At 42.3% G+C, this 135,656-nt stretch overlaps 3 protein-coding genes and 2 pseudogenes across 3 annotated transcripts; 2 read left to right on the forward strand and 3 right to left on the reverse strand.

The window, feature by feature from the left end:
• Positions 1-27,583: 27,583 nt before the first annotated feature.
• LOC149990660 (myosin regulatory light chain 12B pseudogene) lies at positions 27,584-28,095 on the forward strand (annotated as a pseudogene).
• A 16,035-nt stretch (positions 28,096-44,130) lies between these two features.
• On the reverse strand, positions 44,131-45,952 carry LOC149990661 (small integral membrane protein 10-like protein 2A). The gene is made up of 2 exons (XM_090264747.1): positions 45,078-45,952; positions 44,131-44,188 (listed from the first exon to the last, which is right to left on the reverse strand). The coding sequence occupies exon 1, from the start codon at positions 45,703-45,705 to the stop codon at positions 45,469-45,471; it is 237 nt and encodes a 78-aa protein (XP_090120873.1). The 5' UTR covers positions 45,706-45,952; the 3' UTR covers positions 44,131-44,188; positions 45,078-45,468.
• LOC149990662 (uncharacterized) lies at positions 45,913-61,048 on the reverse strand (annotated as a pseudogene).
• A 6,483-nt stretch (positions 61,049-67,531) lies between these two features.
• ZNF449 (zinc finger protein 449) lies at positions 67,532-83,419 on the reverse strand. The gene is made up of 5 exons (XM_090264686.1): positions 83,380-83,419; positions 80,640-81,085; positions 78,915-79,119; positions 68,764-68,877; positions 67,532-68,571 (listed from the first exon to the last, which is right to left on the reverse strand). The coding sequence occupies exons 2-5, from the start codon at positions 80,991-80,993 to the stop codon at positions 67,667-67,669; spliced, it is 1,578 nt and encodes a 525-aa protein (XP_090120812.1). The 5' UTR covers positions 80,994-81,085; positions 83,380-83,419; the 3' UTR covers positions 67,532-67,666.
• Positions 83,420-119,747: 36,328 nt separating this feature from the next.
• On the forward strand, positions 119,748-127,571 carry LOC149990664 (zinc finger protein 449-like). Its single transcript, XM_090264030.1, is given in 5 exon segments — positions 119,748-120,101; positions 121,916-122,120; positions 126,484-126,591; positions 126,767-126,850; positions 126,853-127,571. Coding segments are annotated over 5 exon segments (1,470 nt in total).
• The last annotated feature ends 8,085 nt before the right edge of the window (positions 127,572-135,656 follow it).

Below are 135,656 nucleotides of genomic sequence, written 5' to 3' on the forward strand. Positions count from 1 at the left end.
ACTAAACTACAAAACAACCATCATTCAGAACTGCCTGAAACCTAGCTAAATGGAAGTCCTGCCACTAGGGAATTTAAAGAAAAAGCCACATGGAGACTACTGGTAGGAGGGGCAGAGATGAGAAACTGCCTGGTCCCACATTCACATGTGGTGGATAAAAATTGGGAGGGATATCTCAGCTGCAGAGGTCCCACATGAGAAGTGATAGGTCCCAGCCCCACACCAGGCCACCCATCCCAAGGTTCCAGTGCCAGGAAGAGAATTTCCCATAACTTATGGCTGTAAAAACCAGTGGGGATGTGCCCAAGTGAGACAGAAGTCTTCTAGACTCCCAGACAGGTATCTCTGGAAGGACCCACGCATGGACTTACTATGACTCCATCCTGGGACAGCAACTTGAAAGGCACCAGGACATACAGGGAGGAACTGAATTGTGTGGCATCAGGGCAAGAGCTGGGGGTCAGTTTTTTGCCAAACAAAAGTGCTGGCAGAAGCCATTGTTCCTTTTCTGAGCCCTCCCCCAACAAAGCTGGCAGGCAGGCACCATACCTGAGTCTACATCAACCTGGCTCACACTGTTCATCCTGGCCTGGTGAGTCCCTGAGGCCCTACCACACTCAAATGGCAGGCCTACCGAAACTGTTTCCAGTGGTTTTTACATATGATGGCTTGTCTTGGCTCACCCTTCAGACTTCTCTAAAATATCCCAAACAAGCAGCATCTGGCCTCCATGTGCCCTGTACCTCTTGCTAATGGCTCCAGGTTCAGCACTGGCAGCAGCCAGCCTTGGTTCACAGCTTGGCCTCTCCTGGGCACCTCCAAGTGCAGCACAAGCAGCATCCATCTGCAGATTGCTTTGTAGATCATACTCAGTGGCCCCAGGCAGAGCACATGCAGTGGCTGACCTTGGCTTGCACATCCCAGGGGGTCCCAGAGCCAGTGCACTGGGTGGACAATTTCAGACCACTTTGACCAACCATCTCCACAAGTGACACACTCAAGGGGAGGACTCAGCAGACACCAGAGCCCCACTGAAGTAAGTCCTGCACGGCTGATCTTCCACAGTGGTTGCAGCCAGTCCTCAGAGCTGATTGGCCTAGGGGTAAATTCCTGCATTAATGTGCTAACAGCAACCAAGGATCAATTACAATAAGAGGGTTATAAAGCCCACACTGGGTAGGGGGCACACCTGGAGTGCCCTGTTTGGGTAAGCAAGGAAGGTGTGCCACTGGACTTTACAGGACACCTTCTACATTAGGTCACTCTACCAATCCTGGGAGATGCAGTAACTCTACCTAATACATAGAAACAAACACAGAGAGGCTGCCAAAATGAGGAGATGAAGAAACATATTCCAATGAAAGAACAACAAAATTATGGAAAAAAGAAAAACTAAACAAAATGGAGACAAGCAATCTACTAGATGCAGAATTTAAAACACTGGTTATAAGGATACTCGATGAACTTAGTAAGAACTTCAACACCATAGAAAAGAACCAGCCAGAAATGAAGGGCACACTTACTGAAATGAAAAATAATTTACAGAGAATCAATAGTGGATCACATGAAACCAAGTATCAAATCTGTGATTTGGAATATAAGAGAGCAAAAACACCCAACCAGAACAACAAAAAGAAAAAACGAATTAAAAAAAATGAAGATAGTGCAAGGAGCCTCTAAGACAACTTCAAGTGTACCAGCATTCATATCATGGGGGTGCCAGAAGAAGAAAGAGAGCAAAAATTGAAAATCTATTCAAAAAATAATGACAAAAAATCTCCCTAACCTGGTGAAGGAAATGGACAACATACAAGTCCAGCAAGCACAGGGAGTCCTAACTAAGATGAACCCAAAGAGGCCCACACCAAGACACATCATAATTAAAATGCCAAAGGCTAAAGATAAAGAATCTTAAAAGCAAAGAGACAATAGCAGTTAGTTACCTACAAGGGAGCATCTATAAGAAACTTTGCAGGCCAGAAGGGAGTGCCATGAAATATTCGAAGTGATGAAAAGCAAGGACCTACAACCAACATTACCCTACCCAGAAAAACTATCACTTAGAATCAAAGGACATATAAAGAGCTCCTTGGAGAAGGAATAGCTAAAAGAGTTCATTATCACCAAATGAGTATTACATGAAATGTTAAAGGGTCTTCTTCAAGAAGAAAAAAATAGAAAAATGTGAACAATAAAATGGCAATAGGTATATATCTATCAAGTTGAATCTTAAAAAAACAAAATAAATGAACAGCATAACAGAAACAGACTCATAGATACAGAGAACATTTTGGTAGTTTCCAGATAAGAGGGAGTTTGGGTTATAAGTGAAAAAGGTGAAAGGATTGAGAAGTACAAATTGGTTGTAACATAGTCTTGGGGATGAAAGTATAGCATAGGGAATACAGTCAATAAGATTCTAATAATGATGTATAGTGTCAGATAGATACAAGATTTATTGGGATGGTCACTTAGTAAGTTATACAATGTTTAAACACTGTGCTATACACCTGAAACTAATATAATATTGTATGTCAAATGTAACTGAAAAGTAAAAATGATTTAAATCATAAAAAGAAAAAAAGACACTCTCATACGAAGAAACATTAAGAGAATGTGATGCCAGCAGAAAAGAACTATTATAGAAACTTATATAAACAGGTAGAAAAAATAAAATAAACATAGTATCAGATTGTCAGGAAGGAAGAATAAAAGAATGAACAAAAATATGGGTAAATACAATAAATATTTTATCTCGTTGTGTTTTCTAAATGGTTCTATGGTTGAAGCAAAAAAATATAACACTACCTTGAGTTAGTTGTCAATTATTTGTGGCAATTATAAGATAAATGGGGGAACATAAAAAGTACATAAAGGGAGATAAATTTTCTACACTCACCTGAGTGTGGTGGGAAGCCATTGAGAGGCCTGAGCAGGGAAATGACATCATCTGATTGAAGCAGTTATTGTGTAGACAAAGGATTGTAGCAGGGCAGACTGGGAAACAGGGAGTCCACACAGGAGGCTCCTAGTGTACTCCAGGTGGAGTAGTGAAGGTGAGAAGAAGGAGATGATTTGGGTTTGGGAATTGAGTCTTTTTCCTCATCCTGGCCCTTTCTGTACTCTGAGAATGAGAAATTGCATGAAGCTCCATGTTAGGACACAGAGGCATATAAACATAAGGGTAGAAATACTCTGGGGTGAGAGGAATTGTCTCAGGTTCATCAAAACCACCCACATATGGTGACAGCCTTGCTTCAACCATTTCAGTTGGAGAGAAACATGCACCTTAGTTGAAATCAATGACAAATGGATAATTTTGAACCACATTTGTTCTATTGGTTCATTAACTTACTTTAATTGTTTTCAATAGTTTATTTTTTAATATTTTATTTATTTATCTCTATTTTCACTTTTTAAAATTTTATTTATTTATTTATTTTTATAAATGGGTGTTGTACTTTATCAAATGCTTTTTCTGCATCTATTGATATGATCATGTGATTTTTGTCTTTCATTTTGTTTAGGTGTTAAAATTTTATTGTTGTTCAATTACAGTTGTTCTAATTTTTCCCGGTTGTTCTCCCCAATCCTCCCACACTTGCTCCTTGAGATACAGCTTAATTCAGTTAAAGGCATGGATCGTGAGTGTACAGTTTTATGTTTTAAAAATGTATACACCCATATATTATCTAAGTAACCCCATGAAGTTCCTTTCAGTCAGTCCCTACCGCCTCATAGGTACCCATTGTTCTGAAATATATCACCATAGATTATTTTTGCCTGTTCCGTAACTTTATATAAATGGAATCACACTGTATATATTCTTTTGTGTCTGGTTTTTTTCACTTATGATGTTGAGATTCATCCAGTCATTGTTCTGTGTATCAGCAGCCCATTTCTTACTACTGCTGAGTAGCATTTTGTTGTATGAATACACTACAATATATTTATCTGTTCTCCTATTAATGGACATTTGAATAGTTTCCCTTTGGTTAACGTTCATTTTGACTCCAGTTTCATTAGTAGACTAACAGTTTCAATTCATTTGTCACTTTTTAGCCTTATCTTGTTATTTTCTACTTCAAATTTCCACCTATTCTTACATGTTTACCCTTATGTTCATCAATTTATTTCTTTAAAATATTTTAACCTTTTCTATGAGGATACTCTTCTGTTTTTATCCAAAACAGTTCTAGTTACACATTTTCCAAGAGTCCTCATATTCTCACTTCAGTTGTGTCTATCCTTAGAAAACAGATGATAAAATTCAGCTAGGTTCTTATTTAGAATATATTTCTTTTTGAAATGATAATTTGTAGATGTGATAGTAATCCAGGTAGGTGATGAGGGCTGTGTCCCATTTGCAATTTTAATTTTGTATCGAGTATAGGTATTTCTCAGAGCTGGTAAAATAAAAAAAAATTTTAAATGTTACATTTTTAAAAAATGCAAAAAGTGGCATTGTTTTGCATTTTTGAAAATCTCTTTCATGTCTGGTATAATAAAAGACAGCTAGATTCTTATATCTGCTTCTCTGTTCAATTGGTTTCCATATGTTGTTTTAGTTATAGCATGTGAAAAGAATCAGGATTCATACAGATATGTATTTGGAAGAAAAAGGAGTATTTTAATAACTTTTTCAGATAATTATGGTTATTCTTCTTTAATACTACACCATATGTCATGTAATCTGATCGCTCCAGGAACTTTGGAAGATAAGAGTCGTGGGGTTAGAGTAATTCGATTTGGGAAGTATTGAAGGAGCTATGTACTTTCCTACAGATGCTAGCTAGGCTTCAACTAAGGCAGCTTTCTCAACCCTGATTCTATTGACAGTTGTACTGGATCATTCTTTGTTGTGTGTTGGGAGGAGGTGTACTGTGCATTGTAGGATGCTTAGCAGCATCTCTGGCCCCTACCCACTAGATGTCAGTAGCACTTTCCCCACAGTTGTGACAACTAATGATGTCACTAGACATTGTCAAATATCACCTAGTGTGGCAAAGTTAACCCTGTTTAAGAACTACTGAACAGGCACTCAAGAAAGACCCTATTGGCTGGATCAAACAACTGAGGATAGAAGTTGTGTAAGAAAGATTTATTTGTAGATAACTTTACTTAAATGTCTCTGTTGGAAATATGAATGACAACAACAGTGATAACAGCTATCATTTACTAAGTGCTGTTAAGCACCTCACAAACATTAACTAATTTCATCTTCACATCAACACAATGAGGTTGGTATTAATATTTCCATTTTACAGATGAGGAAATCAAAACTCAGAAAGATTAAGTTACATGGCCAAGAGAGGGGCAGAGCTAGGATTAATATCTGTATGTAACTGACTCCTAAACTTATGCTCTGAACAACCATAGTATTAATTTTGTTAGAAATGTAGTTTCCTCTGCTGGATGTTAATATCTGGCACACATTGTATAATTCTGTCTTATGATCTTATTGGGATAATAAAGTCATGCATAATTTTAGATGGGAAATAGAATAAGGATGACTTTTTGACCTAGTACCTGGAATAGCTTTGGTATAAATGTAATTGAAGCATTACTTTGATGGATTACAGAGACTTCTGAGGTAAGATCAAAGAAACATATGTATAAGGCCTTGAGGGACCAAATTACCCATCTCATTGGTTCTAGAAGCCATGGCAACAATTAATCAACCAGTCCTGTGAATGTGCTGGCAGGACTTTTCTGATACTGCTGATTATCTCCTTCAAGGGGAACAATACCGCCTCTGATCGACCCCAGCCCTGACTGTTAAGATCTTTGCTTTAGTTGAGGAGTAAAATGTTTGGGGAAATGTTAACCATGAACTCAAACCTCTAAGTTAGGGTTCTTCCATCTGTTCATCACAACCCTTTATGGGTCATGAAATTGATTTAGTGGATCTTGAGTAATACTTAAAAACAAATAGAGATGATCAGAATAGAAAGCATCAAGGGCCTCACACATTAAAAGCAGGACCAGCTACAGAATTTGAGGGCCCAGAGCAAAATGAAAATGTGAGCCTTCTTGATTAAGAAGCAGAAAAAAAAATGTTAAAGGAATTCAAATGTAAAACTTTCCCTTTCTTCTGCATTCTCTCTGACTTTTCATAGTATTTTTTATTTGCTATTTATTATCATCTTAAGTAAAAATAAATATTAACATGAACTTATGTTTTGCAATACTGGTTTAAAATGCATATGTAACAGCATTTAACTTACATGGTAAATCACCAAAATTCCATAGTTCATATTTTGCAATTCATATATGCCTATATATATATAGTATGTATTTAGTTCTTAACCAGAACAGTGGGCACACTGCACAAAACTAATTCAACTGTTTTTATTTCACTTTTTCATACATGTGCATTCTATCAACATTATTTACCTTCAGCTTACTGATGATTAAGGAAGGATGAAGGGAAAAAGGCTGGCTTATCTTTCCCTTTCTTTTGATGCCATCATTTTCAGCATAAGTTGTTAGCTAATACAGGAAACTAACACAGTAGGATATCACAGGGTTCCTTAGTCTTTGTGTTTCTCAGAACACTATTGCATTCTTTCTGCACTGGAAACAGGTTCTGGCTGCAAAGAAAAGTGTGGCCTGTTTGGTTTGTCATCACCATCACTTCCCCACCCCAACCCCTGCCTTACTCAACTGTAGATACAACACTCTGACCTTGTCCTCACTTTGAATCTTGCTGAACTCCCATGCATCGTGAGTCGGCTGGAGCTCTGTGCTCATGAGGCATCACAAGTGCTATATGCAAATAAGGCAGCAATAAATGGCAGCAGACACACCTATTGCCTGAATCTCATCTGTTCACAGGCATGTTCTACTGTTCCATTTGACTTCACTTTCAAAACACAAGTTCTAAAACAAAATTCTTAAGAATTTCAGTGCAGTGAGGGCCCAAACACAGAACCTTATACTACCATACAGGTCACATGCCTAAGAAGCTGCTTCTGATTATAAGATATTGTTTGTGAACTTTTTATTTTAGGTTTGTGTGTCAGTGTATGGTATGTGTGTATCTCCCCCCTTCTTTTCCCCTCCCCCACTTTCTCACTATCTTCTGTAGATACCATTTCTTTATATACACTAATATCATTAGTTCAGCTACAGTTAAAGCAGTTGTTCATAGTAACTAGGAAACATTTTTCCAACCTATCAGTTTCCTTCTCAGAGGAGATCCTCCTTCCAAATTTCATCATTGTTCTTGTAATTTTCACCCTCTGCTATTATATAATGAAGAAAGAGTGAATATTTCTCCCTTGGAGCTAGAATTAGACTTCAACTCCAAGTTCAACTTTTTTTAATCAAAAGAATATACCCCTTTATTGGAACTTCATAAGTACCAAAACTTTAAATGCAACACCCATTAAATCTGTTAACCAAATATAAAACCCTAGTTATGTACATCTTTTTCTAAGTAACTTGGCAGTCCTTTGTTCTTTCTTGCCTTTAAAACCTAAGATAATAAAAATTTCTCTTTTCCTTATGCCTACCTGCACTTACATTGGCCTCCACTCTACTCAACAAGTGGGGAGGCAGGAACAGTATTTTATTTTTTTTAAGATTGTATTTATTTATTTTTAGAGAGAAAGGAATGGGAGGAGAAAGAGATGAAGAGAAACATCGATGTGTGAGAGAAACATCAATCAGCTGCCCCCCACAAGCCTCCACCTGGGTACCTGACCCACAACCCAAGCGTGAGCCATGACCAGGAATTAAACCAGCGACCTTTTGCCTTGCAGGTTGATGCCCAACCCACTGAGCCACACCAGCCAAGGCAGTAATAGTGTTTTACTGATATCAAACTGGTTTTAAAATATATTAAATAGATTAATTATAGTAGTAACTTAAAAGAGAACTATTCCTTTTTCCCAGATTATAACTTTTTAAAACACATTTCTAACAGAAATAAAAAGGGGTTTCAAAATAAATACAATAGAGTTTTTCCCACTATTAGTGGCTTTGGTTGATTTGATGTTTTGAATCTGAGTTTCCTCCCCTTATCCTTCTGCCCTTCTCTCACTTCTAAGGATCACTACCCTGTTTTCTCCTGAGAGTCAATGCTAGTCAGAGAGTTAAGATGGTCACACTTTGGTGTGTCCCATTATATCCAAACAAGGAAAGAGCATTTCGAGAGGATTTTTAAGGAAATGCCCTGTCCATATTGTTATCATAAGTATATTCTAGAATAGATGATAAATGATGGTGGCAATTATCCAAGGATCTCATAGCTCTAGTTAACTTGAGTTTTCAGAGTATGAAAATCATACAATGTCAGACTCTGGAAATCATCCTAGCTGCTTCTTCATTTTGAAGACATGGAAACAAACCCATAAAGTGATGGAACTGGTTTGAAAATCATATCTCTAGTTAGTGGAAGATCTGAGGCTAAAATACCAGGTTACCTGACTTTGAGTTCAGCACTTTCAACTCTGCCAAACTATCTTAAACTGGGGATTTCTCTCCACTTACAGAATAATTAGGGGCTCTGAAGAGCAGCAGTGTGCTGAATGGTAGAAGAGCCAAAGGAGACTACTTCTACTGGCTGGCAGCATGTGAAAATTGGTGAGGTTCTTGTTAAAAGGGAATTCATTCATTCTTTATTCATTCGATTCTATAAATATTCACTATCAGCCTGGCATGTGCAAGCAAGGTGCTGTGCACTATGGAGAGGTTCATACTTTCATGGGACTGACATTTTATTAGGGGTATCTTTTGTAAGAAAGTGGAAGTAAGTGTCATGAAAGCAGTGTAAACATGGCCATATAGGAATTAAAGAGAAAGTTTAATGCTTTCTGATAATTATCTGGGAAGGGTGGGATATGGAAAAAGAACAGGTGAATTTGGCTTTGAAAGACAAATAGGTTAAGGCTTGTTGAAATGGAGATGAGGCAGAAAACTCAATCTTAGATTTGGTTAAAGATCTTAGACATTATGCTGCATGAGTCCTTTGACTAGGTTGGGATATAGAATGGAAATAGCATAAGGCCTTGAATGCCATGCTAAATGATTTGGATTTATTCTGTAGACAACTGGTAGCCATGGAAAGTCTTAAAGGGTGTGATCTGATGAAAACTGTGCTCTCGCCCCCAAAATGCTAAGTGCTTAGATCATTAGGCCTTAAGAGCAGATCAAAGACGACAGTGCAAAGGCCTGGGTTCCATCAGAAACTCTGATGACTGGTAAATTATTCTGCAGCTTTTATTGCTCAGAATCTTTTGCTAAGCTCTACTCTGTTACACTTGACTGGACAAGTTAAGAGCTGTCAAATCTATTCCTTGAGTTGTAGAGTAAACCAAAATTTTCTCAAAAGTCAGGTTTCATTCAAAGAATTTTATTATATGTTTTCATGGAAGAAGGGTCTACATTGTTCTTTAAATTAGAAAAAAAGTAATGTCATTTCCTGATTACAAAATTTTCTAACATTACAAAACTGTACAGGTAGTATAGAAGTGAAAGTGTCCCATAGTTCCAGCACTACAGATATAACTACTGTTAAGTTGGTATCTATCCATTCTTCCAAACATTTTTCCTTGTACGTATAATTGCACTTATTAAGTTAAAACATTTTTAAGCAAACTATTCATGTTATTTTTAAATGTTCTTTCTTCACTGAGTATACAGCATGGAAAATTTCCATATCAGTACATGTAGATCTATTTTTTTTTTTAAAATAATGCACCATTGTGTGTATTCTTACTTCCTCTATGAATACACATTTGGGTTGTTTCCATTTTTCTCTTTTGAACAATGCTGCAATAAACATTCTGTACATAAATTTTTGCACATATACAGTGACATTTAAAAAAGATTTTATTTCTTTATTTTTAGAGAGAGGGGAAGGGAGGGAGAAAGAGAGGGAGAGCAACACTAATGTGAGAGAGAAACATTGATCAGTTGCTTCTTGTACCGAACCCACAGCCCAGGCAGGTGCCCTGATCAGGAATCAAACTAGCAACCTTTCACTTTGTGGAATCACATCCAACCGAGACACACTGGTCAGAGCTAAAGCAACATTTCCATAGGATAAATTTCTAGCACTGGAAACATGAGATTATAGGGTAAGAAAAATTATACTTTAATGTGTATTTAAAAATGTCTTTCCTTCCAGTGTATTACTTATTTCAGATATTGCATTTATTTTTGAGTAGTCCTTTTTATGGTTTCTATGTCTTTTTTATGCTGTTGAGCATCCTCATAATCATTACTCTAAATTCTATATATGACATATTGTTTGCCTCTATTTCATTTAGTTCTTCTTCTGGACAAATCTCTTGTTCTTCCATTTGGGGCCTGTTTATTCGTCTCCCTATTCTGGCTGCTTCTTTGTGTTTGTTTCTATGTATTAGGTAGATCCGAAAAGACACATAGACCTATGTTAGATGCCTCCTGTGACTGGCCTTGGACAACCTGTTTGGAGTTATCAGTGATCCGCAGCTTATGGCTCCCTCTACTGTGACTGGGTGTGTGTAGAAAGAACCAGGCTGCACACCAAGGATGTTTTTTTCTACCAGCACTGGGCCTGCTGGAGGGCCAGCTAAAGTCTCAAAGTTCCCAGAGATCCTCCTCTGCCTTCAAGCTGTCTGTCACGCTTAATCACCTAAAGTACCTTCAGCTGTACTCCTCAGCAGCTGGGCTTAAGCTCCACAGAATGGGGTGAGAGGGATTCCTGAGGGTGGGCTATTGCTTCCCCTCAGGCTGATGCCGCATGGAGGGGAGTGCTCTGCCTGAGAAAGACAGCTTCTGAAGTATAGGGAATGACTGAGCACAGGGATCCTAGTGGCTGACCCTTCAACTCTTTCCCCAGAGCCACCAACCCCAGACTCTCCTCATGTGTCTCTAGTCCACTCTGTACCCTCCAACTCTGCCAAAGCCCAGGGTACATGGCTACAAATAAATTTTTTGTGTTGGCTCTTTAAGAGGCTCTCTGCATCTCTATCCATCTCTCCCTGGCAGACAGAAACCTCACTGCTTTTCACAGCTGGATGTTATTTGGTTTCCTTTCCCAGTTCTGGTGCTCTAGGCTGGGGAACCCAGCTTGGGGTTTAGACCCCACTCTTTTCAGAGGGAACCCCCCCAACTGCTGAAATATCCCTCTGGAACTTCAGCTGCCATCGTGGGACTCCAGTCAGCCCTCTTGCACCTCCACACTTCCTACTAGTCTCGATGTGGTGATATGATTTCTTTTCTGCTGCATGGGCAACAGCTGGCCCTCCATATCACCCTGCCCAGGCTTTGTAGCTTCACTGGAGAGGACACTCCAGCGTCATCGCAAGATGTCGACTTAACACGGGAGGAGACAGTTACCGGTTATAAGCTCATCTGATTGGCGAAGGAAACGAGCGCCAGGGGTCTCCTCTGACGGTGGGAGAGGTCATCGCACCTCACTGGACAGCTACCGCCCGCCTCAAGCTGGGCAGCCCCCAGCCAATTAGGTGCCGTCTTGCCATGGCTCACCTGCCCCACTGGGTGCGTGGGGATCAGAGAGGCGTCTCTTGAAAAGTGGGCCACAAAACACTCGCACCAGGCAATTCCAAGCAAACAACAAGAAAGAAGCCTCCAGCTCTTCGCCTCGCTAGCTGGAACATCAGGACCACGTGTCCCGGACTTACTGCAGACCTTCCGTGGATCAATGGTGCCAGGAAAACCGCCGTCATCGACAGGGAACTGGCACGACTAAACATCGACATTGCGGCTCTACAGGAGACCCGGTTGGCCGACAACGGAACTATCAGAGAAACCAACTACACCTTCTACTGGCAAGGGAAGTCTCCGGACCAACCAAGACAGCACGGTGTTGGGTTCGCTGTGAAGAACACGCTTGTTAACTCCATAGAGCCACCCACAGGAGGTACAGAGAGATTACTTACCCTCCGATTGTCAACAACTTTCGGCCCAGTCAGCATTCTTAGCGTGTACGCCCCAACCCTCTGCGCCACCACCGAAGAGAAAGAACAGTTCTACCATGCACTGGACGAAGCGTTATCCAAGATCCCCAGAAGTAACGCTCTTTATCTCCTTGGAGACTTCAACGCAAGAGTAGGAGCCGACCACATGGCCTGGCCCACCTGCCTCGGAAACTTTGGGAGAGGAAAGATCAATGAGAATGGTCAGCGACTGCTTGAGCTTTTGTGTCACCACGGCCTGTGCGTGACAAACACATTCTTCAAGTGCAAAGAGATCCACCAGGTGTCATGGAGGCACCCCCGCTCCCGCCACTGGCACCAGCTTGACCTCGTCATCACCAGAAGAACGGATATTGGCAGCACCCTCCTCACCCGCAGCTACCACAGTGCAGACTGCGACACGGATCATGCCCTCGTGGTAAGCAAGGTGCGCATAACGCCGAAGAGGTTGCACCACTCCAAGATGAAGGGTCGCCCACGCATCAACACCAGTTGTGCCAGCAACCCAGTTAAGACCCAGCAATTCATCAACAGGATGGAAGATGCACTCGGCGAGGGAATGGCGGCAGATGACATTATCGAATCCAATTGGCCACGTCTCCGCGACGCCATATACAACTCCGCCATTATTGCTTATGGGAAGAAAGAGCGGAAGAACGCTGACTGGTACGAGGCTCACTGGGAAGAAATGGAACCCGTGATCGAGGCTAAGAGGAAGGCCCTACTGGCTTACAAGGCCACGCCCACTCCCAGTACACTTCAAGCTCTACGGGCTGCCAGGAACAAAGTCCAGAAGACCGCCCGCCACTGTGCCAACACCTATTGGCTAAACCTGTGCAGAAGCATCCAGGAAGCCGCCGATATAGGCAACGCACGAGGAATGTATGAGGGTATTAAGAAGGCAACAGGCCCAATCCCCTCCAAGATCACCCCCCTTAAGTCCAAGACAGGTGAGGTCATCACTGACCAGGAACAGCAAATGTGGCGGTGGACCGAGCACTACCTCGAGCTGTACACAACGAGGAACACCGTAACAGACACTGCTCTTAACGCCATCCCAGACCTACCAGTCATGGAGGAGCTAGACACCCCAACTACTGCGGCAGAGCTCGGCAAAGCCATCGACCGCCTCGCTTGCAGGAAAGCACCAGGAAGCGACGGAATCCCTCCAGAAATCCTAAAGAGCGGGAAACCAGTCCTGCTACAGCCGCTCCACCATCTACTCTGTCTCTGCTGGAAGGAGGGTTACATCCCCCAGGATATGAGAGACGCCAACATTATCACCATGTACAAGAACAAAGGAGACCGCAGCGACTGCAACAACTACCGGGGCATCTCTCTCCTCAGCGTCGTCGGCAAAGTATTCGCCCGGGTCGCTCTTGCCCACCTGCAGACCCTTGCTTCCCGCGTCTACCCAGAGTCCCAGTGTGGCTTCAGAGCTGGCCGATCAACAGTGGACATGATCTTCTCCCTACGCCAGCTGCAGGAGAAGTGTCACGAGCAGCATAAACCAGTCTACCTCGCCTTTATCGACCTCACGAAGGCGTTTGATCTGGTCAGTCGAAGCGGACTCTTCAGCTTGCTATGGAAGATTGGCTGTCCACCACATCTGCTTGCTGTGGTCATGTCCTTTCACGACAACATGCACAGCACGGTGTCCTACAACGGCGCAACCTCTGAGGCCTTCCCAGTCAGCAGCGGAGTAAAGCAGGGCTGCGTCCTCGTGCCTACGCTGTTCGGAATCTTCTTCCCCATGCTCCTCCAATATGCCTTTAAGGACTGCAGTGAGGGTGTCTTCATTCATACCAGATCCAATGGCAAGCTCTACAACCTGGCCCATCTACGAGCCAAGACCAAAGTCAAAGAGGTGCTCATCCGTGAGATGCTCTTCGCCGACGACGCAGCCTTGACATCACACTCCGAAGAGGGACTCCAGCAGCTAGTCACTTGCCTTTCCCACGCATGCAAGGAGTTCGGACTAGCCATCAGCCTGACGAAGACGAACGTTATGGCTCAAGGCACGGGGACTCCCCCATGCATCACCATCGACGGATACACCCTGGAGGTTGTCAACGACTTCACTTACCTCGGGTCCACCATCTCGAGCTCTCTGTCAGTTGACTTGGAGGTCAACCGGAGAATCGCCAGGGCAGCCACAGTTATGGCCAAACTGAACCGGCGAGTGTGGAACAATTCCAGACTCACTGAGAAAACCAGACTGCGCATCTACCAAGCCTGCATACTCAGCACTCTCCTCTATGGCAGCGAGACGTGGACCACCTACGCAAGGCACGAAAGGAAACTCAACAGCTTCCACATGAGGTGCCTGCGACGCGTCCTGCATGTCGCCTGGCAGGATAAGGTCCCCAACACCGAGGTGCTGAAGCAAGCCAACATGAGCAGTTTGCATGCAGTTCTTAGTGAGAGACGCCTCAGGTGGCTCGGCCATGTCAAAAGAATGGATGCAGGCCGTATTCCCAAAGACCTCCTCTACGGCGAGCTAGCAGAAGGCCAGAGGATGACAGGGCGCCCAAAACTGCGGTTCAAAGACATCTGCAAAAAGGACATGATACAATGCTCCATCAATCTCAACACATGGGAAGTTCAAGCAGACGACCGCCTAGCCTGGAGGCTCGCGGTCAGGCAAGGTACGTCACGCGCAGAGGCTGCGCGCAACGAGGAGGCAGTCCAGAAAAGATCGAGGCGGAAGCAGCGTCAACAGCAGCAACAACAGCCATCTGCCTTCACCTGTAACAAGTGCGGCAGGGATTGTCACTCCCGAGTCGGACTGCACAGCCATTCTCGGCGGTGCAGATAGACTCTCAGGAAGCTACGCCATCGTCTCTCGAGACGGACGGCTGCCGATGCCTTGGTTAAAAGGCTTCTCTCCAACTAGTGTTCAGTTGGTTATTCAAGATTATTTTTCTATAATTTAGTTGTAGTTTCAGTTTGGTCCTGGGAGGATGTTAGTGTAGCTTTCACCTATTTGGCCAGCCATATTGGATCTCTGAAAAGATATCTTTGATATCTATCTTTGATAATGTTATACCAATTTTCACTTTCAATAAGACTGTGCTGACTTGTTAACATCCTCTTTAGTACCTTCAAACTTTTAAACCTTTCCTGCTATGGTTATTCCAATTATCAATATGTGTTTAACATCCATATTTAGGATGAATAAGGAAGTTAGTATTAACTGGCCTGCAAATACCTTCAAAAGTTAATAGAACCATTTTTCAGGACCTGGTATATTAGATGCCCACTCTGGGAACACACACTAAGACATTTCTCTGATATACATTATCTTGTAGAGTTTGAATATAAGATATATAAATAAAAATGGATAATAGGTGTGACTTAGGTTGCACTCTAGTCTGAGCCAAAGAAACAGGTGAATCACCCATCAAAGACGCAGATGAAGAAAATCTTTATCAGGTAATCCAAGACCTAGAGAGTGTAGTGGGTCTGTCCTGGGTCTGCCACTTAGTTTTTTTGTCTTGTTTTACTCATACAATGATAAATCATATTTTCCAAATGGTGAGAAAAGCGTCACTAATACTGTGGCTCAGGTATATGTAATCACTTTGCCAGAAGACAGAACTGTTTGGTAAAGCCCAGTAACAGATGATGACATCATTTCCAGTCAGGAAAAGCAACAGCTGTAATAAAACCATCTAAGCCCAAACATTTGAGTAGTTTGCTCTCTGGACACAATAACCAACAGACTAACTTAGCAGATGATAATCAGAAGCAATATCTGCTTAAGTCAAGTCTGGCACTCACCTTGCTGGTATCAGTCTAACTGGTTCTTTTCTCCATCTGAACATGTTGGAGGATTCCACGACCCCAGGCACCTTTGTTTTTGGGAGCGGCCATGTGGCTCATTCTAGCCAATGAATTGTGGGTTGAAGTGACACATTTCATGACTGGGGCATTTTATCGCCTGTGTGAGACTCTTCATTTTCTCTCCCTCCTCCCATAGTGATTGTGGAAGCATATGTAGAGATGTAGGTGCCACAAAATCAGAGTAGCAGGTATCACTGAATCACCACATGAAGGAAAGCTGCCCCAGATTGTCACCTGCATTTACAATGGACTTTGTAAGAGTAAGAAATTAAATTTTGTTGCAGGCAGCCACTGAGATTTTTGTACTGTCTATTACCACAGAATAATTAATATAGCATCCCTTGGCAAAAAGAATCTGTTAAATAGCCTAGCAGGTAAAGAGGCAGAATACTCAATTAAGAATCAATTCCTGAATAGTTCTTAAGTGCCTAAGAGAGTGCTAGGTGCAAGTACAATGCAAAAATGTCTGAAACATATTACAGCTCTGTCTCTGTGGTCCTCTTTGATTACTACTCTCTCTACTGAGAATGTCACTTCCCCTCTGCAGTTCCTTGTTTCACTAACTCTTACTCAACTTTCATGTGTAAGGATTATGACACTACTTCTTGAGTCCTTCGCTGGTCTCCAAAGTCTGGGTTAGGTGCCTTTCCTCTGGGCTCCCACAGCTCCCTGGGCCTCCTTCACCACACTACTTATATGATCATCTTTTTAGCTGTCTGTCTCCTCCACCATATGGCTAGGGACTGTCCTGTTCACCTTTGGAATCTAGCACCTCATCAAGATCTTAGCACAGAGGAGACTTACAATATGTTTTTAAATTTAAAAAATACAGTATCCCATTGTAATATGACAATCTGTGAATGAATAAGCTTGCTGGGTTTGTGGGGCACCAATTAGACAGGCCTGACCAGGGTAGAAGTGGAATGTTAGAAACTGTGGCATAAAAGGATGTTTGGAGACTGGGATGAGGCCTGATAGGAGAGGGTCTTGATAGGCTAACTGATAAGTTTGAATTTGAAAAATTCAGCACTGGGGAGAGAGTGTCATGTGTGATGTTTAATGACCATTACTCTGGTATCATTAAGTGGGATGGATTGAAGGAGAGAGTCACTGTGGTTATCCCACCCAGCCAGTGAGCATGTAAGCAGGAGAAAATGAGAGCTCAGGCTAGGTTGGAGGTGGTGGGACTGGAGAAAAATAGATGGTGATAGAACATTTTAAGTCCTCATTAACAAAAGCCTGGAAAAAATCACCTCACAATGCCTTCTCTGATCATTGCAGTCTGTTTTTCAAATCCAGATCAAATCAAGTTGAAATGCACATCAAGATAGTCTTAAAGGGAAAAGAAGTCACAGATTAGGATGATTGAGGGTGGCTGCAGAAGAGTGGATGCCAGGGAAGCCGGTCTCTCACCACTTTACAGTCTCACTTTACAAGCCCTGGGTAATTTTTATTTTCCTATGTCACGGATTCTCTCTCCCAGAACTTTCTTTACATGAATTCCAGCAAGGTGGGGCTCCTCAAGTCACCTTCCCATTTGGCCTTAAGGTAGGGTAATTCTTCTGACCTGACACAATTTGTATGCGTGTGTGTGTTAGCACTCTCACAGCAATAACATCTATAAGTGCAAGGTTGTTATAGGTAAGGTCCTTCATTTGACAGGTATCCTTAACTGAATTGTTGCTTAATACACACACACATGTGCACATGCACAGACACGCATGCACATACCTATGTGCACCCTTAAAGAGGAATAGTGAATGAATTGAATAAGTTGGCCCAAATTTGAGAAGTTTGCCACACAATACAGAAATAGGGGGATTCTGGTTTCTTTGCATAAATTAATGACAGAGTCTTATAGCAGTGACATTCAAAATAAACTAAGGTGTCCAGAATAAACATATAAACATGAATAGGAATATAAAATAGTACAGTTAATTGGAATGAAGGCATAATTTTCTCATTTGATATTATGTGGAACTCATTGGGGTGCAGCATTTAACAGAACAGACCACAGTCAGTCAGACCTGGTCCCAGTCACCGCTCTCTAGCTATATAGACTTTAACATCTCTACACTCCAGTTTCCTCAGATGTTGAATGAGGTCATAATAATACTAATTCCATGGGCTTTTTTAAAAATAAAGATTGAGATAATAGATACAAACATGTTGATATATGATAGTGCTTAATACATAATAACTATTGTCCTTTAAATGCAAATGTAAGGTTGTATGTCCCTTATTAGACATAAAATTTTCTCAACTGTCTAGGTGACAGACCATCACAGTGGAGTCAGAGGGTGATTATGGAAATGCTTAATGCAAGAAACCAGAGAGGAGATGAGTTTTCATTGAGGTATGGATGACCTAGAGCCTTTATCATGCTCACCCATGTCCAGGGATTTTTATAATTGATTGATACTGGCTGACCATCTATAATAGCCTAGTGTACTTTGAAAAAGCTATCTATATTGCAAAGCTACTATGGACCAGAATGTGAAATTATGTTCAAAAGGCTTTTCTTTCTTAGTTGTCAATCTTCTTGCCCTAGTTCAAGACTTAGGATGCCTGAGAGAATGCTGTTCAAAGAGTTACTCATTTTTACTCTAGTGTATTCTTAGGAATGTGGACTCTAAAACCAGACTACTTGGACTCAAATTTTGGAGGTAGTATTTGGTAGCTATGTTTTCTTAGACAATTTATTTAACTTCTCTTTACCTTGATTTTCTCATCTGTAAAATGGCCACAATAACAGTACCTCCCTCATAAGATAGTTTGAGCATTAAATGAGATAATCTCTGTACTACTTTTCATTATTATCCTTCTATTTACTGTCTATGTACTGTCTCCCCAACTAGGTTGTAGTATATAATTGAGAGCAGTAACTGGGTCCTATTTATCTTTGAAGATGATGTCCAGTAGACATCTGTTGTTGATTATGAGGAAGCCTGAAGTAATAGTTTTTCTTAATGCATTGTTTTTGAAAGATCTCTGCAACTGACACAGGTGGGTTTTAGTTGACACTTTTTATTGAGACTAAAAGTAGGTCAATGAAATGGGTCACTTGCTACCCTAGTTTTATAAAAAGAAACACAGACACTCTCATACAATAAAGGGTGTCTTAACTTCAACTTATAATTCAATGTATGGCATGAAGTTTTGACCTTTGTTTTAAAGAAATTCCAAAAGGCGTAAGTATGTTTAGCAAAGTAAAGGATTTTTGCTATGAGTGTGGCATTGTATAGTACTTTTAGTTTTGCTTCCTAGAGAAAGGGTCTTTTTCTGGAGAGCATGTAATTGGCTACAGATGGATACAACCTGATTTGTTGCCTAGTGACGGCCAAAGGAAGTCACCCTATGGTGAACTGCAAGTCTGTTTGCCATTACAGTTTCACACAAAATGGCTTTGTAACAATGTTTGATAAATGCAATACAGGGCTCCTTCACCTCAAACAATTACCTTGGGGAAGTCCTACATTCTGAACCCCTGGTTTCTTCTGGGATCTCTAAGACCACCAGTAAGGTTTGGGATATGATAAGAAAGAGTCTAGTGGCTCCAGTTAAGCCCCCTAGTTACTTAGCATCACCCTCTAAAATCTGTTTCTTTTTCTTCCAGAAAGTCTGGGGGAATGTATTATTCTGTACACCCCCTCAAGATTTCTTAACTGCTTCAGGGATCTGGACTCAATTTGATTTACTCACTAATTAATCCCTACCCTTCAGGCTTTTTGACTCCCTTACTCTCCATATACCTAGTATTAGTTTCCTAGGTCTACTGCAACAAGTGCCACATACTAGGTGGCTTAAAACAGCAGAAATTTATTGTTTTACAATCTGGAGGCTAGAAGTTTGAAATTAAAGTGTTGGCAGGGTCATGCTCCCTCTAAAACCTCTGAAGGATTCCTTCCTCACCTCTTATTAACTTCTGGTGGGTTGCCACCAATCTGGAGTCCCTTGGATTTTAGATACACCACTCCAGTCCTCTGTCTTCACATGGCATTCTTCCTCTGTTTTCTTATTGTTTTCCCTCTGTAAGTGTCTGTCTCTGTGTCTAAATGTCTCCATTTTATAAGGATGTATAAAGTCATATTGGATTACAGCTCATACTAATAACTTCATTTTAACTGGATTGCCTGTGTAAATATCCTATTTCCAAATAAGGTCACATTCTGGGGTACTGGAGATTAAAACTTTAACATATTTATAAATGGTAATGGAAAAAATACAATAAGTGACACTTTAACATATTTTTTGGAGGGAACACATTCAACACATAACATACCTGTGTGTTATTGTTTTGGTTTGGTTTTTTAATCTCATCAGATTTCTGTCCCCTGATCCTTCCATGTTTTCCTAGTCAATTACTCTCTTTCTGTCTTCATTTCCTTTCCAATCCAGACCATACCAGACATCATTCAATGACTCTCTATACCCCTTATATTTTAATTCCACTTCCCCAGAAGAACTTCAATTCTGGATCAATCCAACTGCACCTACCTTCTTTCTGCCCTCTTATTCTAGAGCTGCTAAACATTGCCCCCACCAGAGGGATTAATGCATTTATTTCTCCTGTTAAAACAGCTGTTTTCTGGTTGCAGCTCTAAGCATCATTTCACTTCCAGCCCTTTCTTCTCCAGCATTTCATTCAAACCCAAACACTCTGAGATAGCAACTGAGACATCAAAATCTATTCTGGTATGGGATGAGGCATCTCAAGGTCCCAGGTAGGTACACTATGTAAGTGATCAGCTGAGTCACACCTTACTTGGCTGAAATTAGCTCATAAATCAGGCTTTTCCAAGTTTTGGAAACAGAAACAAATGTTTTAAACCTGAAACTCTAAATGACACATACTTGTGTCATTAGTCCAAAACTCAGTCTGCAGAGAATGAAACGAGATCTCAAAAGGTAAGGGGTCTTGCTCAAGTGCACACAGCTGGCTAAGGACTGAGATTTCTGAACTTGTGATGCCACTCAGTTCTCCCTGTATATTCTGCTGCTGCTTAGTTCCAGCTTACTTCACTCTAGGCTGGGAAAGTTATTTCACTCAGCCCTGGTCCTTGGTCTTATCTTGTATGAGTTCCAGGGATAATTCCCCTGAATCAAACTAGAAACTGGGTTATGAGGGTTCCTAACATGGCAGGTACTCATTGTCTGGTCCTCACATCCAAAAACATCCCCCTTCCCACTCCTCTAGACCCCTGGTTAAGATTGGCGTTACTCTCAAATCTGGGACAGATCCTTCTCCCTGAAAACCCTTTTGGGATAGGAGCTTCGGAAGCAACCTTCTGCTTTTTCATGTTTTTCTGTCTCCACCTCTCCCCTCAATGCTTTCATCTTCTGCCTGGATATAGTGTCAGAGAAACTGCAGGTACAAGGATTATCCCAGACTCAGAACTGTATTTGAAGAATCTGAGGGGAGGCGGGGTGAAGGAGCATCTTTCATCAGTCTGTTACTCTCCGGTCTCAATCCAGGAAAATTTTAGATCCATGATCTTATAATTTTTTTGTCCATAGGCCACCTTAGGAAACAGGTGAAAGCAATGGACGTTCTCTCAAATTCATATTAGCACAAAAATTTACCTATGATTTCAGGGTCATTAAAAATCATTTGGCCCTGGCTCATGTGGCTCAGTGGATTGAGCATCAGCCTGCTCAAGCAGTCAGGGCACTGGCTCGATTCCCAGTCAGGGCACATGCCTAGGCTGTGGGCCAGGTCCCCAGTTGGGGGCGTGCAAGAGGCAACCACACACTGATGTTTCTCTCCCTCTTTTTCTCCCTCTCTTCCCCTCTCTAAAAATAAAATGAATAAAACTTTTTTTAAAAAAAGACCATTTGAATCCCATCCAGGGTCAATAGGTAATTATAGAAGATTTGATCACAGTAGTTACTTCTTGGTCTTAAGCCGAGATGCTGTCTAATAATGATGGGGAGAATTTGAACCCTGCAGTTTAATTCCTTGCCCAAAACAAAACATGAATGATTGTTGTGTTTGGGGTGGAATGTGGGGGATTTGGGGGGGGGGCAGGTTTTTTTAAGGCTCATTCATGCAAGTAGCCTCTGGAATAATTGTAAAGACATTATCACAGTAGGTAACCCTTCTCAACAGGTATTTTAATTCTTGGGGTCAACATTATTAATGGAAGGACACTCAAGCTGTTTCCATTTAGGCTTTTTTGTATTGTAGCTAATTTTTGAGGAGGATGGTTTTCATAGCCACCATGATTGCGAAGCTGCTGGATTTTAAGGCTCCCGTGAAGCTAGGGAGAAGGCGATGGGAATAGTACAAATTAAAAAGCCACATACCCGGGGACTTCCGGCCAAGATGGAGGCTTAGACGGACGCGCTAGGTCTCCCTCTACAACTAGAGAGGAATACAACTACTTCAAAACAAAGGATAACTAGAAATTCCAGAAAATAAAACTACACGGAAGCCCAACATATGAAGTTATAAACCAGCGGCGCCCTTTGGGCAGGTAAGAGCGAAAGGGGGCGGAGCTGTTTGCGGTCGCACCTGGGACAGCGGCGGGGAGAACAATCCCGGTTGCAGTCGAACCCCCGGCAGCTCGCGACCCCAACGCTGGGGAAAGCAGCCACCACATCGCCTTGAACAGTGAGGCCCAGGGGGGCGGGAGGACGGATCCCGGTCTCCTAGCGGAATAACTGTGTGAATCCATCTTGGACCCCCGCCCCCAAAGAAAGCGCCACAGCGCTGCGAAATAGGTCGCGGACAGGCACCGGTCGCTGGATTGTGACGACAAAGCACCACGGCATAGCAAGGAGAAAGGCTGCCGAACGGCGCCGGTCGCTGGGTCATTACGAGTACACAGGCACTGCCCCCTACAGCCGGCCCAAGAAAACAAAACGCATCTGTCAAAATGAGGCAGACAACTATAGAAATCCCGGTGGCACAGCTCACCAGGCAACAGATAGAGAACCTGACAGATGAACAGATAAGAAACCTGTCAGAGGCTCAGTTCTGGGCCATTGTTATCAGGTGGCTTACAGAATTCACAAAAGAGCAGGAAAAAGATAAGAAAGAAGCGAAAAACATTCATAATGAAAGGAACAAAACCACATACGAGACAGATGGTGAGGAAAAAAAATCCAGAGTTCATTTCAACAAACTGGAATATGGAGAAGGAACAAGCAGTCAACCAATGCAGAGAGAGGAAATGGGAAGCAACGATGAGAGGATCAGAAACCTCTGGGACAGCTATAAAAGGCCCAACATAAGAATCATTGGTTTGCCAGAGAGCGAGGAAGATGAACTAGAACTTGAAAAATTGAGTGAAAATATAATAAAGGAGAACTTCCCAGACTTGGGGAAGGAAATAGACTTACAGTTCCAGGAAGCACAGAGAGTTCCAAAAAAACTGGACCCAGGGAGAACCACTCCAAGACACATTATAATCAAAATGTCAAAAATTAAAGATAGAGAATCTTAAAAGCAGCAAGAGAGAAGAAAAGAATTATGTACAAAGGGGTCCCAATTAGACTATCAGCTGACTTCTCAAGGGAGACCCTGCAGGCAAGAAGGGACTGGCAAGAAATATTCAAAGTAATGAAAATCCAAAACCTACAACCACGAATACTCTATCCAGCGAAATTGTCATTCAGAATAGAAGGGCAGAGAAAGTGTTTCCAGGACAAAATAAAACTGAAAGAGTTCATTAGATCCAAACCACTGTTATATGAGATGTTAAAGGGACTGGTTTAGAAAAAGGAGGATCAAGACAATGAAATCTAAAATGAAAACTGCATCACAAGAAACAACAGAAGCTAGGGAATTGAAACAAAGGCAAACTAAACAGGCAACGAGAGTGGAAAAAGAACTATAGGTACGGGGAACATATTGGGGGGAGGTCAACAGGGAGGGGGAATGGGGAGAGGGAGGGAGATGATATAGGAATTAAGGATCATGGTAGGAGGGAATGGAATAGACAGAGAGAGGTTGAGAAGAACTGTATGCACAACTAATGGACATGATCTAAAAGGGGGGGACAACTGGAGGGAGGGGGGCCACCGGGTGGAGGGGAGCAGAGGGAAGGGAAATTGGCACAAATGTAATATTATAATCAATAAAACACATTAAAAACAAAAAAGCCACATACCCTGTTGATCTTATGGAGGTTCAGCGGTTTTTACTGAATTTGAAAGCCTTGCAGATTGTTGCAGGTCTTTGGTTAATTTCCAGAGTTCTAAAGCATGACAATTCCTGCTGGTGTTTTTGTTGCTTCTTATGAAAGATCAGGTTTGTGGAGGTCTTCACCCTTCCATTCCAGACTTCCCACTACTATCTAAGCCTTTTGTATTTCTTTATTTTTAAGAAATATGGGGACCACTTGGCAAGGAGCTGTGTGGGCTGGCTGCCTCTAGCAGCTGAGTGGGACCCCCAGCTGACAGTCAGCAAGAAAGTCCTAAAACCACAAAGAAAGGAATTCTGTCAACAGCCACTTAGCTTAGAAGAGGACCCTGAGCCTCAGACAAAAATTGCAGCCTGGTTTAGACCTAGAGCAGAGGACCCAACTAACCTGTTCCCTGACTCCTGATCCTTGTCCTCTTTATCCCTGGCATGTTCCTTTCCCAGCCAAGGCCTCAGTTCAAAATGCACACCCTTATTTAATGGAGTTTTCACAAATATCTTCTAAGAATCCTTAGAAACCATAAGTCTTCCATTCTTTAAAAAAATGTTTTTTATCCTCACCCAAGGACATTTTTCTCCCATTGCTTTTATAGAGAGAGGAAGAGACAGAGAGAAACATTGATGTGAGAGAGAAGCATCGATTGGTTGCCTCCTATATACAGCCCGGGAATCTGTGCCCAGAGCAGGGATCTGTACCTGGAACTAGAATCGTATGCATCTGGGCCAGGGATTGAACCCACAACCTAGGTATGTACCCTGACTGGGAATCAAACCTGCAACCTTTTGGTTCCAGGACAATGCTCCAACCAGCTGCCACACTGGCCAGGGCAGAAGTCTTTCATTCTTGGTAGTTGCTGGGAATTAATTAGGTGGTGAGGAAAAAAATTTTTTAAGAGTAGCACCTATTATCCCCCGCCTGAATACCAGTGGTCTCACATAATTCACAGAGAACTAGAGAAATTACTCTAGTTAAGGGATCATTGTTCCTCAGCAGCACCCAGGGGATGTAGAGATTTTAGCAGTCATTTCCACATTATTCTAAGAACCTGACTTAGACACTGAGAGAGATAAACAACTCTAAATAGTCCATGTCCCCAGACCCACTCTGCTTTTTGTTCTGAAGTCCAACAGGAACACCTGCAATATCTCAAATTCTTAAAAGCTCATTGGACAGGTGAAGACTTCTTTCACTAATCAGCAGCCATAGCTAGCTAGTGATAATCCATCCCAATTAATCTCACAATCATAAGGACCATTGCTTTTTTTCCCAGCAGAATATGTGTTGCATTCATGAATATTGTATGAGACAGTCTCATTCTGGCCAGGAAAGGTATAGAAATAACCCCAGGACATTTAAATTTTGCCAGCCTTCCACAACTGGACATGTTCATGGACTTGAATTGTGTAAATGCTCAGTTTTTTTTAACATAAATCATTTATCTCCAGCAAATCATATCCAAAAAAATGTCATTTCAAAATGTAGGGGGCTCCTCCCATGACATATACCTATATCTAATTTGTGCTGAGAAAAATATATCTCGATACTAAGATTCTTCTACTCAGTGGGTTCTGATAGTTCTAAGGCAAAGATAGCATGACTCAGATGTTTATATTTGATAGACTGAAGCCCAGGAGGAGGGAAGAAGATCTGGGATTTGTTTTCTCACCTCCTCATCTCCATCTGCTGGTAGACTGCTGCATTTTGGATGTGTATGGAGTGGCGATTTTCAATTGGTGTGCTGCAAGAATTTTTTAAAACATGCAATACCTGACCTCTTTTCCCTTAGATTGTCAAATAAAAAAATGACAACAGCCAACACGGCAAAAGCCGTCTGGTGTGAATGAATCAAAATTATACCTATTTTTTTTTTTTTTGTCAGATAAGCAAAAAATATAATAGATCTTTTGGTGGGTCACAGAGTTTTAGTAATTAGTTTATGTGTGCCATGAGATGGAAAAGGATGAAAATCACTGGTATGGAGAATCCAATTAAATATACAGTGCCAACCTACTACTGGCAACAGGGTTGCAGGACTTTACAGAGAAATCCCTTGCTTCAGTCCTGGGTCAGGACACATCACAACCACCATAAACCACTCCTCCTTGTTTTACCCACGCCAATGTGGTCCATGACAAGGCCTACATTGAGCATTCACAGCCTCGGTGTGAGTGGTTCTGATATCAGAAGTCGAGAAGCTAAAGCTTTTTATTTTAGTATTACAGTATATCCATTATGTTTTCAAATGGTCTTTAGAATGAACAAGGCTGCCCTGTCTCAGCAGAAGCAGAAGCAATAGGTGAGCACATGTACAAACAGTACTCTAACCAAGAAGCAAGGGAAGTGGACAGCAGTCCCCATGCTGCTCATCCTAGTTCTTACCATATACTGGAATCCCAGCCTTGATCTCCAACCAGCCTCAGGATTTCCCAATGTCAAATGCCTACCGTCCTAGACTCTTTTACCCATTAGGCTTCCAGACTCATCAAAAACAGTTTCTAGCAAGGACTGGAGTGAGAAATGTGTCAGGAGGGGGAAGTAGTGGGGCAAGTTTTGATGCCAGTTCTAGAGGAACTTCATATTAGGTAAGGATGCAAGTCATGGATTTAGATGCAAAGACACGAGACAGGGTCGGTCCTTGTTATAGGCACCAGGCACAAGGCTGGGGCTTGCCCAAGGAAAAAGAAAACATGGACCTGGCCTCTGGGGCCAGAGGGGGATCTGCCACAGAAATGCAGTTGACAAGAAATGCCTAGGCTGAAAGGCAACCTGACTACCTAGCACATTGACTCTCCCACCCACTGGTGCTTGGTGCACATGATTGTGGACCTTCCCTTAGTTCATTTGTAAAATGAAGTTCACTTATGTCAACTCCTGGAACATCAAGCTACCACAGAGCTGTGCTTTTCAAACTCACCGGGGCATCTTGTTAATATCCAGACCCTGTAGGTCTGGGGTCGGGGCTTCAGACTAACAAGCTCCTGGGTAATGTTGATGCTGCTTGTCCCTGGGCCACCCTTCGAGTAACAAGCAAGCATAGAGGACTACAAAGTGGCTCAAGGGCTCTCTCTTGTTGCTGAGGATGGAAGGCCAGAGGCAGGATTCTAGTCACCATTCCCCTCCCCAGCTTTAGCCAGAGCAGCTGGCCTACGATTTATTTTGCATAACAGGGTTCCACTTAAAATTCTTTTTGAAAGTAACAGGAGTCCTTTTGTTTATTTTTTAAAAGATCTTGAAAAATCACTGGATTACAGCTCTTTTGAGGGAAGAGATAACCTATTTTTGCTATGGAAATTTTCAAACATGTACGAAATACGAAAGAAAAGTATAAGAAACTCACATACCTATTACCAAACTTCACCGAGTATCACCATTTTGTCAATCTCATTTCAAAGCCAACTGATAGGAACGTAAAAAAACAGGGCAGCCCTAGTTCTCATGTCTGGCCTCGGGCTTCATTGAATAAAACAACTTCCATGATGGCTGATTCAATATTCATTTCTGCTTTAATGAGACTGGGTTTGGACAAAATGAACTGCAACTTCTGTTTTCTTTTTCTTTTCTTTTTTTTTATTCTTTTTTAGTTTATTTTTTGTTGTTGGTGGTGGTCTTTTTCTGTCTTTGAACTTCTGAAGGACATATTCCCAGAATTAAACAGCCACCATGTTGAGCAAAAAGGCAAAGAAAGACCACTGAGAAGTGCCATCAGCACACCATATCCAAGGAAAGTGTTTGCCAGTTTGGACTAGCCACAGATTTAGGAGATCAAAGAGGCCTTCAACCTGATAGATCAGAACAGGGATGGTTTTGCAGACTAGGAACATTTGTATTATGTGCTTGCTTCTCTAGGGAAGGATCCAGCTGAGGCATACCTCAATGCTATGAAGTATGAGGTCCCAGGGCCCATAAATTTCACCTTTCCCCTCTTGGTGTTTGGTAAAAAGTTAAATGGCACAGATCCAGAAGATGTCATGAGAAATGCTTTTGCTTGCTTTGATGAAGAAGCAACAGGCACCATTTAGGAAGATCATCTGAGCTGCTGACAACAATGGGAGATCAGTTTACAGATGAGGAAGTAGATGAACTACACAGAGACTATTGACAACAAGGGAAATTTCAATTTCATTGAGTTCATGCATATCCTTAAACATGGAGCAAAACACAAAGATCATTGAAATAACTTCAGCTAAAAGCTTCCAATTACTGTCTTACTCAATTTTATTTCCCCTTATAAAATGTGTTGATTGTGACTTATTTTTACAGTTCTGCCCTTTTGTTTGGATGTATTTATTCCAGATCTTTCTGCCACTTAGCACTTGGATAATGAGACTGGAAATGCGTGTGAGGCTGTAAATTGTATTAAAGAAAAGATTGCAAGTAAAAATCAACAGATGTGAAGGCCCAGAAAAATATATCTTTATTTCTAGATTTGCTGGATTTTTACATTTTCATATAATGAAAATAATATGTGAAATAAAGATTATTCTGACTCAAATGGAATATAATGGCAAGTTAAACAAATAAGTGGTAATTGGGGTTAGTGCTTTTTCAGGTTTCCAACTTTATGTAATTCAGGTTTTATGATAAAACTGATTATTCACATACATGAGACAGTGTCCTCCAAAACTTTTAAGTACACTTTAACATTATTATGCAGAAAAAATTGTTATGCCTTTGTTTTTTCATGCTTCTAGTAATTCAGATGTTTAAACTATTAAATGATAAATATATATGTATCAGAGAAAATATTATACATTTTATTGATCTAAGATTCTAAGAAGAGGCAAAATTTTGAACATTTACTGTGTGAGGCATTGCACATATACAAATTTTTTTGTTTGTTTTTCAATTACAGTTGTCCCATTTTTCCCCCATTTCTCTCCCCCACCCAGCCCACCCCTTCTCCCGCAATTATATCCCTCCCCATTGTCCATATCCATGAGTCATTTATACACATTCTTTGACTAAACCCTTCCCTTACTTATCCCCCTTCTCTCCCTCCCCCCTCCCCCCTATTGACTGCTATTCTGCTCTTTGTTCTATTTATTTCTTTTGTTTGTGTTGTTCTTTAGTCTCCTGTATTAGGTGATATCATATGGTATTTTTCTTTCTTTGCCTGACTTATTTCACTAAGCATAATTCTCTCTAGTTCCATCCATGTTGTCGCAAATGGCAGGACATATACAATTTTCATTGAATCCTCCCAACAACCTTGTGAGATTGCTTTTTTATTAGCCCTGCATTTTAAATAGGGGACCCAAGCTTTGAGTAGTTGAGTAATTGATCAGAGTCAATATTAGTAAGTGTGAGCTGGATTTCCAGCCTGGGGCACCTAACTCCAGAGCTCATAGTGCTGGAATTATTGTGTTGTCTCTATAAAAAGCCCCAAATACCTAAAAGAGTCACAATACTTCCACTGTATTTTGAAACAATTCTATAGTTACTGTTGAAATTTAAAATAATTGGGGTAATTATTTGAATAGAATTTCAGAAAATTCTATCCCAGGTTAAAAATATAGAACACAAAAGGTTATAAACAATACTGTTATATGTTTGAAGGCATTTCATGTAGTGTAGACTGTAGGGAAGGACTAAAAAAGATATTTACAAGGATACTATGAACCTGTTAAAATCCTCAAGGCCAAGCAATTTGAGAAGTAAGAGAGAAAATTTTAAAGAAGAAAAAACTCTCTTTTCAAAAGTTTTCCAACACTGTTCAACATCTATTCCCTCTCCTAAGAGTGTTTGTTGTATTGGTGTTTTACCTACTTACAATCACTGCATTTACATATTGTTTATATATGTGCTTTACAGCTTGGTGCAATGGACAAGTCACTGTTCTCTTGTTATCACTTAATTTTTTCTGGGCTTCCTTTTCATCATCTTTCCACTCTTGTAGTCTAGTATAGTGTTTTGCAATTCATAAGAGCTTTCACTTTCATTTATTACTTAATCCTCACAGCTCATGAAGGCTTAAAAAAAGTTGAAGTTTAGAAAAGCTTAAGCACCTATCCAAAACTCCTCAATGACAAGAATCCATATCTGGTTCCTTTTTCCACTTCCAAACTTTAAGTCACCATAAAGAATCACAAAACCAAATGGAGAACCAATGTATGTTCAAGAAAAGGAGAAAAATTAATGGGATTATCTTGATTATTTTAAAGCAATATTTATCAGTCACCTATTACATGCCAGGCACTGTTAAGTATTGAGGATAACTGGGGGGTAGGGGCAGGACAAACAAGAACCCCTCCTGGGGGTTCACATTTTCTAATGAGAGACAAACAATCAATAAGCAAGCATGGCAGAAGGTGATCAGGAATGGCCACTTTGAGATGGCACATTAAGCTGGCGTCTGAATGACAAGAAGGAGGTCCCATGAGATGATTACGGTAAGGATTTACATTATGAAGGGATGGCTCCTCTCAAGGCACATGTGGCAAGGTCATTGGGAGGGCACAAAAGAACAACACAAGGATGGTGCTTGCTGTGTAGTATAAGTGCGGAATCATAGGACTTTAAGTGGGGAAGAAATATGCTTCATGTTTGAAAAAACTCAACCTTGCTGTGTGTATAGAATGAAGACACAAGAATAGAATCAAGAAGACTTCCAGTTAGGAGGCTGTTGCCATCATCCAGGCTAGACATGAGGATAGTTTGGACTGGGGAAGGGTTCGAGGAGATGGTTGTAAAATGCTCCTCCTGGCCCTACCAATCTCCTTCCCTTCAACTATGCCTCGCTACAATCTTGTGGCATAAAGCCAGATTTGAAAGATTGCGGCGGAGGGAGCTTTCGAAATTACAAAACATAAACTTAATTCTTTCTTGAATGCCTTATATTTACCAACATCAGCCATTCTGTTTCATCTATATTGCCTGTAAGAAGGCATTATGGAATTCATTTCTATAAGGTGCCTAGGCCAGGGCCTTGCTCCTCTTCAGAGTCCAATAAATATTATTAGTGATACCAATGAAACCAAACCAAATCAAACAAAAAGCAACAACAAAGAAACATAAAGATTATGTTTGGTCTCTGAAATGCTGTGATTCAAAATTCTTTCCATTTCAAACAAGCACCACTCCAGAGCCTTAATGGCTGGGCTGAACCCACAAGTGGGGAACAAGTGTGCCTGATTAGAGTTCTCAGGAAGCAAGGACAGGAAACAGTGCAAAGCATTACAAGGCCTGCTTCTCCCTGACAGGGGAAAAGGCAAAATCACAGGAAGGAACAGAGCCAGGGCAGGAATGTACCCGGCTCTTGTCCTTCAGTTGTCCTCCCAGAGGCACTCTCTGGAGAGTGAGCACTAAGAGGCCTGCTCTGTGGCTGCAGGGGGCCAAAGTTCAGCCATACTAGGACTCTGAATGTTTCCAGCAAAGCTGGGAGCCAGGAGAGAGAGGAAGACTGTGTGCTGCAGAAAGCTTCACTGCAGATTGAAGCTGTAAAACAGTCATCAGAGTCATAGACTGGCTGTCTTTCCAAACTGGGAAAAATGCTGATGGATAGAATTCCCTCTGTTTTATGTTTCCCCCCATCCCCTCCCTGGTCCCCGTGAATATCTGCTACCTGATCCATGCAACTGAGTGCAAGAAGCTGAGAAATAGATGAACAAGGCTCCGAGAAGGTGGAAGGAAGGAGTTGTTTCTGGGGCGGTGCTTCTGTTGTGTGGGTTGCCACAGCAGCTGCCCCCATGGAGCCTTCCTACGTGCCAGGCACTTCCACACGCACAGGGTGGCGTTTGATCCCTAGGACAGCCTGCCAGGTAGGTGTTGCACATGCTAATGTTACCAGCCAGGAAGCTGGGGCTCAGGGAGGCCAAGTGATATTCCCACGGTCCTTGTTAGGGGGTGGCGATGCTGTATCTAATGACAAAGTCTGTGCCCTAGACAGTGATCCAGAGCTGCCTTTGGATGTCCTGCAGACTGAAGAGCTCGTGTGCTGCATGAGGCTGATAGTTAATAAAGACGAGTTCTCCTTTACTGACCGCTTCCCTGTGTCAGGCACCGTGCTCAGTGTTTATTGAGTAGTACGCAGTATTTCACTGACTCCTCACACGAGGTCTCAATTACTAATCATTTGCAGGTGAAGAATGTGAAGCTCTCAGAGAGGGTGAGGGACCTGGCCAAAGTCACCCTGTTTACGACCTGAAGAGCCAAGGTTCAACCCCAGCTGTTTTCCTGGCCCAACACTTCTCAAACCACACCGTGCCATTTTTTTTTTCAATTTTAGATTTTTTAATTTTGTTTTTTTTTAGAGAGAGGGGAAGGAGGAAGAGACGGAGAGAAACATCGATGTGCAATAGGAACCTCGACTGGTTACCTCCTACGTGCCCCCACCTGGGGACCTCTGGCAACGCAGGCATGTGCCCTGACCAAGAATCACACCAGTGACCCTTCGATTCAAAAGACAACGCTCAATCCATTGAGCCTCACAAGCCAGGGCCACACGTTCCTAGTTTAAAAATGACAGTGACCATCTCCCAGTATTGCTTTGTTCTGAAAAGACCCTGGTGACTTATGGAGGGGCCCTGCTTCCCTGCTGTATCTGCGAATCACTGCTGCAGCATACATAGACATCAGAAGCATATAATCAGTTCAGAAGTTCTTATCCATATCTGTTAAAGAGCTTGCACCACGTAAAACTTTTGAAAACCTGTATCTCATACTTGTGGCTTATTCGATTACAGAAAGCTGTCTAAGCTGGTTGAAATGAGCCTTCCTCCAGTACCAGTCTGGCCTGCGCTAGTGGAGCAATGCCATCTACTGACTGTTCCCTTGAACTACAGCGAAAAGACTGGGTGTTGCTAGGGCTGCAGCTGAAAGCCATAGTCACCTGTGCACAGCAGGTGTCAATAAAGGGAAGAGAAGAAAGAGAAACAAGGTCCTGGGGCACAGGGAGGGAGTGGGGGAAGTGGCGTCAGTGTGAGGCTGTGGAGCCTCTGCTTTAGTGATTTCACTGTGAGTCTTGGCATGATATGATCTGACTTTTTATTAACTTTGACATTGGGGAGAAGCTGGGCCCGCAGTGCATCCCCAAACTGCAGTAACTTGCAGGTGGCATGTATATGGAGACTCGCTGTCATGGTGAAGTCATAGAAAAGGAGAAACTAGAAACAGAAGAGAAATGAATCTGCTAGTCTCAAACCACTGACTCGAACTGTGATGTTGCTCCACAGGGGCCTGCATTACTGTGTCTGTGGGGCACATGGGGAAGCAGGCGCAGCGGGTGGCCATGGCACACCCACACCCCCATAGCTGGTGAGCTGCAGAGCTGGAACTCCCAGCATGGCACTCTGCCCCCTGCACTCTTCTCACAGAGGGAAGTGGAAAGAGGAGGATGGAAAACACTAACCAGGGTCTGGGTCAAGGTTTTGCATGACATCTGAATAAAAAGTGCTTCAGAAAATGTTCATCCCTGGCTGGTGTGGCTCAGTGGATGAGTGCTGGCCTGTGAACCAAAGGGTCGTGGTTTGATTCCCAGTTAGGACATATGCCTGGGTTACAGGCCAGGTCCGCAGTTGGGGGTGTGTGAGAGGCAACCACACAGTGATGTTTCTCCCCCTCTCCTTCTCCCTCCCTTCCTCTCTCTCTATAAATAAATAAATAAATAAAATCTTTTTAAAAAAGTGCTCAGATCTACTATGGACTTCACTTGGAAGGTGCTTTAGAAAAGACCTTCTAGATAAATTCCATTGAAAGCATTTTCAGAATTTCAGTGGAATTATATAGCCCTGTGTCAGGTGCATCCATTGCCCCAACACCCACTGGTTTGCACAGTCAGAAGCAATGAGGCTTGATTTTCCCGGGCAGTGGGGCCGTGAGCTGCTAGGTCCGGTGAGGAGCTGGGAACACTCTCCAGGTGTCCCTCCGGACTTTAAAAGGTGTGACTGCACTTTCTGCTGGCCTGCCACTGCCACTGCTGCTGCTGCTGCCACAACACTGTGTCCTCTCCATCCTAGCTTCGTCCCTCCTACCTGTCTGGATGAGTATTTCTTCTTTATATCTTTGTTTGTTGGACTTTCATGCAGCTTGATTCTCTGGAACTTCTGGTTGTCTCTAGCTTTCAGGTAGTTTTATTCTTTCTTAGTTGTGAAGGGAGATGCAGCGTGTCTGTCTACACCTCCATCTGGGCCGGAAGTCTGTCCACATTCTTTTTTTAAAATTGTTTTTCTATTACAGTTGACCCATTCTCCCCCTTTGCTCTCCCCTGACCTTCTCCCCTCCCCGCTCTCCCACAGTCAATCCTCATTTAGTCGTCCATGTTGAAGGCCCTTCCTGGGAGCACAGAGCCTCTCTCAACTATAACGAACCACCTGGGGCCTGAGGCATGAATTTGTGTGTGAAGAGCATGGGGGAAGATGGAATTCATGGGGAGACCCCTGATTTCTGTGGAAAGGAGTGTTGTGGGCGGAAGAGCAGTAGCAGCTGCTGCAGGTGGACACAGTGGTGGTCGGAGAGAGGGAGGGTTGTCCAGCGGACACAGAGGGGGTCTTCTGAGAAAAGGTTGGTGGCACAGCAAGGAGAAAGCTGGACTGGGGTGGCCTTGCCAGCCCCTCTTCTGAACCGGTCCTAGGTGGCTGAGGTGGGACAGAGCCTGGAGGGGACAACAGTGACTGGTGTGTGGACAAGGGCATCATCCCTTGTCAGCCATTCAGCCAACCAGGTGCACTGTGCCGGGGGCAGGTGGCGAGCCCTTGGAAGTTCTGACCTGTAGTCCCACGACTCTGGGCAGGCTGTGGGCCATGGTGGCCTGCTGATTGGGGAGATCTGGCAGCTCAGCCATGGGTCCCCATGGGCTCTCTTGCCAGAAACAGAGGACCCTGTTGTGCTGGCCTCTGTGGGCAGACACTGTCTCAGCATCCTGTTCCTGCTTGGGGGAGGTGGGGGGATGGGCAGACAAGGGGCCAGAACAGGCCTCAATGGTGGGCTGGGAAATTGGGTTCAGGGAATAAAGGAGCTGGGTGGGGTGCAGCACACAGGCTCGGAGGCAACCTCAGGCTCAGGGAAAAGGTGGGTGCCAAGAAGAGGGCCTAGAGGCACCAGGAAAGCTGGACCAGAAGACACAGGCTGTGCCTAGGTCCTATGCTGAGTGAGCCCTGAGCTCAAGGTTGTAGAAATGGGGGAGCAGAGCAGGAGGCTGGAAGAAGGGGCAGACAGTGGGAGAGGCCTGGTGGAGACCAGAGGCTGAGGCTGAGGGAGGGACAGCAGATGGCAGCCTGCTCTTGTGGGTCTGGGGGTTGTTCATACAAGGCGGGTGAGCACAGATGCCGGGGTGAGGTCTGAGATGACAGACATTCATCCTGCTCTACAGATGGGCAGAGCCAGGAGACAGCCCCAGAGAGCAGCACTGAGGCAACGTTTGGAGGTGCAGGCCCCAAGGGCTGGCGTCCTGAGGCTGTGCCAAACACCCAGATGCCAGGAAAAGCCTGGTGCATCATGGCCAACCGTAAGTAAGGGCCTCTTTGAGGAGTAGGGCCTGTGCGGACAGGGCTAAGGCAGTAGCACCCTCTTCTGCTTACAGGCACATCAGCCTGTGCGTTGGTGAAACCCGTACTTCAGCAGGGTCCCGCGGCCCTGGCAGGACTCTGGGCTGTAGACACCTGGCCCCAATGTTCCTTGGTGGTCTGGTGATCCTGCTAAGAGGGACTCAGCCTCTGCTCTCCCTCTAGATAATAGCTGGAACGTTCACGGAGTGACTGTGCTCTCCTCAGGGCTCTCTCCACTGCCTTGGGCCTGCTTGCGCATTCCCATCCTTGTCCTGGGAGGAGCTGGGCGCAGCCTGCTGGGAGTGCTGGGAATGTGCGTTGGTATCCTGTTGTGTCCAGAGGGAGCAGGTGTCTGTGTGAGGGCAGCACTGGTGTGCCCGGGAGCCCAGGACATTGGGAGAATGCTCCAGGGTCAGAGCCAAGGCCAAGGGCAGCATGGACAAGCCTGCTGATGGGGGTGACAAGTGGAGCAAAAGCTTTCTTCCTCTTTTCCTAAAGAGCATTGTCTGTGCTACTTCCTATTTAGGCAGGACCAGGAAAGTGGCAGACCAGTCCAGGATGACCCAATCATTCCCTAGAGATCCCTGCTCTCTGTGTGATCCAACCTACTGGGGAAAGAACTGAGGCCTAGGATTGTTTTGGAACGAACGGGATGGAAGTGCAGCTACCTTTGTGAGCTTCTAATATCGCAGTGGTGGGGCCAGGGTTGTGAGGCCAGGAGAGAAGTCCATCTGTGCAAGAGGCCCACTGGTGACACAAAAATATACATCAGAAAGTACTTGTAAAGCAAAAAGTGAGGACACAAAGCCAAGAGTCCCCATCAAGAGAGTTTTATGTCTATGCCAAGTGGCTGAATGAAAGGTGTGTGTCTGGCAGTGGCGCTGAGAAAAATCCAGATGCAGAGATGAACGCTTGGCCTGGTCTCCAACTCAATTTGGAATCAAAGACGAATGCTAATTCTCTGCTTTCTACACATCCTGTTATTAATCTCTGTTCCAACAGTGCCTTCAAAGGATGGGAACGTGACTGGAACCTTCTATTTCATGCTGCTGATCTTCCCTCTGAGCTGGAGAGGATTGATGTCCACTGTGTTCTCAGCTTGACAGAATGAAGCACTGCCTTGTACTTCTCTAGAGTCCATATCAGCGGTCCTGCTGCCATCTTGGTTTTTGAGTCACAGTTATGTGATGACTGCGCCTCTCCTGTCTTGTCTTTGCTTTTGCATCAGTCACTCTGTGTCCAGGGGCCTCCTTATCTCTGCTCTTACAGAGGCTGTGTGGGTCCTGCTGGGGCCTCTGAGGAGCTCATCACACCAGAGTGAGAAAGTCTGCTCTGTCTGGCCTATGGTGCTGTAGTGAAATGGAGGGGACTGGGAAGTCATTGTGCATCCCTGCATCAGTTACCCTTCACCCTCTGCACTGAGCAGAGGCCCCCTTGTGCCACTGTCCCAGTGTGAGCTCAGGTGGCTCTGGGAGACACCCGCTGTCCCCTTTCACCATTAACTATTGCGCACACTGAGTTTTATGTAAACACCGTCAGATTGAGGACATCCTCTTCTATTCCAAATTTGTTCAAAATTTTTATCATGGCTGGGTGTTGGATTTTGTCAGGTCCTTTATTTTGGCATCTATTGTGGTGCTCATCTGCCCCCCTTGTACTATTAACATGGGTATAGCAATTGATTTTCAGATGTTAAACCAATTTCGCATTCCTGGAATAAATCCCACTTGGCCATAGATTGTATCTCTAGGGTGTTTGCACCAGGCCCTGCCTGTTCTCCCTACTTTGCATTCAGACGATATCGTGTTGGTAGGGTGGAGCCTCCAGCCTTCTAGGACTGAAGCCTTGTTCAAAAAGCCACACCTTCCATGCCAGGCTCCCATCCTCCCAGGGACCTCAAAGAGGAGCCCCTGGATCCCCTGAAGCACACACAGGGCAGAGGCTCCAGCCCATTTACCTATCATGACCATATTTGCGCCCTCACCAATGAAGGTAGGAACCAAGACAGCCCCACCCTCTGCCCATTAGTGACTGCAGGACCTCCCCTACCCACTGCTTCCCCATTGGTCAGACCTTGGTGGGGTCAGTCCCTGCACCAGGTGCCCTAAAGGGCAGGGGCAGGGAGCCTGCAGCCCAGGTGAGTGAGGTTTGGGGATCTCAACATGTCACTGGGGGATGATGGGTGGGTAGGGGGAAGAGGGGAAGACGGGGTGGAGGCCTCTGTCACCAGAGGGCAGAAGACCCCAGCAAGGCAGCACGGGAGACAGAGGCCTTGAGCTTTGTCTTGTGTGGTGAGTGCCAGTCTGTGATCAAGCTTCTGACTGGGGCTGTGGCCTTCTTCTGGAAGAGGGAGGACTCTGCGGAGGGACATTACCTGAGGACACCAGAACCCCACCACATACCCTCTCTCAGTCCCTTTATCTCCATGCAATGACCCTTGCCAGGGGGCTCCCAGACCCCTGGTACAGTTGGTGGGGGTAGCGAGGGGAAACGAGGTGGGGGGCGGCTCCAACTCGTGTGTATAGGGTGGTCTCCAACTGCTGGAGTTCCAGTGTCCTTCAAGCTGGGCCTGCATCCACCTAAAACCCAGATACCGTTGTCCATTCAAAGTGGTGAAGGTGGTGGCAGAGAAGGCTCATACGCGGGCTTTCCTCCCCTACATTTCCCCAGAAGTTTCTGCAGTGTGCAAGTATTTGAAGCCAAGTGGACAGTCATGTATCTGTTGCCCCTTGAAGGGCTGGAGCTGCAGTTATTCTTTGATTCTATTGGGATGATCATATAGATTTTAGTCTTTGTATTTGTTTTCTATTGCTGTCTTAACAAATTAGCACAAATTTATAAACATTGATTTATCATCTTATAGTTCTGTAGGCTAGAAGATTGGTATGGGTCTTACCAGACCAGAATCATGGTATTGGCAGGCTACGTTCTTTCCGGTTTATTTGAGCTATTGGCAGAATTCAGTCCTTTGTGGTTGCAGGACCGAAGTCCCATTTTCTTGCTGTCTGTAAACTGAGAGCCATTCCCAGCTTCTAGAGGCCACTACATTTCTTGGCTCCTGACCCCTTCCTGCATCTTCAAAGTCAACAGTAGTGTCTTTCTCACATGGCATTTCTCTAATCCTCTCTTCTACCTCCCTCTTTCACTTTTAATAATTTATGTGGTTAGATAAGTCATGTTAATCTCTGTATTTAAGGTCAACTGATTAGAAGCCATAGAGTGTCATCTGCAACTTTAATTCCCTATAGCAATGTATTCTCGAACTCTGGGGATTAGGTCACAGGCAAACTTGAGGGACCATTTGTCTACTACACTCTCCTGTATGGCATGTTGCATGACTGATTCTTTAAATCTTATCCCGAGGACATTATTTCACTGTTAGAAAACAAGGGAGAGAGACAGAAACAGAGACAGACACAGACAGAGAGACAGAGAGAAAGAAAAACATGATATGAGAGAGAAACATCAATCGGTTGCCTTCTCATACATGCCCTGAGCAGGGATCGAACCTATAACCTGGGTATGTGCCCTGACTGGGTATTGACCTTGTGACCCTTCGATTTAGAAAAAGACGCTCCAGCCAACTGAGCGACACTGGCCAGGGTGCATGGTTAATTTTTTAAATTAATTATTTATTTACTTTTGTTTATTTATTTATTTTTAGAAAGAGGGAAAAGGAGAAAGAGAGGGAGAGGAACATCATTGTGTGGTTGCCTCTCACTCGCACCCCCAACTGGGAACCTGACGTGCAACCTAGTCATGTGCCCTGACAGGGAATCGAACCACCGACACGTGGCTCACAGTCTGACACTCAATCCACTGAGCCACAGCAGCCAGGGCTTGCATTGTTGATTTTTAATTGATAAAACAAACTTGCTTTCCTGGGGTAAATTCATTTAATTTTAGTGTGTTAGCCTTTTAATACACTGCTACATTAGGCAAATGAATAAATATTTTGTGGCATATTTGTTCAATAGAATTCAATGGAATATTTGAAGCCAACTGGACAGTCATACATCTATCACCCCTGAGAGGGCAGGGGCAGTGTATACCTTGCTCACTTTTGGATCCTAAAGCCCTCCCTAGATATGGCACTGAGTGTATGACTCAGGGGACAATTTGAAAACATTGTTCTGTTGGTGGGAATGTGGTAAAGGTGGGTGGATCCCATCTCTGCTGAGAATAGCATTAACTCTAAGGTGTGTTGATTACTTGTCTGTGCCAAGCACTGGGCTTGGGACCCTAAGGGCATTCTTGGCATTTAATCCTCAAAAAATTTCCGCTGCACCATCAAGTGCATTTTACATCTGAGCCAGGGAGACACAACCAGGGAGGAAAAGGCAGAGGGCCAGTCTCATCCAGACCATGAGCCCGGCAGCCATTCCTGGTCTCTGTGCTCCCACCCCTGAGCCACCTCTTCCCACAGGAGTAAATTCACAGTGTGCTCAGGATGGCCCTTTGGAGGACAATCCTCTTTTGCCAGAATCCTCCTCCCAGCATGGACCTGGCCTTCCAGGTGCCAGCATGTCCCTGCAGCTGCTCTGCCAGTGGAGTTTGAACCCATGCAGAGGTGGCTGCATCTTAGCAAAGTTGACCATGGAACACTGCTGCTTAGCCCCTTTTTCTCCCCCTTCCTTCCTAGTAGGGGTAGGATGGTGGTCTGGAGCCTGCCCAAGAAGATGTCAGGGCGGCCTGGGGAAGCCACGGGCTGTGAGAGGAGTGAATTAGAGTGTAATGGAAAGGCTGCCCAGCAGGGCCAGAGTATACTCATACACCGGAGGGCTGCGCAAATAAGCACATGTACTGAGGACACTGGGAGGTCAGGTTCTCCTGCCAGAAGGCACTACACACATGGAAAGGTGAAGAGTGACAATTCTGGCATGCCTCCCGTGTTCTTGCACTGGCACTGGAGGTATTGCTGTAGTCTCATGGTTTTCAGTAGGCATGGACATAAGATCTTGGCTTTGAACACTATATTCTCCAATAAGAAAGACAAGGAATCCTTGGATAAATGACTGAATAAATAGCATTTTCAGTTTCCAAGAAAACAAATCAAAGAGCCATGCATTAAGCCTACAACAAGAGGCTGTTTATACTGATAAACTATTTCTATTAGGAAGATATACAGTCAAATATTTATGCATCTGACAGCATCAGTGAACATGGAAAGCAAGGAGAGAGTGAATAAACAGGCAGACCTGTCCAGATTGGGGGGGGGTGGTTAATAAGCTAGGGAACTTACCTTCAGGGCTTGTCTTGAGTGGCTCCAAGAGTCTTTAAGTTTGTATAGGAGCCTTAAGTGTGTTCAGTCACTATACTGTCCAGCTGGTCTCAACACCTGACTCTCCCAAGGCTCGTCCTTGAAAAGGCTCTGGCTGTGGGAATGGTGGGCAGAACGCACATTCCAAGGACAGAGGTGGGAGTAAGAAGACTCTGATTATCCAGGTCCAGCTCAAGGGTTAACTTGTGGTCACATCCTCTCACTGACTTCCTTCAACAGATGGCTGTGGGATTAGAATGAGATGATGGCAGCACACCAACAGTGCAGTGCCCAGAGCTCCACAGGGTCTCATTGCATGTCAGTTCCCTTCATTTAGTTTGCTCTCCTTAGGGCGACAAGGTCTGAGGGCAAATGCTGTACAGACATCATCCCCTTGAATGCTCTCAACCACCCTGAAGCTTTCTTGCTAGAAGTGCATGAGTGCACGTGGCTGGCCTGGCCACACAGCAGTTGGTGGAGGAGCTGGGCTCAGGGGGCAGGTCACCACCAGAAGAGGGCGTGCCTGCTTGCCTTCCTCCCTAGCCAGGAAGGGAGGTCCTCCCTCATCAGAGGGCCTTGGAGCTCTGGTCTGATCCTCTCTCATCTGAGTTGTGCCAGGCTACAGGATTCCTGGAGCAGGTGTGAGACTCTCAGGGACGGGACAGGACCATCTGGGCAATGGGGAGGGAAGCTCAGGGCACTGGCAGGGACTTGGGTCTATCCCTCCTGTGGTGGCAGATGTTGGGTCTCTTCTGTGCTTTGACCCCTGGGGAGCTCTTGCCGACAGGTGAGGAGTACACCCAGGGCCCTTACCCAGACTTTGCTCCTCAGTGTGACCACAATCCTGCGTCCTCAGGACAGCTCCCTCCAGGGGCCTGTGGTCCTGCTTTGCTCTATCCTGGCCACTGCCCTTTTCCCCAGTCCTCCCTGCCTCACCCTCTGCCCACCTGCCACCCTCACCCCTCAAGCAGCCTCAGAACCACTGGCCTGGCTTCTCTGGAGAGGCCCTGGGACTGGAGCTCTGATGGGACAGTTAGGGTCTAAGGTTGGGGGGAAGGGAAGCTTCTGTCCCTGTGGTTTTTCTTCTCCAAAACTCTGCATCCACCTGGCCGGCAGACAGGCGATGTGAACCGTGCCACCTGCTGCTGAAGAGGGGCTTCTGGTGAAAGGAAGTGATCTGTGAACAGACGATTTCACCTCACTTCCCCCAGCCCACCCTTGGGGTTCCACTGAATTAAGCACTTTCCAACACCTGGCTCTAATATGAAGACAAGACATAGGTATTGGCTTATTCAAACAAAGGTTGCGAGTGGGACAATTGCCACCTGTGGGGCCAGGCTTATGCTGCTGCTGCCTTCTTCTCACAGGGCAGGGGTGGGGCAGTGGTCCAGGTCAAGTGGAGTTTCCTCACCTCCTGAAGAGGCCCCACCCACTTACAGCCCTCTGGTGGTGCTCTCTGGCCCCTCTGTCCTCCGATGCTATTGCACCGCACCAGAAACAGGAGGCCTCCAGTTTTACTTATTTTATTGAACTTAAGGACTTTCTTTTTTAACTTAGACAACGAGATTTGATGACACCAGAGACAAGAACATTTCTTTGACCGGTACAGAGTTGACACACGTGGAAAATTGAAAGTCATCTTACTCAGGTTTGTGTCCCTGATTCTGTAGAAGGTCCGCTGCCTGGAAAACAGACTGCAAATAAGTAAAGTGCACTGAGAGCCCTCCAAGCAGCCAGGGCCCAGTGGGGTCGGGAGAGTGGGAAAGCAGAAGCAGCTCACGACTCAAGGCCAAAATGGTAAGAAAAACGGTGGCAGGAACACAGGCTGAGGACCAGCCCCTGGCCCCTCCCCCAGCCATTCCCTTAGAGCAGACACAGCCAAAGCCAGAACCACAGAGCCTCTGTATGGGGTGGAGCTTCTCAGCAGGGGAGCGGGGCTGTGAGGCCAGGGGTCCTTGAGGCTCACACACACATTTCTCCTTGTGGGACAGAAGCGCACAGGCAGTGAGCCCCCTCCCTCGTGCCATTCTCAGGCCTTCGTCCTCCCTGGTTGGCCTAGGAAGGGGATGCAGCTGGGGATCCACTCACCCAGAGAGTGAGACCTAGGCTTGAAAGGGGCTTATTTGTGTGCCTTCCCCAAGAAGGCCCCTGGTCCTCCTCCCACCTTTTACAGCCCCTGTTGCTCTCCGTTCTCTGAGGCTGTCCCCGGAGATCTATGGATGGAGTCAGCAGGCTGGCAGGCTCCCAGAAGAGGTCCTGGGAGAACAGGGCTGGAATGGAGGGGCGGTAATCAGGAACAGGGGCTCCCAGGAGACTTGGCACAAGGAAGGAAGCCACCAGGCCCTGTCCATGACAGACTGCTAGGGGCAGGTGGGAGCCTTGGTCCAACCTCAGTCCCCAGTCCCTGGGGTGAGCCAGGAGGGGTAATTCACCCAGGACCCAGACGCTAGCTGGGCAGCTGAGTGGGGCAGATGCTGTGAGATCAGGCCACTCAGTCCCTGCAGCTGACCCCACTGCTATAATTTTTCAGTCCCAGGATCTCTGAGTACTTGGGCCCAAAGTAACCAGTGTCATAGCAGATGTGGGACCGGGGGTGGGTGGTGAGGGCCAGGGTCTCTCCTGGCTGCCCTCTGGGAGGCTCCTGCCCATGCTGGTACACCAGTCAGTAGCACACTCCTGGCCACCAAGACCAATCCAAGTCCATGTGGAGGAGTCTCCTGTGATCCTGGGAATCGGGAAGCCGAGCCTGGGGACAGAGAGGTGGGGTCATGCATGGTTCCCAGTCCCCTTCCACCCCCAGTTTATCTTTTTACCCTTCTGGTCACATCATGTCCCCAGGAGCCACCCCTCCTCCCCCACCCAAACTGAGAGGTTGTGTCCAACTGTTGAGGAGCCCTTGGTCAAGCCTGGGATGGGGGTAGAAAGGCCTGGCTCTGTGGGCGAGGCCCTCAGCTACCCATGGGATCCTGGGACTCATCTCTCTTGCCCATGTCAGCTTAGACTATCCTCCTGGTGACTTCCAATACCACCCAAGGAAAGCTGGTTGCCCACATTTTTCCTACCGTGAACCTCTCTCTCCCTAGGTCCCCTGGTAGCTATGTGATTCTCCTGCTCCATTCCACCATGCCACATCTTCCAGGGGACTGGGGAGCGGGTGGGGAAGTGCAGGCCTAAGGGAAGATTTAGCTCAGCCACTCCTTATCTGTGTGACAAGGGCAAATCTGGCCCCCCAGAACCCCAGGTTCCACTGTTATCAGGTAGAGAGAACAGAAGTCCCTTGTGGTGTTGGTAGGAGATCTCAGTGCCCAAGTGACACGGTCCTGTCCTTGCCCATGCTGGAACCAGACCACTGCATTAGCCCACCTGTTGGGACTTCTTCCTGGAAGGTCCTTCATCTCCTCCTCAGCCAGGCCCTTCACTCAGGTACTACCGGGGAGCTCTAGAGCCAAGGAGGGCCCTTGGGCACAGGTTTGACTCTTGATGAGGCCAGAGAAGGGGTGAGTCACCAGTTACAAACACTGGTTCCTGAAAGAAAGAATTGGAAACCTGAGAGTCGCTTCCCCACCCAGAGAGGTCCCGGGTTCTCCAAGTGTTGCCTCCTCTCCAAGCCCCTTCTTCATTTGCTCCCCTCACCCTAGCCTGCGAACTGCCCTCTGCTCAAGGAAATCCCATTTTCCCAGATCCTTTGGGTTCACAGGGCTCTCCTGGAGGTCGTCTGCACCAAAGGATGGCATTCTGTGGCACAGGGAGGGCTGTAGATCGCAGACGAGCAAAATTGGGGGTGGTAGCTGGGAAGAAAAGCATCTTTCCACACTTCCCTGTCTCCAAATGACCCTCAGAGAGGAAGGAGGAGAACAAAAGTGATATCAATAGCCTTTTGGGAGGCAGAGAGCAGTCCCCTGGCCCTGAAGACCCAGTACAGGGAGCTGCAGAGCCCTGGGATCCGAGGGCTGAGGAGGGCACAGACCTGGGGCTTCGGGCTGCCTACCCAGGGGTTGGAGAAGTGTGGCGGCATCTTTTCTCCTCTAGGGCCTTCCTGTGGGCCACCCCAGCCCATTTCCCTCCTTTCCCTCTGGCTCAGGCGACAGTTCCTGTGCCTCTGGGGATAGGGGGGCAGGAACTGTGCTGTGGGTGGGAGGGGACACCCAGGTCTCCATCGGTGGTGGGCTGCAACGCTGAGATGCGGGATGCTTAAGCTACAGCCGCCCCTCACCCCCGTTTTGGAACCATGAGGAGGGACTCCGAAGAGCCTGAGGCTGCCCTGCATGCCTCCGCTGGGCTCTGCAGCTTTCTGGGCTGGCTTCCGCGGGTGCCTTCCATATTTCGTCCAAATCCCCAAGGGACCTGGACGTCTAAATGTTATGGCAACCGCCTCCCTCCAGCCAGCAGGTCCAACCTTTCTCTGACTGCCTACCTTTACAGTCAGGCGGCTCAAAGCAAGGTCCTGCAGCAGCATTTCTTTTTTCTGCTTTCCCCCTTCTGTCAATGTGAGGCAACAGGTCTGCTGTACTCCGGCAATTTTCTCGAACCCGAAGGAAAGGCCCCGTTTTGTGAGTTCGTGTGCTACCCAGCACTGGCCGCGACGCGTGTGCGCAGCTCACGGCTGGCTCGGGGGTTCGGTGGCCTCGGTGGCTCAGTGGCCAGCATCCTCTCGTGGAGCTCTAGAGTCCAAGGGCCCGGGCTGCCCCACCTCCATGCCGCGTCGCGTCCGGGAGATCTGGACCGCCCCGCCGTCCTCCCTGCGGGCGCGCGGGTAGGCAAGCTGGCGCGGGACCCTCCCGCGGCGCTGCTGTGTCCACAGGCGCTCACTCGATCCGCACCTGCAGGCGGACGTTGAGCATCACCGAGGCCACGACGTAGAAATAGGGGAAGTTCATGCGCAGCCGCCAGGCCAGGTCGAAGAAGGTGAGCAGCGTGCGCGTGAGCCCCTTGCAGAAGGCGCAGTAAGAGCCACGGGCCGCTGCAGAGCGCGACAGCCGCACCGCCAGGCCCGACAGGGTCGCCGCCGCCGCCGCTGCAGACAGAGCTGCAGACACCGCCATGGGCCTGGCAGACTCGGACCTCGCTGACCCGCTGGAGCACCAGCAGGGGGCAGGTGGACGCGAGGCCTATAGCAACCAGTCAGCCCTGAGCGCCCCCCTGCTCGGCCCCGCCTTCAGTCTCCTCCGGGAGTGAGATCTGGCGCCCTTAGCGGCAGCCACTGTCTCTCCTCCATCGCCCACGGACAGCCCAACCTCTTCTCTGGCTTCCTAAACGGTAGCCACCAGCGTAGCTCCGCCCCTGCCATAGCCACCCTTCTTGCCCGGCGACACAGAGCTGCTGCAGCTGATATAGCCTGAATCTAGACACCTGCCCAGTGGGCAAGCCCAGGCTTCTAAGGGCAGAGCCTGAGGGTCTGGGCCGATTGGAAGGCGGTGCTCGCCAGGGATGACTTTTGTGGAAAGCCTAGAGCGGAGCGAAGGGCCCAAGTTCTGGACTGGTACACAGATGTACAGAAAGCCCACTCAAAATTCTCTGCCCATTCACACCATTCCCCGCTGTTTCCACAGAAAATCCAGCCACTTAATCCATTATACCTTTCTTTAATTCGCATTTCTCTGGTACCAAAGCACTATGGAGTTTCACCAAACCCACAAAATATTATCAACAAATACGTATTTTTCTTTATTTGTGACTTGTCCCGTTGCCCTTACTGTTCACCCTATAGTGATTTCTAAGAACTCCTCTTGGTCTATCTTTGCCCTGGATACTGCAGAAGGTCTTCTCAGGTTTTCATTTGCCCTTTTCATGGACTCTTTCTTGCTAGTCCTGTGGACAAAAAGGGGCCACATATTAAACCTGACAAGCTCATGGGAGGCCTGCATGGTGGCCTTACAAACTCAGACACCTAAAGTAACCACATAGGATGGTTTGAAATTTTTTTTAAAAATCTAACTAAAAGCTTATCCTGGCAGGAAGTCATGTCTTAGCGCAGTAGTCTTCCCTAACAAAGGTCAATCTTTACCTTAACTGAGCCTGTCTTTGCACCTGGGATAACATATCTGATAACATGCCCTTTTGGTGGCCCCTCAAAGCACAGGTAATTGTTATTGTTATCATGTTAGTTGTTGAATGTTAACTATCCTGTACCCACCTATGTAAAAGAAGTATGTGTTTATCATTTTACTCTTTATCCAATCCCAAGACGTTTCCATGCTTTGCTTTCTACCTGCCTCCTAATCTATCACCAATAGATTTTGAGCAACACCAATGGATTTACACTTCCTCTTGATTGTATTGTATAAAATAAGGTGTAAAAACTGCCATTTTCTGGAGCAGTTTCTCAATCTATTGAGATTTTGCTTCCCGGCAATTGTCATCAGTTTGGCTCAAATAAACTCATAAAAATTCTAACGGTTTAGATGTTTTTTTTACTGGACAATGGGCTTAAAAGCTCTATCATGGTTTTATCTAATTTTTATTCTAAACCAAATCCAACCCAAACTCAATAATGTTTTCAAGAATATTGAAATGCTTACACTTCGTTATAGTTACGACTTTAACATCTGTCTGCAAAAAGTAAATTTTTGAAGACCTCATCCTGGTTTTCAGGAGGAGGGCTGGCTTGAGTATTAAGGTCCTCTCAAAATGTCTGTTCACTGTCACATGTGAATTTCACTATGGCATCCATGTAACTGTTTACAGAACCCAGCAGATTCATATACTGAATTGAGCAATTGTCCTGCCTACATGGTCAAGGAAAAACAGCGAGTTTCAAAGACACTAGATTACTGTGTGACATCGTGATTTTATCAACAACATATCCATGCATTGGTATGAATGCATAAAAAATACCAGGGCAGATATATCAAATTACTCAAAACATTTTTTACTCACCATGTATATGTATGTATATCCACATGTATGTAAGTATTACTTGTGTAATACAATGAAAAAAATAATTATTTGAAAAGGGGGCCACAGAAATATATACTTGAGCCAGATAGAAACCTTTTGTTCCAGACTGGATCCAACCTCACTTATTTGCAGAGCCTGTTTCCTCCAATCATTTCTGAAACCTCTCCTTGGCCTTATCTCATTTATTTTTAACATTCTATTTTGAAATAATTATAGACAGGAAGTTGCAAAAATAACAAAAAAAGACCTTGTGTCTTTCAACCAACTTCCCCAATGGTGACATTTTCTATAAATGCAGTATAATATCAAAACCCAGAAATTTACATTGGTACATTACTATTAACTACACCACAGGTTTTTTTTTCTAACCTGGATTAATTTGTGTGTACACACATGTATTGCTCTAGCAATTTTTTCCCATGTCAAGATTTGCGTAAACACCACTACAATCAAGATACAAAAACATTCCATCACGAAAAAAGAACTCTTTGGGGCTATCTCTTTGTTCTCACTCAGCCATCTATTTCATTTTCTTTGCGGTGTCTGTATGAGGTAGTTTGTGCTTAATTTTGGTTTTCACGTGTTTGTTGTTAGTATATAGAACTGCAATTGATTATTAATTAAACTTTTTATTTTGAGATAATTGTAGATTTACGTGTGGTTATAAGAAAAAATACAGAGAGATCCAATGTATTTTTTACCCAGTTCCTCACAACAGTATTATCTTTCAGAACTATAGTACATTATCAACATCAGAATATTGATATAATGCACCTATTTTGTTTGGATTTCCCGAGTTTACTTGTTCTTGTGTGTGTATGCATGCAGGTGTGTGTATTTATATGAAATTTTATCACATGCATAGGTTCATGTATCTACCACCACAGTCAAAATACAGAATAGTTCCATCACCATAAAGATTCCTCATGTTGTTTTCAGAAAGAGTACCTGAAAAGTCCAGTACCTGCGCAGCCTATCCTGACCTGACCACATTTGCAGCGGGGTTAGAATGAGTCAGTGAAGCCAGGTGGCGCCATCCCGCACCCACTCTTGCAGCCCCCATGCCCACAGTGCTCAGCAGGATTCACTTCTTCCATTTCTAAGGGTCATTTGTGAGACCACCTGGGTCGGTTTGGTCTATACGGCTTTTGTCTTCTTGGGAGGCCAAGCACAAAAAAACTCCCTTCTCCAGTGTGTGCAGACATTAGGGGCGGCCCTCCCCGGAAGGCAGCTGGCAGACACTGGGTCAGGCTGTGGGTTCACTGTTCCACAGCGCATTCGTGGGGGACAGCTGCATTGTCGTTCTGATGGCCCTCCTCCCTCCAGGGGTCATAGAGGGATCAATAAAACTAAGGGGGTGCACGAAGCTGGAAAGAGCCCTGTAGCCATCAGCAGCTCCCCTGAGTACCCAGGGATCTGTGGTCCCCAGGTTTGGGGGTCACCTGAGTGGACCTCATTAACTTCCTGGCTATATGCTTGTCCTGGGGCATCTCACACCCCTGCAGGTACCCGCTCCCCAGTCCTGGGTTCCTGCTGCGTGGGGGCCCCCCAGCCCAAGCCCCAGGTCTTCTGTCTCCTTGTGACATTTGGATGGTTGAGGCCCGAACTGATGCCACTGTCCCATCCCAGAAAAGCCCACAACCTCCCGCCATGGGGGCTGCCAGAGGCCCTGGGTCAGAGGCCAGAAGAAGGCACACATGTGCTTGCATTTCCAGACTCAATCCCGAGGGCACACTCCTGCCACCCCACCCTCCCCACCCTCCAAACGCCAGTGCTGGGACTTGCAGACTCACTTGCTCCAAAAGGACAAGGAGAGGTGCAGGGAGGCTGCAGGATGGCTCAGCTGGGAGGCCTGGGGGCCTCCCTCACAAGACAACAGCTGTAAGAGAAAAATCCTGTACTAATTAGCAAGATCTTAATTAAATAGCTTATTTGATTTGCAAAAAAAAAAAAAAGATTCCTCATGTTGCCTTTTTTTCTGACCACACCCATTTCCATTCTTTTCTCCTTTCTTAATACCTGGCAACTGTCAAAACATGGTAGCTAGAATGTCCACCTGGACTTTTGATATATGCAAATCAACCATATGCAAGTCAACCTGGTCCTAGCTTGTTCCCAGAGGAAATGCTGATGGGCTTAGCCCATTCCCAGAGGAAATGTTAATGGACCTAGCCTGATATGTTAACTAACCTGGTAGGAGAGGGGGAAGGAGAAACAATGAGATGTAAATGACTTACTGAGTCTGTTGATCAGCAAACTCATCCTCACTCAATTGTGTGGTTGACAAGTATAAAAAAGGTGCCCGCAGAAGTGTGGGTGGGACTCCTACGGGCCCACAAGGAGGATCAGGAGTCCCCATTCCCTATTTCCCATCTCCATTCCCCATTCCCCTTTCTCCTATGGGCTCTTGAGTCTGTCCAGGAGTTTCCTCTTCCCTCCACCCACTCTTCCCTCTTTTGGCTCAGTAAACCCATTGCCTGATCCCATCCCACAGTGGTCTCTGGGTGATTTCTCAGAACAAGGCTGCCCTGACAGCAACCACTAATCTGTTGTCTATTTTTGTAAGTTTGTCTTTTCAAGAACGTTACATAAATAGAATCATACACTGTATCCTTTTGGGATTGACTTTTTTCACTGAGCATCATCCTCTGGAGAGTCATCCAAGTTGTTGGGAATGTCAAATATTAATAGTTCATTTATTTTAATTGGTGAGTAGTATTCCTTGGTATCGTTGTTCTACAGTTTGTATACCACTCACCCATGAAGGACATCAGGCTTATTTCCAGTTTCTGGCTATTAGGAATAAAGCTGCTGTAAATATTGGTTTACAGGTCATTGTGTGAACAAAAATTTCCACTAATCTGGGATAAATGCCCAAGGGTGTAATTGCTGGATTGTATATTTTATTTTTTAAGATTCTCACAAACTGTTTTACAGAATGGCTATAATATTATACATTCCCATCAGCAATTTGTAAATATATCCATTTTCTTTGTATCCTCATCAGCATTTGGCATTATTTTTTTTAGCCATTCTGACAGGTATATAGTATTCCCCTAATGGTAATGATGTTGAAATTCTTTGTATGTGTTTATTTTCTACCTCTATATCCTCTTCAGTGAAATGTCTTTTGTCATTTTCTAACTGAACTGTTTTTATTAAGTTTTGTGAGTTCTTTTTATATTCTAGATATGAGTCCTTGGTCAGATATATGGTTTGCAAATATTTTATTCCCAGTCTGTTGCTTATCTTTTCATTTTGTTAACAAGGGATTTCTCAGAGCATAAGTTTTAAATGTTGATGAAGTCCAATTTATTTATGGATCGTGGTTTTGGTATCATACATAAGAACCTTCTATGAACTCTTAGATTTTCTCCTATGTTCTCTTTAAAAATTTTTAAAGATCAATTTTACATTAGTCTGTGGTCCATTTTTAGTTAATTTTTGTGTAAGGTTTAGAAGTTAAAGTCCAGGTTCAATGTTTGACTATGAATGTCCAATTACCAGAGCATAATTTGTTGCAAAGGCTAGCCTTCCTCCTTTAAATTTCTTTTTCATCTTTGTCACATTTGAGCATACTTCTGAGGAGCTATTTTGGCGTCCTCTAATCTATTGCATTGACTTATGTGTCTACCCTTTCTTCAATACCACACTGTCTTGATTACTGTAGCTGTGTTAATATTGGGTAGAATGATTCCTTGCACTATTTTAAAAAATATCTTATTTACTTTTAGAGAGAGGGGAAGGGAGGGAGAAAGAGAAACATTGGTGTGCAAGAGATACATTGAAGAGAGGGGAAGGGAGGGAGAAAGAGAAACATTGGTGTGCAAGAGATACATTGATCGGTTGCCTCTTGCATGCCCCCAACTAGAGACCTGACCTGCAACCCAGGCATGTGTCCTGATGGGAATAGAACCTGCAACCTTTCAGTCCACAGACCTGTGCTCAATCCACTGAGCTACACCAGCCAGGGCTCCTCCCACTATTTGTTTTTCAACATTTCTTTAGCTATTCCAGAGCTTGTGTTTGTCTATTTAATTTTAGAATACAGGTATGTTTGTATATAGGTACAAAATTCTTGCTAGAAATAGTGTTAAACTTGCAGACTAATTTGGAAGATAATTGACATCATTTCTATGTTTAGTCTTCCAATCTATTAACATACTATGCCTTTTAATTTAGATCTCTGATTCATTTCATCAAAATCTGTATAATTTTCTGCATTTAGATGTTGTAAATGTTTAATAAATGTATTCCTAAATATTCATTTTCTTTAAAGCAATTATAAATGATATTGTGTTCTTAGTTTTTGTTTTTATTCTTTTTTGTTTATTTTTATTCATTTTTTTAAAGAGTAGCACTATTTTATTTTATTATCTTATTTAATTATTTATTTATTTTTAGGGAGAGGAGAAGGGAGGGAGAAAGAGAGGAAAGAAACATCAATGTGTGGTTGCCTCTGCGTGCCCCCATCTGGGGACCTGGCCCTCAACCCAGGCGTGCACCCCGACCAGGAATGAAACTGCCGACCCCTTGGTTCTCAGACCAGCACTCAATCCACTGAGCCACACCAGCCAGGGCTTATTTTTGTTTTAGTATATTTTATTGATTCTGTTGTTACAGTAGTCCCAATTTTTTCCCCTTTGCTCCCCTCAGCCCTGTACCTCTCTTCCCTCCAGCTATCCCACCCATCTTAGTTCATCTCCATGGGTCATGCATGTAAGTTCTTTGACTTCACCCTTTCCTATATTATTCTTAACTCTCCCTGTCTATTTTGTACCAACCAATTATGCTTCTTAATCCCTGCACCATTTCCCCATTTCTCCCCCTCCCCCCTCCCAGCTGATAACCCCCAAATGATCCCCATACCTACGATTCTGTTCCTCTTCTGGTTTGCTTAGTTGGATTTTGTTTTTATTTTTTAGATTTAATTGTTGGTATTTGTAAGTTTGTTGCCATTTTAGTGTTCATAGTTTTGATCTTCTTTTTCTTAAATAAGTTCCTTTAATATTTCATATAATAATGGCTCAGTGATGATGAACTCTTTTAGCTTTACCTTGTCTTGGAAGCACTTCATTTACCCTTCCATTCTAAATGATAGCTTTGCTGGATAGACTAGTCTTGGTTGTAGGTCCTTGCTTTTCATGACTTTGAATATTTCTTTCCAGTCCCTTCTTGCCTACAAAGTTTCTTTTGAGAAATCAGCTGAAAGTCTTATAGGCACCCCTTTGTAGGTAAACTCTGCTTTTCTCTTGCTGTTTTTAAGATTCTTTCTTTATCTTGAACCTTTGGCATTTTAATTATGATGTGTCTTGCTGTGGTCCTCCTTGGGTCTAGCCTTTTTGGGACTCTCTGTGTTTCCTGGACTTGTATGTCTATTTCCTTTGCCAAATTTGGGAAGTTTTCCTTCATTATTTTTTCACATAAGCTTCCAATTTCTTGCTCTTCTTCCTCTCCTTCTGGCACCCCTATGGTTCAGATGTTGGCACATTTAAAGTTGTCCCAGAGGTTCCTATGCCTCTCCTCATTTTTTTCAATTCTTGTTTCCTCATTCTGTACTGATTGACTGTTTTTTCTTCCTTATGTTCCAAATCATTGGTTTGAACCCTGGTTTCCTTCCTTTCACCACTGGTTTTGTGTGGATTTTCCTTCGTTTCACTTAGCATAGCCTTGATTTCTTCCTTATGCGTTTGCCATACTCAAGCATATCTGTCAAGCCTGTGAGCGTCTTTATCACCAGTGTTTTGAATTCTGCGTCTCTTAGGTTGGCTCTCTCCTCATCACTTAGTTCTCCCACTGGAACCTTGATCCGTTCCCTCTTTTGGGCCATATTTCCCTGTCTCTTTTTGACAGGATCCTGTGTTTGTTTGCCTCTGTGTCTTAGGTAGAGCTGTCAGTCCTGTTACATTGTAAGGGGAGGAGTCTTAGGTATTCATCAGTATGGGTGACCGGTTTCACCATGTTGTTGGGTTGTGTGTGAGGAAGGGGTCAGAGAGGGAACAATGCCGCTTGCTCAGCACTTGCCCCTTTTTCAGGGACTGGCACCCCTCTAGCTGTTGCCCTGGCCATCCTTCCCAGAGTGGGTGCGTCTGCATACGTTCTAGGACCATGGGAGCCCTATAAACAACAGACTCTACTGAGAGATTGGCAGTTTCTTCCTCCGCTCCAACCTCCACTGGTTTGCACAGTCAGAAGCAATGAGGCTTGATTTTCCCTGATGATGGGACTTGGAGCTGTGCAGTCTGGTCAGGAGCTGGGAACGCTCCCCAGGTGTCCTTTCCTACTTTTTGAAACGTATGACTGCGCTTTCTGCCTGCCTGCCTGCCTGCCTGCCTCTGCCGCTGCTGCCACCACCACACTGTGTCCTCTCCACCCCAGCTCTGCCCCTCCTATCTGTCTGGATGAGTATTTCTTCTTTATTTCTTTGTTTGTTGGACTTCCATGCAGCTCGATTTTGTGGAACTTCTGGTTTTCTCTAGTTTTGAAGTAGTTATATTCCTTCTTAGTTGTGGAGGGAGACCCAGGGAGTCTTACTAGACCTCCATCTTGGTTGGAAGTCCACTGTGTTCTTGGTTTGAGTTTCCACATATTTGTTGTTATTATGTAGGAATTCTATAATTAGAAGTGTGTTGATTATTTTCCACATTTGAAGATTTTCTTGTTATCTTTCTATTATTAATTTCTAGTTTGATTCCATTGTGGTCAGGAACCAAACTCCTGTGCTTTCAATTCTTTTAGATTTTTTAAATTTGTTTTATGGTTTTAAGAAGAACATCCTTCTGGAGTGATTCCAGAGGAAGGTGATGTGGGTAATGAAAGAACTGGATCCATGCCTTGTGATGAATGTTTGAAACATTTGTAGTTTAGAGAACAAAGACTTATAAAGTAGATACGAGGTCTTCTTCAAATACTTGAAGGTCTACTGCGCTGGAGATGGATTAAACTACTATAGCACCATTCTGTGGTTTAGAATTTTGGTCAGTTGCCTGAAACTGTTCTTGACCAACTTAATGAATGGAAAACCCTGAGAAGTAATAAGGTTCCTGTCACTTTCAGTGTCTTAGAACCGCTTGAAAATTGATTATTGGTCAGGGATATTGTTAAGTTTACCATAATGAGGCAATGAAACTAAATGGCCTGAAAGATCCTTTACAATTCCAGGCTCTTTTGCTTCCAAGTTCACTAATATTTATGGTCATTATAAAATTAAGTAATTTTATTTTGTAATTTATTTAGAAAACATGTTTTTATATAAGAAACATGAAACTATGCTTAAAATAAGTAAATCTTTAATATCACATATGCCCTGGATGGGCAGCTCAGTTAGATGGAGCATTGTCCAGTGCATCAAAAGGTTGTGTGTTCGATCCCCAGTCAGGGTACATACCTAGGTTGTGGGTTCAATCCCCGTTAGGGTCCATATGGGAGGCAGCTGATCAATGTTTCTCTCTCTCTCCCCGTTTTTCTTTCTAAAATCAATAAATATATCCTCAGGTGAGGATTAAAAATCTTTTAAAAATCACATAAAAATTTGAGGTGAGGTTCTCATAGGCAGCATAGAGATGATGATGTTTTAAAAAAATCTACCCTGCCAATTTCTGTGTTTTAATTGTTATTATTAAGCCTTTACATTTAAAGTTATTATTCATATGTTAGAGCATAAATTAGCCATTTTATTGTTTCTTGTTTGTTCATTTTGTTTCTCATTACTCTGTTTTCCTTTTTCCCCCCTCACCCAAAGATATGTTTATTGCTTTTAGAGAGAGAGGAAGTGGGGAGAGAGAGAATGAGAGAGAGAGAGAGAGAGAGAGAGAGAGAGAAAGAGAGAGAGAGAGACATTGAAATGAGAAACATCCATTGCTTGCCTCCCCTATGCACCCTGACTGGAATCAAACCCACAATCTAGATATGTGCCCTGACTGGGGATCAAACCCTCAACCTTTTGGTATTCGGGTTGGTGCTCCAACCAACTGAGCCACTTGGGCTGTGTTTTCATTTTTCTTACCTTCCAATAAGATACCTGAGCATTTTTACCTAGTTATAATGTTTCTGAAAATAGCTCTTTGTATAGCTTTTTATCATTTTATATTATTCTATAGTTTTATTGTTTATTTTATAATTTTTAAAATATAATATATATGTGTGCATATCACAGTTTACTGGTGTCAGAGCTTAAACCACTTGGAGTGAAGTAGAGAAACTTTACTTCCATTTAGATCCCTTTGTCCTCCCTTTTAAATACAAGATGGGGATAAAGTATGTTTACAGTTGTTCATATGAAAAATAATACAATAATTAATAAATAATACAAGAATAAACTGTGTTTCATGTACTCACAACTGTAAACCTACTTTTGCCCCACCCTGTATGAATAACTTAAGTATTTCCTCTATGTATATTGAACCCACATCAGATTGATGTTATAGTTTTTGCTTTAACCATAGAACATGATCTTAAAAACTCATGTGAGGAGATGACTATTCTATTCTATTTACTCCAGCTTTAACTCACTCCATCAGTTTGACTTCCTTCCTGAAGTCTCATCCTCCTTGTGTTATAATTTCCTTTCTGGTTAGAGAATTTCCCTTAGCCATTCTTTAAGGGGAGGTCTGCTGGCAGCTGATTCTCTTAGATTTCCTTCACTTGAAAATGTCTATGTTTAAATTCCTCATTAATGAATACCCAAACCTTGCTTAGATTCCTTTCTAATGAGCACTAACTTTTTTGGTCCTGTCAATTTTTCACAAATCTATTGTTTCTTTGTCTAAAACATATAAACAGTTCGCTGCTTCCATCATTTATTTGAGCCTCATTTTGTGTTCTGAGAATCATATTGCAATTTTCCTGTGCATGTGTATTCAAATGATTTTCCTCCTATTAACCTAATATTATTATTTTATTACTAGTCCAGCTATAAGAAGTAAAGAAGGGAAAGGGTGGGAGGAGTTCTTCCTTCCCTCAATAATTGTAAGAGGTCTTTATATATTTTAGATAGCAAACCTATGTGGGATATATGTTTTGCAAATATTTTCTCCTAGTCTATGGCTTGCCTTTTAATTTTCCCAATGTAAGTTTCAAAGACTGGAAGTTTTTAATTTTGGTGAAGTTTATCAGTATTTTCTTTGTGGTTCATGGTTTTTGGTTTTATATAAAAATCTGTGCTTGTCCCAAAGGTAAAGCTTCTCTTATGCTTTATTTTAGAAATCTTGCGGTTTTAGTTTTATTTTGACCTGTTGTCCATTTCAAAATAATTTTTAGTTTTCTTCTAATGGGTTAAAATGGTGGCTTCTGGCTCACAATGCCAGAGAGTAGGGAAATGGAGCTGCAGGAAGTGTCTGCACACAGAGAAAACTTCCCTGCTCCAGCTTTTTAAAAAATGTGTGTGTGGATGACATGATATTAAGAGACAATGTTCATTTCACTTTTCAGACATCTTTATGGAGGCATACAATAATTGGCATACATTACATGAAGCATATTTATGGTGTATAATTTAATAAGTTTTGACATAGGTATACCATCTTGAAACCATCAGCGCGATAAAGTGAATAAATCTATCACCCTCAAGTCTCCTCATGCCCTTTTGTAATTTCTTCCTTCCATACTTTCCTGCCTTTCACACCTAAGCAATTACTGATCTACTTTCTGTCAGGATAGATTCATGGAGGAAGGGTCACTCACCAGGAACTACAATTGTAGAGGGACACAGCCACCGTCAGAGACACACTGATGAGTCAGGGTTGTGGTCAAGAGTAAACACCTTGGCCTCTCGCTTCCCACCTTGGATTTGGTGAAGTTGTTTACCACTGGCCAAACCCAACTTCCAGCCAGAGGGCATGGGAACCCAGGTAATACTGTCTATAAGTGTCAACCTTCTAGAGAATGTAGCATGGAGAGATAATTATATGTGCATAGCATGTACCACAGTCACCTATTTCAGGACCTGTTGAAGAAAAAAGTCCAGTACTAATCAGCCCATGGGTTTGTAACATGAAGATAGTGGAACCAAAACTAATTGTCAAGATCAGGCAGAGAAATAAATGTCTCTCTACATAGTATGAGGTAAAGGAAATTGGCAGGGGGCAGCCCCACTATGTTGTTCCCCGTGCATCATTAAAGATGGTGTTGAAACCCCTTTGCTGGGTCTCTAGAGACAAGAATTACCAGTAGTGGCTAGGTTACTCCTGGGCACTGCTGACTTGCTCCATAGTAAAGACCATATTTTTTTTTTTTCCTCACTTGAGGATATATTTCCATTGCTTTTAGAAAGAAGAAGGGAGAGAGAGAAACACTGATGTGAGAGAGAAGCATTGATTGGTTGCCTCATGTATACACCTGGACCAGGGATCATGCATGCCCAGATCGGGGATCAAATCCACAGCCGAGGTATATGCCCTGTTTGGGAATTGAACCTGCAACCTTTTGGTTACAGGACAATGCTCCAACCAACTGAGACACACCAGCTAGGACGAGACCATATTTCTTAACTTTATTGCAGTGGTCATCTTCATTCTTGTTCTCACACTGCAGTGTAATTATTTAAAGTAGTCATATTTGTGCCTGTTGTCTCACACTCAGTACGTAATTGCCTTCTTCAGCATTCGTCATCACGCTTGTTGTCATACACAGGAAGACACTTATTCCAGTGGTCATCCTCATAGTTATTATCTAACACTGAACATTAATCTTATTCCAGCAGTCATCATCATGCTTATTGTCTCACACTAAACGTTAACCTTATTCCAGTGGTCATCATCATCATCACACTGTCTCACTCTTATCCTTAACCATAACCCATCAGTCATTTTCTTAGTTGTTGTGCACACTGAATGTTATTCTATTTCTATAGTGATCTTCTAGTTTGTTGTCACCCTCTAAGCCTTTACATTACCCAGTAGTCATGTTTATGATTGTTGTGTCACACTGAATTTTAAACTTATGAGGTCTGACTGGAAAAAGTCCAGCCATTGTTAATATAACGAGAATAGTTTGTGCGACATCCACGTAACCTGGCAGCCAAGGAGTGTGGACTGGAATGCACATGCGTGAACAATGATGTCTTCACTGTACTAGCCAGTGGGGGACATTAGATGCGTGTGTACTGTGTGGCTGTTACATTCAAAATGACTGAGCAAGTAGAGCAATGAATCTGCATCCAATTTTGCATTAAGCTTGAACATTCCTCCATGGAAACTGTTTGGATGATTCAGAAGGCCGCAGCTATGGACAACTGGTGATTGGCAGCTTCATCATGACAACGTGCCCACTCATGCATCACATTTCATGCACTTTTTCTGCAAAACATCAAATTACCCAGGTGACTCAACCCCTCTACAGCCCAGATTTAGTGCCCTGTGACTTCTGGCTTTTCCCAAAACTAAAATCACCTTTGAAAGGGAAGAGATTTCAGACCATCGATGAGATTCAGGAAAATATGACGGGGCAGCTAATAGCTATTGGGAGAGCTGTGTGAGGTCCCAAGGTGCATATGTTGAAGGGGAGTGACGTCTCATTGTCCTTTGTACAATGTTTCTTGTATCTTGTATCTTCTTCAGTAAATGTCTCTATTTTTCATATTGTGTGGCTCATATCCTCTGGACATACCTTGTATTTCCCCAGAGGTTTTCTTCCTTCTTGTTGTACACCAAACCTAACCTGATTCAGCAGTCACCTTGATGCTTTTTGTCTCACACTGATGAAAAAATTCACTCTGGCATTCATCGTTTTGCTTATTGTGTTAAACTGAATCATACAGTACTCTTATTCAAGCAGCCATCTAATTGCTTGTGTTGCCCAGTGAACCTTAACCTCATTCCAACATTCATATTCATGATTGTTTCTCACACTGAGAACAGCCTTATTCTGGCAGTCTTCATGTATGGTGTCATCTCACACTGAACCATAACCTTACCTTTCCCAGTGAAAACTTGCCCGTTTTTGTTTCACACAGAACAAGTGGTTGTCTTTGTGCTTGTGGTTTCAAATTGAATCTTAACTTTGCTCCAGTGTGTTGTTTCATGCTTGAACCTAAAATTACTTCATCAGTCATATCTATGTGTTTGTTATCAAACAGTGAACCCTAACTTTATTCCAAGTGTCATCTATGCTTCTTGTCTCACTCTGAACCTTAATATAATTCATCAAAATGTAAATGTGACTGTTTCTGTTTGGTGATTAATATTTTAAATAAATGACCTGTCTGCTTGCCATGGTAAGAAGTCATTTTCCCATCTCCTTTTAGAAAAAAACTACATCACAAATTAACTTAGTGAAGAGTAGTGAAAACAGAATTACATTTAAAACATAATTTAGGAAACAAATGTACTTCTTTTAGATTGATAAGTATGATATATAATTTCTGGTAACAAAAGCCAACAAGAATCAAATACAGACATTTATGTCTTATCATGTTGCATGCATCATAAAGAAAACAAAAATAAGTTTTAACTTTTACAAGAGGTAAATATATACATATAAGTAGGAAAAACTGTTCCTTATTTTTACCCCAAACTATCCAGCTATATTCAGTAACAAAATATTTACTTTTCAAAAGTATATGACAGCTATCAGTAAAAATTTCTCACATTAACAAAAAAATTCATTTTTTACTTTATCACTATATCACGGTTCACTTATCACAGCCTCACTGTATCGCGGGATTTTAAAAAATATTATATTTAATTATTTACCACAAATTTTTTGCTATATCGCGGGATTTTGCGGTACTGTATACATATGTTGTTAAAGTTACGTAGGTTTAAGAGTGTAGAATAAATGTAAGGTTCCTACTTCGCAGGGGGGTCTGAAACATAATACCCGTGATAAATGAGGGAATACTGTATTGTAACAGTTTACATATTAATGACACCTTTTTTAAGTGGAATGATTTAATGTCAAAACCTGTGTTGCTTTACTGTAACTTGAGCAGACTAGCACTGTATTATATCAAACTGCAGCATCCATACTGTATTGCCCTGTGCTAGTCTGATATATGCTCGTTGGTACTGCCTGGTAACAATGTTAGGTGGCACTCCTGGTTCCTCTGATTTTTCTTCTTCTGTCTTGGAAACAGTGGCATATCAGAGGAAAGTTCATTCAGTGCCTTTTTATAAAGGGTCTTCATGAAATTATTTCTCTACATTTATGAGATTCTATTATACATTCTGATTCTCCAGACTCATCTGTCTCTCCAATTTTTGCTACCTGAACATTTGTATTTGTAGCAACTAAATAACTAATGTTTGTGGTGTCTCAATTACTCCCTGGACGTGTAGGGTGTGGCCTGGCAGCAACTACACTAGAGTTACAACTGGGGAGCCACTTCTGGTACCTAATCTAGCTACAGAAGCCTGAGCTAAAGTAATTTGATTTTTGATCAGTCTGAATCTGCATATGAGCAGATATGCTCCCTGTCACAGAATGTTACACAGAATCTGTTCCATCCTGCTGGGATTCAATTGTTTCCATGGTATTTGTCTTAATGTTTTTTTCCTGCCACATTTTCTCATTATTAAGACATTTGTAATCAATGCTTTGCTCCTTCCTGTTTTCCTTCTTCATATCGCCCTCCATAATGTGATTTCTGTAGCGAACCACCCCACTGATTACAGATGGGAGGGGGTGGAGATAAAGAGCCCACCACCCCTTTGGAGCTTTGCCACCACCCAGCACCCTATTGCAGACAGCCCATGGCCCCATGTAGTCCCCAGTCACCTCTGTTGTTAAATTGGCTTCTCTACCCAGCCAGGACCGGTAGCTTTCATTTTATGCTGTTGCCGCACACTGGGCACTAACATTACTTGAGTCTTTGTCTAAATGTTTCTTGTCCCCTTGTTAGCTAGTACAAGGGCCTTAAGATTTGGGAGATTCTTACCAAATGCTATTCTTGCTAAATGCTAAAGTGTAGGCCAGTAATTTGCAGATAAAACTGCAACAAATGAACTTAACTGGAATGGTGACTACATGAGTTTAGCCAACTGCAAAAAAAAAAAAAAATCACCATGTAATTAACCAAATAGTATATATAAGCAATGGCTAAGCCTCCCTTTGGAGAGACAGAGCTTTGGATGTGAATCCCCAGTCTCCTTTGCTTGTTTGCAAGTAAATAAAACTACCTGAGGACACTCAAGTCTCGTTCTTAAATACACCCCAAGCGGTGAACTGCTTGAGTCGGTAACATCCTGACCACTAACAGTTCCAGGTATTAACATTCTTGTTGTCTCACAATAAACCTTAAACTTACTCCACTGAACATCCTCATACTTGCCTCACTTTTAAACTTTTGCCAAGGTCAGCTTCATGCTGCTTCTTAACCCTTTTACAGACTGGAGAGCTTTGAATCCTAACTGGCATCTGTAAATGCAACTGAATGCCTAGCACTCTCCCAGCTCATGGGAGAGTGAACCATTTTCTTGAGGGCAAAACAACTTCCCCATACTAAAGATGTTAGGCAGCTAAATCCTGTAGCAACATGCCCCCTTACTATACTTGCAGTGAGGCTTTCCGGCATCAAATGGACAAATTGAGTTTTTAGTCCCACCTTTACCAATATAGATGACCTCTCTCCTTGTGTATGGGACATTGGTAGAGCTATATTAATCCAAGAGCTTGTTGATGCTCTTAATCTCAGGGGCCTTTAAAGAGGTGAATCAGAAGGTAGTGATGTGAGAAAGTTAATATCATGCCCTCTAAGGGGATACCAGACTCCAAAGCTTGGCGATTCTATTGTTCAGAACTCAGTGTGTCAAGGAAAAGGTCTACATGGAAGATTGCTGAGGTAGATAGAGCACCCGGGTTTGAATTCATCACCTTCATGCAAGGTGTTGTGGACACAACAGAGAGAGAATTATTCAACTTTGATAGTTCTTCAGCAGCTGGAGCAGTTGAAGGATAAGGCCAAAGTTGCATTTAGAAGTTGCATTTCTCCGTTTCATGCTTTCCACTTCTCCAGAAGTATGAAATTTGGGTCAGTTTATGTAGGAGTCAGAGCAGGGGTAATACTGGAGAGTAAATGAATGTTGCTTTGAAAGGGAGTATGAAGAAGTGAGTAGTTTAAGGCCTATAAAATTGTCTGGCACGAAGTACAGAGTATTATTCATCCTGGACAGTCTTCCCTTCAGAAGTTAGTACTTCAAAATGCAAGCCATATTGAAAGGTGAAGATGGTGGTAGGAGTATCTAGAGGAGGAAAGATCATGTATGGAATATATCACTGCCTTGTTGAAAAGAAATCCTGAGTGCAGCAGTTAGAGGTTGCATACACTCAACACGGACATATTTATTTCAAATAAAAATCTAGAGGAATTATTCAGGGACTCAGTAGTTACATTTCTTTTTAATGTAAACTGGTCCTCTAATATATGAATCAAGTTTCCAGGGAATCCTTGGAGATAAAATTGTCACTTATATGTGGAATCTAAAAGGCAAAATAAATAAACAAGCAGACGAAAAACAGACTCATTAATACAGAGACCATTTTGACCGTTGCCAAATGAGAGAGGGGTTGAGGGATGGGTAAAAAAAGTGATAGGATTAAGAAGTACAAATTGGTTGTTACAGAATAGTCACTGGGGTGTAAAGTACAGCACAGGGGATGTAGTCAGTAATATAGTAATAACTATGTATGGTACCAGGTGGGTATTAGATTCATTCGGATGATCATAAGTTATACAATGTCTAATCACTGTGTCATACACCTGAAACTAATATAATATTTTATGTCAACTGTAATTAATAAACAATTACTTTTTAAACTTTTTTAAAATTTAAATTTAAAAATTTAAAGAAATAAATTAGTGTATCATGTCTCTTGGGGATTGACATGGGTTTCACTCATTCAGAAGAAATATATATGTAATATTTTAATACCTTTAGACAGTTAAAAATGTGAACTTAGACCTTGCTAGATGTCTGAGAAGTCCTATCTCACAATGCAAGCTGGAAAAGGCTGGATAGAGATGAACCTCTACATCATTATGGTAGGAATCGACCACCATACCCAATCCCAGTAGTTTAAAATCCAGAATATAGGGGCTGAGTAAACAGATTACTAATACTAAGGAGAGAACTAGAAGATGAGCTGCTCTCCCATCCATTCTAGATCTGTCAAAGAGGACTAGAAAAAAAGCAGGTGCTGCCTAAGGTTTAAGTGTGAGCTTTGGTTCATTTTTTTTTTTAATATCTTATTTATTTATTTTTAGAACAAGGGGAAGGGAGGGAGGAGAAGGAGAAAAACATGAAGGTGTGGTTGCCTCTCATGTGCCCACAACTGGGGACCTGGCCCACAACCCAGGCATGTGCCCTGACTGGGAATCAAACCAGCGATCCTTTGGTTCACGTCCGTATTGAATCCACTGAGCTACACCAGCCACAGCAGAGCTTTGGTTCTTAATAAAAATGTTCAGCCCATATGACTAAGCTAGAAATGAGAGAGTTTCAGGAAGAGAGATTCATGCAGTTTCCTAGAGGTGCCCAGAATGTTTCTCTTCAGAATGTCATGGTGACTGCAGGAACAAGAGGGCAGAGCATAATGTCTTTCCTCTCTCACCTGATGGTAAGCAATTTGGGGACTGATTCACCTGTATGTTCCCTGATTACCTTGACTTTAGCCTAGACAATCTCCTCAGCACACTAGGAAACAATCGCTGATTCAGGACCACTGCTGCAGAAATCTCCAAGAGCCCATTGTAGTTTTTCTCTGCTTTCAGGACAGACCACTATGGAATCCCACAGGAGAGCTTTTTCAGCCTGTTATAGAGAGGCCAGGTGTCTCCCAGGTCCTTTAGCCTCCTGCTTTTATGCCAGCTTTGATAGCTGGATAGCTATTAACAATGGCTATAAAACATCCATTAAATGGGTAAAAAAAAAAAATTCTTAAGAGGGGAATGTAGAATACAAGAATAAAGGCATTCAGTTGGGGAGCAAGGCAATCTATTTTGCGTCACTGTGCCTTCATAAGCACCAAGAACACTCCTAAAGACATTACCTAATTGAAAGGTTCAACACTATTTTCTAAATTTGTGCCTTACAAATAGAATCCTTATTTCCTAGGGTCTTTAGGATGCTTACCAAATTTTATCAAATATGCCTTTTAGAAAACTAAATGAACTTTAAACGCAGAAATAGAATGAACCTTATTTTCTAATCACAATGCAGCAAAACCAAAAATTAAGTGAGAAACAGCACTGTGGTACAGCTCTTGGGTCAGAGAAAGTATTAATGAAAACTGTAATAATAAACAATTTTGAAGTTATTAGTAATAACACTGTGATGATTAATTCTATTTACCAACTTGACTGGACTAAGAGAAGCCCAGATAGCTGGTAAAATACTTCTGGGTGTGTCTTTGAGGGTGCTTTCAGAAGAAATTAGCATATATATAAGCTTCTATTCCTCTGGAGAATCCTGATTAATACAAACATTATATATAAAAACTATGGAATGTGACCAAAGGCATATTTAGAGGAAAATCCATAGCCATAAGTGCTTTTTATCAGTTAAAATACATTACAATATGCTGGATTTCTATTGAAAGCTTACACTGTGTAGAGCCTGAACAAAATATATTTAATTTAATCTTCATAGTACTTAGGAGGTAAGTACTGTAGTCTGCCCTTAGTCTTTTGAAGTATAATTAGGCACATCCACACAATGTTTTATAATCTTTTTCCAAGAATTACTTCATGTATTTCTTGATTCACTGCCACGTATATATGATATATATATATATATCTTATATATAAAATATGTAAAAATATATATATAGTATACAGCACACTGTAACAAATAAATAAATAATGGATGTTCTCCATCCTGTAAAATCCTGGCATGTGTGTTTATGATAGATGAAAGGGAGGATGTAGCTCATATTATGACTGCAACTAACCCTACTAGGTAGAATTGGCTGTATTAAATGCTAAAAATGATGCACAAACCCAGCACCATAGTTGCAGAGAGTGAAGTGATTCCAGCTTAGGTTAGGGTGGGGGGCAGGAGTCAATTGTGGTGCCTGTTGCCACTGCTCATGGAAGCAGCTCTAAGTTGTGCAAACAATTAGTTTATGTGATTGAAGCAGAAACAGCATATATATTTCCACTTTATTAAAATGTTGCATAGATACAGAGCAGTTGGGCACATTTATTCTAAGGCACTATTCTGGTTGGAATGCAATTCCACAAGAGAGAAAAGAGAAGCCATTACATTCAGTGTTTTTCATCTCTACATTCAGACTCCTCCCATTTTACATTTTATTGCTACTAGGACCTCAATTTTACCCCACACTATAGCAGCATCATACAGGGACCGGGATGACAAGAATTAAAGGACACATCCTGGCTCTAGCACTTGATATGATTTGGCACTTAATAAAATCTCTCTTGCATTGTTCTCCATTCGTTTCCCAACTCTTGTTTAACTAAAGATATTATAAACTCTTTATGAACCTGACCCATGAATTAGTTTCTTTACTAGTTTCCATTAAGCCTAGAACAGGACTAGTTAGGCACAAAGTAGATACCCCCAAAATACTTATATTAAGTTCCAAGAACTTCAGTGGAACAGAAAACATATACTTTCCCTAATTCTAGTTAAGGAAAGGATGACTGGTATCTTCATAAAGGTAAAATACTTGAATGTCCTATTTCTTGTATTTTATAACAAGGAACTAGGCTGAACAAATATTTTCATGTATTAACAGCTTTAACTGACAGACAGTTCTTCCCTTGCTACAGGAATTTGAGTCATTACTACGATTATATGAGAACATTTATATAAGTAGCAATGTGTGTGTATGCGATTATAAGGAAAATTAAGAGGTTGAGAATCACTGATCAACTTACAAAGTATCTGAATTAGTGACCCTCGCCTCCTTAAAATGATATGTGTGTATGTTTATGTGTGTATTACATAAAAAACATATATGTGTAAATAATTTTTCATAACTTCCTTCAAATGAATAAAGATAACTAGGCTTGGGAACAATAAGACTATATTGATAACTATAGAAATATATATTAAAGGCAATGTGTTCCAAGGAATATTTGCAGAAGACTAGTTCTGTGGGTTGTTGCTTGGGTTTACATAGAAAGGGTTCTGGGGTCAAACAGGTTTGCAAAACGTTGAGCCAACAGAGGTACTTTCTTTGCCTTTACTGAGGGACCTGTCGGAGAGTCTCATAAGCTGGTATGCACTGTGACCCTAGAAAGCAGAAAGAGCAGGAAGGGATTTCCAAAATTATTTGCAGAATATCTTATAGAATTAAGAGTTCTACAACACACACTTAGGGAGACACCAAGTTAAAGAATGAGTAAAATTTAAAAAGCACTGAGAAACATATGGTTGAATACCAAAGGAGAGTAAAAAGCAATTGACACTGGCTCCCTAGCCAATCTAAATTGAATTAGATTCTACTTGTATGACTTCAACTGCCGAATGGATTCTTCGACACAGAGCTTACTCATTCTGTGAACAAAATAAATCATTAAATTAATAGCTCTAAGCAGCATCACCCCAGATGGCCAAATAAGTAGACTAGCAAACTTTGCAAAATTCACAATTAAAGGTTAAAATCTTAATTTCTTAAACATGAAAATTTTCAATGGAAATAACCCAGTTTTTATGAGGCAAATGAAATCCTCTTTATCCATGTGTTCCTGACACATTTTTATTTTTTGACAAAATACACTGTCTCCTTTCTTGCCACTTGGGACACAAATAAAGCTTTAAACTAATATAACCAGCTTTAATGACAGCAGAATAATTATGGTGCTGCTATAACAGATATGTCAGATAGACATGGTTATCCATTATATTGACCCTACACTATATGCTCTACAGTTGGCTTGGGACACAAAAATTTTCATTGTCATTAAAAAATAAGAGTTGTAAAGATAGAATATATCAAATCTAAGAAAGTTTCAAGAGTAGGTGGACACTCTAGAATTCACATGCCTTGGAAGATGGGTTTTTAAGATAGTTTAAAAAGAAAAAAAAAAAAGCTGTTCTTATAACCTCAAACAAAAAAAGATTCTTCCAAGATGCTTCAGGTTAAGATTTTTTTTTTTTTTTAGTTAGTTCTAATTTCTGCATGACCTGTCTCCTTTAATAATTCTTAAAGAAGTCCTCTAAAGTGAGTGACCTGGTGCATAATAAGGCCTGCTCTCTGTCTGAAGCTTTTAGAACAATGACTACATTTGTATGGCTTCTCCCCCGTATGAATTCTTAAATGAATAACAAGACTTGGTCTCTGTCTAAAGCTTTTCCCACAATAATTACATTTAAAAGGTCTCTCTTCAGTGTGAGTTCTCTGGTGCAAAGTAAGAGCTGTCAGTCTACTAAAACTTTTTCCACAATTGTGACATCTATGAGGTTTTTCACCTGAATGAGTTTTCAGATGTCTTTTAAGACTTGATCCATGACAAAAGCTTTTCCCACATTCAAGGCATTTATATGTCTCTTCTTCAGAATGGGTTCTCTGGTGCCCTATAAGGTGTGAGCGCCGAGTGAATCGCTTTTTACACACAGTGCATTCATAGGGTCTCTCCCCTGTATGAAGTCGTTGGTGTCTATACAGGTCTGAACTACGAAGGAATCTTTTTCCACATTCAGGGCATTTATGAGGTTCCTCTCCTGAATGAATTCTCTGGTGCCCTGTAAGTTGTGACTTCCGGGCAAAACATTTTCCACACTGAGAACATCGGTGAGGTTTGTCTCCTGTATTCTTTTTTTTATGGGTTTTAGGGTTGAGAGGTTCTTCCAAGCTAATGAGAGGTTCTTCTAAGCCAGAACTCTCAGGTTTCTCTCCTGCAGAGGAATTCTGATGATCTACAAGTTTTGTCAAATCTGTCTGTAAATCCTCTGGGGGTTTTTCCCATTGATTTTCTAACTGTACATAGTCTTTTTGTAAACTGGGACCATGGAGAGCATTCTCCTCTAAAGTAACAAGAAATGGGTACATATTTTCCAGTTTTTTCTGTTTCGAAATATCTTCTTCATTTTCTATTCCGATCTCAAAACCTGAGAGAAGAAACAGAAAGTGCAGATGTCACTGTGTCCCACAGGGAAAAGAGCATAAGAAACAAATGAAGAGTTATATTTAAACCCATTAGTAGGGATATAGAAATTCCTAAATAGAATCCAAAACTCTACCCTGGTTAAGGCTGAATTTTTTTTTTCTTTCTTCTCTAGTATCAATGAATAATTACTTACCTATCTTGGATTCAAGTAATTGTTTAATTTCTTTGGAATCTTGTAGTTCCTTCACCCATGCCTCTTCTCTATGCTCCAATGGAAAGCTCATATCAAGCTTTGGTATTGGATATCCTGGCCATTAGAAAAATGAGAAGCATAATTGTTTGGGTTATCAATGGTTTTTCCAGAGTTCAGGCTTATATCTTGGACATATAGCCACTTAATATCTACTTCAACCTCAATTACTATGACTTCATCTGAAATCTCTTACAAGAGTCTTTTTTAAAGGTAAGAACAAAACAGAAATGAGAAAACATCCTTTTGTGCTCAATTCAAAACTATTCTCCTCTAATCTATGGAAGGAGAGGGAATCAATTCTGTGCTAAAATCACTGCACTAAATTATTTCTTTATCTATGTTGATAATAGATTTAATGAGGTTAGAGACAAAATATAAGTAAGTCTTAATAAAGTTTTGGCATATTAAAACAGAAATGCTACTATTGAGCACCAAATGAAGAGAGAAAAATAAAAGTAGGAGTTATGAAACTGTTTACTGGAATAATTTCAGTTGAGAATTTCAAATTAAAATGGAAATTGACTGGATTGGCAACCAACAAAAGCAATCTTTATGTTTGTTTCAGCTGAAGTCTAGAAGTAGATTCTCTTGAAAGTAACCGAAATAACCATCAAACAGTGTTTCTCACTGTAAGTCTAAGGACAACCAGGAGAAATTTCTAGTACTTTTCCTCCCCTTACATCATACCACCCCTCTCCTTGTAGAGAGACCCTGTGGCTCAAATCCTCTTTCCACACCCCTGCCTTGCCTTACTCAGCTCTGGCAAAGAATATTGGTATGTAGTAAAGTGTGGGTTGGAAACTGATGATTTGAGATCTAAATACAGGGTGATGTTTACATATTAGCATTATTAAAATAACACTATCAAGTTAATGGGCTAGAATTTACATTTCAAAATGTTGTATCAAAACAAGATTAAATGTCTATGGATGAAACAGCTCAATCAAAAGGCAGAGATTATCAAGCTGGATTTAAAAATTATCTATATGCTATCTACAGGAGACACACTTTAGATTAAAAGATAGAAATAGACTGAAAGTAAAGAGATAGACAGCAATTCATCTCCTGGGTATTTATCTAAATAGTATAAAAAAACTAATTTGAAAAGATATATGCACCCCAATGTTCAGTACAGCATTATTTATAATAGTAAAGATATGGGAACAACTTAAGTGTCCATATATGGATGAATGGATAAAGAAGTGTGCATGTGTGTATGTATATTTCCATTTCACATATACCAACAGCTTCACTTTTGCTGACAGGGAATATATTCCAAACTTTAATATAAAATCAATTGACATCTTCCATTACTTTTAAATTTCTTCTTCCACTCTGTCAGCAACCCATGCTTTCTACACAGTCTATAATAGCATGTGCTTCATGTAATACACCCAAGATGTTTTCATTTCTTTTAAAAAAGCAGTAAAGGTATAATTAATGTTTAAATTATGGAACAATAAGTCTTATATCATTTTGAAAAGCATAATATATTACTTTCAAAGTGATGATAAAGGGGTAGTTCCCTCTCCTCCTAATTGGTATATTTTACTTTTTAAATTCATTCTATCTCTCCCTTGTTAAATACACTAGACTTTCCTGTGCTTTAGAAAGTATTAAAATCAAGAGCAATAGTGCTTCTCGGCAACATACATGATCTTTGTATCTGGCACTGTTGCTAACAAAAGCGAATTAACATGGAGAATGGAAATGCATATGCAGAAAGATTTATAACTAAATATTGCTAGCTAACATTTGAAGATATAATGGCTGTAAACTTCCCAGATTTAATGAAAGACATAAATATAAACATTTAATTAGTTCAACAAACTCAAAGATGAACTTAGAGACCCACACCAAGATATATTATAATCAAACTCTGAAAAGCCAAGGGTAGAGAGAATCTTGAAAGCAGCAGAAAGAAGAGACTCGTTACATATAAGGGAACCTTAATAAGAAAATACACAAATTCTACATCAGAGACTTTGAAAGTCAGAAAGCAATGGGCTGATATATTCAAAGTGCTAGAAGAAATAAACTGTCAACCAAGTATCCTATGTCTAGAAAATCTGTCCTTCAAAAGTGAGGGAGAAATTAAGACATTCCCAAATAAACAAAAACTGAAGGTGTTCATCATTTCTAGACCTTCCCTGAAAGAAATGCTCAAGGGAGTCCTGCAAGAAGAATTACAAAGGACACTAGACAGTACCTTGAAGCCATATGAAGAAATAGGTATCTCAATAAAGGTAAATAGGTGGGCAATTATAAAAGCTAGTATTATTGTAACAATAATTTATAATTTTACTTTTTGTTTTCTACATGATTTCAGTGACTAATACATTAAAAAAAAACCAAAATTATTAGCCTGAAAACTAGTATTATGGTAACTTATTTGTAACTCCCCATTTTCTTTTCTATGTAAGAGAACAATGCGTTTAAAAATAATTATTGGTATAATAATAGCTGATGTTATTCTAAAGATCTAGATCCAGGTGTAACCATATTTCTCTTTGACTGACTTCTCTCTCCATATTCAGCCTCTTCTCCTTGTGTTAAGATTTTCACTCACTTCTCATTCAAACATTTCCTAAATGTGCCTTTCTAGAGTGACTTTGTTTTCAACTCCTTATGAATTGATTCTTCTTCTCTCATTGTGTCCTCAATGATGGCCAGTTTCTCTTTGAGATCTTAGAAATTCCCCAAAGCCTTCCAGGTTCCTAGGAAATTATCTTTGGCTACACCCTTTGGGGATTTGTTTGCATTGGGCAGAGAAGCCTTCAAATCATCTTATTTCAGCAACTTCTATCTGCTCTCTGTGAAAGAGCAATTCAAGTCTCTTGTTTTGGCTTTTTATCATTTTCTCTCCTCCACACTGGCTTTGTCACCATGCAAATGGCTGGGTCCAAGGTACTGAAAATTCATTTTTTTCACGGCTATATTTAATACACTAGTACTATAATTTTGTCAAAGGAATTAGATGTGGCACACCTTACTGATTTGTTTTTCCAGCCTTCACATCTTTTATGTGCCACTTTCACACATTCCTTCTCTTTATTAATTTTATGCTCCCATTTGAAGAACTGTACTGTGGGAACTATTGGTATAAATAAAGCATTATAAAATTTTATTGTATTTTATTATTGCATAACCGTTATGCCAATAAACATATTGAGAGAAAACTATTGGTGATTAACATGTAACATATTCCCAGCATAGTGTTATTTGAAACCTTCGTTTAATGCATGATTAAACCTTGTTTCACAGACATGGTAGATTTGAATAAGAACCAGCTCAATTTTTTTATAATAACAAAGATACTCTAATAAGAGAGGTGTTCAAGGTAAAAACATAATTATTAGTTTATATTTCAGGGCACATAATGTATACAAATGTAATTTTGTGACATCAACAACTGAAAGGAATGGGGATGGAGCTGTAAGAGTGAAATTTATGGATGTTATTGTAATTAAGATGTTATAAGTTCAAAGCAGAGTGTTATAACTTCAGGATGTTAAATGTAATCCTCATGGTAACCACAAAGAAAATAGCCGTAGAATAAATGCAAAAAGAAATGACAAAGGAATTGAAGCATTACACTACAAAAAAAATCAACTAAGCCTAAAGACAGTTATGTATAAAATAAGGGACAAAAAAATCTATAAGGCATATAGAAAACAAAGAGCAAAATGACAGAAGTCCCTCCCTATCTGTAATATATACCCAGGATATAGACCACGAGTTAGGTCACAAATTACTCTCCATTGATTTAAAAAAGACAGATATCATACAAAGTATTTACTTGGACCATAACAGGATCAAGTTAGAAAACAATAACAGAAAGAAAATAGGAAAACTGACAAAATTGTGGAAAATAAATAACATACTTTTAAACAACCGATGTATCAAGAGAAGGAATCACAAGGGAAATTAGAAAATACTTAGAGATAAATGAAAATGAAAACACAACATATCCAAACTTATGGGGCACATTGAATGCAGTGCTAAGGGGAAATTTACAGCTATACAGGGTGGAGAAAAAGTAGGTTTACAGTTGTTTGATTGAAAATAATATAATAATTAATAAATAATAATACTAGAATAAACTGTTTCACATACTCAAAACTGTAAATCTAATTTTGTCCCACACTGTACGTAAATACTTTCATTAATAAAGAAGAGATTATAAAGGATCTTAAGACTAAGAGGGAGGGATTGTTATTTTTTATTGTTAAAGTAATTAATTAATTAATTATTTTAAAAAAGAAGAAGAATATATGAAAGGGTGAAGCAGGAGAGCTTGTATGTACAACCCATGGGCATGGACTTGGGGGGGGTTGCTGGGGGAGGCAGGGTGCTGGGCGGAGGGGAGCAAAGGGGAAAAATTGGAACTATTATAACACTATAATCAATAAAATATACTTAAAAAATAAAGAAAGAAAGAAGAGAGATCCCAAAACAACATAATTTTACAATTTATGGAACTAAGAAAAGAAAAAAAAAAACTAAACCCAAAGCTGGCAGAAAGGAAACAATAAAGATTAAGCAGAGATAAACAAATAGAGACTAGAAAAACAACAGAGAAAATCAATAAAACCAAAAGTTGGTTCTCTGAAATGATCAACAAAGATGACAAATCTTTAACTAGATGGACTAAGAAAAAAGAGAGAAGGCTCAACTCACCAAAATCAAAATTAAAGTAGGGACATTACCATGATTTCCCATAACTAAAAAGAATAAGACAGTACGAAGAAAAGTCATACATCAACAAATTGGATAACTGGAGGAAACAGACAAATTACTAGAAACACAAAACCTAACAAGACTAAATCATAAGGAAACAGAAAACTCTGACTAGATCTAGAATTAGTAAGGAGATTTAATCAGTAATCAAAAATCTGATGAACAGTCCTGGAACTGATGGATTATATTAAACATTTAGAGAAAAACAAACATCAATGCTTCTCAAAGTTTTAAGAAAACAGCAGAAGAAACACTTCCTAACACTTTCATGATACCAAGCCAGAAGACACTATAAGAAAACTACACAATATCCCTTAGGAACCCTGATGAAAAAATCCTGAACAAAATATTAGCAAACCGAATTCAGCAGCATATTAAAAGGAACATACAGACATCTGGCCAAGATGGCAGCGTTAAGTAAATGCAGTACATGAGTCCTCCTACAATCACATCAAAAACTACAACTAAACTACAGAACAAACATCATTCAGAACCACCTGAAATAAAACTAAATGGCAGTCCTACAACTAGGGATTTAAAGAAGTCACAATGAGACTAGTAGGAGGGGTGGAGACAAGGAACGGGCTAGTCCCAAACCGACATGTGGCCATTTAAAATCTGGAGGGATATCTTGGTTATGGAGGTCCCCCCTGGGGGGTAAGGGGTCCCAGGCCCACACCAAGTCTCCAAGCCCAGGGTTCCAGAGCCAGAAAGAGAAGTCCTCATAACTTCTGGCTGTAAAAACCAGCAGGGATTTTGGCAGAGAAGATGGAGGGCTTCTGCAGTCCCAGGCAGTTCCTCTTAAAGGGCCCACAAATGGACTTATTTGGACTCACTCCTTCTGAGCTACAGCACTGGCGCAGCAGCTTGAAAAGAACCAGGGACATAGCAGAAGGAACTGAATTGTCTGGCATTAGGGTGACACGAGCTGAGGGGAGGGGGCAGCTTTCTGACAGACAGAAGTGGAGGCAGAGGCCATTGTTCCTTTTCTGAAACCTCTCCCCACAGAGTTGGCAGGCAGGTGACATATCTGAGTCTCCATCAAACTGGCTCATACTATTCACCCCACCTGGTGATTCTCTGAGACCACATTCCACCCAACTTGCAGGCCCACCCAAGCCATTTCCAGTGGCTTTTCCATACAACTGGCCTCTCTTACCTAATGCTTTGGACTTTCCTAAAATCTTTCAAACAAGAAGCATCTGGCCTCTGTGTACCCCATACCTCTTGCTAAGTGGCCCCAGGCCAGGCACTAGTGGCAGCCAGCCTTGGTTCACAGTGTGGCCTTTCCTGGGCACCTCCAAGCCTAGCACAAGTAGCAACTATCTTCAGATTGTACTATAGCTTGTGCCTGGTGGCCCCAGGTATCATGGGGTGCTGGAAGGAGAAGAGAGTGAGCAAGAAATTGAAAACCTAGTTGTAAAAAAATGACAGAAAACTTCCCTAACCTGGTGAAGGAAATAGGCATACAAGTCCAGGAAGCACGGAGAACCCCAAATAAGGTGGACCCAAAGAGGCCCACACCAAGACGCATCATAATTAAAATGCAAAAGGTTTAAGACAAAGAGAGAATCTTAAAAGCACTAAGGAAAAAGCAATTAGTTACTTACAAGGGAGGTGATTTATCAACAGAATCTTTACAGGCCAGAAGGGAATGGCAAGAAATATTTAAAGTGATGAATAGCAGGACCTACAACTAAAATTACTCTACTCAGCAAAGCTATCATATAGAATCGAAGGACATATAAAGAGCTTCCCAGAAAAGGAAAAGCTAAAGGAGTTCATCTCCACAAAACCAGTATTACATGAAATGTTAAAGGGTCTTCTTTAAGAAGGAAAAAACAAAAACAAAAAACCAAAAATATGAACAGTAAAATGTCAATAAATACATATCTATCAACAACTGAATCTAAAACACAAACAAATAAGCAGAACAGAAACAGAATAATAGAAAGTATTTTGATTGTTGCCAGATGGGAGGGATGTTGGGGGGGATTCGTGAAAAAGGCAAAGGGATTAAGAAGTACAAATTCATTGTTACAGAACAGTCATGGGATGTAAAGTACAGAATAAGGAATACTATGTATATTCAGATGGGTATGAAATTTTTCAGGGTGATAACTTAGTTAAGTTATATAATGTCTAATCACTGGATTGTAGACCTGAAATTAATATAATATTGTATGTCAACTAATTGAAAAATAAAAAATTATTTAATAAAAAGGATTATACACCATGACCAAGTGGTGTTTGTTCCTGGAATATAAAGATGTTTCAACATGAATCAGCATAATACACCACATTAACAGAATGAAGAATAAAAAATACATGATCATCTTAACTAATGAAGAAAAAGCATTGGACAAAATTCAACATCCTCTCATGATAAAAACACTCAACAAAATAGGAACAGAAGGACATTACCTCCACATAATAAAAAGCCATATATGAAAAAAATACAGGGAACATCATACTTACTTGTGAAAGACTAAAAGCTTTTCCTTTAAGATTAGGAAGAATGTAAGGATGCCCACTTGGTCACTTCTACCCAACCCAGTACAGGAAGTTGTAGCCAGAGCAATTAGGCAAGAAAAAGAAATAAAAGGCATTCAAAATGAACAGGAAAAAGTAAAATGATCTCTATGAGTAGATTATATGATCTAATGAAAACCTAAAGATTCCATTAAATAACTGTTATAACTAATAAATGAAGTCAACAAAGTACCAGGACACAAAATGAACGTGCAAAAATCAGTTCCAGTTCTATACACTAACAATGAACAATGAAAAATTCTGGAAAATATTAAAACAATTCCATTTATAACAGCATCAAAAAGAAAAAAAAACGTAGGAACTAACTTAAACAAGTAAGTGAAAGAGGTACAATAATAGAAATCACAAAACATTGGTAAAAGAAATTAAAGAAGGTATAAATAAATAGAAATACATTCCACATTCATGGATCAGAAGACTTAATATTGTTAAGATGTTAATACTACCCTGACTGGTGTGGTTCAGTTGGTTGGGTGTTGTCCCACAAAGCAAAAGGTCACTGGTTCGATTCCTGGTCAGAGCATATCCCTGGGTTGTGGGTTCGGTCCCCAGTTGGGGCACTTGCAAGAAGCAACTGATCAATGTTTCTCTCTCACTTCAATTTTGTTTCCCTCCCTCTCTTTCTCCCTCCTTTCCCTACTCTCTAAAAATAAATAAATAAAATTTTCAAAAAAAAGATGTTAATACTACCCAAAGTGATCTACAGAGTCAATATAATCTTTATCAAAATCTCAATGACATTTTTTTGCAAATACATAAAAACCCATTTTAAAATTCATATGGTATCTCCAGGGACCTCAAATAGACAAAACAATCTTGAAAAGAAAGAACAAAGCCTAAGGACTCAAACTCCCTGATTTCAAAAATTTACTACAAAGTTACATTAATGAAAAGTTTAATACTGGCATAAAGACAGACATACAGACCAATGGAATAGAATACAGAGCCCAGAAGGAAACCTTTAAATATATGGTCAAATGACTTTTAGCAAAGATACCAGGATCATTCAATGGAGAAAAGACAGTCTTTTCAAGAAATAGTGCTGGAAAAACTGAATATGCACATACAAAAAAATAAAGTTGGACCTTTACCTAACACCATATGTAAAAATTAACTTAATATGAATCAAAGACCTAAAGGTATAAATCTGTTAGAAGAATATAGGGCAAAAGCTTGCTGACATTGGATTTGGCAATGACAAGAAAAGCATAGGCAATAAAAGAAAAGGTAGACACAGTACTTCATGAAAAATTTAAAAATTTGTCCTTCACAGGACAATATTAACAGAGTAAAAAGGCAACCCACAGAATGCAAAAAGTAGTCACAAAATCATATATCTGATAAGGGATTAATATCCATAATATATAGAGAATGTTAAAATTCAAGAAAGAAAACCAAACTACCCAATTAAAAATGTGCAAAGGACTTGACCAGACAGCCTTAACCAAAAAAAAAAAAAAAAAAAACCTTAAAAACCCATGGACACAGACAACAGTATGGTGATTACCGGAGGGAAAGGGTGTGGGGGTTGGTAGGAAGGAAAGGGGAAGATAAATGATGATGGAAGCAGACTTGACTTTGGGTGGTGAACAAACAATACAATATATAGATGATGTATTATAGAACTGTACACTTGAAATCTATATAATTTTATGAATCAATGTCACCCCAATAAATTCAATAAAAATTTAAAAACAACAACAAAAACTAAATAAAGTGTGCCATCAGACTAGAAAAAGAAAGAAGATATACAAATGATCAATAATTACATGAAAAAATGTTCATCACTAACTACTTAGAAAATGCAAATCAAAACTACAATGAGATACCTACCACCTGACACCCATTAGGAATGCTACTATCAAAAAAGAAAAAAACAACCAGAAAATAACAAGTGTTAGCAAGAATGTGGAGAAATTGGAAAGCTTGTTCACTGTTGGTGGGAATACAAAATGGTACATCCACTGTGGAAAACAGTATGGTTCCTCAAATAATTAAAAATAGAATGAACATATGATCAAGCAATTTCACTTCTGGTTATATACCCAAAAGAAGTAAAGGCAGGGTCTAAAGGGATATTTGTATACACATTTTCAGAGAAGCACTATTCATGATAGCTGAAACATAGAAGCAACCCAAGTACACAGTTATGAAAAATGGATAAACAAAATACGGTATATATACACAATGGAATATTATTCAGTTTTTTAAAGAATAGAAATTCTAACATATGATACAACATGGATGAAACTAGAGGACATTAAGCTAAGTGAAATGAGCCAGTCACAAAAAGACAAATAGTACATGATTCCATTTATATGAGGCACATAGAATAGTCAAATTCATAGAAAGCTGAATGGTGGTTCAGGGGTTGAGGGGGAGATGGAAGTGGGCAGTTGTTTAAATGGGTACAAAGTTTCAGTTTTACAAGATGAAAATAGCTGTGGACATGGGTGGTGGTGATGGTTTCACAACATTATGAATACATTCATTACCACTTAATTGTACATGCAAAAATGGTTAAGAAGTTAATCTAAGGTTACGTATATTTCAAAAATAAAAATAAAAAGAGAAATATAGGCTTCTTCAGCAGGGTCATTAGCTCAAGGAATTTTGAATCCCAAGCTATCTAACATGCTTCGTGGCTGGCTACTCACAAAGAGATGTTTCCTCCTCCTCCTCTTTGTGAGAGTGATCCATTTTCATCCAGTATTTAGTGTTTCCAACAACCCCAACCCTGGAGAGCTCCTGAGCTCTCAAAACAGAAAAAAGGGAAAGAAATAAAACCCTTGCCTTACCAGGGTCCAGAAAGGGCTGGCCTTCCCCAGCAGCACCATAGCTCAGCTCCTGCAGCTCTGCCTGTGGAATCCATGCCTCTGCCACTGGGGCCTCGGGAACAGGTCCCATTGCTTGGAGTGGGGGTGCCTCCAGATGGATGTCTGGTGGTATGTCTGTCATTCCAACTGCTGCCAGGTCTTCCAAGAGCATTTCCTGCCTATCGATCTGGGGGAAATGCCAAAACCCATCACACTCAAGTCCAGACCAGCAGTGCCCAGTAGCAATATAATGCAAGCTACTCAAGTCATTTTAAATTTTCCAGGGGCCACATGAAAAGTAAAAGAAATAGGTAAAGTCAATCTTAATAACATGCAGTATTTAACACAATATATCAACAATATCATAATTTCATAACGTAACCAGTACTACTATGATATTTCACCTACTTTGTTGTGCAGCCTAGGCCTTCTGAATGTGCTGTGCATTTTATACTGACAGCATATCCCCATTTGGTCTAGCCACATTTCTAGTGCTCAAGAGCCACCCATGGCTGGTGCCCACCATACTAGCAATGCAGCATTAGACCACATGAAAACAAAATTCATGCAGTAAGCCACACAAGGAGACACAGAAAGGAAGGGAAATCATCAACGCATTGCATCCCGGAGGCAGCAGACTTTAGAAGTCTTGTTCATGCAGGCTCACTGCAGAGCCCCATCAACACACAAGACTCCAGTGCCCCCGATGCCCAACTAGAACTACTTGCTCCCTTCTTCATGGTGCTCAGCTATTGCACACCCCAAACAGATTTTACTTGGTGCTTCTGAACAATGGGCAGCCCCACCACCCCCAGGAGACACAGGTGCTGGCTATCAGAATTGAGTGGGCAGAGATGGGAGTATAGATAATGCGTAGTGCACAACTGCTCCAGGTCCCTACCAAATTCGGAGTGTTCCCTCAAGTATTCACATAGGTAAAAAAGAACCTGTCAAGAACCTCCCCTTGTTGGTCATATCATCACAATGTATTTTTGCAAATTTTAGCTTGACTTGACTTTTCTAGGGAAGTACTACTTTGGAAATCAAAGAAAGACTATACTACTAATTGTTCAGATTCACCAAGAGTTGTTTGCCACCTTGGAAAAATCACATGACCAGTAGCGACACTGCTCATAGTGTTCCAGCTCTGTCTGCACTCAAGTCCAGACATGTGTACACTGAAATGCTTATTAGTTTCTAATACAGTATGTTCCTTTTCTTTTATATTATTTCTAAATCCTACTTGACTTACAGTTGACAGACCTTTTTGGAGATAGCCATAGAATAATTATTTTAGGCTTTCTGGGGTTGTGTTGGTCTGTTGCCGATCCTTTTTTTTAAAAACAGCACTTTAAAAAGCTAATAACTATTACTAGCTCATGAGCTATATAAAAATAGGCCTTGGTCTGCTTCTGGCCCACAGACTATACATCACTTATTATATTGATGGTTTTGATTTCATATCTATAAGTAGATTATACTCCCAATAAATTTTATCTTAGGATAGCAAAGCAGACATTACCAAATGTTTGAAGGGTTGAATTTAATAGCTGACGATCACTGACCCATATGCTGATAACAACAAAAGAAAACTATGAAAATCACTGCAGGGAAATCTTGGGACAAAGACAAAATGTCTAATCTGGTACCAGATGTGTCTACTACTCCTTTTGGTTAATTACACATATCCCAAGCTTTTTTTCTCACCTGTGGCTCTGGTATCTCAAGTTCTCTCTGTAAGTCTTCTATCAGTGACACAACTCTTTCTCTATTCTCTGGGCAATGTTCCCTCACCCAGGTCTCTATCTCTGTGGGGAGAATTGTTAGGAATTGCTCCAACACTAGAAGCTCCAAGATTTGTTCCTTAGAACGCATCTTTGGCTTCAGCCATTGACAGCAAAGCTCCCAGAGTTTGTTGAAAGCTTCATGAGGTCCAGCAGCTTCTTTGTACTGGAACTGCCTGAAGCGCTGACGGAATACTTCAGAGTCAGTATCATACTCTTGAAACACGGAGCCCTGATTCAAGGAGGCCTGGATTGCACAACCCAGGGCAACAGCCATTGCCCTCTTCCAGCAGTATCCAATTTATCTGGGCCTGAAGTCTCAGATTCAAATTTGTTTCTTTGTGTATTTCTTAGGTGGAGGACCTACAGCTGAGGACAGAGCAAATGAGAAAGGAAAAACAATAGTGGTTACCAGACGGCATCCTTAGCTCCCTTAATTGCTTACTTTTCACCAAAGCCCTAAAGCAGCAAATTGTAATCTTTTCAGTGGTTTTGAGAATCTGATGACAGCCATGGACTAACTTTTTAGAAAAACACACATATAAATCCAATTTTGTATCCAGTTTCAAAAAGTTCACAACATCTCCAAGGCCATCCATGGACCCTCTAAAACTGTCCTGTCTAGTATGGTAGTTAATAGTTCCATGGGACAGTTTAAATTTAAATTATTAAATATAAAAATTCAGTTTCTGATTCATATTATTCACATTTCAAGTGCTTAGTAGACACTTGCAGGAAGTTCTATCAGACAGCTTTGTGTTAGAATTCCTTGGACCTAAAGCTAAGAATCCTTTCCCTTAAATTAACTCCTATAGATCTGATGGCCTATATCCCATTCCCAGTGTAATAATAACTCTCTTGTGTTTCTGAATGTAAGTAAGCTACAGAGAAATACTGAGGAGCAATACTTACAACACTGGTGAATAACCCTGAAAGTTCATCTAGCTTTGAGTAACCCTCAGTCACCTTCGATCACCGGAATCTTAGCGAGAGCCATGCCCTGAAAAGGCAACAACTCAACAATCCCAAAGCAATTCCTACAGGCCGCTTAGGTGACCCAGAGTCTCTACTACCCCTTCCCTTTCCCTTTCCCTTTCTTTTCCCGCTTCCTTTCCCATTCCCTTCCCGCTTCCCTTGCTTCTATGGGACCTCAAGTTGGTCTGGGAGTTTCCTTTCACATCTAACCTCTTTCCCTCCCTTTCTTCAATAAACCTGGTGTAAAATCCTAAAAACAACAAAACAAACAAACAAACAAAAACAATCCCCCATTCTTCTCCACTCCAGGTATGTGTAGTTCAGCCAACATCACCGTCATCCTCATCCTGCAGTGGCATCCCAAGTGGCTTTCTCATGAGAAAAACACACTGCACAGGGCAGGCCATCAGGAATCTGGTCTGCATTAACAACGAAGCACAGTTATGTTCAGCACGCTACCCGCCAGGTGCTGTTCCGAGCCTCCTACATATATTAGTTCACTGAGCCCTCGCCCAATGTTAGGAGGTGGGTACTGGTGTTACACACTAAATACAGCTGAGGGCACTGAGGCCTGAGGCATACGGAGACAGAAGAACGTGTCCCAGGACCCATAGCAAATGCCAGGGGGAAATGGCGATGAGGTTAAAAACCACACACCAGTATGATGTTTGTGTCTAGAAACATCCAAATGTTTCTGGCGCAGTCTCTGAGATCACTAGGCAGTCACATTGGTGTCTCCACATGTGTGAAGACCGGTACCTGCCGTGTGCTACGGGTCCTCTCTCTGCATTTGCTCACACAGCTCGTCTACCTAAGTCTTTCCTGGACGGGACCAAGAAAAAAACATACAACTGTTTTTCTGCCTAGTCATCAAAAAACAACACTGTTCCCATCTCATCCCTGGACCAGTTCCCTAAATGGCGCCCAGTGCCTCTCTCTGTAACATCCTCCTCATAAAACTGCCTTTGGCGGATCCAATTGCATGGAAAGCCAACAGCAGTGTGCCTGGCACGGAGACAGCCCTGCTAGAAAGAACTCATTCCTAGGAAGCGTCTACTCCCGTGTCTAGGCACAGAACGGTCGCTGGAGGGCATCCAGGAACCCTGCCGGATTAGGCCGGGGTCCCACGTTTCATGTGCTCCAGCCTCACGGTTGGGCAGCGCTCCCTTAACTGACCCAAACCTTACCTCACGTCTCCCACGGAACTCACCGTCCGGGTTTCCCTCCACTGGCTTTTCCGGATGAAAACTTCACTTCTTCTCAGGGCTAATGGCTTCTCCCCAAACCCTCCCAAATGAACGCGCCCTCACAGGGCCCGTGGATAAAGAGGCGTTCGGAAAGAGGCAAGGGGCGTCGGGAAAGGAGGGCACACTAGGGGAAAGGTTAGGGGGACAAGTCCCTAAATGTCTAAAAGCCTTTTTAAAATCGGATGCTGGTTGCAAGGGTGCGGCTCCAGCGCACTCCAGGGCAAAGATGTCTCGCTTCCTGGAGGGGCGACGCCAGCCCCGGAGGACCCCCTGGGAAGGCCCGGCCGGGTCGCAAGGATCGGAGGCGGGGACTCGAGCGGGCCAGGGGCCCGCCGCTCGCTCAGGCCTGGAGATGGCCAATTTTTGTAGCCCAAAAGGGATGGGAGCCCCACTCCCCGAGCCCCAGGGACTGCCACGCCCTCCGGACGCTCCGGGACTCACCGCCTGGGTGCCCACAGCTCCTCCAGCTCACTCGGCGCAGTGCCTAGTGCGCAGGCGCGGGGCCGCGCAGCAGACTACAACTCCTGGCATGCCTCAGGACCCCGCCCCTGGGGCGGGGACAGAAGATTGCTGACGTGAGAAGATTTGGGGCTTTTCTTTGCAAGGCATTCCATTTCCGATCATAGAGGCTTCCAAATCCCAGAGGATTGCATGGGGCCTGTCATATTCTTGATCCTAGCCAGGGCTTCTCTCCCGTCAGCTCAAGAGTACCCGGAGTGGTTGGGGATGTAAAAAAATAAAATTTAGACTGCAATAAAGAATAAATGGCTTTTATTTGCCCCCCAAAAGGAGCTGTAGCCCAAGAGACACAGATCTAGGTAGCAACTTAAATTCTGTTCCACTGAGACAAAGGGGAGGCTGTCTGTTATAGTGAAAGTTCTTGCTCGGGTTCTCAATTAGGTCTCCTCTATGTAAATAAAGTCTCCAAATAGGCAGTTCTGATTGGGCAGGGCAGGCCTCAGTCCAATGATGGAAAGGGGAAACCAGGGTTTCCCTGTAGTGGTTGAGCCAGATGGCATAAATAAAGTAGCATAGTGTGGGAAGCCCGAAGTTCAGGTTGAACTCCCCTGGGGAAGATCCTGTCAGCAAATGGCTGCTAAACTCTTATTATTTATAAAATTTGGGTCCTGAGTTGACCCAAATGAGGAGTCTATCTCAGCAGATAAATTCCTTCTCGGGGTCCACACTGACCTGTGAATCTGTTATGATGTCGCCAGTGATTCTCAAACCTCTTTATGTAAAGGGGATTTCTAGGGAGAGCTTGTTTAAAAATCATATTTCTGGTCCTCCTTCCTGACACTCTGAGGCATGAGGATCTCGCAATAGCTCTGTAATTTACATTTTAATAAGCTTTCTTTGTGACTCTGGTCTTTGGCTCACAGGTCATAATGGCCTTGAGCTACCTTCTCTTAAAGACTTGATCACCCACCTGTGTACTTCACATATTCCTTTTACCCTTCAGCTACCATCAGAGGTTTCTCAGGTTTTGGGATTTGCCTGATAATCTACCCTTATTGTCTTCCAATTTGTCCTTCACTGGTCCTTCCCCTGGAGTAAAATTTTCCCACCTGGGTGGTCAGTGGAGACTTGCAGGGCAGCTAGATGCTATGTTATCATTTAGTAAAGTTGTCATCACTTTGGTTTGGAGCTAGTATTGTTGGTTTTTGGACCTCAAACTTGAGTGCTGGTACTTTCTACATGGAACCAGGATCGAGTCCTGCATGGGTTCAAGACAGAGAGAGGAGAGCTGCCTGCCATTTTACCTTCCTCGGTCCTGGTGGAAGCAAGACATGGGGGTAGGTGCACCACCTTCCCAAACCCACAGAAGCCAAGGTATTGGAGACAGCTCCTCTGTGGCTTAAGTTGGGTTTATGGGCTGGGACATGGAGGTTCTGGCATGCTGACTCCTACATATGCTGTTTATTGTTGTAAGAGGTTCTGGGGCACCTTTGCCAGCAGTAACGGTTGGTTTGAGGGCCAAAGTAATACAGGAATCTGATGATGGCATCTGGCCCAGGCTCCCAGGAGCAGAAAGGGCTCTTGATTGTGAAACCAAAAGTGTCCCTGTGCCTGAAATCAGGTGCTGTCCCCATTCAACCAAAGGCCCAGTGTGGAGGCCTCCCACCTGCACTTCTGTGAATTCTGCTGTTGTTCCCTGGAGAAACCCTTTGGTGGCCCCTGATGCTTTGCCATGGGTGGTGGCTTTAGCCTGAGATGCACATCATGAAGCAGATCTTGGAGCTGCTGGTGTTGGAGCAGTTCCTTACCACCCTGTCCCAGGAAGTCCACAACAGTGTGCAGAGCTTGTGAGGCCGAGGGATTAGGTGAGGGAGAGAGAGAGGTCTCACCTGTGGCTGGTTGGCTCCAAGGACTGCGACATCACAGAGTCTTACTTCCCCACTTGGACAGTCTTCATTGCCTTGAGTAGATCTTACATGGCCAAGTGACTTTTTGTTGTTTAGTCTGGAACTTTCATCCCCTAGATTTCCCACCAGGAACAGAGTGAATAGTGAAGGGAGCCTGTTTCCACAAGGTGGCAGTGTAGCTACAGCAATAGTTGTGTTAACGCTGCACCTAGATCAAAGGGGTCCAAATCCTGGCTCTCTGCTGGCTGCCCACTAGTTGTGTGACTTTCGGCAAATTACCATTCCTCCTTGGGCCTCAATTTCCTCCTTGGTAAAATGGCTTCTGGGATTATTTTCAGGATGAAAGGGAGAGTAGCATGTATGTTTTGCTCACACTGCTGGCACCTAGTTAGTGCTTAACATTGTGAGCTGTTATATTGGGGTCTGCAGAGCTGGGTCTCATTTAATGGTGAACTTAGAAAAATAGTTTTGCAATGAAGTTGTGAGGTCAGTGCTCCCAGGACCATCCAAGTTAGCATATCCAGAAGTGAGGAATAAGAGTATCTGGGAAAAGTGGGGAGTAAAAGGGGAAGCGAATTATATCAGAAGGTCTACAGGATAAGGTGCGCACTGGCAAGGAACCCCACTCCACATCCTCTACACACAATCACATACACACATTTTTTATCATGGGCATGCCATCAAAAACCCCTTCTAGTTTAAAGCATCCTTGTATCTTGTTGGGTCCAAAGAGATATACTGTTTTCCTGTTGAAGGTTTACTTTCAAATTTCCTGAAGATACTTTCTATTGGGCCCTATTGTGATTAAGAGTGATGACAAGTTGGCTCTAGTTTACAAACAATGGGCTGGGAACAGACCTGATTTTGGAGAAATCTTTGCCTCAGGAAACCACATGAAAATTACTGAGCTTCAAGCTGGAGCCCAGTGACACTTAGGGAAGCCCTGAAGTCTAGAGTAGTTTCTACTTCTTGCTCACTAGGTCCAATCAGCTTATCATCATCAATGTAACAGAATTTTGTGATGTGTTGTAGAAGGGAAGATTGATCAAGATCTCCACAAACTAAATTATGACATAGGGCTGGAAAGTCAATATGTCACAGAGGTAGGACAGTGAAGATGTATTGCTGGCCTTATCAGCTGAAATCAAACTGCTTCTGGTGGTTATAATAACAGTTATTGAGAAAAAAAGTATTATATTTGCCAGATCAATAGCTGCATAACAGGTACCAGGGGCTGTATTAATTTGCCCAAGTAATAACATAGAATAGTAGCTACAATTAGAATCACCATCTGGTTAAGTTATCCTCCAATATCCATCTGGTTTTCTACACAGGCTAAACAGGCAAGTCGAATGAAGATGTAGTGGGAATCATCACCCCTGCATGTCTCAGGTTCTAGGTGGTATCACTAGTCTCTGAAATCCCTCCAGGAATGTGGTGTTGCTTTTGATTTACTGTTTTCTTAGGTAAAGGAAGTTCTAGTGTCTTCCACTTGGCCTTTCTCACCGTACTATCTCTCACTCCACAGATCAGGGAACTGATCTTGGGATTCTGCCAGTTACTGAACATATCTATTCCAATTATACATTTTGGATGAGTTTGGATACTTAATGGACCCACTGTTGAAATGGACCTGATCTAAAACTTCATGGATCACCTGATCTACATAAACTCGCATTCTGTCTGGTAAACCACAGGAACACCTTGGGCCTCCCAGAATTAGTGTCAATTCAGAAGCAGTGTTCAATAATCCCTGAAAAGTCTGATTATTTCCTTTTCCCTAATGCATAATCAGCCTGGTAAAATGCTGTAGGTCCCTTTGGGGAAGCTTAGCAGAAAGATTAACAGTATACATGTATATTTTTGGTGGCATAGAGGGAGTCCTTTTTTAGGGGAACTCACCTACCCTTCATTCAAGGGGTTCTAGGCCTGTAAACTGGCTCAAGTCTTGGAATTGCTTGGGAGCCATGAATCTCTGTTTCAATGACTGAAATTAGACTTCAGAAGATTTAACCTAGAACTATTTGCTTATACAGCTCAAGTAAGGATTTGGTAGACTGCCCATCATCTATTTCTCTTCAGGGGACACTATGATCAACTAGCCGACACCATAAGTCTCTGAATCAGACTGTTCTCATTATTTCTTTGACTCTGCTATTCATTACAGTAACTATGCCCACCTTGTCTTTTGTCTATTGAGTGCCCTCACTTGGCTCCTGGTGCCCTGGCATCCAGTTATCCCCATTCCATTTAAGGTTACTGGTTCAGTTGCAGTAGTTAATCATTGTAATTTCTGACCTATAGAGAAGAGTGAACACAGAGTTCTTCAAAGTTGTTGGGGTTCCCCTCACAAATGTATTTCTCACAATCATGAAAGATATGTTCTCTCAGGGTGGGTGAGTAGGTCTTCTAAAATAAATCCACTTTTACATTTCAATCTCCCTAAACTTTCAGATACAGTATACCAAGGCCATCCTAGTATTTCAAATTCATTTAGTGTAGACCACCTTTTGGTCCATGTTTCAGCTAGCCAATCAACCAACCAACCAATCAACAAAAGCGATAGTGCCTTTTCTAACCTCTTGAGTGGCATGTTTGAGTACAGAATGTCTGCTTATTTGCCCCATATTCATATATTCAGCCTGATCCAACTTTATGTTCTGCATACTGTTATCCCATACTCTTAATATTCATTTCCACACAAATTCCCCAGATTTCTGTCTGTATAAATTGGAAAAGTCACACAGTTCTTTTGGCGTGTAGCATGCCTCCTCATGGATCACACTTTGTACTTCACTTTTTGGAACCTGCAGGAACTCGAGGCTAGTTATCAGTCAAGAAGCTAAAACAGGTGATGAGGGGCAGATTCTGAGGATGATCAGCAATGTTTGGAAGTGAACTACCTCAGGGGAAGCTATTAAAGGTTTTCAGACACAACAGGGTTAACCTCTTCAGACAGGGGTGGAAGTACTGCTTCTATTGGCAGAGAAGACTCAGCAGAAGTTAGGGGTTCACTGTCCCCAGCTTTATTATGATCTGTCCATATGTCCCCATTCTGATATTCAGGATCCCATTTCTTTCCAATCAGCAAATGCCCTTACTTTAACAGAAGACACCTTGTAAAGTTTGGAACTTAGTTTGCATTGTAATTTAGCCACTGGCAGGATGATTGACTGAGCTTACTTTTCAGAAATCTCTGCACTGTGGCTATCTTGTGATTACTGTATTTTTCAGTTATATAATTCTCATTCAGTTATTTAAAATAAATTCTATTTGTTTTCTGAGATTTTAAGTTTTTTCCAAGAGATTTTATAATTGCTTTTTTGAATTATTTTTATGATGACTGCTTTAAAATCTTTGTCAGAGAATTTTGATATCTGAATTAGCTCAGTGTTAGGGTCAGTCTATTGTATTTCCTCATTTAAGTTGTGACCTTCTTTGTCCTTTGTATGATTTTTATTATATCCTGGACATTTTGGGTATAGTTAGGAGACACTGGATTCTTTTTCTTTAATTTTTAGCAGGAAGTACCCCCTTTTAGGTTTGGCAGTAGCAAGTCCTGACCTACTATTGTGGACTATAGTTGTGATAACAGTATGATTTTTCAGGGATTACATGGTGCTGTATTGCTATGCTTAGTTTATAGCATGTCTTCCTTGCTGTTATTGCTTGAGGGGCTGAAAGGATCTTTCCTAGGCCTGACCATCTAGTGGTAGGGGAAGGGATTCTGCTAACTTCCGGAAGAATGCTTTCTGTGTTGGGAACTGCTGGAGGCAGGAGTTCTGACATTAAGGGCTGAGGAACATATTCTGGGTCCAGCATTTATGGCCTGATTCCCTTTGCCTGTGCCTCCAAGCAGCAAAGTGTCTCTGGGTGGTAGAGGGCATTCTCAAGTTCAATGATGAAGGGAGGGACAGAAGAGCCCAGCTCCCTGTGGTCTGCATTACCATCACTTCACTTTGTGGTTCTTGTCCCCACCAGTCTTTCTTATTTTCCCTCTCTCTAGCAGGGAGAGGTAGGCATGGCAAAGCTCTCTCTCTCTCTCTCTCTCTCTCTCTCTCTCTCTCTCTCTCTCTCTCTCTCTGAATATAGGACCATCCTTAAATGTTCTTGACTTTGTGGAAGAATTTCAGTTTTGAATCTACTGTGCCTTACACATCCAGACCTACCTAACCACCATGAAAAGTTGCAGTGGGAAAATATTTAAGAATGTGAAATCCATTTTTTTTCTTTTCCAAAATCATTTTTGCTGCTCATCACCCTCCCCTCATTGAAGATGAAGAATTCCCTCCAACAGAAAAATGGCAGAAAGCAATATCCAATCAAAGTGTAGCTTTGGATTTCTAAAACAGTTCTGGAAGCCCACTGCATAGACCTTAGTTTTAAAAGATAATGTTTTCATTTTCAAGAGCTGGGATTTGTTGAAAAAAAAGAAGTGTATGCAGACCCCCAAGTAGCTAAAGCTTAAAAGTCAGAGCCTAGAGATATGCATTTTTAGCCATAGATTAAGTAAGATCCAGGATAGGAAAAAATGTTGATTTCTGTCTCAAAGGAGGGAATAGGTCCCTTCTAAAGCTAGGGAGGGGCTGGGCACAGTGTCAGTATGTGTTGCAAGGCAAGTTGTGGACTGTACAACTCCAAGGTGCATTACACATGCATGGGTTCACTTTAAATTGCAGAGTGTACAACCCGTGTAACTGCATGAAGTGACCCTGGAAAGAGGCTTGGAAAGGAAGGCGAGAATATTGAGACAGGAAATGTGAAAGACTGGGAATCCCAGAGCAGAACGGGATCTGGCCCCACATTCTACCTGGAATTCTGGGAAGGAGACATCCTGTCAGTGCTCCACACCAGCAGGAGGAGCCAAGAGGAGGTCAGAAATGACAGCCTGGCATTTAGGGAGGAGAGACACGGAGACAGTGCCCAAGGCTTATGGATAGCATGAGTGAGTTTCAGATATAGGCCCAGAAAGAGACTCCATAGAAATGCTGAGAAGACTGATAACAAGACAAGGCCTGGAACTTGGAAGGAGATGGCTCAAAGTGTCCAACTCTCCCGACTGGAGGCCTTGACAGCAGCCATCAGCACAAGCAGCAGATGCTGGTGTACACCAAAGGCCAAGAAGGCTCCAGTATACCCATCCACCAAAGATACACAGGCAAAATTGCAAACACCCAGAGACTAAGGGAGGTGAAAGAGCAAAGGGGACTAGTCCATCCTCCTTGCTGAAGACAATTTCTTGGGAAAGAGGAAGAGGGGGAAGAGGAATGAGAAGCAGAAGAGGAAAGGGGAAGAAGAAGTAAGAATTGGGTAGGGAGAGAAGAGGAGGGGAGAGAAAGGAGGAGAAAAGCAAAGGGAGAAATAGAAGAGGATGAATAGGAAGATAGGTGAGGAAGGGGTGATGAGGACTAGGAGGAAGAAGGAAAGGGGAAAAAGCAAGAAGGGCATGGGGACATAAGAGGTATATATAAGAGGAGAAAGCAGCCCTCCTAAGGGCAGAATTGAAGTGCAGAACAAAATAAGTAATTAATTGCCCAAGAGATTAAGTTTTAAACTAGAAAAGATTGAGTCACCTTCAAGGGGCAAGTTTCAATAATTTCTTCCATCAGTAGAAATAGGGGTTTATGAGCAGGTTGACCTAAGTTACAGAGACATAAAGTGAGTTATATTTCTGAATGGCTGAGTTATTACTTGAAATTATAAATCTGCTGGTAAATGCCAACATCCTCAAAATTTCTAAGTGGTGTCAAAATACTTGAATGTCCATTGGGAAGTTTCTCTTATTCTGTAGCCGAACTTCGTGAAATAGTTGTCAGCTATTACATACATCAAAGCTTTCCATGCTGAAGAAGAAGAAGAAGAAGAAGAAGAAGAAGAAGAAGAAGAAGAAGAAGAAGAAGAAGAAGAAGAAAAGCTGCTTTAAATAAAAAATAAGTATTTGCAGGAATTTGGGGAATCTTTGGTACTAATGGGCACTATCTGACTCTAACCACTGACACAGCCCTCAGGTGGGCAGTGCCCTCAGGCTGCTCCCGCTGCTGAGAGTCCAGAGTACTCCAGACCCCCAGTGACAATTCTGAACCCACCTATCCTGTGCAGAAACCAGGAGACAGAAGGGAGCACACAGCAGAAAGGGAAACATTCTCTCAGGGAGAGACAATTCCATTTGGCACACCTTTCCACAAATGCTCCAGGTTCCAAATGGAATACTGCTTGCTCCTTCCTCTGTTTATTGCACCTTTGATTCTAGCCTGTCCCACTTGCTCTGGGTCTTGCTTCATCAATGATTCTCCTCCTTCTTGTAAAAGCTCATTTACTCAGACACATTCTTCTCTCAGGTTGGGGGGAAAAAAACAAGGCTTCTTGAGGCAATTGAGTTGAGGGGATTTATTGACTTACGGTGGGGTCAAAAAGAGGTTAGGAGTGAGGCAGATTTAGGCTGGGTAGGGAGAAGGTGCTATCACTACCAAGAGGGCCAAGAATAGCAGAGAACAAGAAGATGAGGAGTTCTTTTCTGAGGCCCCAGTCTTTTCTGGATCAAGTCCTCCCTCAAAACCATAGATCTGCAGGTAAATGTGAGGTTAAAGAGAACATGTTTCAGGCACTGGATACCCTGGAGCTAAGAAGCATTGGTATTATGTACATACACAAATGTAAGTATATACAATACACAGCTTCAGCGTTCCGCTGGAGGGTCTTTGGTCATCGCCCAGAGCACAGGCCTCTCCACACACATCAGGGATCCCCTTCCTTCTCCTTTTTCTCCAAGCTGGCATTAACTTGGAGTAGAATAGGGGGTTAAGGCAGCCAATAGGCAAGAGGGAGGGAGAGGAAGCTGTACATTCCTGGTTTCACTTCCATTTCTTGTTCCTATTCCTATCCCCAGCCCAGAAAGACCAAGGAGGGGTGGGAATTGTGTCCCCCTCTTCTAGATCCTTTAGGAGTGATTGAGGACCTTGTGGAGACGGTTGGCATTGTTTCTTCAGGCACTGGACAGTGGCTGTGGGTCAAGCTCCACAGGAAAAAAGAGTCATATGAGAGGAGGGCTGTGAGCCCTTACACAAACCAAAGGTCAGAAAGCGCCTAAAGAAGAGGAGTGTGGACATGTCTGGTCCTGTGTAACACTCCCAGGATTCCAGTCAATCTTTCTTTCTCTCTCTGTCTCTCTGCCAGCCACGACCCTTTTGAACGTCTTGTGATCCTAACTTCTGGAGAAACATATTAAGCCCCCCCAAGTGTACATTTTGACACTGCATCCTCCCAGTAAGTAAAGGGTATTTTCCTCCTGTAAACTCAGCACACCATTGAGCTTTTGTGAAGAAGGCCTCTCTGGTCTTCAGCCCACCTAGACTATCCCATGGTAGTTCATACCCTTGCATGACTGAGTGGTCAGAGTTCACATGATCTGTGACTGATTGCCTTTGTTATCAGTCATCCATGGATGGCAGGCATCCCCTGTGATATGTGGAGTCATCAATACCAATTTTGAGGGGAGTCAGCCCAGTGTGAGCCGAGACAGAGTTATCTGGACCTCTTGCTGCCCTTATGTGGTCACCTTTACTATGTCTATGTATTTCCAAGACTTCCTGGCATATGTTAGTCACCATTGCTGATGGTTTTATGACTGCTGGTTTTGTCATTCAATAGGATGATTGTGAGGTTTAGCCATGTTGGTTTGTGGAGCTCTATGTCCTAAGTTTCATGTTTTCTCTTTGATGCCAGTGGACTGTAGGAAGCTGGCTATTATGTGTCCCTGCTCCCTGGTTTGTCTCCTCCTCGCTGTGACCTCTGGTCTTCATCTCAATTCTTCAGGTTCCTCCGCCTCACAGCCTCTGTTTGCTCACTAGTAGTAGGTTAACAGTCATAGCTCAGAGGTGCTCAGACACCCTCCCCTCCATGCCACAGCCACACCAGACCATGTGAAGAGAGACTGTGGCTGTACTCTGAAAATGCCAAATCAGAGCATACACAGTGAGGGGCAGGGATGTGGAGGGGAGTGCAAAGGACATGGAGGGGTCAAATCATCTGCATAATAAAGAGTTGGGAGCGACTGGGCTAAAGAGATAGAATGACAGCCCCGGAGCTATAAGTGGGGGAGAAGGACAGAAAGGGTGTTGTGGAAATGATTTACAAGTTGTGAGGGGAGAGCAGAGAGGGTAAGACAAGGGCTGCTTGGAGTTTACTTTTGGATCTCACTTTACAGAAAGGTTGTGCTTGGAATGAGTGATGATATAAAAATTTCCTCTTTATTTTAACATAATTTTACCAGTCATTTTTCTTGCACACATCTGCCACTGGTCCTAGCTCTTAGCTATTAGCGCTTAGCTCTCAGCGCTTAGCTCTCCCTGTCCTCCCTTCAGCTTAGCTCTCACTTCTGAATGCCCAGTTTCCCACTTAACTCCCATTTCCAGTTTCTTGAGTAAGTGTCTGCCTTTTCCAGCAATTCCTTTGGGGAATTTTTTTTTTTCCTGGAAGCCCTTGCACTACTAGTCTTGATGCCCTATGGGCTAGCTTCACTTCAGTCAAATGAATTCTCTTCTGTCAGCTGTGGCCTGTATAGCTTTACTTCACATGGCACAAATAAAGGGACATGGGGGTTCCTCTTCTTTGGGGACAATGAGAAGAACAATTACCTTTAGAAGGCCCTGAAGGTGTGACAATCTCATATTAAAATGCCTGTGCTGCCCTGGCTAGTGTGTCCCAGTGGACTGAGTGCCGACCTGCAAACCAAAGGGTCGCCAGCTCAATTCTAAGTCAGGGCACATGCCTGGGTTGCGGGCCAGGTCCCCAGTTGGGGGCACACAAGAGGCAACCACACATTGGTGTCTCTCCTTTTTCTCCCTCCCTTCCCCTCTCTCTAAAAATAAAATAAATAAAAATCTTTAAAATGCTTGTGCTTTCATTTTTTTATATTAAATAGAACTAAGAAAAACACACATCTGTAGTTTCTAAATGATGTTCTCATGGATATCAGAGTAATAAAAAGGGGTATCCTAAACTTCTTACCCAGTTCATGGCCTGTTCTAAATATCTTCTCACCAAAGTAAGCAACTAGGTTTTATCAGGAACACAGTGGTTGTCTCTCCACAATGCCTAGGGACAGGCGTCTTGGAGCTTGGACTGACCTTTTACTATATCACTATTCCCTTGCTTTTTTTCACATTAAAGGTGAAGAACACTGACATACAACATGATCTCACCATCCCCAGTGTCTGCGAGCTGCTGCTTAGAATGCGAGAACGAATGGACTCCCCTTCAGTGTAAATCAAGAAAGCTATATGGCATAAAGACACATCAAACCAAAAGGAGTGAAAATGCAGTTTTATTTTAACAGCTGAAAAGGGGAGGAATTTGTTATTCTAAACCATATTTTTTGCCTTTTCAAACATCACAGGCAGGCATAAGCAGGTAAGTCATGTGAATTTGTGCAAAGGTCAACTACACCCTGGTGTGATTTATGTCAGCATCCACAGCCACTTGGACAGATCCACGTCATTCCTCTGAATTGTCAGTTGCCTGAAGGCTAAACAGCCCAGCATGTTTGTGGAGGCCACATTGGGTTTTACGTGTTTATCTGCACTTGTCCTGAGGGTCAGTGAGGGCTTGCTGGGAGTGACTTCAGATTGGCCTTTATCCATGACTGTTCGACACCACAGATGGCTACAGAAGAGGGCACAGACTAGACACCCTGAAAAAGGTGATGAAACCCAGTTAATCGAGTGAGCCCAGAGGTCTCTTCCTCTGGCCCTCTCCCCACCACACACACACACACACACACACACACACACACACACACACACACACTTGTTTCCAGCACTAGTCATAAGAGATTGCATTAGACATTGTCAGATTGAAATACCAACCTTATAATTTCTGTCATTTTATTATGTACATGGAACTGTGTCTAGAATATGTGTTCCTTTCCATTGACATATTTTTGATTCCTGTTTTAATTACTAAATTTGTAGTGTAGATTTTTATATATTGTAGGGAAAGCTCACTATCATGGGTACTCCCACTTGTGTTCTCTTCAATTTACTGAATAATCAGCTCATTCATGGCAAAATCTTGTTGAAAGTCATAATGGTGCTTCCATTGAATGCATAGATTCATTTTGTGAAGAACTGATAAGATGATAATAATTAATTTTCTTATCTGGCAAGAAATAATATTTTTAGTGTTAAAATAGGAAAGGCATAAAAAGTTTCATGCGTATTTACTACTAGTTTTAAAAATGATATTCACATGAGTTTTGCAGCCAAAGAACTGGTTATAGTATTTCTTTAATTTCATATTTTATTCTTAGAGGAGTATATAATATTTTCTTTTGTATGCTTAACTTGTATACAATGTTACTTTTTGTAAAATATCTGGGTGATTGACTTGGTTATTCTGAAGAGACATTCACTTAACAAGACAGGCAATTTTCCAATTTCTGTACCTAAAGAAATTAGAGTTTATCAATAATATGAAATAAAATGTAGCTATTAAAAAGGATGAAGAGATCTTCTGTGACATGGAAAGTATCTCTAAGAAATGGTCATTGAAGAAAGAACCTAGAAAAACAATAGACGTTCCACCATTCCATTTGTCTTTTTTCACAGTCACCCATATGGATAAAAGTAAATGCAAAGAATAAGATATAAAAAAGTTAAAACGAACTGCTAATGATAGTTCTTCTGGTATAGGAAGGTAAGATGGTGGTGTATAGGAAAGAAGCAGGGAGAGGGATTTTCAGTAGATATTTACAAATGTAATCCTTACTTGTATTTCCTATAACAGGAATGTAAAAATGTATGTAAGCCAATTCTGTAAAATTCTTTCACTCAAACAGGAGTCCTTAGAAACTAGATTTGAGACACAGGGACCAAGGCAGGTTGACCCTCACTCATTTATTCAGCCTGTTTTCCCCCAAGGAAAGAACACTGGAGCTCAGAAGAAAGGCACCAAAAATCCAAAACCAAACAGTGTGAGCCAACTTGGAATTAGAGTTCAAGGAAAAAACCAAACAAACAAACAAACAAAAAAAAAAAAAAAAAAAAACCAGACATAGTCAGGGAAGGTTCTCTTTCGGGAGGGAAAGAAGAGGTGATGACACCCATTATCCAGTCTTGGGCTCTCTAGGTCTCCTTTTTTTACCAGAAATATGGTAATGAGAATCACAACACCAGCAATACCAGACCTCTTCTAAGGTTGTCTGCCTGCCAGGCATTTCTCCAAGCGCTTTACATGTAATAGCTCATTTGACCTCTAGCAGTTTTGGTGGACAGGCACAGGAAAGGTATGTAACTGACCCAAGGTCACATAGCTAGCATGTGGCAGAACCAGGATGTGAACCCCTTTGTCTGACTTCAGAGTCCCAGCCTTCCACCCCTTCAGGATTTCTCCTCTTGATCCATGTGGAAGGCAAGGAAACCATTATTGACCTTCTATTTGTTCTGGTTTTACATGCTTCTATATGGGAAAAAGAAACCTGGATGACTGAACCCTTTCTGCCACTCAAGAAAAGGTAATGTGTGGCCTGGGTCACTCTTACAGGTATCTGTGCCTCAGTTTCCTCAACTGTTATGTGAGACTGAGTAGGGCAGCTAGTGTGGGAGCAAGTCACATCTCATAATAGATGTTTTACTTAGAGAACAGCACTATAAAAGCTACCAAGTCCTGTCCTCACCATTAGTCCTGTCACATCCTGTAAAAATCCATGTCCTACTTCTATGCAATACCCACATGGATAACATTTTAATGTTAACTATATATAGTTGCTAAGTAATGTGACATGAGAAGAGTGATTACTAACAGCCATATTTTCTACAACATAATTTCCACTTATGTGAACTGGCATTTTTAAAAAAGCAGTGACTTAAGAGTTACAGCCAAGATTGAATCCAGAGATTGGGAAAGAGTAGAAAATCCTAACCTGAAACTAAGTTCTTTTGCAATTTTCTCCGTGCAATTGGATCTTGAAGCCAGAGTTGCTGACCACTGCTCAGTGGAATTTTTGAAACACAGTGAACACTGTTATGACATTTTGGTAACTCCTCCACAGGAGTTTTAAGTAGAGATATTTTGTTCAAGCCAAGAAAGAGGTCTGAGACCAAGATAGCTGAGTGTCCAGGGAACAGATAAGTAGATGGTACCCAAATAAAGGTCATATCTTCTGTCTCTTTCAGTACCTCTCACTCTCAATACTCAACCTGATCAAGAAGACCCAGCCCTGACCAGTGTGGCTCAGTTGGTTGGGCATCATCCCGCAAACCAAAAGGTCACTGGTTCGATTCCTGTTCAGGGCACACGCCTGGGTTGCAGGTTTGGTCCCTGGCCAGGGCTTGAACGAGAGGTGGCCAATTGATGTTTCTCTGCTTCTCTTTCTCCTTCCCTTCCCTTCTCCTTAAAAAATAAAATAAAATACTCATGTGTTCATTGACCCAAAGTAGATACAGAGACACCAAACTTCAGCCTCTGTCTATAGGGCATTTGCTATTGCAACGGCCTATGCTTCTGTTGCAACAGAGCTCCTGATCCTCAGGGTTATTAGGGAAAAACACTCATTGTACCCCTGTGGAAAAACCAAGGGTTAATTCAAACCTGACTTCAGCCCCAGCTCCTTAAACCTAATAAACCAGTCATTGCCATAGGATAGGCTCCTAACTCTGATAATAGTGATCTAAGACTCTGGAAGAAAAATTTATATGAGCAGGGTAGAGAGGACCCCTGAAGTTTACGTAGTACCCACCTAAAACAAAGAAACAAACAAGCATACAAAACAAACAAACAAACCTAGGTACAGGGGGAAGAAATAAAAACTGAAAGGTCCACAATTTGACCCAGTTGGAAGTCCAACATTTACTAGGATAATATATACAAATGCTCCTCAAATTAAAATGGGGTAACTTATATCGTGACAGACCAATTGCAAGTTCAAAATATGGTAAGTTGAAATGCATTTAATACATGTAAACTACAAAAATTATAGCTTAGCATAGCTTACCTTAAACATGCTCAGAATACTTACATTAGCCTACAGCTGGGCAATTATCTTGAGTAACTGCCTTCATCTTTTCACCAGAATCAGGAGGCACAGAAATGTAGACATGATGGAATGGGGAAACCCAAATACAATATCCAAAAACACTGGCAACACAGTACACTGTAGAATATTGGTTGTTTATACATGTAATTATGTGGCCGACTAGAAGCTGAGATTCACTGCTGCTGCTCAACATCAAGAGAGAGTATTGTACCCCATATTGCTAGCCCAGGAAAATATAAAAATTCAAAATTTGAAGTATGATTTCTACTGAAAGTGTACTGCTTTTGCACAATTATAAAATCAAAACTCTAAGTCGAACCATCGTAAGTTAGAAACCATGAGAACAACAAAAAGATAAAAGGATGCTGATTGGCTTTTATGTCTCTGAGTTTCAGATTAAATTTAACATCTGCTAAAATGTACCAACTGGTAAACCTTCATGACCTTCATCAGGACTGGGACTCAAGGTACAGTTGTACCTGGGGATCCCATTAAATTTAAACAAAATTTCCCCTGCATTCTGAGGGAAGACACCAAACATAAAATAAAGAGTACATAAGTATAACTAACCCTAAACATTGAAATTTTGCCTTGCCTAAAATATCCATAGTCCTAGTGCCCATTTTCCTAAAAAATCTTAATTGGCATGGACACTCTGACCCACTAAATAAAAAAATGAAATTAAATCGGCACTTACAATAAGCTTGAAAATATGGGACCCCATGAAACACCCATTTCCCCTCCCTGAAATACTTTATGAAGCCTAATATAAATTAAAACAGGCACTTTAAGAATTGAAACCAAGTATACATGATCTATTGATAGAAGTGGTAATCATTCCAACTGTGTTTCCATTTACCAGTCTAATTTGGCCTGTTCTTAAACTTGGAAAAAAAATAAATGGGCCTTCATGGTGAAGTTCCTCAACCTTGATGTGCAAGTCCACTCATTAAGTTCCCTGTATTAGTTTTCTATTACTGCTGTAATAAATCACCACAAGTATAGTATCTTAAAATAACACAAGTGTATTATCTTATAGTTATGAAAATCTGAAAACTAAAGTGGGTTGGCAGGACTGTATTCCTTTTGGATTTCTAGGGAAGAATCCATTCTCTTGCATCTTGTCCAGCTTTTATAGGCTGCCCACACTCACCAGCTCCTAGTTTCCATCACTCTGACCTCTGCTTCTATAGTCACATCTCTGATTCTGACACAGATATTGATCAACTCTTACAACACCCACACCATTAAAAAAATTTTTTAACATATTTTAGTCATTTGGAGATTCTGGAGACATGTTCCTCTTTTAAAAATTGTACTTAAACCAATATAAGCTGACACTTTCAAATAAGCCCACCTTGAATGAGAGCCCTTCCAAAATGCAATACAATGGGTATTCTATTAGCGCCTCTCCAGAGACCTTTTCACTATAGAAGCTTTACAAACTGTCCTTTCTACCTCTAGGAGTCTCTGGACCACCTCTGATTGCTGTAAGTCACCCATGATTTTCTGAAGAAACACTTGGCCACATGCTATATGCCATAAGAGTGGTAATTGGTGACCACATATTGGGCTTCCCTAGAAATAGGCCCTAAGCCTATGACATTCCATACCCAGCTAGCATACGCCTTGGACCATGGAAGTAGTACCCCTGAAGCTTGGCACAGGCACCAAGGTCTCCTTACTACATGATAGAGCAAAACTTGGCACCTCTGGCATATCCCAACTGAAGGAGAGAATGGCTTTCTCTACTCTCTCTTTTTGCTGGATGCCATTGTGCTCAGTAGGTCATCCATTTCCTGAAACCCTTGACTTATTGGAGAGGCCCTTGGGATCAAATTATTGAAAAATAAAGGGAATGTGTTCAGCTTATCACCAGCATTATACTTGATACAGCTTGACCAAGAAGTTTCTAAAAAGAATGGGACTCGAAGATCTGCACAACTGATTGAATTTTAGGCAGTCGTCTTAGCACTGGATGCCCTTGCCAAAAACTTCTTGAATCTAAAATTATTTCAGACTCTTTGGCTATTGCCAATGACCTGTTTATCTGATAAAGCAAATGGCAGCAACGAAAAGTTCTTATCTAAGGTTGTTGACAATAAGGTAAAGGACTCTGGGATTTCTTGCTTCATAGTTACTGAAAACATATATCAGATATGCAAGCTTTTCATTTGGAGATTGAGTTTTGTACTCCATCATAAGGGGTGAAAACATAAAACTGGAAGGGTCCATAAAGAGCATCAGTCCCTCTAGCCAGCTTGGGGTTTCATGGACTCTCTAGGGCCAGTGACAGGAGAAACAAGGACAGCAAAGACAGCCTTGAAAGCTCTACTCTTCCCTGCTGAAGCAGGCAGGTAAAGCTCAAAGGTCATTGCCAGGGGACAATTTACAGCAAAACACACTCAACCTTCATGGTGGCATCTATGTTGATATAGTTGCATTCCTCTGATTCTTTCAGGAACCTGAAGTCCTTGAGGCAGATGCCTGAGAACATCATGTGGTTTGTTTGTCCTCAAAGCTTAATCTACCCTTGCTCCATGGGAGCTTATCCTGGGGGGTAAAAGCACTCTTTCATGCATATTTACCAGATATATATTCTGGTGACTGTGCCAAGATGCTAGAGACACCCTTTTTAAACAATTTTATTGCATTTATTAGTTAATAAAATTATATAGGTTTCAGGTGTACAGTCCCCTTCTGTCATCATTTATCCCCCCTTTACCCTCTTCTACATCCCCCGACCCCCTTTTCTTTCAGTATCACCATACTGTTGTCTAAGTCTATGGGTTGTTTGTTTGTTTTTGTTTAGTCCATTTATTTTTAAAATATTTTATTTTATTAGAGAGAAGGGAAGGGAGGGAGAAAGAGAGGGAGAGAAACACCAATGTGTGGTTGCCTCTCACATGTCCCCAACTGGGAACCTGGCCCACAACCCAGGCATGTGCCCTGACTGGGAATCAAACCAGTAACCCTTTGGTTCACAGGTTGGTGCTCAATTCACTGAGCCACACCAGCCAGGGCTAGCCCCTTTACTTTTTTTCATCCAGCCCCTCAACCTCCTTCCCTTCTAATAACTATCAGTCTGTTCTCTGTATCTATGAGTCTGTTGCTAGTTTGAAAAGATTATGAGTCATCTTCCAGAGTTCACAGCCCAGTGAATAGCCCCAAGGTGGCCCCGAAGCTAACAGGAAATTTTATTCAGGATCAGCTTGTTTCTCAGTTACCTGCATCTGCTTTCTGCATACCCTGATTTTTCCTCCAACTTTTAGGATATAAAGTTTTGTAACCTACAGAAAAGTTGAGATAATAGTACAATGAACACCCATATAACATTTACTTAGATTAGGAATTGTTTCAAATTTACTGTATTTGATTCTCTCCCATTCTGTCTCTGTTACTTTCTGAATCTTTCTCACACAGGCATAGTTTTTATAGTTATAATTCTATTGTCAGCCTATAAAATCCCCCAACTGTCCCAAGATCATCCTTTGTACCTTGTTTCTAATCAAAAATTATACATTTACTTGTCATGTCTCCATAGTCTAATTTCATCTAGAACACATTCACGCATTTCTAGTTTTTTCCTTACAAAGTAGTGATTTTTTTTAAATTCACTTTAAGCAGAATGCCTCTAATTTAATTTGCCAGAATTTTCTTCATTAATAGACTGAAGTTAAACATTAAAGTGTCTCAAGAGTTCTCCATTGTAATTAATGGAGAATTTCCTCTTTATAATAAATAAATAGTCTGAGAGTGTGTAAATGCCTTATTTTTCTATAATATTTCACCCAATGATGTGGGCATCCATCAATATTTTTTTTTACCTAAATAATTTATAAGGGTGGTTTAAAATGGTGATGTTTTCAAGGAGGTCTCTTCTTCTCCATCTGTTAATTGGTATCATTTGCTCTTCATTGTTCAAACTTTGTGCATTCCTCATGAACCATTCAGCTTGGAGACATTATAGGGGGTTATGTTTGTTTAGATTTTGACCATTTAAATACTTTTGAACAGAAGTCACTTTTTGTTAGGATCACACAGCAACAGTCTAGTGCTCTACAGAATCATGCTGAGACTTGCCATCTTCAGCAGAGTGACATCATAATAGAAGTTGCTAACACTGAGTTTATAATCTCTAAATAATAAACATTTTTCTATATTTTTCCTTAGGATACAAACAAAAATATATCCCTTAAAGGCAGGGTACACAAACATCTTGATTTACAGAGGACAGAATGACTCAAATGGTATGCTGACCAACATTTTGGTGAACTAAATTAGTTGGACAAGGAGAACAGAGAATTTTTTTACATATGAAAACTTGTTCTAAGGATTGAAAAATTCCTGATTACTCTCATGAAGAAAGCATGTAAGAAACAATACAGCTGCACCCATATTGATATTTGAATTTACTAGTCTTTCACTAATACACAAATTTAAGAGACAAGTGGCAGAGATAAAATACTTAAGTATTTTCAATATAAATTACTTAGTAATAAAGAAATTTGACATACAGCATTCTTCCATTTGCTACAAGAATAAATGGACAAAGAAGACTATTTATTTTTTAGAAGAATGTTTATTAAGACGAGGTCAGTAAATCTAAAACACTGGTGTTCAACCAATTTAAAATTAGACTGTAATTTTTGTCTGAAAAAGACTAATTAGTGTTCTGTGCTCAGTATTAGTATCATATGATAGTATCATTTTTTATTGTTGTTCTATTACAGTTGTCCCAAAATTTCGCCAATTGCTTCCCCCTCCCCACCACATAACAAGGCCTACTTAAAAGACAAGTTCAACTCTAAAAAAGAATGGTGGCAGCAACAATTCCTACTATAGCATACCCTCCAGTTTTTCCCTAGAGAAACATTGCTAAATACACATACAAACATATTCAAGTGGAAAAATCTGTCAGGAGCATTTGCGAGGGTCAGGAAGTAGCTATTCCTAGAAGATTAAAAAAAAAAAATAGAGCATCTTACTTAGCTAATTGTAAGCTCAGCCCCTTCAGAAAATGTTAATTGAGCTTACAATTAGCTGCAAAGAGACTCTTACGATCTGCCTGTTGTTTCTTAAATGTCTGCAATATGCAAAATTCCTTAGCCAGCAGCCATTGTTTCTGCCAAATGTCTTAAAGCTGAACTGCCCCATGTGTGACTTTTCTATTAGGGCTAAGATGGGTGCAACCATCAAAGTCTAGAATGTCAGCAGTAACTGGGGTTGTCTTTGATTTATATTAGGAGATGCCCAGGTGGTAAACTTTGGAAGTAGGGGCAGGAAACCACCCATTCACCACCTTGCTCTCACCTGCAGGAGGGAGCCTATGATGAAGGTGCTGAGGAGGAAAAAGCGTTAAAGCAAGCTCAATGGCTATATGTGCAATATTAGGAGGGCTTTATTTAAACTGAAGGTCAGTGTAGCTATGGTATATGCTGAAGAACCTTGAGCATTTTATTTCACTTTAACTACCAGGGATTCCAGTAATTCCTGATGGCATCCTAACAAGTTGCCACTGCTTCAGTCAGAGCACAGGCCAGATCTTTCCCCCAGAGGAAGCCCAAAGTCAAAGAGCCTCAGGCACCCTGGCATCCTTCACTTAACTCCTCTACCCTGTGGTCTCCCTCCTAAACCCCCAACCCACTGGACCAGCATGACACCAGAAAATTGTATACATATTATTTGATATTTCAACTATAATTTCATGAGTGCTTGTGCCAGGCACTGTTTGTATGGTATACATTGTCTTCCCAACACCTTTGTGGTTCTGCTACAAGGAAAATGTTATCATCCCCACATCACAGTCAGAAAACTGAGCTTAATAAATTGAGTCTCTTGACCAGAGCAAGAATTCAAACCCAGATCAATCAAGTTTCTGAGCCATTTTTCTATCACTGTGGGAATGTATTTTCTCCCTGGGAAAGTAACACTATTTTATTAGTCATGAACTATGGATGCCACTTTTTCTGTTGATGTGTGAATCTCAAAATAGGCCATGCTGACCATCCTACAAGTCAGTTACAAAGTTCTGATGCCTGTATGGGCAAAGGCCCTGTGAGTGACTGGCTAGAAATCAAGGTTTCCATGAGTTCTGGTTGGGTGAATTTATCTGCTGTTCAGTAGGCACATGTGTTTTACATTTCACTGAGGACATGATCTTTTTTGTTTTTGTTTTTCCCAATAGCTTCAATACTGAGTTCCCTGGACGGTGTTAATACAATAAACTCAGCCCTGTATGTTTCCTGGAAAGGGGAGAACCCCTAAGGTATTGATAGCACAAATAGTAGATATGTGAAATTATCAGGTTGAACCAGAGAGATACGCACTGAGCTCTCACCAGGACCAGCAGGCACTGTAAGGGCCCTGAAGGTAGCTGCCTCACAGTCAATCTCTGGTATCTGAGGCAAAGGAATATATGCAGCAATGATGGGACCATGTAACAAAAGTCACACACAGAGAACTGTGGGCTCCTGGAGCTGCAGACTTCCTATTAACAGGCCAGGCAAGTCTTCTGACAAGGGTCTCAAACACCTATAAGAAAATGTCAGACGACCAGTAAGAAAGGGGAGTTTTTCAGTTAAAGTAGGATATATTGACAATTGCATCAAAAAGAGTAAAACACCTAGGAATAAACTTAACCGAGGAGGTGAAAGACCTGTACTCTAAGAAAGATAAGACTCTGAAGAATGAAATTAATGAGGACACAAGTAAATGGAAGGATATACTGTGCTCATGGATTGGAAGGATTCACATGGTTGAAGTGACCATACTACCCAAAATAATGTACAGATTCAAGGAATGCCAGTGTAATTCTTCTTAGACCTAAACCAAATAATCCTAAAATTCCTACGGAACCAAAAAAGACCTTGACTAGCCAAAGCAATCTTGACAAAGAAAAATAAAGTTGCAGGTATCAAACTCTCTGATCTCAAACTACAGTACAAGGCTATAATAATCCAAACACATGGTACTGGTACAAAAACAGACTCAGAGATCAATGGAACAGACTAGAGAGCCCAGAAATAAATTCTAGCTTATTTAGTCAATTAATCTATGACAAAGGAGGTAAAAATATACACTGGGTTAATGACAGTTTCTTCACCAAGTGGTGTTAGGAAAACTGGACAGCTTTATGAGAAAAAAAGAAATTGAACCAACCTCTTACACCATATACAAAAATGAACTCAAATTGAGTTAAATACTTAAATGTAAACCCTGAAAACATAATACTCCTAGAAGAAAACATAGGAAGTAAACTCTCTGAATCAGTCTGAGTAATATCCTTAAAAAAATTTTTTTTTATTTGTTAATTTATTTTTAGCAAGAGGGGAAGGGAGAGAGAAAGAGAGAGACTGAACTGGAAACCCAGGCATGTGTCCTGACTGGGAATCAAACTAGCAACCGTTCACTTTGCATGTTGATGCCCAACCAACTGAGTGACACCAGTCAGGGAAGTCTGAGTAGTATCTCATTTGATAAGTCCCCTGAGTAAGAAAAACAGAAGCAAAAATAAATAAATGAACTTCATCAAACTCAGAGGTCTCTGCACTATGAAGAAAACCTTCAACAAGAGAAAAAAAACTTACTCAATGGGAGAATATATTTGTTAATGATATATCTGACAAGGGGGTGATATTTAAAATACATAAGAAACTCATACAACTCAATAGCAAAGAAAATGAATAAGTTAATCCAACAATGTGCAGTGGACACAAAAATACATATCTCCAAAGAAGATATACAGGCTTCCAGCCAGGATGGAGGTGTAGCTAGATAGCCTGCATCTCCCTCCACAACTAAGAAGGAATATAACTACCTCAAAACTGTAGACAACCAGAAGTTCCAGAAAATTAAGCTGCATGGAAGTCTAACAAACAAAGATATAAAGCAGAAATACTCATTCAGAAGGTAGGAGAGGCGGAGCTGGGGCAGAGAGGACGTGCTGTGGAAGCAGTAGCAGCCACAGCAGCTGTGGCCGGTGGGCAGAAAGCGCAGTCACATCTTTAAAAAAGTAGCAAGGGACACCTGGGGAGCGCTCCCAGCTCCATACCGGATGGCATAGCACACAGTCCCAGCACCAGAGAAAATAAAGCCTTATTGCTTTTGACTGTGAAAACGAGTGGGGTTGGAGCAGAGAAATAAACTGCTGGTCTCAGCAGAGTCTGTTTGTGTAGAGGACCCATGGTCAGAACTTCTGCAGAACAACCCACTCCGGGAACAATGGCCAGGGCAACAGCTAGAGAGGCGCCAGTCCCATACAGGAAGTGGGAGAAGTGCCTGGAAAAGGGGCAAGTGCTGAGCAAGAAATATTGTTCCCTCTCAGACCCCTCCCCCCTGCACAGCACCACAACGTTGTGAAACAGGTCACCCCATACTGATGAATACATAAGACTCTACCCTTTACAGAATAACAGGTCAACAGCCCTATGTAAGACACAGAGGCAAATACAAGAGCCTGTGAAGCTGAGGAGATAGAGACGTATGGCCCAAAAGAGGGAACAGATCAAGCTTCCAGTGGGAGGACTAAGTGATGAGGAGATAGTTAACCTAAGAGAGGAGAAGACAGCCAACCTAACAGATGCAGAGTTCAAAACACTGATGATAGATGCTCACAGATTTGACAGATATGCTTGAGTATGGCAAACACAAAGGGGAAGAATTGAAGGCTATGCTAAATGAAACAAAGGAAAATCTACATGAAACCAATGGTGAAAGGAAAGAAACTAGGGTTCATATCAATGACTTGGAACATAAGGAAGAAATAAACAGTCAATCAGTACAGAATGAAGAAACAAGAATTGAAAAAAATGAGGAGAGGCGTAGGAACCTCTGGGACAATTTTAAACATGCCAACATCTGAATCACAGGGTTGCCAGAAGGAGAAGAGAAAGAACAAGAAATAGAAAACTTATGTGAAAAAATAATGAAGAAAAACTTCTGAAATTTGGCGAAGGAAATAGACATACCAGTCCAGGAAGCACAGAGTCACAAACAAGCTAGACTCAAACAGGACCACACCAAGACACATAATTAAAATGCCAAAGGTTAAAGATAAAGAGAGAATCTTAAAAGCAGCAAGAGAAAAGAAGAGTTCCTTACAAAAGGGTTCCTATAAGACTGTCAGCTGATTTCTCAAAAGAAACTTTCCAGGCAAGAAAGGACTGGAAAGAAGTACTCAAAGTGATGAAAAGCAAGGACCTACAACCAAGATTACACTATCCAGCAAAGTTATCATTTAGAATGGAAGGGCAGATAAAGTGCTTCCCAAAGTAAGGCTAAAGGAATTAATCATCACCAAGCCCTTATTATATGAAATGTTAAAGGGAATTAAGAAAAAAAGGATCAAAACTATGAACATTAAAATGACAACAAGCTCACAACTATCAACAACAGAACCAAAAACAAAAAACAAACAAACAAAAAAAAACAAAAACAAAAAACCAAAAACAGAAACAAAAGCAAACAAAGCAAATAACTGGAATAGGAACAGAATCATAGGTATGGGGATCATTTGGAGGGTTATCAGCTGGGAGAAGGAAAGGGGAGAAATGGGGAAATGTTGCATGGATTAAGAAGCATAAGAGGTAGGTACAAAATAGACAGGGAGAAGTTAAGAATAATTTAGGAAAGGGCGAAGCCAAAGAACTTATATGCATGGCCCATGGACATGAAGTAAGGGGGGTGGGATTCCTGGAGGGAAGGGGAGCACTGGCAGAGGGGAGCAAAGGGAAAAGAAATTGGGACAACAGTAACATCATAATCAATAAAATATACTTAAAAAAAGAAGATAAACAGATGGCCAAGAGACATATGTAGAGATGCTCCACACAACTAATCATGATGAAAATGCAAATCAAAACCACAATGAGATACCACCTCACACCAGTAGGAATGGGTATGATCAAAAAGTCAACAAATAACCTGTAGGAGAGGGTGTGAAGAAAAGTGAACACTTGTACACTGTTGGTGGGACTGTAAACTGGTACAGCCTGTATGGGAAATAGTATAGAGAATCAACGAAAATCTATGTCTGTTGCAGCATTGTTTACAATAGTCAAGGTATGGAAGTGCCTAGGTTTCAATAGATGAATGGATAAAGAAGATGTCTCTCTCTCTCTCTCACACACACACACACACACACACACACACACACGAATATTGTGTACCAATAAAAAAAAGAATGAAATCCTGCCATTTGCAACAACATAGATGGACCTAGAGTGTATTATGCTAAGTGAAATAATTCGGGCAGAGAAAATTCACACCTTACGTGGAATCTAAAAAAGCAAAAACAAACTCATAGAAACACAGACCAAAAGGATGGTAACCGAAAGGGAGGGGGTGGAGGGATGAGTGAAAGGAGAAGGGGAGTACAGACCATGATATTGTGATAAGTTTACACAGTGACAGGTGATTACTAGAATTAGTGAGGTGATCACATTGCAAGTCATAAATATGTTGAATATCTATATTGTACACCTGAAACTAATATAACCAATATAAGATTGTATACTGATTATACTTAAATTAAAAGTAAATTTTAAAAAATTAAAAAGCAGGATATGTTGAAATACCAGAGATACTTTTTGAAACAAGGTCTATTAAGATTGAGGGGATTCTGTTTATTCATTTAGAGAAAATTAACACACCCCTGGGCCCTTCAGCTGCGAAGAGAGGGGTGGTCTGCTGCATGGGCAACAGCAGACCCTCCATATCACCCTGCCCAGGCTCTGTAGCTTCAGCTTCACTGGAGAGGACACTCCAGCGTCATCGCAAGATGTCGATTGAACACGGGAGGAGACAGATACCGTGTCACTCCCGAGTCGGACTGCACAGCCATTCTCGGCGGTGCAGATAGACTCTTAAGAAGCTACACCATCGTCTCTCGAGATGGACGGCTGCCGACGACACGAACACACCATGAATAACACCCTCTAAAATACAAAATTTTGGTATTTTTTTAGTATATTCATAAAGTATATTCATCTACAATCAACATTACTACATAGTCCAGAAACTTTTCATCATCTCCCCCCAGAAAAGAGAGACCCATCAGTAATCATCATCATTATCCCCAGCACCACCAGGCTTGGCAACCACCAATCTGTTTTGGCTCTGGGTTTGCCTAGTCCGTACTTTTCGTACACATGGAGTCATACAACATATAGTAGTTTGTGACTGGATTCTTTCAGATAGGAAAATGTTTTCACAATCCATCCATGGTGTAGAAGGCATCACTACTTCATACTTTTATATGGCTAAATACTCCTCCTTTGCACAGATATGCCAGTTTGTTTATCCAATAATCAATAGATTGACATATGTATTCTTTCCTCTTTATGGCTTTTATAAATGAAGGTACCACAAATATTCGTGTACGATTGCTTCTTTGGACATATGTACTGAGTTGTCTTGCACGTATACTAAGGAGTGTATTTGCTGGTTCACATGGTAACTATTTAATTTTTTGAGAATTTTAATAATTTAATAATTCTACCTGGTCCATTATTTTTATCGTTTGAGGTCTCCCATGTTTCTTAAGGCATAAACTCCAAGAGTCAAAACAGAAATGTTAGAACAACGGAACAGTTAAATCAAAGGAACACTTATTAAAGTGCCCTCATTGGATCCCATGCGAGGGTCAGCACCTCAGGGTTTCGGATGTCGCGCAGAAATCAGGCTTGCTAGCAAGTTCCCGCGTTAAATTCTCGCGCCACAGAGGGTATAGAATCTTGACTCCGGCCACAAGAAATTCACAAGTTACCATCCCCACCTGCACCACTTGGCTTTCAGGGACGAACCTTTGCCTAGAGGAGGACTCTGTCACCCCTCCCCCAGTGCCCCGAGGAAGAAAATGTCTGCCTCAGTGACAACAGGTCAGGGCGAAGCCTAAGGCGGTGTGGATAGATAGGACAGCCCGCACCAAGACCTGCCAGGAGAGCTCAGCAGATCGAGGTCCGGCAGGAAGTGAGTCCCAGGTGACCGGAGCTGGGACTCCAGTGGGTGAAGGGAGCGGGCTCCTTTCCTCTGGCTCCGACCGGCCGCCTCCACCACTGAGCTGGCTGCGGGCCTGGGAAGAGGCACCGGCACGGGGCCGCTGTTCATCCACGTGCGTAGGAATGTAAGTAACAGCGGGCGCCTGTGCCCGTCCCAAGACAGACGCGGGAATGGAGGTAGCGGCAGGGCCCCGGACCCGGGTCGCTCAAATAAAGGCCAGAAATGAAGGAGCGGTGGTCGACCCGCACCGAGCTTCCCTCTCTCCTCACGGCGAAAATGGAAGGGGCGGTGGGCACCCTGCCCTTGCCCCTAAATGGGAGCCGGGAAATGAAGGGGCGGCAGACAACGGGCTAGTGTCCCTTCCTGCGCGACGAAAATAGAAGGGGCTGTGAGAACCCCGCCCCCGACTCTAAACGGGTTCGGGGATATGAAGTGGCGGCGGGCACCCAACTACTGTCCCTTCGCGCGCGGCGAAAATGAAGGGGCGGCTGGTACCCGGCCCCCAACCCTAAACAGGAGCGGGGAACTGAACGGGGAGCGGGCACCCAGTTACTGTCTGTTCAGGAGCGGCGAAAATGAAGCGCCCGCGAGAACCCCACCACCGATCCTAAACGGGACCGGGGAAATGAAGCGGCGGCGGGTAGTGGGCTACTGTCCCATGACTCGTGGCAAAAATGAAGGGGCAGCGAGAATCCTACCCCCCCGACCCCCGATCCTAAAGCAGAGCAGGGAAATGAAGGCTACTGCCCCTTCACACGCGGTGAAAATGGAAGGGATGGCGAGAACCCCGCCCGCGACTCTAAACGGGACCGGGAAAACGACGTGGAGGCAGGTACCTGGCTACTGCCTGCCTCCTCACGCGCGGCGAAAATGGACGGGGCGGCGGGAACCCTGCCCCCAACCGTAAACGAGAGCGGGGAAATGAAGGGGCGGTGGGAGGTGGTTACCGGGCTACGTGCCCCTCACAGAGTCAGGATTTGGAAAGGGCAGCGGGCACCCTGCTCCCACTTTAACGGGAACTGTAAATTGTGAGGGGCGGTCACCACACCCCGTTCTTTGAAACGGGACAGAAACGGACGGAGCGGCCGGCTCCCTCCCCTCTCTGAAGCCACAGTAGCCTTTCACGTCCAACTCTGACCCACGTGGTTCCAGAGCGAGTAAGAGAGAGAAGGCTGCGCATCCCGCAATTCCTTCCACCCGGCGCGGGTAGGAACAGAGGGCGGGGAGCCCCTTTCCGCCGGGGTCCCCGCAGCCGATCCTTGCGACCCAACAGGGTTGTCCAGGGATGTTCCCGGCAGGCGGCGCCCCTCCCGGAAGTGGGACGTCTTCACCACAGGGGACGCACTGCAGTCACGCGCTCGCTGCCGTCACCAGAGTTTAAGCCGGCTCTTAGACGGTTCGAGACTTGTTCCCCTGTTCGCAGTCGTGCGCCTTTTTCACGACACCAGATGCCTGTTTCCGAAGGCGTCTTTATTCACGGGTCCTGTGAGGGTGCGTTCATTCGGGAGGGTTTGGGGAGAAGCCATTAGCCCTGAGGAGAAGTGAAGGTTTCATCCGGAAAAGCCAGTGGAGGGAAACCCGGACGGTGAGTTCCGTGGGAGACGTGAGGTAAGGTTTGGGTCAGTTAAGGGAGCGCTGCCCAACCCTGAGGCTGGAGCACATAAAAGGTGGGACCCCGGTCTAATCCCGCAGGGTTCCTGGATGCCCTCCAGCGACCGTTCTGTGCCTAGACACGGGAGTAGACGCTTCCTAGGAATGAGTTCTTTCTAGCAGGGCTGTCTCCGTGCCAGGCACACTGCTGTTGGCTTTCCATGCAATTGGATCCGCCAAAGGCATATTTATGAAGACGGTGTTACAAAGAGGCACTGGGCGCCATTTCGGAAGCTAGTCCACGGATGAGATGGGAACACTGTCTTTTCTTGATGACTGGACGGAAAAACAGTTGTGAGGTTTTTTTTGTTTGTTTGTTTTATTTTTCTTGGTCCCGTCCAGGAAAGAAGACATAGGTAGGCGAGCCGTGTGAGCAAATGCAGAGAGAGGACCCGTATCACACGGCAGGTACTGGTCTTCCCACATGTGGAGACATGAATGTGACTGCCTAGTGATCTCAGAGACTGCGCCAAGGACATTTGGATGTTTCTAGACACAAACATCATACTGGTGTGTGGTTTTTAACCTCATTGCCATTTCCCCCTGGCATTTGCTATGGGTCCTGGGACACGTTCTTCTGTCTCCGTATGCCTCAGGCCTCAGTGCCCTCAGCTGTATTTAGTGTGTAACACCAGTACCCACCTCCTAACATTGGGCGAGGGCTCAGTGAACTAATATACGTAGGAGGCTCGGAACAGCACCTGGCGGGTAGCGTGCTGAACATAACTGTGCTTCGTTGTTAATGCAGACCAGATTCCTGATGGCCTGCCCTGTGCAGTGTGTTTTTCTCATGAGAAAGCCACTTGGGATGCCACTGCAGGATGAGGATGACGGTGATGTTGGCTGAACTACACATACCTGGAGTGGAGAAGAATGGGGGATTGTTCAGTTGTTGCCTTTGCAGGGCATGGTTCTCGCTAAGATGCCTGGGATTGAAGGTGACTGAGGGTTACTCAAAGCTAGATGAACGTTCAGGGTTATTCACTAGTGTAGTAAGTATTTCTCACCTACTCCTTTTGTGGCCTCCTTATATTGAGACACACGAGAAAATTGTTATTAGATTGGGAGTGGAGATACAGGCCAGCACAGCTCTGGAGAGTTCTTCTTACTGGCAGGTTTTGTAGCCTTGCTCAGTGGAATTCTAGAGAGAGTTCAATACAGCTCTCCTCTATGCACGCATGGTTGCGGAGCACTTGCAATGTAGCTAGGAGCTGAATTTTTACTTAAATAAACATCATGTAAATGTCCACATGACTCTAGATCCTAACATTGGACAGCACAGTTCTACAGGGTTTGTAAGTGGGTTTGGGCATTTTATAAACTTTTTGTAACTTGGATATGGAATTGGGAGTGTGTGTCTGGTTTTCTAGGAAGTGAGTCCATTGCTTTCATCAGTTTCTGTTTTGTTGTTGTTCCTTTATTTTCTAAGATGCCTCACAATAAGTCAAACTGTTTTCTAAATATAAGTATATTTTAGCCAATGTGAGTGATTTTTAAACAATATGTCTGAAATTTACATGCAAACAAATCCCCCTTTTTTTGCCAACAACATTTTTATTCAAATTGCTTGCATTTACATTTTTAACGTACCTTCATTTTTTTTTTCACAGTTTACATCCAATAATATTTTGTATTACTTTCAGGTGTATAGCATAGTAGTTAGACAATCATATATGTTACACAGTGTTCCCCTTATATTTTCAATACCCACTTAGCACCATACATAATTATTACAATATTATTGAATATACTTATTTTGTTTAAATCCTCACCCAAAGACATGTTACTGATTTTAGAGAGAGAGGAAGGTGGGGAGAGACAGGGCATGGGGATGGGGAGAGAGAGAAACATTAATATGAGTGAGAAACATGGATCGGTTGCCTCCTGTAATGCCCTGATCAGGGATCGAACCCACAACCTAGGCATGTGCCCTCACCAGGAATCAAACCAGCAGTTCTTTGGTGCATGAGACAATGACGATCCAACCAATTCATCACTCAGCCAAGGCATTGACTGTATTTCTTATGCTGTATTTTACATCCCTGTGGTTATTTTCTAACTACCAATCTGCACTTCTCAATCCCTTTACCTTTTTCACCCAACCCCAAATCCCTCCTCCCATCTGGCAACCATCAGTCTGTTCTCTGCATCTATGAGTCTGTTTGTATTTTGTTTGTTTGTTTATGTTGTTCTTGTGATCGCAGGTGTAAGTGAAATCATATGCTATTTGTCTTTCTTTGACTTGTTTCACTTAGCATAATGCCCTGTAGGTCCAACTATGCTGTCGCAAATGGTAAGCTTCATTCTTTTTTATGGCCGGGTAATATTCCATTGTATATATGTACCACCACTCTTTTACCCACTTATCTATTGATGGACATTTGGGTTGTTCCCGTATCTTGGCCATTGTAAATAAAAGCTTCAATAAACATAAGGGTACATATAGTCTTTCAAATTGGTGTTTTGGGATTCTTCTGGTATATGCCCAGAAGTGGAATTGCTGAGTCATAAGGCAGTACCATATTTAATTCTTTGAGAAACCTCCATACTGTTTTCTTAGTGTCTGCACCAATCTGCATTTGTACCAACAGTACACGAGGGTTCCCTTTCTCCACATCTACGCCAACACTTGTTTTGTTGATTTATTGATGATAGCCATTCTGACAGGTGTGAGTTAATATCTTAGAGATTTTAATTTGTGTTTCTCTGATGATTAGTGACATTGGGTAACTTTTCATATGTCTGTTTGCCATCTGTACGTCCTCTTCGGAGAAGTGTCTATTCAGGACCTCTGCACATTTTCTAATTGGATTGTTTGGGTTTTTTTGGTATTGAGTACTATGAGTTTTCTATAGATTATGAACACTAACCCCTTATTGGAGACATCGTTGTGGAATGTCTTTTTCCATTCAGTAGATTGCCTTTTCACTTTATTATTACTGTTATTTATTTTTTATCCTTCCCTGAGGATATTTTTTATTGCTTTTTAGAAAGAGAGAAGTGGAAGGCAGTGAAGGGAAAGAAGCATCAGTGTGAGAGAAAAATATCAATTGGTTCCCTTCTCCGTACGCACTCCTATTGGGGATCAAACCCACAACCTGGGTATGTGCCCTGACTGGGAATTAAACCTGCAATCTTTTGGTCTATGGGACAACACTCCAGCCAACTGAGCCACACCAGCCAGGGCTCTCTTTTCATTTTGTTGATGGTTTTCTTTGCTGTGTAAAAACTTTAGTTTAATATAGTCCCATTTGTTTATTTTTCTTTTGGGTTCCCTTTTCCGAGGCAATATATCAGTAAAAATATTGCTAAGAGAAATGTCTAAGATTTTACTGTCTATATTCTCTTATGGAGTTTTATGGTTTTGAGTCTTACATTTAAATCTTTAATCCATTTGGAGTTTATTTTGGTATATGGTGTAAAAAGGTGCTGTAGCTTTTTTTTTTTTTCCATGTATCTATATGTTCAATTTTCCCAACACAATTATTGAATAGACTATCTTTACCCCATTGTATATTCTTGCCTCCTTTGTCAAATATTAACTGACCATATAGGTGTGGGTTTGTTTCTGGGTTCTCCTTTCTGCTCCAGTGATATATATATATATATAATCTGTTTTTATGCCAATACTGTGCTGATTTGATCAGTATCGTTTGAATGTATAGTTTGATATGAGGTAATGTGATATCTCCAACTTTGTTCTTTCCCAAGATTGCTGTGGTTATTTTGGGGTCTTATGTGGTTTCGTATAGAATTTTGGATTAATTGTTGCAGTTCTGTGAAATATGCCATTGTATTTCAATAGGATTTGTATTGCATCTGTAGATGCCTTGGGAAGTATGGACATTTTAACAGTGTCAATTCCCCTTATCTATGAGCACAGTCTGTTTCCATTTATTTATATCTTCTTTAATCTCTGTGTTCAGTGTCTTATAATTTTCTGAGTATGAGTCTTTTGCCTCCTTGGTTAAATGTAGTTGTATGTCTTTACGTTGTTTGATGCGATTTTAAAGATTTTATTTATTCTTTTTTTAGAGAGAGGGGGAAGGAGGGAGAAAGAAAGGGAGAGAAACATCCATGCGTGAGAGGAACATCAATCAGCTGCCCCTGGCATGCCCTCAGCCAGGGATTGGGCCCACAACCCAGGCTCATCCTCTGACGGGGCATCAAACTGGTGATGCCCAAGCAGCTGAGCACACGGATCAGAACTGTTTGATGCTATTTTAAATGGGATTGTTTTGTTAATTTCATTTTCTGATAATTCATTATTGGTGTGTAAAACTGCAACCAATTTCTGGACATTTATTTTGTATCCTGCTGCTTTATTGAATTCATTAATCAGTTCTGGTAGTTTTTTGGTTGAGTCTATAGGGTTCTCTATATACAGTATCATGTCATCTGAAAATAATGACAGTTTTATGCCTTCATTTACATTTGAGTGCCTTTTTATTTCTTCTTGTCTGTTTGCTATGGCTAGGACTTCCTGTACTATGTTGAATAAGAGTGGGAAAAGTGGACATCCTTGTCTTGTTCCTGATCTTAAGGGAAATGCTTTTAGTTTTTCCCAATTGAGTATAATGTTAGCTGTGGGTTTGTCATATGTAGCCATTATTATGTTGAGATATTTTCCCTCTATTCCCACTTTGCTGAGAGTTTTTATCTTTAGTGGGTGCTGGATTTTGAGAAATGTTTTTCTGCATCTACTGATATGATCATACAATGTTTATTCTTCATTTTTTTATGTGGTGTATCATGTTAATGGATTTGACGATGCCGTACCAGCCTTGCATCCAGGAATAAATCTTACCTGATCGTGGTCTATGAGCTGCATTATGTGTTTATGGATTGGGTTTGCTAATATCTTTTTTTTAAAAAAAGATTTTATTAATAGAGAGGGGAAAGGAGAGAAATGACGATGTCCCAGAGATAAATCAATGGGTTGCCTCTAGCATGCCCACAGGTAGGGACCTGGCCCACAACCCAGGCATGCGCCCTGACTGGGAATCAAACTGGTGACCTTTCAGTTTGCAGGCTGGCACTCAGTCCACTGAGCCACACCAGCCAGGGTGGTTTGCTAATGTTTTGTTGAAGATTTCTGAGTCTACATTCACCAGGGATATTGGCTCCCATAATTTTCTTTCTGTGTAATGCCTTCATCTGGTTTTTGCATCAGGATAATGCTGGCATCCTAAAATGAGCTTGGAAGGCTTTGTTCCTCCTGATTTATTGGAATTGTTTGAGGAGGATAGGTGTCAGTTCTTCTTAAAATGTTTTGTAAAATTCACCTGTGGAAGCCATCTGCTCAGGGACTTTTGTTTGTTGAAAGTTTTTTGATTATTGCTTTGATTACATCAGTTGCAATCAGTTTCTTCAGATTTTGTTTCTCTTGATTCAGTTATGGAAGACTGTATGTTTCTAGGAATTTATCCATTCCTTCCAGATTGTCCAATTTGTTGGCATATAGCTGTTTACAATATTTCCTTACAATTCTTTGTATTTCTGTGGTTTTGGTTTTTACTTCTTCTCTTTCCTTTCTGATTTTATTTATTTGGGTCCTCTGTTTCTTGATAAGTCTGGTTAAGCGTTTATCAATCTTGTTTCTCTTTTTAAAGAAGCAGGTTTGGTTTCAGTGGTCACCTGCACTGGTATTTTAGGCTCTATTTCATGATTTCCACTTTGAGCTTTATTATGTCCTTTCTTCTACTCACTATGGACTTTGGTCGTTGTTCTTTTTCTAGATCTTTTAGGTGTAAGGTTAGATTGTTTGAGATTTTTCTTGTTTCCTGAGGTAGGCCTATAAGGCTACAACTTTCTGTTTTAGGACTGCTTTCACTGAGTCTTACAGATTTGGGGTTGTTGTGTTCCCATTTGCATTTGTCTCAAGGTATCTTTGGTTTCTTCCTTGATCTCATTGTTAAACCATTCATTGTTTAATAACATGTTATTGAGCCTTCCATGTGTTTGAGTATTTTCACTTTTTTTTCTTTTGATTGATTTCTAGTTCTATAGCACTGTGGTCAGAGAAGAGCTTGATATTATTATCACCTCCTTTGATTTAATGAGACTTGTTGTGTTTCCTAACGTGTGTTCTCTCCTAGAAAATGTCCATGTTCACTTGGAAAGGATGTATATTCTACTGATTCGGGGTAAAGTGCTCTGATAATATCAATTAAATCCATCTGGTCTAGTGTGTCATTTAAGGCTGCTGTTTCCTTGTTGATTTTCTGTTGGACGATGTATCCATTGATGTCAATGAGCTGTTAAAATCCTCTATTATGGCTGTATTACTGTTGATCTCCCCCCTTATGTCCATCAAACTTTGCTTTATTTATTTAGGTGCTTCAATGTTGGGTGCGTAAATGTTTGCAAGTGTTGTATCCTCTTGTTGGATTGATCCCTTTAGTATTATGTAGTGTCCTTCTGTACCCTGGCTGGTTTGGCTCAGTGGATTGAGCGTTGGCCTGCGAGCTAAGTGTCGCTGGTTCGATCTTCCAGTCAGGGCACATCAGAGAAGGAAAACTCTGACTCCAAAAAAACCTCCGCTGCCTTGCGGCATACCTCTTCAGGGGAAAGGCTAAGGGAGTAAACCCCGACAGAAAATCCAGAGCCGGAGTCCCTAAGGCGGTTTGACGTTGTAGTCAACACCCGCAACTCCTGCGGCACACCTGAACCCAAGCTGTATCGACTCCGTCTTTCCCTTGGACCCTTCAGCTGCGAAGAGAGGGGGGTCTGCTGCATGGGCAACAGCAGACCCTCCATATCACCCTGCCCAGGCTCTGTAGCTTCAGCTTCACTGGAGAGGACACTCCAGCGTCATCGCAAGATGTCGATTCAACACGGGAGGAGACAGATACCGTGTCACTTCCGAGTCGGACTGCACAGCCATTCTCGGCGGTGCAGATAGACTCTTAAGAAGCTACACCATCGTCTCTCGAGACGGACGGCTGCCGATGACGATGAGTGTCCTTCTGTGTTTCTTATCACAGCCTTTGTTTTAAACTCTATATAGTCAGATATAAGCATTGTTTCTCCGGGTTTTTTTTTTTTTTTCATTTACATAAAAATTTTTTTAAACATTTTATTTATTTATTTTTAGAAAGAGGGGAAAGGAGGGAGAAAGGAGAGACAGAAACATCAATATGTGGTTGCCTCTCGCGCACCCCTAACTGGGTCCTGGGCTGCAACCTAAGCATGTGCTCTGACTGGGAATCAAACCAGTGATTCCTTGGTTCGCAAGCTGGCACTCAATCCACTCAACCCACACCAGCCAAGGTTGCATGAAATATTATTTTCCATCCCTTTACTCTTAGTCTGTGTGTGTCTTTCCAACTGAGGTGGGTCTCTTGTAGACAGCGTACATATGGGTCTTGTTTTCTCATCGATTCAGCTACATTATGTCTTTTGATTGGAGCATTTAAGCTATTTACATTTAAAGTGATTATTGATAGGTACTCATTTATTGCTATTTTATTCTTTGTAACTATGATCCTGTTTTACTTTCTTCTTCTTAAAGAAGTAGTTAACATTATCATCAGTTTCTAAAAACTACTCAAGAGATTAAAGTCTGCTACTTTAGAGCTTTGCTGAAAAGCAAGCAATTACGTAAGGGAACTAAGAAAGCCCTCTGGTAACCGCTGCTGTTTCTCCTTTCTCATTTGCCCTTTCCTCAGCTGTAAGTTTCTTTTCCAAAGAAATACACAACTAAACAAATTTGAATCTGAGAATTCAGTCCCAGATAAATTGGACACTGCTGGAAGAGAGCAATGGCTGCTGCCTTCGGTTGTCCAGACCCAGCCCCCTTGAATCAGGGCGAAGAGTTTCAAGAGTATGATGACGCTTCTGAAGTTTTCCGTCAGCGCTTCAGGCAGTTCCAGTATGAAGAAGCAGCTGGGCCTCGCCAAGTTTTCAACAGGCTACGGGAACTTTGTGATCAATGGCTGAAGCCAAATACACGTTCTAAGGAACAAATGCTGGAGCTTCTAGTGTTGGAGCAATTCCTGACAATTCTGCCCTGGGAGCTAGAGTCCTGGGTGACACAACAATGCCCAGAGACTACAGAAAGTATTGTGTCACTATTAGAAAACTTACAGATCGAAATTGAGCAACCAGAGCCACAGGTGAGAAAAGAGTTTCGGATATGAGTAATTAAACCAATAGGGTATCAGAGGCAGGTGGGATTGGATGGGACATTTGTCTCCATGTCATTTTCAGCCCCAGGATTTCTCCACAGTCCTTTTCATATCTCTCTCCTGCTGCAGAAAATATACGGGTCAGTGGTTTTCAAGCTCATAATACCCAATCCTCTTTCTATAACAAATATTCTCTAAAGTCCCAGTAAATGTACTTAAATGAAATTCATAGATAATATAACCTACCTCACATCATTCCTCAGAAGCACCAATATTATGCTCTAGTGTCTGCAGACCAGATCTGGCCACCACCTGTTCTGTATACCCTGTGAGCTAATAATGGTTTTGAAGTGTTAAAGCATTGTTAAACACAAAAGAGGAAGAAGGAGAATAAGTCAGAGTCTGAATGTGGCACACAAAGCATAAAATATTTACTATCTGGCTCTTTACAGAGTTGTCCAACTTTGAGTCAAGTAGAGTCTAGAAAGGATTTAAAGGAAATGGAACATAGTTTATTATAAAGCACAAAGCATTTCAGCATGCACAGGTCTGGGCTTGAGTGCTCCATAAGACCTCATGAAGTTGGTAGATGCCTCTCTGCATGGACTCAGAAGGGGACAGGCGGTGTTTCAGACTGATACAGCTTGAACACTAATAGTGTTGCTGCTGGTCATGTGATTTTCCAAAGTGGCAAACAATTCTTGGTGAATCTGAATAATTAGTAGTATAGAATTCCTTTTTAAGAATTAAAAATTCAATTACAGTTTACACTCAATATTATTTTTTATTAGTTTCAGGTGTAGAACATAGTGGTTAGACAATCATATATTGTATTTTACAAAGTGTTCCCCTTGTTATTTGCAGTACTCACTTGGCACTGTACAAAGTTATTACAATATTAATGACTATTTCCTATGCTGTACTTTAAATTACCATGACATTGACTTCCAAAATAGTGCTTTCCTAGAAAAGTCAAATCATGCTAACACATGCAAAAATATGTTGTGATTATATGACCCATGAGGTGAAGTTCTTGCCAGGTTCTTTTTACCTACGTGAATACTCCGAATTTGGTAGGGACCTAGAGAAATTCTGCACTGTGCACTATCTATACTCCCATCTCTGCCCATTCAATTCTGATAGCCAGCACCTGCCATCATATCCAAAACACCTCCTAGGGGTGGTGGGGCTGCCCTTTGTTCAGAAGCACCAAGTAAAATCTGTTTGGCGTGTGCGATAGCTGAGCACCTTGAAGAAGGGAGCAAGTAGTTCTAGTTGGGCATCGGGGGCACTGGAGTCTTGTGTGTTGATGGGGCTCTGCAGTGAGCCTGCATGAACGAGACTTCCAAAGTCTGCTGCCTCCGGGATGCAATGCGTTGATGATTTCCCTTCCTTTCTGTGTCTCCTTGTGTGGCTTACTGCATGAATTTTGTTTTCATGTGGTCTGATGCTGCATTGCCAGTATGGTGGGCACCAGCCATGGGTGGCTCTTGAGCACTAGAAATGTGGCTAGACCAAATGGGGATATGCTGTCAGTATAAAATGCACAGCACATTCAGAAGGCCTAGGCTGCACAACAAAGTAGGTGAAATATCATAGTAATACTGGTTGTGTTATGAAATTATGATATTGTCAATATATTGCATTAAATATTGCTTGTTATTAAGATCGACTTTACTTATTTCTTTTACTTTTCATGTGGCCCCTGGAAAATTTAAAATGACTTGGGTGGCTTGCCTTGTATTGGTACTGGGCACTTCTGGTCTGGACTTGAGAGTGATGGGTTTTGCCATTTCCTACAGAACGACGGGCAGGAAATGCTCATGGAAGACCTGGCAGCAATTGGAATGGCAGACATATCACCAGACACCCACATGGAGGCACCCCAACTCCAAGCAATGAACCCTGTCCCTGAGTCCCTAGTGGCAAAGGTGTATATCCCACAGGCAGAGCTGCAGGAGCTGAGCTATGGTGCTGCTGGGGAAGGCCTGCACTTTCTGGAGCCTGGTAAGGAAAGGTTTTATTTATATCCTTGATTTCTGTTTTGACAGCTCAGGTGCTGTCCAGGGTTGGGGTTGGTTAGCAGCACTGAATATCGAATGAAAATGGATCTTCTGATAAAGAGTAGGAAATGGTAATAGCTCTTGGGCAATAGCTGGCTGCAAAGCACTTTAGATCGAACAGGGTTCAGAATCCCTTAAGCTGATGAACCTGCTCAGGAAAGAGGCTTTGACCAAAAATGTTATACAGGATATTGAGGGGAGTTTGTGTGTTATTAATCAAGATTAATTCCCCCAGCACATTTTTTGTCAATGGAATCTGAGCAACATTCATACATGCTAATTTGTCAATACACCATACTCACTTCAGATCCTTTAGGAGGAGTGAATTGCTTGCCACAGTAAAACAAACAGGTGTCTTATCCATAAAAACCTAGACCAGTGTTCCTCCAAGCATAGTAAGCAGATTCTCTATAGCAGTATCACCCAGGTACATTTTTTATAAGCTCTCCAGGTAAGTGCTGCACATACTACCGTTTGAGAACCACAGCTCCAGACAAAGCAGGAGTTAGTCCAGGGGGAGAAGGTCCAGGGGAAGGAAGGCTCACAGAAGTTCATGGAAATCTCAAGCGTGGTCAAGGACTTTCCAGGATTGCATAGAGGGAGAAAGCACACGATTCTCTGGGCAGACCCTGAGAGGTATCATGTTAAAAAAGACCATTAGGTTGTATATGAATTCAAAAATCTGTTAAATATTCAGGTACGTTCCTCGGTTCCTTGCTTTCCCAAGGCCTAAGTGCGTGAGAATGGATATATTAGACACTAGGACCCATTTGCTCTTGAAACCAATAGAAATTCTACCTCTGGTGCTTGCTTACCTATGATATTACCCCCTCTCTTGTGTTCTCCATTCCAAGTGCCATCTTTCCTCTCCAGTTATCTAGAAGACAATAGGGAAGAGTGCCTGTGAGACTCCACCCTCTCCTTGGAAAGGCTGGCTTGGTCCATTCTAGGCCTAACAGTAGGACCATATGTTATCTGTGCAACACCATGCCCCAAGGACTTCATCTCATAACGCCACAGTGTGGTCGTTTGGTCACAAATTTCTCTCCCTTTCTGCATTTATTCAGTTTGTCCAGGTACCAAATTGCGTAGCTTGCTCTAGCAAGTTTTAGGCATGTAGAAGACATGTACTCTGTCTCTTGTTTAATAGAGGTGACCAGGAGGAAAAACCCAAAAGGACATATATATATCCCTTAAGGTCAAATCCAAACTATGTAAAATGCTGTCATTTATAGTCCAGTCTCTACCTTACCTATAACCCTGATCTGTTAACAACCAGTATTTCTGTGTGTATGCCTGCAAAGAGTGGCAGAACCAGGCCAGCCGTGATCAGTTATAAATCTTTCTGCATATGAGTTCCCATTACATGTGTGAATTCGCTCCTCTTACCAACAGTACTGAGTATAAAGACCACATATGCTGCTGAGCGGCACTATTGTTCTTGGTTTGAATACTTTAGTCTCTAAAGCACAAAAGAGTCCAGTATATTTAATAAGGTAGAGATAGAATGAAGTAACAAGTAAAATATATCAGTTAGGAGGAAAGGAAACTACCCATTTCTCATCACTGTTTAAAATGATAGAATATTCTTTGTCCTACTGACTGGGAGGTCCTTATGTCTACCTCCTGGTCACCAAAGTCTCTTCCTGTTTACCACTTGTAGAAGGTCCAAGGGAACTGCGGGCTGATCTAGGAACATGATATGACCAGGAGGAGCAATAGCATACACAGCTTTGTTGAGCAACTCTTTGTCAGGTGTGCTGGTGGGGGAATTCAGGGGTCAGAAGGGGAGGGGCAAAGGGAACTCTCCAGGGAGTAAGGGCTCAGTGAGGGTGCTTACTTAAGTCTAGCTGATGTCATAGTCCAGTAGCACACTGGCAGTCCATAGGTCAGAGAATTCCAAAGGGCAGCAGCAGCTTGGGGCCATAGAACCACAAGGCTCCATCTTTTCAGTGGCTAGCAGCTGTGGGGTGATATTTTCTGGGCTATCAAAGGAGGGCAGCGTTAAATGGCTAAAAATATGCTTGTGGGGCTAACTTAAAAAAATGGATGTGAGAGAATTTGAGTTTGGCGCCTGCAGGCTTTTGAGTAAGGAGCCCCAGCGGGACATCAAGAACTGAACAACCTAGGGCCCAATACAAAGAGGGCTCATTCGCACCCCTGAGGCTCATTTCCGGCACTTCTACTCGGGTGGCTACTGTGGCATTTGAGGGTAGAGTGGAGAGCGCTGCCAACAGAAGTCAGCATAGAGGCATGACTTCTGACTGACATTCAGTGTGGACCAAAATACCCTGTGGCCAAGCTGTACAGCACACAGTGAGCAACCTTCCACGGGCATGTGTCAGCAGGACAAATTTCCAGGTTAGGAACGATTAGTTAGTGGGCATATCCACTTAAACTTTAATAGATATGGTCGAATGTCTTCCAAAATTACTGTACCAATTTACCTCCTGTTAGAGCATATGAGTGCGTGCCTGTGCCCACGCGCCGTCTCTCACAGCTTGCCCTGCGATGAGTGCCGTGGCTGTTTTCCCCGTGTTGGCAGACAGGAGGGCTGATACCTGTGAAAATCTTTTTAATCAGTGTCGAGTTCATTCAGCAATTGTGATAATATTTCACTGACCGTATGAGCAGAGGATGGGAACTGACGTTAGAAGGGTGGGAGATGGGTCAAAGGGAGATTGGTTAGTGGCCTTAGCTGACATGGGCTGTGAGCTTAGGTTGGGGACTGCAAACCAGTGATAGTGGCAGGAGCAGGGCTGTGAGCGTCCAGAAAGTGGGTGCTGAGTGCATCCGAGCCACAACGATCCGAATGTTACACAGGAGAGAAGGGGTGGTTGGTGGACCGTTAAGAAGTGCGTGAGGTTAACATCCAGCAAGGAGCTCTAGTTTGGGCCAGCCTCTTTGAAAGCTGGCACCGGAGAGTACTACGCTGGGATGAGTAAGTAAGGTGACAGTTCTCAGTTTTCTTTGGTTGGTGCTGCACAGAAAAGGGCAGCTGGACTGATGGTAAGTCCGTGAGCCCCAGCTGCCTGCGGATGATACCTCTGGCCTTGTTTTCACGGTGGACAACTGTCTCCAGGGCTGCATCAGCCCTTGACTAGCCACGTCTTTAGCTCCCTTTCACTCAAGGGAGAGGCGTCTGGGGTGGTTTCATGGTGACCTGTGATGAAATCTACAGACTGAAGAATATCAAGTCCATAGGAACACATCCTACCGTTCTGAACTTATTTCCACATCTCTCTTATGGGGGATTCTGGGCCTCCAGGTTTCTGCCACCCTAAGGCTGTGCTGCTGTCCCCCCCACCCCACCTTTCTGGTTGCTCCAACATTCACTTGACAGCAGATTTCCTTTCATCCATGACATCCAGTGTTATTTGATCTGTGGCTCATACCCTCTCATCCTAGCCCTGTCTTGAAATGCAGGCATAAACAAGATGAACACTTGTATTTAAATTCTCTTCCTTTGAAATACCTGGCCTTTTTTTAAATGAAAATAAGAAATAAGGTATTTTCGTCAACTTCCTATGCTTTGATATAATGTCATTTTACTACTTCTAATATTTAAACATTCCCCTGTATTTCCATCTGAAATTAGCCATTTCCAAGTCACTTGATTGTAGACCAGTAAACTTGGTCAGAGGTGAGGTAAGAATGTGCAAAGAGGGTGGGGCCACAGCAGCTCTCACTGAGGAGAGGGGTGATAGGACACAGGGGGACTTCTGTTTTTTTTTTTTGTTTGTTTATTTGTTTTGTTTTTTAGATTGACAGTGAGAAACACTGTTTGATGATTATTTTGGTTACTTTCAAGAGACTCCAGTCCTGGAGTTCAGCTGAAACAAATATATACACATTATTTTTTTGCTTGTTGCTGACTTACTTCAGTTGCCATTATAATTTGAGTATTTCTTACTAAAACTATTCCAGACAGTGTTTCTCAGTTTTAATATGCCAGCGCTTTAAGAAGACTGACTTCATGTTCTGGGCCTCAGCTACATAAGTCCATTCTTGAAACAAATATGGAGCACATTCAGTGTATTGACCTTACACCAGATTTGATTCACCACCATTCCATAGACTGGAGGAGGGTCTCTTTGAATTGAAAACAGTAGGATTTCCCCCACCCTCGATTTGGGTTTTGCTCTTATCTCGAAAAACAAACAAAAACAAAAACAAAAATGGCTTGTCAGAGGCTCCTTGTGAAGCAATGCTGACAAGATGTTGAGAGACCACGTGTCCAAGAAAGAGACCTGTATTTTTCATAAACCTGTCTTGACTCAAAATACACTTCCTCCCATCTCTCCTAGGGCCAGGATACCCACTACCAAATCCTCACCCCTCAGAGGCCTGCATGAAGGAACTACAGGACCGCATGGAAATGGAACAAATACTGGAATGGTCTGACTTCCAGATAGGTAGGTGAGGGTTTATGTGGTGCTCAGGAAGGAAGTAAAGAAAAAGTCATGCTTACTCCCAGGGTAAAGAGATTTGGGATGGCACTTGCAACTTTTATTTTCCCACTAGCTGTTGAGTATAACTCTTCTCAGTCCCTAGCTCTCCATTCCCTTTGTATCATGGTTACATCTGTAGTTTCTATTCATGCTCTTGATTTTGATACTGGGAGAGAAAATGTGTCAAAGCAGAAAAAACTGGAGAGTATTTATCCATTTTCTGTTTTTTAGATGGAAATGCACTTCCTGGTCCCAGTTTAGTGGAAGACTTCGAACAGCTACCAAATCAATTCGAAAATCCGGCAGAGCAGCTATCCAGAGCGCACCCATTGCCTGTCCGTGACCAGAACCCCTTTCCTGAAGAAATAGCTGAGAGACCCAACGAGGAAGAACCTCTCAGCCCCAGAGCCCATGACCAAAATGGTGCCCAAAAGAACCTGCACCGTTGTAATCAGTGTGGGAAAGAGTTTGTTTCCAGAAAGGTACTTAATGGGCACCTGAAAATACATTCGGGAGAACTCCCTCATGAGTGCCTTGAATGTGGGAAAAGATTCCTTCGTAAGTCCAACCTGAAAAGGCATCTAAATGTTCACACAAAAGTGCAACCCTATAAATGCAATGCGTGTGAGAAGCGATTCAGTCACTTGTCGCACCTCTTAAAACACCAGAAAATGTCTTCTGGTCAAGTATACACTTGCTCTGAGTGTGGGGAGCGTTTTTGCAATAAACGAAGTTTTGCAAAACACATAAAAATCCACTCAAATGCAAGACCTTATGAATGTCAAAGTTGTGGAAAAACATTTATTCGACAAAGAGACCTTAACGTACACCACCTGACGCACACTGATGAGAGACCATTTATGTGCGAGTACTGTGGGCAAAGATACAGACATAAATCCAGTCTCCTTTTTCATTTAAAAACCCACATGGCAGAGAAGCCATAGAAGTGCTTTCATTATTTTACAAGCTTCATAAAGGAAGCACAGTTTAATATGCACCAAGCTGCTCACTTTAGAGAAGAATTATTTAAGCATTTGTTGAGATAAACAGTTTTTAGCTACACATATTGACACAAATCTACAAAGCCTTAACCTGCATTAGGCTGTCTTGGAAGAACAGCTTTATTTGAGCTTATTCATAAGAACAGCTTTTGGGGGAGAGCAATGGGGGAAAAATGGGACAACTGTAATTGAAAAACCAAAAAAAAAAAAAAAAAAAGCTTTGTGTTATATTAGCAATAATTTCCTCATCTATTAAAGTAGGCAACTATATTAGCCCTAAGATCCTAAAAAAAAAAAAAAATTCATCTTCTAAGGTATATAAATTCTACAGTATTCACTGACTCTTGCCACTGTCCCAGACATGATTATTACTGTGTAGGCAAATCTTGTTTAATCCTTATGATGAACATATCTTTGTCCCAGGTCAACCACAGCATAAGTGTTAGTAAGGAGCATGTAAATGTCAGCATTCCTTTCAGGTCTAGGGTCAGTAATCCAATAGATGGGCATGTGCCCAATTGCCCTGTATATATGCACTATTTTAGTCCTGTGAAAATAGATATGCTGTTATTGTTTGATTGCTACTGTAGTACTTAGAGCAACATGCAGATGACTCCCTGATGGTGCCAATAGGCACTTCCCTTGACTCGCTCTTACACCACGTGTCAGAATATCCTGTACACCCACTGCGATGTTTATACATCATTTGAGCCTTGAACACAGTCAATTTTTGAAATGTGGAGCACTTCCAAAAGGTAGGGACAAGGGGAAATGTCCAGCTCATACAGGGCAGAGAACAGTACCCACCACGCAAGTACTGGGAAGAGTGAGTGATTTATATAAACGTGGAGACCTAACTCAGAGTGAATTTCCAGTAAATACTGTATTTTCTTGTTTCTTGAAATGATGAAAGCATCAAAGGCCACAGAATTTAAGTCTAGCCATGGTCACATCCCACAAATCTTATGCAATGTTCTTACCTGTTGTTTGGCAATTGTTTGTTATGGCAGTTTTTATTTTATTTCCTTTCTGCCCCAAGTGTTGGACATTGTCAATAATTTTCTGTCAATTCTTGATTATAATGCAAAGTCATTAATAAAGTGTGCTTCATTCTAGTTTTGCTTTGAAGTTTATTTACGTGTCCTTGAAGATTTATGTCCTATGGCCGTAGAGACCAATGGTTCCATTTATAGGGTACAAATCCAAACTCCCTGCCCTAATCCACAGGGCTACACAAAATGTCTTCCTCTGTGCCCTCATCATCTACTACTCTCCCTCTGTCTCACCACGCTCCAGCATCTCAGATCTCTTCCTGTCCCTCAGACGCACATTCCCTTTTACACTCCCTAAAATCTAACCCTGATGTCAAAACTTCATCCTGCCTGGATCCAAGAGCCCTACCTTGAGACACTCAGACACTAGAAAAGAAGCCATCCATGAGGACTGAGGAGCAGCAGACTGAGGACAATGCCTCTCGGTAGGAAGCTGCAGGGGGACAGACACAGGGAAAGTCTGGCGCTCAACCTTCACATTTCTTGACAAGTGATTTCCACATACCTGAGCCAGGGTACTTTGGGTTCATGTTGGGTAAGTAGGCAGAAAATCAGATGTCAGCAAGATGACACATGATTGAAAGGAAGGCAATGGAGACAGATAACTTTCCAGATGCCTGCCTGCAAAGGGAAAGGGGGTAACTGAAAGAAAAAGCAACCCTGTATGTTACGAGTTGTTTACTCTGGGCTCAGATCTGGGCTTTAAATGGCATGAGCCCTATAAGAGAGAGAACCTAAAGACACAAGAAGAGGGGAGACAATCAACAGTGTGAAAAAACTTTCTGAGAAACAAAGGGAATGGGGGTCTGAAACACAGGTGTGAAGGGTTGGCCTTAAGAAAAGGCCACTTTTTTCTAACAAGAGGAGAGGAGGATCTGATAGGTGTGGACATGATATATTTGCAGGCTTTGTTGTTAAGACAAGCAAAGAAATGAAAACCAAAAATTAATAATAGCTTCTGAAAGAAATGAAAAGCCACCCACCCCTTCAAACCCACCTTACAAAGGGAGACAGGCCTAAAAGGCTTTGTAATCATTTATAACCTTCATGGAATATAATTCTTATTTTTAAAAAATGCACTTTATATTTTAGAGCAGGTTTAGGTTCAGAGCAAAATTGAGCAGAAGATGCAGATTTCCCATAAGATCGGCGCCCTCCCACCTGTCATACACCCAGCCCCCCTGTTATCAACACCCCCTCACCCAAGTGGCATGTTCATGACAACTGAAGAACCTACCTTGACACATCATTATCACTCAGATTCCCTAGTTTACATGATGGTTCACTCTTGGTGGTGTAAATCCCATGAGTTTGGACAAAAGTATAAGGACATTTATCCACCATTATAGTATCAAAAAGAGTAGATTCACAGCCCTAAAACTCCTCTGTGCTCTACAATTATTCTTATTTTAAACTGTGCAGGAGCATGACAAAGTAAAGAAACTTTCCCAATTCCCTATGTAAAACCGAAAGAAAAGTGACTCCAAAAACTGACAAAATAAGCATAAAAAGATAACTGTAGACCAGTCACACATATGGAGATGTAAAAAATGACCTGAATAAAAACATAAGCAAATAAGTCCAGCAGTACATTAGAAGAATTATACATCACTTCCTCAAGGTAACGATAGCTCAATAGTAAGAAACAAATTCGTGTTTATGAAAAAGAATATCAAAACTATGGACGTTAAAATGAACACTATCACAATAACCAACAACAGAATCTAGGAATCGAAACAAAGGGAAACTAAGTAGGCAATGAGAGTGGGAAAGAATTATAGGCATGGGGAACATTTTGGGAGGAGGTCAGCAGGGAGGGGAAGGGGAAAAGGGAAGGAGATGGTACAGGAATTGAGAAGCATAGTAGGAGGGAGTGGAGAAGATAGGAAGATGTTGAGAAGAACTATATGCACAACCAAAAGGCATGGACTAGGGGGGGACAACTGGAGGGAGGGGGGTCACTGGGTGGAGAGGAACAAATGGAAAGGCAATTGGGACAACTGTAGCAGCATAATCAATAAAGCACATTAAAAAAAGAAACCAATTTATTTTTTTTCCGTATTCATAATTCAAAGGAAAAAACGATATGAGAATCTTGAGGTTGTTGAAGGAACATTTGTAAGAATCTATCATGCCTTAATTTTAAAAATCACTCCTTTACCAATCAGGCATTTCAAAACAAATGTCATCAGTGCCATGCCCTCCCCATAAAATAAGAACCAAATAAGGGCTATAATGAGTCCTTTTGTATTTTAAGATGCTCATTTTTAAACGGTTTAACATTTATGAAAGGAAGGTGATAAGCATGCATATTTGAGATTTCCGTTATTAAAGTGATGATGTGCATTAGATGATGGTAGTCTTAAAATTGAGGAAATCCTGTTTTGAAAGGTCAATCAGTGTGAGGCAGAAATAGTGTACTTTGTAGATTCTCAAATCTGCTTTTAAGAGTCTAAAGTCATAATATTTCTTATTATACCTGTCACAATTGACCAAAAAGAAGTTGTGGTACATATACGCGATGGACTATTACCCAGCCGTAGAAAGAAATGGAATGCTACCGTTTGTGACAGCATGGATGGACCCAGAGGACATTATGCTCAGTGAAAGTAGTCAGACAAAGACGAAGACCATATGGTTTCACTTATATGCGGACTATATAGAACGAAATAAAGGGACAAACAAAATTGAAACAGACTCATAGACTCAGAGATGCCACTGATGGTTGTCAGAGGGAGAGGGGTCAGGGGGATGGGTGCAAAAGGTGAATGGACTAACAAGTACAAATTGGTACTCACGAAAGAGGAACGGGAACGCGAAGTACAGCATAGGGAATATAGTCAATAATATTGGAATAACTGTACAGTCTCAGGTGGGTACATAAAAAGACTGTATAATTCTCTACCAACCATGCTGCACGCCTGCAAATAGTAGAAAATAATATTTAATATAAACTGTACTTGAAAACTAAAACTCGAAAGAAGTTGTGGTGCATACGTATATCCAATGAAATAGTACTCTGCCATAAAATGATGAAATATTGCCTGGCCTTTTTTTGTCAACCAAGAGTCTTCTCAGCACCTCGATATAGTCGCTTTTAACAGCTTTCAGCTGGAACTCATTCATGCTACAAATAAGCCATGGAGAACCTGAGGATACCATCTCAGGGCCTTTCCTAAATACCGCGCTGTCATTTCTGGCCCCATGTCGCCCCCTCCTGTTTGTGTGCTGCACTGCTAGGATGTCTCCGTCCCACAGCTCCAGGTAGAATGTGGGGCCAGGTGCCATCCTGCTTTGGGATTCCCAGCCTCTCTTGGACCTCTGTTCATGTTTCCTATCCTGATATTTTCCCCTTACTTTCCAAGGCTCTCAACATTTCGCCTTTTCTCTCCAGTGACACTGCATCCAGTTCTACAGGTGTGTGTACGTGGGGAGAAGCCCCTGGGAGAGCCTGGTGTTGAAGTGGGATGCGATAGGAACCACAGAGCCCCTCGGAATGGAGTCAGGCACATTTGGGCAGGCTAGGAGCTCGGGTGGGGGTGTAAAGCGACGGGCAAGGATGGCAGACAAGCAGGTCCATGACCCTGCAAAGCATCTCCTAGGAGGTCTGTGAGGGGAAAAGGGACAGAAATCCAGTGGGAAGGCGTGAAGCAGGGAGGGAGGCAGCATCCACAGCACTAAACTTTCCAGGAAGAAAGGAAGCAAACTCTCTCTATGTTTAAAGTATTTCAAATTTAAAACTTGGAGGATCAATTAAAAATAAAAGTTGAGGGATCAGCTAAACACAAAACATTGTACTTGAGTGTGTAAATTCTCAGAGGAGCATAGATGAATACTTTTTGAAACTGCCTTACATGCACTACATTTGAAGAAATAAATTAATGGGTGGTGGATGGTGGGAGCAAGGTTTCCTCTCACTGTTGGTGAGGGAAGTCATAATTAAGCAGAAGGGGCAGCTAGAATGATAGAGTGGTAATGGATTAGAGTTGGAGACACCAGTATAAAATCATGTTTATCTTAATACAGACACAGATGTATAGATGTAAAAATATTTATAGATATGTGTGTGTGTGTGTGCATGTTACATTAGTTTCTTATTGCCTCTGTAACCAATTACCACAAACTTAGTGGCTTAAACAAAAACAAATAGTTTATCTTGGCGTTATGAAGATCAGAAGTTTAATTTCAAGTTGTTAGTAGAGCTGCATCCGTGCTGGAGGCTTCAGGTGAGAATCTGTTTGCTTCCTGCCCTTTTTAGCTTCAGAGCCACCTCCATTGCTTGGTTCATGACGCCTTGTGTCTCTCCAATTTCTTGCTTCCAAAGTAATATCTGCTACTACTCACTCTGCTCCTCCTGTCCACCTTTTGCATGGACTTGTAGTGAGTTCAGGGACTTTTCTGAGTTGGGGGGAGGTTGTTAAGAAAGAAGAGACAGGACCCTGAGAGGCAGTAGCACCACACCGAAGCTTTCTTTGGGCAGTGCTTGGGCAGGCTTGTATGAGAAGGGAAGTCCCACCTAGCAAGAGACCTTCCAGAGACAGAGGCATAGGGCTACCATCCAGAGGCAGAATAGGGCAAGGGAATTCCCAGGGAAGAAGGAGAAGGCAGAGAGGAGGCTTATGCTTCTAGGTGATGTTAGTGAGGAGTCTCTGGGTCATATAGCCCTGAAAGGCAGCAGCGGTTTAGGGTCTTTTGTAGCCCCAGGATTGGACTTATTTGTGGTTAGCAGATATTGGGTAAAGTTTTGTGGAGTATGTAAAGTAGGTAGGCTCAAATGGCCTTAAAAAATACAGGTGGAAAAAATACAAATATATAATACAGGCAGGGAGTGTTGGACTATATTTAAAGCACTATGACGTATGAGAATTGGAGTTTGGCAGCAGCGGGCTTTGGGCTAATGATCCTAGCCCAGCTCTGGAGGAGTAAACAACACAGGGGCTCATCAGGAGGGCTTCTTCTCTCAAATCCCCCAGCGAACTGACCTTCCAGGTTTCCCTCCCCTGGCTTTTCCAGATGAAAACTTCACTTCCTTTTGGGGAAGATGGCTTCTCCCCAAACCCTCCTGAATAAACACATCCTCAGAGGGTCTGTGGATAGAGGCAAGGGGTGTCACAAAGACAGGGCACTAGTGTAACAGCATGGGGACAAGTCTCAAAGTGTCTAAAGCTGGTGAAGGTGTCCTATTTCTTGGAGGGAAGCTGAAACTCCCCTCCCGGTGCCACAGGGGTACCACATCCTTGCGACACTCAGGGAATCACCTCTTTGGTGCCCACAGCTCAATGGACACAGTACCCAGCACACAGGCACGCAGCCGATCTCACCTCTGAGACCGACTGAGGCCAAGGCACCAGAACTATTTGCGCTGGGCCAGAGTTGGAACCCTGGGTCTGTACTTGGTGCTCCTGGTCATCAGATGGAGATGACACCCATCCTTGCAAAGGGCCAGAGTGCCTTCTCACTTGGACGTGGCTGGTTTTCAATGCCAGGCGCCCCAGGAGCCTGATGACACCTCTCAGAGGAGAAGTGCTTCTGATTCAGCTTCCACAAGGTCAATGGTCCCTGGAGAAACCCTTTGGTGGCCCCTGAAGCTTTGCCGTGGGTGGTGGCTTTGGCCTGAGATGCACATCATGAAGCAGATCTTGGAGTTGCTGGTGTTGGAGCAGTTTCTTATTACCCTGTCCCAGGAAGTCCACAGCAGTGTGCAGAGAGCTTGTCAGGCTGAGGGATTAGGTGAGGGAGAGAGAGAGAGCCAACCTGTGGCTGGTTGGCTCCAAGGACTGCGACTTCACAGAGTCTTACTTCCCCACTTGGACTGTCTTGATTGCCCTGAATAGCCCTTACATGGCCAAGTGACTTTTTGTTGTTTAGTCTGGAACTTTCATCCCCTAGATTTCCCACCAGTGACACAGAGTGAATCGTGAAGGGAGCCTGTTTCCAGGGGAAGGCAGTGTGGCTACAGCAATAGTGTTAGCTCTGGACCTAGATCAAAGGGGTCCAAATGCTGGCTTTGCTGGCTGCCCACTAGCTGTGTAAGTTTTGGCAAATTACCATTCCTCCTTGTGCCTCAATTTCCCCCTTGGTAAAATGGCTTCTGGGATTCTTTTGAGAATTAAAGGGAGAGTAGAATGTACGTTTTGCTCACACTGCTGGTACCTAGTTAGTGCTTAACACTGTGAGCTGCTCTGGTGTGGTGGTGGATGCCTATAGTCCCAGCTACTCAGGAGGAGGGGTGAACGTGGCCCCAGGCTGCATTAGCCACTAGAAGTCAGCTCCAGGAGAGTCCTCCAAGCTGTAAAGGAGACAGGTGAGGAACAGGTATTTGGGCAGGTGGGAGGGAAGAAGGGTTTTGGAATGGCCTCCCTGACAGCAGCAGGATGGAGGATAGCTGCTAACAAGAGAGAATTTCTGAAGTCAAGGTTCTTAATATGCATTGAAGGACCTCAGAAATGGTGGTTTGGGTTTCTCTGGGCGAGGGGATCTAATAATAACAGTTTCTCTTTAAATCAAACGTTTGATTTTGACTTTGCTAAAATTAACAGTGCAGTTGAACGAAATAGAGAGGTCATTTTTACCCCTTCATCTCATTTCCACAATGGTAACATCTTGCAAAACTATAATACAATATACAGTCAAGATCTTGACATTAATACGGTCTGGATACAGAACAGTTCATTACCACAAGGCTCCCTCCTGTTGCCCTTTTATAGATTCACCCACATCCTGTCTTTCCCACCACCCCTGTCCTACCCCTTCCTAGATCCTTCACTCCTTGCAACCACTAAATCTTCTGTCTTTTTATAATTTTCTCATTTCAAGAATGGTTTTTATCCTCATCTGAGTATATTTAATGATTTTTTAGAGAGAGAGGAATGGGGGAAAGAGAGAGAGAGAGATGTGAGAGAAAGAGAGAGAGAGATGTGAGAGAGAAATATCGATCAATTGCTTCCCATATGTGACCCAACCTGGGACTGAACCC

This window comes from Furipterus horrens, unplaced genomic scaffold, assembly GCF_987537825.1.
Source record: "Furipterus horrens unplaced genomic scaffold, mFurHor1.1.pri manual_scaffold_17, whole genome shotgun sequence".
NCBI lineage: Eukaryota > Metazoa > Chordata > Mammalia > Chiroptera > Furipteridae > Furipterus > Furipterus horrens.

Excerpts from the sequence above, each read along its gene's own strand:
- LOC149990661 (XM_090264747.1), bottom strand. The coding sequence starts at position 45,705 with ATGGCGGTGTCTGCAGCTCTGTCTGCAGCGGCGGCGGCGGCGACCCTG.
- ZNF449 (XM_090264686.1), bottom strand. The coding sequence starts at position 80,993 with ATGGCTGTTGCCCTGGGTTGTGCAATCCAGGCCTCCTTGAATCAGGGC. Across the intron at positions 79,120-80,639 it reads TTGAGATACCAGAGCCACAG|ATCGATAGGCAGGAAATGCT; the intron begins GTGAGAAAAAAA and ends CATTTCCCCCAG. Across the intron at positions 68,878-78,914 it reads CCAGCCCTTTCTGGACCCTG|GATATCCAATACCAAAGCTT; the intron begins GTAAGGCAAGGG and ends TCTAATGGCCAG.